Here is a 144,179-nt window from a genome sequence, read left to right on the forward strand (position 1 = left end):
AGAAGAAAAAAAAAACTTACTGAGATCAGAGGAACAGAGTCAGGAAGCCTGTATGCAAGTGGACATGCTGACCTGAATCTTCCAAAAAGCTTTGGGGTGGTTCCTCCTTTACAAAAAGGAATAACAAAACAAAACACAAAACAAACAAACAAAAAAAAACACCCAAAAAACCCAAACAAGAATCACCTGTATATAGCTTTTCTCATATCCCCTGCTGGAACTTTGCCTTTCTTAACTCAGAACTTCGCTGTCTGTCTGCTCATGCATGCGTCTTAATTAATAAACAAATGAATAAATCCCCTCCTGATTGCTTTTACATGTTTTTCTAAACATTTGCTTCTACCTGCATTGTTAGACAAAACTGCTTTCTTCTACAACTCAGCTGGGGAACTTTTCTCTCTCTCTCGGGATGCAATTGGGTATTTCACATCAATTATCTTAATTGGAAGCAAGCTTAACCCATTTCCCAATTACAGCTTCAACTTATTAGAACAAACAAACTCTCAAGCCTCCTTTAATAAAATAAAATGAAACCAAAAATGCCCCCAAAGAGCAAACCTAAACTTCGGTAACAAGCCATTGAAAAGAGGACTGAATAAAAGGGCTCTGATAAGCGTAAGAGCGAGGAAGCTGGTGTAGGACAGAAGGAGAAAGTGGGGGTCCAACTGGCTCAGTCTCTGACACAGCATTCCTACAAGTCTGCTTACTGCTGGCTTGCAGAAGGTGCACTCTTCACCCTGTTACTCGTTTCAGGTACTTTTCTCCCCCATGTACCAAGGCGTCCCTGTCAGAACCAAAAAACAGAGCTAGGTCCACATTCGTTTGGCCACCGCTGGGCATTTTGATGGCCCAGCTTCTTTATCGTTAGAGTATGGAGCCAGGTTCTTTCTGCCGCCTCCTTCTCACACTGGTCCCCGACTTTATCACTGATGTTCAGGTGGACATGAACCTCATACCTGTTGCCAAAGGCAGAAAGTCTAAAGGGATGAAAGGAATCCGGTGACAAGAGGGCCAAGCCACCCGTTACTGCTCCAGATTGTGGCTGGGATACCTGTGCCTCTTCACACGCCCTTCGTTCTCTTGCTTACCCATTTTTTGTCACAGTGTCAAATGCGTCAAATCTAGTTTCCCACACCAGACACACCCCTCATTACATATCTATGAAGACAACAGATTTCAACCTTTCTATTTGGCTTCCCATGGATGCCACCACCTTTTCGAGAGACACCCACCTTTTATGCACACACTGGATACTAGTCTAAGAAGCTATGTGTAGAAATTATTCCACACATTCTACTGTCTACTTGCACACAGAGCAGGATAAATGGGCAAAATATTTAACCCACAAGGTTATAATATTCTGCCTGCCTACAGCATCTGCCAGGTACCGATCCAATGATGAGTGTTTCACCCTTTTCAAGTTCGCACATTCAGAAATAGTAACTATGCTATTTTGATTTTGTTGTTTTCTGGCATTGTCAACATTTCTCTAAACAATTTTTACAGTTGTTTTCAAGTAACAAAGAAAAGTCAAAACTACGCTTTTAGGTTCACCGTTCTAATATCTTGGTATTTAATCAACCTGTAATATAATATTGATTACAAATGCCCTGGAGACAGGAGATTGGTACTTGCCTTTAGAGCAAATACTTCATATAGCTCTTTATTGCAGAAAGAGACTTTCAAATATTTTGATACCAAATATCCATCTGGCCCATGGGCTCGCTCGCTTGCGCAGTCAGAATTTTATCATTGATTCTGGCAGGAGTGAAATGGGATTCCTGAAAGACCATACAGGTTAACTGTTTGGTGACCAGCATGAAACACAGCAGAGGACAAAGGCTCTCAGATTATAGATGATGCTCTTGAAGACTATGAAATAAAAGAACCACATGTCAACGAAGAGCTCTGTCAGGCGAATATATGAAACATTGTGCCAAGGCTTCAGCATTCCATTTTATTGCCTGCCAACAATTACCTTGCAAAACCAAAAAAAGCCCTCATTTTGTATCAGCTGAGCCATCATCAAATCCTGTCAGCTGTCACTCCTCTCTCTCTCCATTCCTCTCCACTGGAAGTCATGTCCCTGCTGCAGGCAGTGCTTGCTTTGTGCCAGCTCTGGTCACCCCTCCTGCATACACAGCCCCTAGACCAGCTGGACAAAAGCTGAACTGCAAACTTTTATTTCATTCAGCTCTTCTTTTTGCATCTCCTTGCTTTTATCCTCTAGATAGTCTACATGCATTCATAAATACTTACACTATACACTAACTGTATACATATAAAGCTGTTGTGCCAGTGATTACTCAGTCTTAGTACCTTACTCCGTCTGGTCTTATAAAACCCTGCTGGGCACTTGGCCCATGCTCTGGTTTACCCCTACAAGTGTGAATGGACTATTCACACTTCACCGATGCACATAGCTCTGGGCGCTCACTAGGTACCTTTTAATCGTTGGTAAAGCCCAGAAGACCTTTTGTGTGCACGCAGTACTGCCGGCACACAAGTTATGCCTGTCATCGCTGGAGCTAGTATTGTGAAGAAGTGAGAAACTCCAGAAGATATTCTGGTTACTCAAGGGCAAACGCTTTCCGCTTGGACTCCCTTCCCACCGCCCAGTCTCTTTGGGAGAGCAGTGAATTAGAGGCCACCAGAACGCTTTCTAGGCTCCTTAGCAAGTCAGGCACATTTTTTATTTGGTGTGAGGGTTGTTGAGTATAGGAAAGGGAGTCAGAGATATTATTCCCCCAACACTGAAAGGAAGGCCCAGAAAGCAGCTTTAGGAAGCCTTTTTTCCTATGAAAACAGTGCCCTTCTAGTGCTCTCTTCCTACCCCTCCATCTCCTTGGTACCAGCCACGGGAAAGGGAGACAAGTCTGTGTTTGTCTCACCTAAGGACAAAAGGGGTTGACACTGCAGGAAACATGAAGGAGTGCTGAGGGTCAGCTGGAGAAATGTTTCTCCTGACAGAAATGTAACTTGTACTGTTATAAAGTGTTACTGGGCATATTTACATCTCTCCCATAAGCTTGAACCATTAACATCACAGGCACAAAAGAGCTGATCAAGGAGAACTCAGAAATGCAAAGATTACTCAAAAAAACATGGAGTTGGTTTCTAGAACCTGATGGGGGCTCAGAAACTGATTTTGGGAGTTTTTTGTACGTTAGGATTATTCAGTCTGTCAGTTCACTGAAACTAAAGGCACAAGTCATAATTCATAAAAAGAAAAATAAACATAAATCTGGGCAAAATCGGTGCCTTATTTTCTTCAAGTCTGGGACAAGGATTCCAACTCTAACCAGTCTGGACTGTTACTTGAAAAAACACCTCCACATTTGTGAAGACATGATGATATGCTGCAGGTATGAGAGTTTATACTTGTGACAAAATTATCACATGTACTACTAGGCACTGTCTGTTCCAGTCCTCAAAAACTCTACTGCTTTACTGCATTAGATTTCTCATCCATTTGCTGTAGCAACTTCAAGTCGTTTACCATAAAGTCAGCATAAGAATACATAGACAAAGCAGCTTTGGAGAGAGCTGACAAACACGTACCTATACTTTAGGCCAGGGTTCATTAACACAATTAATGCCATATTCAGAAACTTGCTCCATTTGAGGGAGTGGCTACAGTGCTCATTTCTTTGAAACTCTCTCCATACGAATGTGCTGATGTATCCCTCTGGAAAAAAAAATTTACAAAATAATGGCCTGTTTAATTTCCTATTACGTCCTGGATTAACACAATACCCTCCTTAGTTGCCAATGGTTCTGCACCTGTAGGAGGGTGCTTATCTAATCAGATGTTGCTTGCCATGTCCTGGTTTTATGAAGTTAGCTTTGTTCTGCTGTGCAGTAATTATATTTAAGTTGCACTGGGCTGCACAGTTTAAATGAATAAGTGACAATTTGGCATATATTGGTTGTAAAAGGTCTTGGAGTTAGTTTGTTTAGATGAAAAAAAAAAAAAAAAAAAAAAAAGAGGAGAAGGAAATTAAGTCCCCAGTCTCCTATTACAGAGTGTGGACAGACTGCTGCATCTGTGCAGAGCACCAGAGCAAGCCAAGGAATAATTTACCAGGCTATTAAAGAGGAAAAAATAATAATGTTACCAAACACTTAGTGTTACTGAAACATTTATAGCCCCATCATACAAGCTATTCTGTACCTGAACAGCCTAAAACACACACGTGTATGTGTTTACACAAACAGGCTCTTTCTGTGTTACAGATAATTCAGACTCAATAACCACTTTTTTAAAAAAAGTATTTTTGTCAAGGGAAAAAAGGTCAATTGTCTCGTGTTTTCTCATACTTACTTCTACATATGCTAGAAAAAATGAGTTTGCCAGGCATATGACACACTTTATGACTCAGACTTGTTGATAATTCTACGGAGAATGAGTACGAATTTGTATTTTGAGCTTCCTTAGCTCTGGCTGAGTTGAAAGACGTGATTCTTAATTTAAAATATTTATTTATTTTTGAAATCACTGTAGTTACTCTGAAAGAAAAAATTCGTCATGGAAGCACTATCAGTCTTTTTAACTACAGTGGCACAAACAGTATCTTTATAACGCGGTGCCCATCGTACTTAGGCTTGAGCTACAATAAGCACAGTGCTCCTTCAAATTCCCCCATCTAAAAGAAAGGTGATTTTCTTTATCCGAGCCTCTCAAGCTAAGAAAGACAGAGAAAGACAATAGATACAGCTCCTTGTAGTACTACTTAGATGTAAAAGGTTAACCAAAAAGTGCAGCGCGGGTTTCAAATGTTGCAGAACGTGAGAGAGACGCGTTCAGACCTGGACGGTTCATAAACGGACCGTTCTGGTTAAAACTATGAGAAGCGAGTTCCCGGCTCTGCTTCTTTTTCCTGAGAAAGAAAACACAGTGGCCTTCTGGGGCAAGATCTTTTAAAGATTTTCGATGAGATTCATGTGGCAGGAGGAGCTCTCGGAGACAAATCGATAGAACTGAGCGCGGTGCGCTCGTACCATCACTCCGATCAGGGAAGCGGCTGCGGCGTGGGCGGGATGTCGTTTCCTCTCTTGCACCCCGTGAGATCGCCCGGGGCTTCTCACAGCACTGAAACCAAGCCCTCGTTCTGACAGCGGCCGGGGACCACCGGGGGTTCGGGGTGAAGGAGCTGTATCTGCTCGAGCCCCCGGGTCTCTACGCTCATTTCTTTCTCCGAGAGACTGGAGATTCCCGTCCCCCGACACTGCGCTGCCGGCGCAGGCACACGCTCAGGTTGCAGCCGTCCCTCTCTTAGATAATCTTCGTAAACAAACATGAGGCCAGAGGTGGCAAGGAAAATTATATTCTTGCACTTTTTATACATCCCACCTGGTTCTTTATTTGGGGGTATTTTTAATCAGTCTGCTTGCAAAGCATGGAGAGACAATGCCCCATCTTGAATTGCTGGGCAAGATGTTTCTGATCATCAGCCCTTCACTCGCTTGTCATCAGGTGAACTGGTTATATGGTCTCTTTTTCCTCCTACTTCGTATTAACTCCCACGGCATGGCCCCTTGGCATCACTCTGCTTGTGTTTTGCTGCTCTCGGGCATTTTCAGGCCGGTACTGCTGGGGAACTGCTACGGGCAGGGCTCTGCTGCTCTCAGATGGCGGTTCCCACCCCAGCAAACTTCCCAAGAAGATGCCCCAAGCAATTCAGGTGTAAAATGGTAAAATCAAGAAGTTTGGGATTAGGAACTCAGCCCGCCTCGTCACTTCTGACAGTCCTGTTAGAACCGTCTACACGCAGGTCAATGTGCTGACATAGAGCTGTAAACCTGGCCTGGACCTTCTTAAATGGAAACGCGTCCAAAGCAGGACATGCACCCCGAATGCCACGCCTGCGCTCCAACTGCGGAGCACAGACTCTGCCGGCTTATTCAAATGCCTGCACCAGACTCACGTATGTGCCACACGTTCTGCAGAACCTGCGGAAGCATGGGGAGCCTGCAAATAAGATATGCACCAGTGAGAAATTAAAGCAATGCAAATATAAAATCCTACTTGAAAAAAAATGAAGGCTAGAGAGTTTTTTGGTTTGGTTTTTTGGTTGTTTTTTTTGTTTTTTTTTTTTTTGCGTGACCACAGCAGGCTGGCTTAGCAACACAAGAAGTTTGCTGATGATGGACATTAAAAGCACAGAACAGTGTGATAAAAGAGAGGATATAGGATATTATGGAGTATCTTTGTGGAAGTGTCCCTCACAGCATTTTAAGGTCAGTTCTGCTACTTAACTATTAGTCTTAAAGATACAAGAAAAAGATCACATGTAAAATTAGTCAAAATGCTTAGCTGTACTGGTGATAAAAAGATATGGGGAGCATACAAATTAGGGAAAGAGCAGAAAAAAAAGAGAGCAAAACAGGGGAAAAAAGAAACCTCAGGAGGAAAATGAACATAGCCTGTAAATATCTTCAAGGTAACAATGTAAATGAAGGAAGGAAATTACACCAAGTCTCAGAAGGAAACAGAAAAAGAAGTAATGGCCGTAAGCAAAGGAAGGAAAAATTTAGGCTAAACATGAGCAAAAATCTAAGAGTAATTAGGCTAGTGAAAAATTCAAAGGTAGCTGAGGTGTAATTGATGCACATATTTAAGAACACTGGACCAAGAATAAAATGATTAAGAGAGCAGATCTGTAAAACTTAAGTTTTGAGAGGAAACAAAGAAGAAAGTCTTCCTTGGCACCCTACCTTTGATTTTTCTGCACAATGGTCTGATCAGCTTCAGACTGGCACGGTGTTCAAATTCTGTTACTTGCAACATACCTGTTTTCTCATTACACCTGCTTGGTCGTAGGATATTTTTTTTTTTTTGTGACAGCTGACAGCAGTGCTATTCTTTTCTTCTTTTTTTTATCTTATTTGACTTCTCATCAGTTATACTTCAGTCACCTCATCTCCTCAGCTTATCATTTTGTTCCCTTTCCATCCAGCTCCTTCAATCAGTATACGGACACAGATGCTTCCTTTGCAGTGAGCACTGATTTGACTGTACGTTCCTCCAGTTGCATTTGCCTCAAGCATTTTGAGTTCTGTCATGTTCCAAGAGAGCCGGTAGCTGTTCAGGTGTAAGTGGTGACTGTTAAAGGCTGTGCAAATGGATGACCCTTGTTCAACGTGGGGCTGGTTTTCAATAGGTCTTTTCTTTCAAGAGACATCTGGGTTTCACTACGTACATTATGATTTAGTATGCAGCATAGATGTTGTTTCATCAGCAGTATCTCCTTGATATTTTGACAAACTGTAAATTCATGCTTTTAAAGTCTCAGTTACTCGCATGCCAAGGTTTCATTTCAAGGTTCAACTTTCAGCTCAATAGAGAGGCTTATTAAAGTCAAGGGAAGGACCCTATCAACTCAGATGTGTTTAGAATGAGACCTTATACTTCTGTTCAAGCTTAAGTAACCCAGAACATAAATTTGTTATTTGGATCCTTTACTGTGCAGTCAGTATAATAGCTTCCACTTCTGCTATCACAGATGACATTCTAATTCAACGGTCTGTTTTAAGTCCTCAAACACCTCTCCACACCTTCGTAGGCAAGTGCTCAAAAACCCCGAACAGACTTACGCTTCCAATAGTGTAAGGTCAAGAAGTGCTACTCTCTGCTTTTGCAGATGGGCAATTGACCACTCGCAGTTAAAAAGGAGTTGGCACCTGCATAACCTTGCTGATCTATGCCAAAAGGACTTCTGTGGTACCCCAGTAGCCCTTAAGATTTTCCTGCAAAAAGCACGTGAACCCGAATTTCCCGGTGTGCGGCTGTAACGCAGGGAAAGCTGGATGGAGCCACAGCACTGCTACAGGTGCAAGGGCAGGTTGGTGTAACAGTGAGGAGCTCAGGCCAGCCCAGGGACACTGACGGGAGTCAAAGGGGAGAGAACAGGAAGACAAAGTTCATAGCCCCTTAACATTTTTCTCCTCATTTTGCCACCCTAAAGTTGCCCTTGCTGGAGTTAATTAACGACTACGCACGCCAGTGCTAGAGGAACAAAGCAGACTGCAGTTTTTACCCCTCTCCTGCATCTTCCATAGTGACCGGACCTTGGGGTGTAACCTCTGCAAATGCTCTCTCATTACCTTCCTACTAATTCTGTAAATGCTCTTTCATTACCTTCCTATTAATTAGTCTCACTTCATTTATGAGGTATATTATCTGGGGATTTTATATGGTTTAACATATTAAAAAATAAAGCTTCTTGACATTCGAAAATATTCTCATTTTGGAGAAACTGTCTCTCCTCCTCACATCTGCACAGAAGGAGATAGTTGAAGGAGTCATCTGGGGATATAGAATCGTCCTCCTCACAGCAGTGGCTATGTAAAGCGTTAAGGAGGCTATGCCATGCTGGTCTAATTGGAGCTACATGCCAAAAATGTTTAAAGCCTAGATTCAACTCATCTAACCATGGACATTGGAATAATCAGAAAGATAAAAGACCTGTCACCCTTCCATTCTCAGACAAAAGTGGGTCATTCATCCTGCCTAAGCCATGAATTGGTCTCTGGAGGTGTTGCTTTCTCTCTCCTTATGTCACAGCAGGGCCCTAGGGGCCATAGCAATGACCCCAGTGTCTACTATTTAGTAGGGTGCATTTAAACCTCAGAGTTTAGTACGGTAGATGAACTTGCTAGGAGTTCTTGAGTTTGGGGCATTTTACCTTGCTATGGATGCAACTTGCTGCAAGATCTAACATCAGCCATGGTCCTTAAAAGCCTGTTGTGCCAGCCTGTGCTTCCCTCCACCGCTCTGTGTCCTTACGTGCATGCAAGCTGAAGACAAATTTGACTGAAAATTCATCCTAGAGCAGCAGAAGCTAAGTCAGCACACTTCCTCCACTGTTGGCCAAGGTGCTTAAAAAACCAGAGGCTATTCTGCAGAGCCAGGTACGTTCACAGGTTGCTGGTATTCACCTCCAGCAAAATAACAGCCCTCAGTCTTTTCTCCGCTATCCCCTCCTTGGAAATGTGAAAGGGATCTATGAGGATTAAAATTCTGAAAGTGCCTTGCCAGAAGTCAAAATAGGAGCTTCTTATCTCTGTTCACTGGAACCTCTTCTGATGGGGTGTCCCCTCCAGACTTGCCTTCTCTACTTATGCCTCCTTGTACAGAAAAATTGCTGAACAAAAGAAACGGAGTTAAGGTGAACAATTTGAGTTGTATTACAAGTTTTAAGACAGAAGGGTGTGATCTGTTCTGAAAGTCCCTGATGATTTATTTAGTGGGCATATTTTTACATTGTTTCCTTTCAGATCAGAGAAAAGGTTCCTTTGGAGAGGCATGGCTTTTATCTCATCTCCTTTAAAATCACACCACAGATCTCAAAAGAAAGGCTATGCCATGTCAGAATTTAAAACATTCGCCTTATGGCTGTCACCCAAAGTAGATGAAATATGTACCACCGGCTTTAAATGATTGCTTATGCTGCCAATCATGGTCAGATTCTCAACTGAATGATATAAGTTCCCACTGTTTCACTGAAAGTGATGAAGCTGAATCTTTTTACACCAGAAAAGGATCTGGTCCTTAATTTTCAGCATCTTCCAAATCCAGAGTAATTTTATCCACTTGAATAATTTATCATCATAACCTATTTTTCATTAATTTGACTATGCTCTCATTCCTCTCGGGCTTGGTACTTAGAACGTAGCTCTGCTGCGAAAAACAACGATGTGAAATTAGCACCTTCTTACTCAGCAGATCCCTTTCCTGTGGGAAGTCAGAAAGAGTGCTGCTTAACTTACCCTAGAAAGTACCAAAATACCTTTTTTTTCTTTCCCCCCCCTTCCCTGCTTTCCACCCGGCAGAACCAACACAGCTGAGGGGAAGCAAACAGGACGGGATTTTTGGCTTGTGAATTTACAGGACCGCTAGCCGAGCTGCGGGGCCTGGGGGCCGTGGCCACCGCTACGCTCCCGCGGCAAGCGGCAGAGGGCTGTAAGTACAAGCAGAGCTTTTGCAAAGCCGTTGACCGCCGATGACGCGCAGGTCAAAACGACAGAAATGCCCAGTCCTAGCGGACGTGTTCGACTCAACAGACAGCCATATGCCTAAAATTAATCTTAGGCATAAGCATTGCAGGATCAGGGCCACTACAAGTCTAGGGACTAAAAACCAAACGAGGCTATTTGTTGATGTGCTGCAGCATATTCTCAGAGTCCTTCTGTGACAATCCCGAGGGACTCGCTGAGCTAAAATAGATTGTGGAATCAGATTGGAGGTCTCAAAATCAGGTAAGATTTGCGGACAATTTCTTATGTTGTAAGAGAGAAACTGATTGCTCTTTCAGAGACAGATAAAGTAACATTGGTGTATGATCTCTTGTGGCATAAGATCTCAATACAGTTCGAAGCCATACTCCCTCCAATGTATCCAAATTATTATTTTTTTTCCTACTTTTCAAGATAAGTCCTTTCAAAAAAAAAAAAAAAAATCACACTACAAATTCAGGACTAGTTTCCCCCAAGAAAGTACATGCAATACATAATAAAAATAGGAACTTTCAAAACCACTTTCAATTTCCATTTGCCATAAGACATCATTTATTACCAGAATGTTCTGCAAGTTTAGTCACTCTTTAACATATGACTAAATCTGAAGTCACTTTGTCTGTCAAAAGGTAAAGGGCAAATGAGTTATAAGGGCAGCTGGGTCATTAGAAGTCATTCTCTTCGGACCCGATGCAGTAAAAAATATCCTTAGTTTTCCAAACAGCTGAAGTCCCCGAAGGCCGCAAATCCTAGCTTTGCAAGAGGCCAACCTATTCAACACAAAGGTCAGCTTCATTAAAGAGAATAAACAAACCACTCCTATAGCCAGAAATGACAGCTCTGCCTCGGAGGCGGAGGAGTCACACAGCCGCCTCTCTGGGCCTCCTGCACTCCCCCCCGCACAGTCCCGAGCTCCTCCGTACACACACACACACACACTCTCTTTAACTCTGTGCACACGCGTGTCTGCACAACGCGTGCGTGTGTGGGAGCAAGCAAAAATCCCCTCACAACGTGGAAAGCAGTGAGACAAGCCATTACTAAACAGCATGGGAGCAACAGCTGATAGGACTGAGCCCTTCTGCACGTGTACTGTCCTCCGGACCTCCAGTCGTCTTCCTCACCGCCTCGCAGAAAATACTATTTCGGTCAGAGATTAACCACGGCTTGTAAAGAGAGAGGTCCTGCTGCTACCTTCAGCCCTCACTCCTGCCTCACCGATTTCTGCCAGTCGAGGCTGGGCTAAAACCCACGCTCACTCCGCTGCCTGCCTTCGTACCGGCTGAAAAAGCTCCCACCCGCCTGCCTCGGCACCGGCGCCCGCCGCGCCCGCCCGGGGACCCTGCTCAAGCACACGGCGAGTGCTCCTGCCCCCGCCTCCACCTCCCGTTACTGCCACGGGGGTCGGCGGCCACGAGTTCTCCCGCAGGAGCAAGTACGTGTGGCAGCACAAGACCAAGAAGAGGCGACGCTCTTCTCTCTCGGTGGCGTTAACCCATGGCCCCCTCTACCTGCCTGTGGCCGCTACTGGAAGGCAAACCATTCTCAAACAATTCCTTCTCAAGAGACCAAGGAAATTTGCTTCGAAATGAGGTACTCTGCATAAAGGAGAGCACTGCTGTTTGCATGCTTATTTTCTTTTGTAACCATGCTGGAAGTACGTTTGACGTGCTTAGAGCCATACTAACCTCTGGTGGGTTTGGTGAGCAGAGGGTCAGACTCAAAAAGCCAACAACCTACCTTTGACCGTAACGCCTGGTGGTGAATCCAGGACAGAGACCTGCCTGTCCCGTGTGCGCACGGTGGAGCCAGCACCCGCTCTGCCACGGCACGACGACGCTGCTCGTGGCCACCCGAGTGACGCTTGTCTCGGGCACCGTCACGGCGTGCTGAGCGGTGGACCCTGGGGCTACGAGCCCTGGCTGCCACAGCAGGAGCTCAACAGCAAAGGCAGGCAAAGGTGAAGGCGCCGGCTGCCGAGAGGGACTCCCACCACGCAGCACCAGCCACTTGAATTTTCCTTCACTTTTTAGAATTACTTTTATAAGCTTTCAGTATGAAAGAGAGCGCGTAAAACCGCATTCTAGTCTGCTGTGCACGGAATTTAAAATACCCACATTAATGCAGAAATAAAACAACTACTGTACCTAAAGCTAAATGCTGTAAATAAGTAGCTACGTGGTATGAAGAGAGGACAAATCTCAGCTCGCACTTGACAGACTCAGGTTTTGTTCTCATTTCTACCTTTGACCGGTTTGGTGACTTTGAGTAAGTCATTGCTTTCTTTCTAATTCCCTCTGGGACAGGTGCGTTCATATAGTGGCTGCCATGAAAAGCCCCAGCGCTAGTGAAGATCTCTGGATACTGCTAGAATACAAACAATATTTAAAGACCTGTTAAACAAACTATGCATGCAGAGGAGAGGTTTTTTTCCTTGGCAAAAAGTATCATGTTGCAATGAGTGAAAACTCCAGGTGTTTCATAAATAAATAAATATATACATATATATCTACATTTACCCAAACACATTTATTCAAGTACATTCCTAATTAAACTCCAGATAGCTATTACAGCTTTGCTAGATTATTTCCCACCTCTGTATCTTAAGACATTAAAGCTTTATCATCTCACTTCTACTTCTAATAAAAAGCATTGATTTGCTATATCTTATTTTTAAGATTTATATTCTGGCTTTGCATAAAACTCAACGCTTAACTCATTTTTTTTAAAGCCATCATTATCTCATGCACATGGCACAGAATTGTATTTACAAGGAAACCCCATATTTTTCAGTACGTACTTGAAAGCGGTTAACGTATTTTTCTATCCAAAACAATCTGCTTCTCAGTAGTCACTGTTGAAATAGGCCTTTGTCTAGTGTTCAGGCAACAGTTCTGCCTTTTCTTACCTCTCTCTCCTTGCTTACGTGTATGAGTGTCCATTTATAAGCTACCAGATGAAACAGATGCCAATCTTAATCCGATTGCATGAATTCACAACATAAGCTGCAAAAAGTACGTCACCACCTGCCTGAAGACTTCACTTCTCTTAAAATGTCCGATAGAATCGCCCCCGAATTATACCAGAAAGATTCATTACTTTATTGGCATGGGTGTGCAGTGAGGCTTTTGTTCTTGCTGTTGGCACTTGGTATCTGATATAAATGTTGACGTATAACTTGCAAGGGCAAAAAGTTCTAGGTCACTTATTTTCTTTTCTCACAGTGGGCAAGGAATTGAAGCTGTATCTGCTAACCAAAAGTAAGGGAACTTTGAAATAGGAGAGAGCAGTGCTATGGACCACATTAAAAACCAACCAACCAACCAACGAAAACACTGAAAACTGGAAAAAAAACATTGATAGCAATGGGAGCAAAAAGAATGTGAAGTCATGAAAACCAGTTGCTGGGTAAGGACATTGAGTTCTCTGAAAGTTTTGAGGGTTTATAAGACTGGCAGTGTCCCACCATTTTGGATGTCAGGTCATGCCCTGCTTCAAAAAACAGTAAGCAATAACACATAGACTGCTTTTGGTTGTTACTGTACAGACACCTACCTCAGTAGGATATTAGTTGTAAAAGCTGGCACATTCTGACAGGTGGAGAATATGTTTAAAATATTTGGCTTGGTTTTTGGAAGAAGGAAGGAAACAACAGTATTGAATGACAAATTTTAAAAATCAAAGATTAAACCAGCTTTTTTCTTGGTTTTTTTCCTTTGGATGGCATGATATTTATTTTTTCTTAATGATGACAAAGCTTAAGATTCTCATGTGTTTGACAACATTTATCATCACAAGCATAGAAGGTAAAAGCAGCAATTTTGGATGACTTGTCCAATGAGGTCATTAAAAATTCTTATCTTAGAAAATTTTAATTAGCTTTTTTCTTTTTTTTAAAAAAACAACACCCACTTTATAATTGGATATTGAAAAACATTAGCATTTTTAAGCGCTGCTGGATTGGGAGATGGCTGCTTTTTGTTTGCCAGTTCAAGTGTCCCTCTGGAAACAGAGCTGCAATATTGGAATTGTAACTCTAGTTGGCAGCAAAACATGATCACCATGTCAGAACTGTTTTGACACAGGAAATGGCTGAAGTAATGACAGGAGGAAACCTGCAGGGAAGCAATATTTTATTTTTTTTTAAGTGTTGGCTCAGCTTGCATCAGTAGGGTCCCATGGGTTTCCATGACCACCATCCCCATCTTTAAATAAAGTAACAAGCTACCTTCAGTGACAAACACTCACCCATCACTGCTGCATCACTTCTGGACCACCGATGTATGAGCTGCTTCTGCCGCTGGTAAAAGTTCATGATTTGTCAGCTCAAGAGTCTGTCCTTTGCTAACGGATTACTTTTGAAATGCCTGCTGTAAGTGGAAGTTTTTATTTGTTTATTCACTTTTTCTAAAGAAAAACGTGTACAAGCAACACACTGTTTGGGCTCTGGCTTCCTGTAGTAGAGTCCCCAGTTTTAGAGACCTCCTCGATCGTTGTTTCCCAAGACTGGGCAGGAAAAAGGGATGAGGGTGGCAGCGCCCAGCCTGCGTGGCCACGTTCTCTTTTTCTCGCTCAAAGACACTCTCAGGCATGGGGAGAGAAATGTAGCAGGCTTTCAAAGAAAAGAAGATACTTAATCCACAGACTGAGAGGCACCCACTGGATGAAGCACCATTGCCCTAACACAGATCTCCCAAGTCCTGGGCCCAAGTGACAATTTCGTCCTTGTTTTCATGGCTTGGCCACAGAATAAGTAGTCCCTCGTTCCCTCCACGCAGGTGCTGTGAAGAACAAGAGAACACTCGTTTGAGGCATTCAGGTATAACTGTACTGTAAGTCACAGGTACATGATTTATACCTTTATTCATGACAGATTTTGTAATACTTTTGAGGAAAGCAGTGAGGATTTAGACAAAGGGAAATATACCTAGTTAGGGAGGTTTTGAGTGTAATTTGGTGCTCCCCTTGTTCTCTGTAGCAAACAGGTGAAGAAAAGGGCCTCTGAGGTAAACCCGCTCCCTGATGGATAGGGAAGTCTGAGCGGCTGGAGCACAAAATCTATTTCATCTTAGGCCCCACGAAGAATCTGTGAAACTTGAGGGTACTTGAAAAAAACAGGCATGGAAACAAAAAAATCCAGGAGAGTTGGAGAAGATAGTTGCTCTTTTCTTTCTCATCTTTGAGCAGCCCTTGTCTTTTGACTTTTTAAAAACAAGGGAGACGATACTTCCTTTAATTTTTCTTCACAGGCTCAGCCTAGCTGCTCTGGGCAGTGCGCTCGGCTGCAGCGCGGGGTCAGCCTCTCTGCACCGCTTCTGTGACTCCCCGGCGGACCTTCCAGCGTGCCGATACCAGCCAATGCTCTCCAGTCAGCAGCGCTCCTTTCCCTCCGCGCGCTACATTCCAGGTCAAGAACGTGCCTACGAGCAGAAAGCACAGACAAAAGAGCCCAAGAAGGTCTTCTCTTCTGCAAGCTTCAGGGAGCTGCTCTAGCTGAGCAACTCACTGCAATAGCAATGAAGTAGGCTACCATGAAGAGAAGAGAATACGGAAAACAAAACAAGACCAGTGCAAAGTCATTGACCCTTATTTCTTTCTACAGACAATTGCTTTAAAAGAGGAATCCAGAGGAACAATAAGGAGATGCAATGGATGGTCTTACACCTAGTGTTTCATTGCTAGGTAGACATAGTATGTCCATAAACATGAACAATTTGCTAAGAAACACACCATCTGTAGCTCTAGCTGGGAACACAAAATACATCAGAATAGAAGTAACGACATATTTTAAAAAGGCCATTCTCTCTAAAAAAAAACATCTCACCTTGCCTATAATTTGAAGTGACCTCGATTTTCAATCTGTTTTAATCAGCACCTTCAAAGAGAAATTACGTCTTCAAAATACAAGGACTTAACCTATTTTTCAGTGGTAGATGGTCTAATAAGAAGCTCTGCAATAAGAATAAATGGTATTGAAATGTGTCCCTGACAGATGAGAGATCTGATTCCCTACTCCACCTACCATGTTATCATGGAAGGTTTTTTTGTTGTTATTAAGTAAATGCAAGTTCATTATGCAGCCACCAGTTTATTTTGCAGCTGCTTTCCAGGTTATTTGCTGTATTCGCTTAAATATGAATGAAAGAACAGACAGCAGAATCCAGAACCCCTGCTCCCAGACACCATGGCTTACTGGCAAAGAATAATTACCAGCAACCAATGATGGGACATGTCACATCTCTTTCTGAGCCTATTCACTGTAAGATGCCAGTCATTCCAAGAGCTAAACACTTAGGTCTTGCAGGGAACAGAAGACAGCAGAGCACTTTTCAACTGCAAGTTTTCACTGTGCTTCAAGGAACAAAATAGGAACCACCTTCTGGTTATCATTTCCCATTTAGGCAAAACTATTTCAAAAGCTTAACGACAAATATATAACCTGTGGGAGGGGAGAGGGGAGAAGCAGCGTGGGACATATGGGTCACAGAAATTTCTGTCGCACCACCACCCCCACTGAAGACGATGCACAATGGTACAAAGTAGACGATCGACTCCCTAAGCTCTTACAGTGCTTTACAAACTTCCACCAAACAAACTTTTTAGAAGTGAACCGTTTACTTAATTTAAATATGTAGCTGGTATAAACAGAGTCTTTGAAGTAGGGAGACAGATGATCAGGATTAGCCTTTTGATCTTTCCAAATTGTTTTAGCAAGTAACAACTATGCCTGAAGTCTTTTCTAGAAAATTTTATTAGCAACAATGTTTACAACAGTCTTAGAGACCAAGGTTCTCTTAGTATCACTGTTAAATAACCTTACAGAAAATGAAATCTTACAAAGCAAATGCATTCTGCAAATAACAATGATAAATTTTATGCAAATTCAACTAAAATTCCTAATCAAATGAACTACAATGCTATTCAATGCTTTGTACATATGCACATTTTAAAAAAAGAAAAAAGAAAAAGAAAAAAGGGAAAAAGAAAAAAGATTAAAGATAAAAAAGATAAAAAAGAAAAAGAAAAAAAAAAGATATGCTTTCACAGGATCTGCTGGATACACACGGATCTGTCTTGTTCTTCATTCATCTACTTGTACCCAAATCAAGTCAACAATTCTTGCATAAGAACCTCTAGATCAAACAGATCAGGCTCTGGAGCAATCAAAAAAGGACCTTACTTTATCAATAAGCCAGAGACATCTTCACATCTCCAAAAAAGCAGCCAAAGTTGCCTAGTTATGGAATACAGCTGTTCCACTGATTAACATGAGCTCAGTAATAATTCTTCCCAAATATAAGACAACTTAAAGAACAACTTTCTCTCCTTATTGTGTGTTATAAAGGACCGCGCTCACATTACACATTCTAAGCATCTCCTTAAATTATCAGAAACATTCACAAGACAGTTTTTAGACAGGACATACACAGAAAGACACTGAGGTTCTGATGTAGACAAAGGAAATGTGAATTTCTTTACCTTTTGTTTTCTGCCCTCAAGACAAGGAAAACCAAATTTCTTCAGGCAATCGTCCTAGCCCATGTTTATGCAGTGAAAAAAGGGAAAATAACCCACTCAAGAAAAAATGGTTATCTTCTACGTTTTATTGAGGAAGACCTAGAGTTCATTAGCTATAGTAATGGAATGCAGAAATAGTTTTAGAAGTTTGTTTTCAAGCAATTTCTGGGTCAAGGAAGGAAAGAGAACAGTTTCTAGTTTCCTCCTCATAAACAGTGTATCTGGTAAATTCAATCTATTTTTATGCAAATGTTTATGAATAAGCTCACAGTCTTCTTAGAGCTGAAAAGTGAAATGATGTATAGGAACAATAAAAGTACTGTTAAACTATGAGCTAACAATTCCACTTGGGTACTCTGGTGATATCGGATATGATGGAAGAACTTTGCAAAGCAACCACACACCTGAAAATGAAGTCACTGCACGTTCTACTTGTTAAACACATGAAACTGGTCACAGTTAAGTAAAAATAAAATAATGGTGTACACAATTATCCTTAACCCTCTACCAATGCACCATTTCAACTTACTGCTAGAAACAGATGGGCAATTCTACAAAAGAATTTGAAACACAAAAGACTTGAGGGCAGGGTAGTTTTTGCTGCTTGCTTTTAAAGCCTGCTGCTGTTCAGAGGCATTTCAGCTTTTTATTTACAGACCGAAGCTTTAAGAAGTTACAATCACTTCTCAAAAGTCAAAGAACAGCAGCATCTAGCAGAGAACAGCTCCTTGCCTTTATCATCTTGTTGTTTTTATCCCCTCCTTTATGTTTTAATGGTTTATTATCACTCTCTGAATTACAGGATGCGTTTGTTGTTTTTTTCCCCTCTCATCCTCTGAGATGGATGTAAAGCATCAATCCATTAAGAAAAGGCAATCATAGAAGCTGGAAGAAGTGAGGTAGTGCTGTGGGGTCAAGTTTTAAAAACAACACATTCAAGTGCATCTTGCATGAGTACAAAAATGTGCTTATGAAAATACACATATTGATTAGCTCAGAAGTGAAACTTTGGGAAGACATTTGGGTGGTCTGAACTTTTCAGCTACACTTGTGTCTACTTTGGCACCTGCAGTAAAGTGCTTTCATGGATGCCCATGCACACCTACAGAACAGTGCTTCAGACAACCACTGAATTAGTTCCTCAGCATAGTGTGGCCACTGGTCAAAAGCTTTCTTTCAGGAGTCTGTATGAATTCTTTGGGCCAGACTTGTGCATCCACGGTCACAAAGCTGCCTGGTACTTTATCACATACAACTGTGTTACTGACATCAGAGAAGATGGATAAGCAACTCGCCAAAAAGGATCTGAAGCCAGAAGAAAATGCACAGTTAAGGAAAATAAGTGTTGGATCTGTTTCACTTATCAGAAAATAAAGATGATTATAAAATAAAGAAATGACTACATAATATGTACTAAGGACTGTTTTAACTCAGAAATCAGCATAACAAAAATGAATGGCTTGAAGCGGGCAAACTAAAAGTACGAACAACGCACCAACATCTGCAAGGAAGCCACCAGCTACTAGTCAGTGGGGAAAAACCACCACCACCACCAGTGGGTGTTCCACTTTTGGTACCACTCAGAGCTTTTACAGAAGAAACATCTGTCTGTCTCATACAAGCCACAGACACAAAAAAACCAAGGAAACTGGGGGACTTAAAAATGTACACCACCCTTGAACTACACCTTGGGGACAAATTCTGCTTTCCTTTGGATAGAACCAGTTTTCAATGAACCTACCTGCAACAGCACCTGTATCGACTTTCTAATACACCATTTGACTATTATGGTCACACTGGTATCTTCTGGACAGAGAGATCAATTAAAGTAGACACCAGTTTGATACAGCAAGAAGTCAAGAATGAAACTAAACTTGCAAATATAAACTCAGTACATTCTCTGCAAAAAAACTTGTCATTCTCTTGCTTCATAATTGTTTTCTTTTTCTTAGAGTTTCATAATACTGATTTAAAGACAAAAACCACCAACCTTCCACACACACCTGTGTCACACTCCAGATGTGGAATCCACTGTTTAAAACAAAACCAAATTATGTCATTTGCTTAAATTACTGTACCCGTTTGTGTAAAAGGAACTGTAATTTATGGCTCTGGTTTAGCAGAGTCAAGAAGTACATTTAGCTGCAAAACTTAAGTTGGGTACATGTGCTCTGCTGAATTAGTTTCTCATAATACTTTCTTCCTCCACAGTGGAGTTCAGGCAGTAACTTTGCTGGTCACTGACAAAACAGCATTTGGGCATAGGAGACAATTGTTAAACAGCTTTTCCTCCTACAAGCTTTTGAAATTAATACTTTATTACTTCATACAAGACAGTAAAAATAATAAAAATAATCTCACAACTTCTGATAAAAGATAAAAAGGTTTTAAGAACAAGTCTTATTAAAAAGCCAAACAAATTTTGCACTTAAAACCAAACTAAAGAAATACTATATATACACACAATTTTTTAAGAAGAGATTATGATTTTCTATTTGATATCAACAGGCACTCTTCATTCATCATCTGCAAGAAACTAGGTTACATCTCCATAGGCCACAGTCAGAGTTATTAAGTAAGTAAATATGCCACTGCTTCTGTGCCCTCCTTTTATTTCCTTGCTTCTTCAGTCTCATCTGGCTCTCTCTCTTGATGCTCTCTTTCCCACCTCATTTCTTTCAACTCTTGTCTGTACTTCCGTTCAATGAACCGTTTCTGATGGGCCATCTGGGGAAAGTTATCTGACACAAGGAGAAATGTTTTACATTAATAAACGAACTGGTAACACAGAAAACCTCAGCTCTTATTTTTCTTTTTAAGCTTTGATGAGATTAGGGGTAGGGAGGAATAATGTTATTACCATTTTTACACATTTATTTCTAATAATCCATAGTAAACCAGGGCTGTGGGTCATAAGACTTTTGTTTCATTACGATTTCCACATCTGTTTCTCCTGCTACAAAGCACTGCCAAATCTAATACAGTCACAAAAATAAAATACAAAATCCTGGTATAGCAACATGGCCAGGTATTACCTGGATTTTACATTCTGTTCCCTTAGCAACAGGTGGTTGATACTGAAAAACGAATGTGAGACTACTGTCAATGCTGTCAGGGTTTTTCGTCTTGTTCTCACTCCAAAAAGCATGAGCCACAGGTTCCAAGCATTGTACAGATGTTTCCATTATTATTATTATTTTAGACCATGCAGAATCCACTAGATGCCCCACATTATGGCAGGGTTCCTAATGGGAGAGTAGAAGTGTGTAGCACTTAGAAGAGTGTAGCAGAATGGAATGCAGTAAAATCTTTTCCTGAAAAAGTTAATGCTTGGCTATGTACTAGAATACAGCCTTAGTGTAATCTAAGAGCATGGATGAGTGAAGACTGGCTAAAACAGACTAGACAAGGCTGAGGTGATGGAGAAATAGCTAGGGAGGCGGACGCTTCCGATTTCCGACATTTGTGAAACCAGCTTATATAATTGCTCTCGATTTAGTGCACAGCTGACAGCATATGACATTTTCTGCGTGACCAGGGTGTTGACATTCCTCTGTGTCTCTGTGCTGCAGAGACTTGCACCCTCCAGCTGGTCAGAAAACAAAGAGGTGGTAGAGTACGAGGCAGCCTGCAGTTGGCAGTAAATCCTGCTGGGATCACGCAGAGCTCTGGGATCAGCACTGGCTACCTATCTGTGTCTGAGATGAACGCAAAAGGCTACTATATGGACCTTTAAAGCCATAAAAAACGCCTGGGAGATGTCTCGGCAAAGGACTGCTCACTCCCTACTTGGCTACCAAGAGAGAATTCAGCTGAGGCTCCTCAGGGAGGCATTTTCCTACTCTTTCCGGGTAACCTGCAGGAGTTTGTGATAGAGCAGAATGACTTTCTACCGCTTTGTTTTATTGGCTGGTGAAATTTGCGCCTTTTGTTATATACTACAGGCATAAAAGGTTTATTCATCAGTTATTTACAACTCAGGCATAGGAGGGTATATTTATTTAAACCAGAAAGCAATCTAAACAAAAGCAAATTGTTTTTAAATTGCTGCTGTTTTTAAAAACACTAGTCCTTTGTTTAACGGAGTTCTGGGATATTTTGTTACTCATGTGCACCATAAAATGAAAATCGAATTTTCAGCACTGTGCCTGTAACTGTGCCTGTAACTGTAACTCTGAAGAATTCAGCTTGGTAGCCTCAGCAGTCTATGGTATTCAAACAAATACATATTATCAGAAAAGACCTGTGAAGTCCTTGGACTGATGGGAGATGAAGCTCACAGCTCTCTCAGTGGTGATACCATCACAAAGATGGTTTTCTCAAAGAAAACTTCTGAATATCTACAAAGCATTACTGAAGATGAAGGAAGTTACATTTTTCTACTTGTCAAATTTACTGGTGGTGAAAAGTATATGGATAAACAGGTGGATATAAAAAAAATCTGAATTACAGGATTTGTTGCCTTCTGAAATTTTTAAGCCCTGGGATTTCCAGATGCAAAGACAACAGATTAGAAACCTTTGGCATCTAAGGAACTGCTTGTTCTTCCTTTAGATCAAATGCAAAAAAATGTACCTCCCATGTTCTTCTGAATGGGTTTCTGCTGCACAAAATGCATGTAATCTAATTGTTTACAGTACATGCACACCTGGCATTTAACTCAACTGACCGAAGTTCTTTCATATAAGATGTTTGCATATACTCATTCCTCTCATATCTGAAACTTCATTGCAATGAAAGACTGCTCCCATGCTGGCTATCCTGTGCATAATTTTAAGAGATGCATACACAGATCACTGGGTCCTCAGCTGTTATAAGCTGTTCCTAACAGATAAATGTTGACTTACATTGGTTGGGGACCTGCCTGTTAAGATTTTAACCCAGTCTACTGTATAATCTAAGATCAAATTTTATTTTATAAATTGGCAACTGTAATGTAATTTTATTCCTCCCCTAACTTAGAGGATGAGACAACCACACAGTCTGAGACTAAACGGTCTTATCCCACCGCATATCTAACCATGGAAAATCTCAACGAGACTTCACTGCACACGGTTCCCTCTAAGTTGCAACCTCTGTAGCTGATCAACTCCTCTTAAAAAAATACCTGTTGGCACCATATTAACTTCACCTGTTACAAAATTGTCTTGGAAGTACTAAAAGGAAAACCTGCTGCTCAGAAGCTGACAGCATTCAGCATATACGTTCGCTTCAAACCTTATCCCCCACAAAGCCTGCACCTCACCTCACTAAAGACTAAGGATGTAAACTATAAATTATTTCCTTTGTTGACCAAATATCTTACATTTTTCAAGTGCGTCCATTGCGGCTCCCATTTCTGCTTGCTGAATACTGTGAAAGCCAAACAAAAACATGTTACATGATATCTAAGTTGTAAAGAATAAGCTAAAGATTCTGACAAAGTAGAACATTAGCTATTCTTTTGTAATAAAACACTCTTTGGATAACCAGTAGCTAGTAATTCCCAGCGTGTATGATGTATCAGACTTTCCATAAATATGTGAGCAATAGCACTACAGCTCCAGTAGAATATTTTTAAACTTAGATCAGTAACACTAAAAGAATGTTCTAGTCCATTCTTCACTGAAGCATTTGCTTTTACTTGAGAGAAAAAAAAAAAGGAACAAAATCACAAAGGTGTGATGCTGTAAAACCAACGATATTTTTTATAACCACCACCAGATTTGGTAGCAGAAAAATCAGATGAGGTCTTTGGGGTTCATGGGTGAAGTCTTTGCAACTTTAGAAACCATTCTAAAATACCTAAAAGCAGCATCAGGAAAAATCTGAGAGCCTGTGCTGCAGTTTCTAGTCTGAGAGCCACAAATAGGTTAGCACTGCTAGCCAACTTGTAGGCAAGTTCACCAAAAAACCTTAAGACCCAAAAGTACACAGGCATTGAACCTTTCAGGTATTCCTCAGGCAGAAACTCAGAATAGCTTGAAGAAGGCTCTGCAGCTTTCCTTTTCTAAGGCCAGCTACACACTTGCCTATCTCCATGGCTAGTCATTTTGGACACTGCCACACTCAAACTTTAACACCACATGATTAATTTTTCGCTATACCTTGGGCCTTTACCGCATCCTATTCTTTCCCCTTTGAAGTAAACAGCTACTGTGTATGTCCTGGCATGAGATGGTCCCACTGTCTGCAAAGTCCTGAAATAAGACAGACAGAATTAATTCAAGCAGGAAGTATTAAAAACCAGAATCTGTTTGTGCAACATACATTACCAAGCTTTCAGTCTGGTCAATACATACAGCGGAATTAGTGCAAAGTATGAGCAATGGTTGAAAGATGCCTGTATGAATCACATTAACCCAGAGACTACCAGTATGGTGTGCAATAAAAAGGAGAAATTTAAACCTCATTTATATTGGTTATATTTATTCCTCCACGTTCACTCAGGAGTATCATATGATAATTAAAACTTTAACCTATAAAAATGCAAAGTATAACATAAAGTGCTTAAACGCTGCAAATACACTTGTAATAAAATCGTACAAAATGTGCACAGCTGTGCAATTGCAAATAATCACACCGATAGGATTATTGTGTGCACTACAATTTTAGTCCCTGCGAGTTGTGCAGTTAGCAAGATTTTAGAAAGACTTTATATTGGACATGGTAGCTCTCTATATACTGAATTATCACAGTACAAAGAAATTTTCCATCAGCTTTGAACAGTTAAAGTTTTTCATGAAACAAACTTTCTATTTGAGCTAAAGTCTAGGATATGCATCAACGACCATCTAAAAGGGAAAAAAGGTAATTCCACAGACATGCAACAAATTGCTTCTTCCGCTCTCTCTTCCTGCTGTCCCAAATCTCTCCCCACTGTCAGCTTGAGTTCTGTCCACCAGCTTGTTTCTTTTTGGAAGGTACATCATTTTCACATCAATTTTTAAAGTATCTAACTATAGTATTCTGTCTCTGTGTGCTGTGACAAGAACAAATAAAACCCACCCCAAACTTAGTAATAGTACTGACTGGAGTGAAACAGATAACTCCAAGAAAAGGAATCTAACAAGATAATAGGAAGATAACAGCATATTACTAGCTCTAAGCTGTACTATAAAAATCAATTTATCATCACGGCAAAACAAAACAAACATTTGGTACTTGATACTCAGTGGGTTTTACAAGAACCAGGAATTGTTTCTTTTGTATTCATCTCGCTCACTCAAGACAAAGCTGTGAGCCCTCATACAGCGACACTGAGGAGTCGGATTTGCAGAGCATCAGTTGCAATGTTAAAGCGATCATAGTTCTGAAGTGCACTGTTTGTCACTATAACTGAACTGCTACATTTCACTGAAAACTTTACTTCAGTAAGTGTGACAAATGCACTTAGACTTTCATTCTTCATACTTTTTTGATATACTAATCACAACAACATAAGCCCTGAACTTTCAAAGCCTTTACTACTTCTTCTGGGGGCTAACATTGCACCCATCCCTGTATTAATTGAATGGATATGGATGCAATATAAAATCTTATTATTGCTTCTTTGAAGCAGCGATTATGTTATTTTACAGCTGAAAGAGAGAAGTGAGATCCATCCCATCCAGCTTCAGGTACCTAACTGAGGTGTACAAGTTAAGAGGTTCACTTCCTTGAGCTCTTCTATCACTAAACAGGAGGACATAAGTGGGTTGTCTTGTGCAGTGAAAATGTCCAAAACTTGTGTTACCCTTCAGTGCCTGACTCTGTGGATTAGAAACAGAGCCTTCAATGAGGATGTGTAACACAAGGCATTTATTATGTTTGCATTAATAATGTAGTGTAGAGAAACTTCATACTATGACTGAAAATAGAATGGACATATCTTGACTTCATATCCAAACAGCCATTGTTCCCTTCATTTAATTTAAAATGCTGCTATTCCTTATGTGAAAAGAACAAATATAGAATGATGCCAATTAAATACTCTATTTGAACATATTTCTCCTTCAAACTGAGAAACTGTACAAGGTGAAATGCTTACTAATTCTTCCTTGTAATGGCTTAAAACACCTAAAGCTTGGAAAGCACTGGTTCAACATTTTCCATCTTCAGACAAAGAGAGACTGGAGGACTTGGATAACTACAATAAAACCAAACTACGGGAAAAACGTAGGGTGACTCATCACATCTTCCTCCATATACAAGGAAGACTGATAACTAGCTTTCGTCCATAAGATGACAGTTCTTACTTGTAAAGAGGAATGTCTGGCTCTTTTCCTTCTGTCCTGAGAGTCAAGCAGCACTGCTGAAGCTGAGATTTAGGATCATTCCAATCTTGATTTAAAATAAACTCCTGTAAGAAGTTCACAAAGATGCTTTTATGATTGAGAGATTATGGTAAGAGCTCAAAACACCATAATGTGTTAAAACATAGTGGCAGTAAAGTAGGAACCTGACTGGTCTTACCTTTAGCCGTGGAAAAAAGCATACATTCATGAAAGTGTGAACATATTCCAAATCTTTATCAATGTACAGGGCAGCAATAAAGGCTGGAGGGGGGAAAAAAAAGGTACTGTCACTCATCCAAGGAGAATGTCAACAGCTTGCACTTTTAGAAACAAGTATCTCTTAGTACTCTGAAGCCATATTCAACTATGTTTCACAGCAGTGATCTGATGATGGCATTATTATCCTGCATACATGGGAAAAAATAAAGTTGACCAAGAGATTAAGTGACTTATCCAAATCCACTCAGTCATTTAAAGAGCTAGAAACAACACTCAGCTCCTAATCTCACACTTTAACCAGGAAACCATAGATACTTACAAATAGATCACTACTGGGTACCATAAAGAGGTTTTAGATATAAATCACTTCTGCTGGTGTTCTATTTCCATTTGCTAACAGGATTTGGCAAAAACCAAGGGGTCTGAATGGCTCACAAAATATATCAAAATATACAAGATAGGGATTAACTTTCTTTGCAGAATATTTATCCCTGTTCCCACTTTGTTTGGAAAGAAGGTAGCACAAACTTTCATAAATATACTAAAAATAATTTAATTTCAATGTAGCTTTTCCCCTTGTGGAATGACCATTTTGAAACCTCCTAAAATGCAGTCAAATGAACCACAGAAATATACACCTGCTGAAGGAACTACTTTATCTTCCAACAGCGACAAGAACATATTAATGAAACACTGAAACTGCTGTTAAATAGCTCAACTCTGAATACAAGCTTTAACTTTCTAGACATGCTTTTGACCTGGTCATCATGACCACTCAATTTCTAAGCCTACAACTTTGTATCTGCAATTACACCTCCATCATGCTTTCATAAAGACTTCAAAAATCTAGGCTAGTGTTCAAAAATCTGGCTTTCAGAGGTATAGGCATAATTCATTTGAAAACCTGAACATACATTTTTAATAGTTATTTGGGGGATTTCTAATGGCTTTCTTAAACAAGCCCCGAGGAAAAAGAAGTTTCGTAAGTACTAAGCTGTTATAACCAAATTAACTCACATTCCAAGAGGTCAGCCAAAGTCTTAGTTCGAAGAGCTACAGGTCTTTTTGTCTTGTCGTTAGTGATGGCAAATTCCTGCATACCCAGCTCTTCTGCCACCTTGGCCTGTGTCCTGTTGTTCACCAATGAACTTCTCAACAGCTGCAATAGAAAGAAGTTCTACTCAATGGTAACATTTCACAAAGTCAAACTATAAAAGGTAGGGACAGGTGGGGGGAAAAAAAAGTTACTTTTATCCTTGTAGCCTCTCACTTCTCTCATGTTATTGACAATTTGTTTCAGCACACATCAAATGATTTACATCAACACATACTCATTCTTTCTACTGCTGATTTTAACTTCTGTTTCTCAGCAAATTTTATTTGTTCTATGGACACATTACTTCTGTAGATATGTCTTGCATTTAAAATGCCTGTTTGTGAGCTTCTTTACAATCATATACCATCTCTTCATCAGTCCTATACTTTTTCAGGTAATCTGCATTTTTCTAGTTTAAGTGATACACAGTTATATACATTTTTCCACATAAAGTATAAACATACAATGTTCTGGCAGTCTCTAGTGTCTACCAGATAAGAAATAAATAGTCAGTAATTAAAAAAAATGCACATTAAAGCCAGACAGTCTAGTGTTTCAGAACAAACAGATGAGGAAGCTGCTCCATTCATTTGGCCAGAGAAGAAAATGCGTAGCTGGACTGTTTGCTCTACTGAAGGCAATATTAGCTGAGCCAACGCATCCCTGACAAAGACCTGGCTCTTAACATTTTCAGTGTATGACAACGTCCAGGACACCTGGTTCTCCAGCAGAGAAGTGCTGAAGTGCTTAACCCTGGCTCTAGGCAGATTGCTTACATAAACACAGAGCTCTGCCAAAGATACAATACCATACAGCTTAAAGGAGTATTTTAGAATCTTAGGGTTTCATACAATTTTCTGGACCCCCTGTTAAGGTGTGCTTTTTTCTTGTTTGTTTGCTTTTTTGCTTTAAATGAAACACCGTTAATTTAAGAAGTTAGGGATATTATGGGAGGTGGGGGTGGGAGGGAAAGAATGTCTCTTTTTCACTATTTATATGTAATCTACATTTGAGAAGCTGCATATACATTTTTTTTCTCTCTTTGTCTCCCAAGTCACATTTGCTTAGCTTATTAGATCCAAGTTATATGCTACCTGGCTCCAGCATGTCAACTGAGCTTATGAAAATCAAGATTTATTTGCTGTACTTGATACTTCATCTCTGACAACAGACAAATAAAGAACAGTATGTTCATAATTTGTTTGGCTATGATGTATGAAGCAGATACTCACAACTTGATCTTCATAAACTAGGCAGACTGCAGATACAATTATTATCTGCTTCCCTAACCTTTGCTTAAACTCGTCTTCTACTTGTTCCCTTCCAAAATTCTTCCTTTTTATGTTCTTAAGATAAATAAACAATACTTTCCCCAATAAAATCCTAAGTACAATATGCAACCTAGGAGACAGAAGTGCAGTATCATGTGACAAAAATCTGTTTCTTGTAATGGGAGAAGAAAGATCTCTTTTGCTGTGTTTGCAGAGTATTTGTATTGATGTGACCTGTAACCATGATTAGTTGTACCATAAACAAAGAGCAATATATACACTAAACAGTGAATTAGAGATGGGGAAAAAAAAAAAGTCATCCTTCTAGCACTGTAGTTATCAGCTTGCTTCATAATAGAATTTGCTTCCTCTACAACTGTGATCTAGCAAGAAACTCAATTCCCCTTAATGATATGGGAAGACATGGTACCTGTGCCTTCCCAGCAACTTTTTAAAATCTACTCTCCACTCTGGCAACACACAGCCTGCACCATTGGAGATGCTGTAACATGGGATGGATGCTCAACTGGAGCTTAACTCTAATTACAATGCAATTATTTTTAATTCTTCCATCTTCATATAGCATACTACTACCCATGACTGTAGCATAAGCCAGTACTGGAGAAGCTGTATCTTCCAACAGCCAACAAAATTTCATCCTCTTTTTTGGCAGATCACTTGGCTATCTCAAAATATGTAGACAAGACTACATTCTCCTTCCTTTTTCTTAAACATAGTTAATTTACAAACATCTCTCCACAAGCAATCACTGCACACTGGGAAGACACTGCACTGCCAGTCAAGTGGAATCTTCCCATCCTTGACCAAAATTGTCTTCAACACTTGATGTTCCTTTATTATGTCAAATGTAAGTATGTTCCCAGATAACAGGAGAAAGAGCTTAGTGTTTGCTGTTTCTTTTCAGATCCCACTCCAGTCTCGTTTCTCACAAGTCTCATTTCATTTGTCCTCAAATTTAAAAATATTTTAAGATAATTTTCTTTTTCACTGCATGCTGTATTGGGTTAGTGTGGCAAGGTTTTGGTAGTGGTGGAGGTTGCAGAGGTGGCACCTGTGAGAAGTTGCTAGAAGCTTCCCCTGTGTCCGACAGAGCCAACGCCAGCTGGCTCCAAGAATGACCCACTGCTGGCCAAGGCTGAGCCCATCAGTAGTAGTGGTACTGCCTCTGGGAGAACATATATAAGAAGGGGAAAAAAATGGCACGCAGCATTTTGCAGCCAGAGAGAGGAGTGAGAATATGTGAGAGAAACAGCTCTGCAGACACCCAGGTCAGTGCAGAAGGAGGGGCAGGAGGTGCTCCAGACATCAGAGCAGAGATGCCCCTGCAGCCCACAGTGAAGTCCATGGTGAGTCCGGCTGTGCCCCTGAAGCCCATGGAGCTCCATGCTGGAGCAGATATCCACGTGCAGCCCATGGAGGACCCCACGCTGGAGCAGGTGGATGCCTGAAGGAGACTGTGACCCCATGGGAGGCCTGCACTGGAGCAAGCTCCTGGAAGGACCTGTGGAGAGAGGTGCCCACACCTGAAGGACAGCACCCCATGAAAGGGACCCAGGCTGGAGCAGTTTGTGAAGACCTCACAAGAACAGTGGGAAGGACTCATGTTGGAGAAGTTGGTGGAGAACTGTCTCCCACGGGTGGGACCCCATGCTGGAGCAGGGGAAGAGTGTGAGGAATCCTCTCCCTGAGGAGGAAGGAGTGGCAGAAAACAACGTGTGATGAACTGTTTTAAGATCTGGTCTTATTTCTTATTATCCTACTCTGATTTTGATTGGCAATAAATTAAACTAATTTCCCCAAGTTGAATCTGTTTTGCCCATGACGATAACTGCTGACTGATCTCTCCCTGTCCTTATCTCAACCCATAAAGCTCCTTGTTACATTTTTCTCTCCCCTGTCCAGCTGAGGACGGGGAGTGATAGAGAGGCTTTGGTGGGCACCTGGAGTCCAGCCAGGGTCAACCTACCACACATGCACATTCCCAGAGTTAAATTTTTTTTCTAGGCATTGCCTACTTTTCCATAACTTTATGTGTTTTCAGCATCCATTTCACCCTAACATTGTAATTTCTGCTACAAACTTGGACTGTGCAACTTGTTCTACTTGCCAACTCACTAATCATTAAATTAAGCAACACAGAGACATTCTGATCATTGTTCTAAGTATTTATACCCATTTATAGCAACACTTCACATCCTTCCTGACAAACAGTTCTTGAAAGATTTATCTTACTATAGCAATACTGATGCCTACATTCTTAAAAAGTCACCTACAAAGCAAAAAAACTCCATCCATCTTGGATTTCTGCCTTATGTTTTTGTTTCTCTGAAGAATTAATATGACAAGGCTCTTCCCCTTTTAACTTTTACTTTAAAAGTTCAGGCTTTATCTACTCTGTCTCCTGAATGATGCAGAAGAATCCATACAAATGTAAATGAAACTTAAGAACTGGTGAAGAAAAATTAAGATTACTTTTAGTCAGAGCATGTACTTTTTTCCTTGTAAACAGCTTTAGTCCAAAAGACCAAGGAAGCGTATTCTTGAAAACACACTGCCTGCTAGAGACTTAGCATTGCCATCCCTTTATTGGTTTGAGAAAACCACTCTGAGGAGCTAAGAAACCTAGAGTGCTACTTCCTAATTTTAACTAGAAGACTCAGCTCGTATTCCTAATACATGTACCACTTTTTTACTCTGCTCAAGACTTGAAAACTAAGAAGAATTTACTAAGACTAAGAAAATTTCTTCCTCACAAATAAAGCCACAGCTGTCTAGCTGCAGTACTAAATGAATCAATCAGGAAAAAACCTACATATACTACCACCCTATGTTTAAGTACTGTAAATTGCTGAAAGATCCCCAAACTGGGTTGTTCAGAGCCCAGATAAGGAGGCTGAAAGCTACAGTAATCAACAACAGATGACTGTAACAATAGTAAAATTAAATTCAAAAACTACCACAGGAGCTCCAGATTGCAGGCAACAGGAAAACCAGACTAAAATAGATTGTAAAAATTTCTTATCATGAAACATAACCCTGCCTGGTTGTAGGTTCAACAGACTAGAAGTCATGAATAAAAAAAGTCATATGATGTGCCTATTTAAATAAAAGGTTTAAGACAACCATCTTTAAACAAGAACTAGTCTTATCTCCCAATTTCATCACTGACATCCTTAAAATTATTGATCCATTTCACAGACAGAACAAAAATTATTGCACTGGGCTCATAAATCACCATTTCCTATTCATTGCAGTGCTCATGACTTAAAATTAACAAAGCCTTATTAAGAGCAGTGGTTGCTAAGGCTTCTCTTATTAATCAAATCCAGAATAATTTACTAGCTGCTCCCATAATTTCACTCTCCATCCTACTCTTGCTTTCCTGGAGAGCATGATTGATGGCAGTCTCACCGTTAAGTGCCCTTCATGATGATCGGGGAAATGTATGAATAAATACTCTGTGGCTACCAACTGCATTATGGAGTCACCCAGGAATTCCATCCTCTGGTTGTGGCCTCTGAAAAATGAGACATCAATGCAGCAAAATCAATAACCACTCAGGAAGGAAAAAACAAAACAAGCATGCATGCACAAATTAAAATAAAGAGTGATCTGAAAGTGAGCCTCGCTCATTTCCAAACACATTTAAGACAATTTTCCAGCGTTAACCAGGTGAGATGAAAACAAAGTTCATTACTGTTGTAACACCCACTTTCTGGGACAAAGCAAATCAGGGTAGCTACATATACACACAATTATTAGATCACAGATCTAGAACTATTTGGAGAAGAAGAGCAGTTGGTATAACGTTTGTAACATGATAATGTCTCTACCTGCTACTTCTTAGAAGGAAGTGAACTAATGAATGCAATGACTTCAATATAGAAAAAGAACTGTCAGTTACCAAGAAATAAAAGGATCATGGTTTAAACCCATGTGAGATCCTGGACTGGGTAACCAGTGGTATGGCTCTACTGTTTGCTTTAAAATGAGGCCTTGCAGCTCTAATCAGAGACCCGAAACCAACTGTGTTAGGTCCTGTACACACAACACAAGGGCTGCACTTGGACCAATGAGTATGATTTTACTTCCTTCCTCTGCCCCAATGTACCTTCAAGTATGTTTTGCTACTGTCTCAGGAATGACGTGCAAAGAGCAATTATGCAGGAAGCTCAGAAGAAACAGTGGGATGGCTCTCTAACATCTCTAGTCTTTCCCAAGGTACCCACTACTGACTACTGTCAGAGGCAAGATACTGAGCCAGGTGGGCTTGTGAACACAGCTGCTCTAGCCTCTTAGGGAGAACAGATATAACATCTAGAGTTTGTTTACAAATAGAGCAATCTGGGATACCAACAGAAGGACCAACAGAGCTACATGAGGACTCTTGCTGTGTACTCACAGAGTCAGATGGTTAAAGCCTACTGTCCTCAAAGTGAACGCACGTGCTAGAAGCCGAACATGAGTAAAGATGACTCCAATTGCCTCCTCAAACTCTGTAAGCTTTTGAAGAACTGGAGAGGTCTCAATGAGTTGCCTGTCAGTATTGGACTCCTGCAGCTGTAAATAAATGAGGTGCAAATAATGACAAAGTGACACTGTTTCAGAACTTTTCAGAGAAAAGCAAACCTTCTGTAAACTAGGGGCAAAGAATACAGTGAAGAAGTCATTCTGTGGACAGCTGAACTGAGAAAACCCAGTTTTCTCTGGCTTTTTGTCTTGAATAATTACCACCCAAGGAAGATGTGAGCTCTTATGTATGCTTTTTTAACATTTGAGGCATTTGCAACATGTTGCTTATATGGTCTTGTCTTTACATGTGGATAGCATGGGCTACTTATTTTCACAAAACATGTACAATTGTACGTGTCTGAGTTTTCTAATATTATAACATTGTTTGCAAGTGAGCAACAGATTAAAAAAATATTAGAATAGGGCTAGCAGACTGACAGCATGTCAAGATGAGACAAAACCCAAATTTATTTCTCCCACTTTCCTTCAGTATCAAAAATCAAGAATAAATACTTGGTATATGAAATTCAAAAGGGCACAATAACTCAAGAAAATTCAAATTATCATTTTGGGTCAGTATCTTTTCTTGTCAGTTTCTTGTCTGGTGTCCTTGATGTGATGACACTGTTAAATGGCTTTCTGGAGTTGGAAAATGGCTTAAGCATTTCCTCCAGCCACTCTGGACATCTCTCTTGTATAGCAATGCCTTACAGGAAGAAACATCCAGATGAGGATGCCTAAAGAAAAACTAAGAATAGCCACCATTTTTCAAAGTGACACAAAGACCTTTTTTGGTTGGTTGCCTATCCCTTTTCTATTAATTGATTACATTCGATTTGTCTCTTTTCTTAAACACTACTGAGCTTTCAGGTGACTTTTCCATAAAACTACATCTCCTGCCACCAAAATCCCATGCTTCGGTGATAATGGTCAGTTTGGAGTTGTTACATGTGGAGCTGAGACTGCTTTTTGATTCCCCATGCACAGTCCTTTTTATTTACCTGCACAGATTTTAACCTGTTTTTTTTACTCCATAGTTAGTCACTCTCGCAATCAGACTGCAATTCTTCAGTCTGCTGTTGTCCCTGCTACCCTGAATAATTTGGTATTGTCAACAAACTGTCACCTCACTGCTCATCCTCTTCCCTAAGCTGTCGATATGAACAGCCTGTACTTCAGCAAAAATCCCTCGGGAAATCTGCTGGTGATCTCGAGGCCTTGTAAGATGTGGTCATTTCACTCCTGTTCTCTATTTCTTACATTTCAGCTGTTCCTTTAAATCTCGTAAGGACTGACAGTATTCACTGGGGTTGCCTTTTTTTTTTTCTTCCTTTATTTTTTTAAAACACATTTTTAAAAGCTTTTCATGAGTGCCTTTCCAACAGCCTCTTAGGAAACCCAGCAGACAGTTTCATCTGCATCATCACATGCTTTTCTGTCTTCTCTAAAATCTCCTATTCATTTGTGAGGCACGACTTGTCTTTACATGTTGACTCTTTCTAAAGAGACCACACTTATCCAGGTGACCACTATTTTTTTCATCACTATTTCTACTGTCTTGACTAATGCCAAATAAAAGGGTTACATACAGGCCTTCAGTTCTATATTCAGCGCTTTTTTTTTTTTAATCTCATTTGCCATATTGTTACAGTGACTTTTAATAACTTTTAAAATGCCATTTTTTGGGCTAGCTGTGCCCAAAGACCAATCTGAGAAGCCCGTGTTTTCCCTACTGGTAAGTAGAGAGCTAGGATGGCTTCTGGGACATGGAAGAAAATAAATTTTCATCACACATGTTAAAGTAGTAGCAAGAAATGATAAACTGCATATAGTGACTCTCTCCAATCTCTAAGCAGAGTCCAAGTCTTCTTTGTGAAAACAGAGATAAAAAGGTTAAAATAAAATAAAGTAAGAGAAAAGAAAGAAATCCAGAGGAAGAAGAACTTTCTTGGGAACTTGTGCCACCATGCAGGATAGCTGGTGCTGAATCTCAAAACTTTGTCTTCCCATTAAGACTCTTTTCTATTTATACTCACAGAGAGTTGGTCCTAAAAATGTTTCATGTGCACTGATTTGCTGCTGAAGATTTTGTCTATGTACCCACTGCAAAATCCATACAAATACATGAGACGTTTCAGATGGAGACCTCAAAGTGACCTTCTGCTGGAAGGGCATGCTCATAAGAAGTTTCAAAGGAGTCAAACTGACTGCACAAAACATCAGAGATGTGGTTGGACAAAAGAAACCTCTCAAATATTCAAATGACCCTGGAAACCTTACTAACTGACTGGATGACAATTTCAATACAGCTATTCTTGCAGCACCCCTGCACACTTGGAAAATGCTCCATGTTTGCTGTGACAAGGAGCTACAGTGCAGAGAGGCTCTGTGGCTTGCTCTAGGTCTCCCCCAGAATTCAGTCAGAGAACATGGACTGGGAAACCATTCTCCCAACTTCCAGCCTTGTAAACTAACAATTTGTGACCTTGTGTCTTCCAACACATGAAGGATAAATTAGTCTTCAGGCATCCCCATAATTTCGGTGTTTACTTGTTATTAAAGCTATTGGAATCACCAAAACAACATGCTATCATTGCACAAATGCACACACACACACACACAAAAAAATCAGAATCACACTCTTATTCCATTCAACTAATGTGCTACCACCTGAACTACTATTGAGGTTTCAGTCTTAACTTCAGGTTAACAAAATATGTGCACAGATTTGGTTTTGTACCCTTTTTCCTCCTAACTTTGAGAAGATGAACAAGAAGCCGCCAAAATACTACCTCTCACTAGATTTATCGTATGAGAAGCACAGTTATATATCAAACATGACCCAAGGAAAGGTGAATGATTAATCCTCAGAGAGGCAGAAACTCCTTATTAAAAAAAAAAAACAACAAGAAACAATAAATAACCCAAAACCAAACACAAAAGCAGATATATACACACCTTTGGCTACTTTTTAGCACAATTTCTGAGACGTCACTACAATGGAAACCTATGGAAAAGCATCCCTGAAAATAAAACAGAGCTATGAAATTTAGTACAGAAAAGGATATACTTACTTGGAGTGGGTGTAGCGGATAATTAAGCCATACATCCCGCAGGTCCTGCAAACATTGAGAGATGCCTTTAATGCTCAAGGGAGTCATTTAACAAATTCCACAGTACTAAATAAAATGTCATTACTTGAAATACTGAACTATTTCATATGCTGACTCTGCTTATTGCAAATTCAATAGTGCTGGCAAACTAATTTTTAAAATCGTGTATTTGCTGTTCAAACTGCCTGTAGTTCTCCCAATTAGCTTGTGTCAAAGAGGTGGAAAAATCCTTGAACCAAATAAAAAGTGGTTAAAGGAAGAAAAAGATTTGTTTCAGCCTCAGGACTAACTCTATTTGCAAGTACTCCTCAGTAGCAAGTCTGACTTCACTAAAGGCAAGGACTGAAAAAGAAAAAAACCCACACATTTTTTTTCTTCTATTTCATACAGGCTTCCTTCATTACAGGCACTGAGCAGCAAATAAACACACAGTTACAATAGGCTTCAAAATACTTTTGTTTCTAATAAGCTTTGTCATTTCACAGATTCAGACACTTTCAAGAAGGAAAAGATTGTATAATTCATCCCCTGACCACTGCCATGTGTATTCTCCCAGCAGCATGTATTGGTTACTTGCCTTAGTCATTATATAGGATAAATTCCGACTAACAGTGATCTAAGATACAGTATGCAAGAACAGATCAGACTTTAATAATGCAATTGGGTAAACATTGGATGAAACTCCCTGTATTTTTTTCAAATATATGTTTAAAAACTTTTAGGAGTGGGAGGATTTAACTGATGAAACAGGAATAGCCATTTTACATGCGCATCATTTCCCCACAGCGTGCCACCTGGATCCACAGCACCCATCTCCGTTATTAGAGCAGCACTTTGAATGGAAGCCTGCAGGTTTCCCACACCACCCACCCTTCCCTAAGCCAACTAACAAACAGCACACCTGAGGAAACACCATAATTTTTTTTCCTGAGCCAGTGCAACTTGCTGTGCTACAGTCTCCAGGAACTAAGTACAACAGGTGGTATTCCTGTTCATTCATGATTCTCGAGTAAAACAATGGACAAGAAAGCATGTCTTCGGTTATTTTTAAAATGGAAACCAAATCATACAAACACATTAATACCTTGTCATTGAAGAGTAAACGTCCAAATAGTTGTTTTGCTTCTTCTAGGCTGCCCTCTAGATAAACAGCTCCTACATGAGGGGACCAATATATCAAAGGTCAATAATGCATTAGTACTTAGAAAATTACGAAGCACAGGAAAGACAAAGATCTCTGCCTTGTTCACCTCCAATATGTTTATTTTTTAAAAGCATGCTTTCTCTGGCAATACATAATCGTTTGAGAAATTTAAAGCATGTTAAACACCAACAAAAATCAATCCACAAAATGCACAGAAAAAACTGAAACAGTTAAATCAGTGATAGAAAATAATACATCCAAAGAGCAAAGTTTAAGCAAATTAGGCTAGAAGCAAACTATTTCTAAAAGTAGTTTCCAGTAATCAGCTAACTATACCACATATGCAGATAGTGAAAGCCATGAAATACATTTCAATACCTAGCAAATAATTTTAATTTATTCTTTACTTTCAACAACATTATTTCTGTTCTGCATAGAAATGATGTGTCAGGACTATTCCAAACCCCAGTGTCTCCCTAGTATCACAATAATACATTGTCTGAACTGGAAACTGCACCTCTTGATTTCTGGAGATATCGTACTTTTTTTTGTTAACTGCATATAGAGCCCTCACTAGCCCTCCACATGCCCTTAGCAACAAGCTCTGCAAAACTTGTACTAGTATATTATATTTTTTGTGTGTAACATACATACTATCTGCACAGGCACTTTAAAAATTCAATATCAAAATTTTGTCCTTTAATACTCTCTACAAGAGGGCTTCTGAAAACCTCAAACTAGTTCTTGTAAGCACATCTGTATAAAAGCAAAGCGAATACACAGCTACATGAAGAACACAGAGAAGGGAGTCCATGTTCCCACATACAGGGAGAACATGCTTTTCCTTGCTGTGTCTTCTCCCCCCGCCTTTGCTTTTAATTCCTCACTAGGTCAACTACTTTGGACTTTTTGGAGAACAGTTTGGGAGTTTATAAGACTATTTTGCCAGAGGCACATTATGAGAGCACAGAATTTCTAACAGGTCCTTGGCAGCTTGCTTATACTTTTGGTTATTATTTTCATCACAGGGAAGAAGCACCAGACTTTTACACAGATTCTCAAGTAGGAGCTCCAGACTCCACATATACTTTTATAGTCCCTTAAAAAGCTCCCAGATTTTAGCTACGGCCCTGACAAACTCTTATTGCTCAATTAACTTTGTAAACAGTTTTGTATTGGAGGTTAAAGAGCAAGCTTGCTCTCCTAGCAAATCTCAATGCCTGCCAAATAGTCGTCTTCATTACATATTAGACAAGCTGAAGGATATGAACAAAGCTACAGATACATATCTAATGTTCCTTTTCTGTTTGATTTTTTTTTTTATTTTTAAATTAAAGATCAAAGCACTCATGGAAAGCAAAATAAGAGTTAAAAAGAAAATTCTTTTTTTTATTGTTATTTATTATATGCAATTTGGCCCAAGGAAGACTGCACAGAACTGTTGACGTCTAAGCCAGCTATGATCTATTTTTCAAAGCAGGACAAGATGCTTTAGGAGCTTGTGTAGTGTGTAAAGACCTGGATCAGGGCTAAATTATTCCCCTAGTTAATATCATGTACAGTGTATTTGGATGAATGTGAAGCTAAATCAGTGAGATTTAGCTTGCTTTGTGTATTCAAACAGTTTTATAAAAATATGCTATTTAAAATAGAGCGTGTGTGGATATAATGGATCAGATTTCCACCTTGCTGCTTGCTTATTTGGTAACTGTGGTCAGGCAGTCCTGACTTTTCCAACATAAACTTATTGACTAGCACAGCCAGTCACTGACAAGCATCTTGGTGCCCATCAGCAAATTTGACACAACCCCCCTTCGTCCTCAGCTAGAGAGTTTTGGTAGATACATTGCACCAGCAACAGCATATTGCCATGGTTTTTATTTGTAATGAAAACGCAGAGATCAAAAATATTTACTTGGTAAATGGCACATTTAAGTCACAAGGGAAGGCTACCAAGGTACAGAGGAAGCAGGCTGGTGACTTGGTTGGGAGTGCCTGGTGCATTCAGAAAGCATGCTGAAGAGTTTAAAATTCAGGGCTGAAGTGGGGCTCCACATTTTGCAGGTCTGTGCAAGTAGTATTGGAAGCAGCAAGCCTGCACTTTTCCTTCCTGGCCATGGTGACCGAACTACTCCCCGCGAGAGGACTGCAGGTGGCAGGCCATGGTGGTGCATGAGAAGTGGAGTTCTGTGGTGACAGACACAAGTTAGGCACCACAATGGTATGAAATGGGTGCATCTTCAGTGTGTGGGAGGCAGGACATGTAAGATGAGATTTTCACTGTCATTACCGCACACACATCATGGTATACATGTGGCATACGTGCAAGAGACTGCAAGAGACGAAGAAGATTTAAGTTTTACTATCGCCTGCCCTTACTAACAATACTCAACACAGACCCACATCTCCTCATCACAGTCAACACGGCACGTAGACATATTAAAACATAACTGTCTGCACACATAAAACACATGCTTTACCTATTAGGGCTTCAAAGCAGTTGGCCATGGCATGGCGGAGATCCGATTCCCTGCAAAGGTCTGGACCATGAGCATAAAGCATAAATCGATCTAGCTCCAGCTTCTGCAGAATATGTGGAAAGAGTAAAAACCATGGTTTTAGAAGTACATGAGTACCAGTTCTAGTCACTAAAGTTCAATTACACTATTACTATGCAGCAACTGGGTTTGAAACTTTTCAGTTATGAACAAAACATAGTTTCAGTTCAGACGTAGGTTAAAATTAGAAGACCATATTTGTTTATCAGAGGCAAGCAACTAGAGTGTGATAGCGTGGGAAAGCTAGGAATTATCAAACCAAATTGTCAAGGGAAGCCAGATCAAAACATGTTACTAGTGAGATTTAGGAACGAGTTCAAGAGGAGGGACGAAGGTGTGACAGAAAAATAACCTGGTACTGGCTGGATGGTGCAATGTACTGTGTTTCTTGCTGGTAGTTCGCCCTCATGTGATTTGCCTTCAGAAATGCCAAAGGGACATTCAAAGGGAGGGGAGTTAACACTGAGGAAAAAGATTTTGCCTACAAGAAGAAGATAAAGTAGAACAGCGAGGAACGGCACTCTGGTAGACACAATCCACTGAACATCTGGCTTTTTCCTTGAGAGTGTCAACAGGCGGCAGTAACAAAAGCCTCTGGGCACTGCAAGCAGAAGACTTATATTTTAATCTGCAGTGCCACCTAGCTTTCTTCTTCCTTTCAAATCTGCATCATTAATATTCATCTGTTGCCTGAACCTTAGTTCTGCTTGCCAGTCAGACTCTCAGGTAGTGAGTCAGATATCCTATATAATATATGATAATGCTGCTATAGAAATGCAGGAGAAAGCTACTAGGTTCTTTTTACATATTCATCTTCTTGACACAAAACCATTATTGAGATTTTTAAAGAAGAGATTTGTACATCTTGCAAAGTTTGCATGAGAATAGGTTCTTCCCAACTGGGTGTAAGTTCCTGCTGACATAATTTCTCATTAACTTTCAACTTCATCCTCCTGGAGTATATTTAAGAGGTAGACGTGGAGACGAAGTTGTTTGAAGTGCGTGGTTTAGACATCTTTCAATTGGAGAAAAGGAGTCTTCCATTTTCAAGGAATGGGAACCTATTCACAGCCCAGAACACAGGTAACTACCACTTATGATGTTCCTTTGCACTTTATGAAGTGTGGGGAGCACTACGTTAGAATCAACATTAAAGTGGAACGTTAATTGTTTTATACAGATTACTGGCATTTGTTCAAGTTAACAGGTGTTTGGGTGTTGGTGTGTCTCCCCCGCCCCCAATGGCTTATCTCCATTTTCGGAGCTTGCATTCAGCTTATTTTGCATGTGTTTTGCTTCTCATTTTTTGATCACAAAATATTTCAGATTATTTTTAAAATTTCTGCTACAGTGTCCCCTAGAAGCTACAGAAATTTACCGTTTGATCCTCAACTAAAACAGCATTCCACATGCACAAGACAAGTTGAGGAGCTGAGAATTATATTGCGGGAGTAAACTGAATGCAGCATGATGCTGCAAGGGGATAATTAAAAGGGATGAAACCAGGAAGGTCGTAGAATATATTCAAGAGGAAAAAAGGGTAACTTGGGAAATCAGGAATGTATAGAGATCTAAATTTACAGTTATATCTAACATAAATAAATACAGTTTAAAAAATGTTGCAATAAAATTTTTCAAAAACTGTCCATGTGCAATGTTAAAGGCTGTGAACAAAGCTTTAAGAATATTTAAGCTTTCCTAATGCAGGTTTTTAAAATAATAACATAAATTCAAATGTAAGGCAGTTCAATACCATATTTGTAAAAAAACCCCTGATTTGAAAGGTTTCAATCAATTCATGCTTATCTAAATCATTAAAGAAAGCTTTGGAGGAAAATCATTGTGTTCCCTCCCTAACCTTCTTCTGAGAACCGAACAAAAAGATGACATGTTAGAAATCGTGCAGTTTTTGCCAAAATCTCCAGCATGGATATGCTTGTTTAAATTACTGCATGAATATGAACAGAGAAAATTAAAAGAGCACTTGAAAACTATCAGCAATATATAGTGGAAATGTGTGCACGCACACATGCATGCACAGCCTAATACATTACACCAGTAAGTCTCAGACTGTTTTTTAAAAAAAAAAAGTTAACAAAATCAAATATGAGTAAGGCAATGCAAAAATATCTACAAATAGAGACTTAATCAACTTTCTATGTCACATTCCCAGCTCCCAGTATCATGTAGAAAAGTAAAAAGATCTGTCATTCACAGAATAAAATAAAACTCAATGGCATCTCAATTTTTCCCATGTTATAATACAACTTGTCACCTAAAACTTTTCTAAGATACTTCTCTTTCACAGTTCACAGCAAATCTGAAAATGACTGCTGAAGTAAGTTTAGGGGACAAAAGGATTTTTTCCCACTTTTTCTACCACCTGCTGCCATTTTCATCCTACATATTCTATCAGGAAGTCCTTTTATAAACAAACAGCCTGTTTCTTTTCTTCATTAAATTTCTATCAACTTCATTACCAGTGCAATTCAAAGGTAAATATAGAGACAACTTCAACATAAGCATCCTAAAAACTTTTCCTTCTGCCTGAAAAAGGAACTCCTCCTAAAAACATTCTTTGAAGAAAACACTAAGTCCCACTTCATAGACTCTCAGAATCACTCAGGTTGGAATGTACCTTTAAGACCATCGAGTCCAACCGTTAACCTAGCACTGCCAAGTCCACCATTAACTGTGTTCCTAAGCCCCACATCTACATGTCTTTTAAATACCTCCAAGGATGATGACTCAACCATTTCCCTGGGCTGCCTGTTCCAATGCTTGACAACCCTTTCAGTGACGAAATTATTCCTAATATCCAATCTAAACCCCCCTGGTGCAGCTTGAGGACATTTCCTCTCATACTATTGCTAGTTACTTGGGAAAAAGGGACAGACACCCACCTCACTAGAACCCCCTTTCAGGTAGTTGTAGAGAGCGATAAGGTCTCCCCTCAACCTCCTCTTCTCCAGGCTAAACAATCCCAGTTCCCTCAGCCGCTCCTCGTAAGACTTGTGCTCTAGACCCTTCAATGGCTTCATTGCCCTTCTCTGGACATGCTCCAGCAACTCAATGTCTTTCTTGTAATGACAGGCCCAAAACTGAACACGGGATTCGAGGTGTGGCCCCACCAGTGCTGAGTACAGGGAGACACTTGCTTCCCTGGCCCTGCTGGCCACACTATTTCTGATCCAGGCCAGGATGCTGTTGGCCTTCTTGGCCACCTGGGCACACTGCCGGCTCATGCTCAGCCGGCTGTCAACTAGCCAGGTCCTTTTCTGCCGGGCAGCTCTCCAGCCACTCTTCCCCAAGCCCATGCACTGCATGGTATTGTTGTGACCCAAGTGCAGGACCCAGCATTTGGCCTTCTTAAATCTCATACAGTTGTCCTCAGCCCATCGATCCAGCCTGTCCAGATCCCTCTATAGAACCTTTCTACCCTCAAGAAGATCAACACTTTCATCTTTAAAAATCTTCTTTCAATCTGAAAGAGTTCCTGTATCCCAAAACTTGTACACAAAGCATGGTAAAGACACTGATGTTCAAAGCAGGCAGATACCTCAAGAAGCAATCTGCACACTACTACTATCCTACTATGGGTTTCAAATACAGAGATATATAGAACTGTACCTTAGCCAACATGGCCAGGTGTTGGTTCTGTACAATGGCAGTGCGGTACGTAGCTAATCCTCCTTCCTCCAGAGTGGGAAACAGGTAGTACAAGTGGACACTGGCAAAACAAAAATCAAATTAGATGTTGTCAGCATTTGGTTAAAGATGAAGCATGTGTGCCTCTAGGGAACAGTGCCTTTCCCTCAGATCCTAGCTGGTAAAACAGGCTCCTTACCAAGGTGGTAACTCAGCTTGAAGTAAGGTAAAGAAACAAACATTAAAACAATGCTCAGTAATATTTGACTGAATAGCATGGGAAGCAGGGGAGGAAGAGTGCTGTTTCTCTACTGGGCAGCACATAATTTCTAAATCCCTGCAATGACATAGTTCCTTCATCTGAAGGTTTCTATCTCTCAGCAGCAGTGGGTTCAGCAAGGTTGACACCTACAGGATACTGAGGAATAAAGCACAAGGGCACTGAGCCTTGAGAAACTCCATGCTGCAGGTATGCAGTGCTTTAAGACGATACTACTGATTCAGTCTGGACCACCACAAAGGATATTTGTTTTACAAGTTTCCTAGAGGACTCTAACAGATGCTAATGGAGCCAAAGAACAGAACTCTACAGTCTGTATTTATCAAATGTGTGAAGTCATTAATACCACAGAAAAAAAAATAGTAAGTAAAAATTACAGGCTTTCAACTGCTTTTAACGATATTTGTCACCATGCAAGTAAGATACTTCATAAAACAGAAACAAAACAAAAGTAATTCAGTGATCCAACCAAGATCTGAGTAAAGGATAAATGACTCTGAATATCTTCATATATGACTATCTAAGCCATGTTGCCAAGAAGTTAATACAGAGAGGGTTTTCAACATCTCACAAATAAGGCAGTGGATGGCACTAATTATTAAAGTATTTTATTAACTGAGTACACAGGGAGAAAAGTACAGATAGATGCAAGATTATTTAAGGGCAAAAATTGCTATAAAACTTAGAGGCAATCTAATCAAGCACCATAATTCACAAAAGAAGTCAAGAAAGTGAGAAAAAAAATCAGACTTAAATAGGTGCCTACACGCTCTATTGAAGAGAAATTAGCTCAGTTTTTTTCTGAATTGAGAAAAAAGTTAGCTCAGAAAGTCAACTGATGGTTGATGAACAGTGACAATGAAAAATGCAAGACATTTTAATCAGCAAGTCTTCCGTCTTATCTGCCTGTACTGTTGTATAAGAGAAAAGGCCATGGGTTTTAAGGGCAGTGGAGACCTTTACAGACTAATAGCTTTTAATACTGAGTAGCTAATGGCTACTAGAGAATGGACCTATAAGGGCGATTTTGTTATTCATATAACAAACTTAGTTAAAGAGAAGCTTTACAGTAAACAGGACTACTCTCCTATTAAAAACAGTAGAACAAGGCAGCTGAAAATGGATTATAGCTTTATTTTTTGCAAACTGCCTGTCCCTAGTACTCAGGTAAGAGAGGCCAATGGAGCTAAATTTGATAATATCCCTGTATTGCTTACTGATTTCAGAATACTCAAAACAGACCAAAACTGGAGCAATTTTTGATGAACCATGTTTTTTTGTTATTACTTCTACATAAATTACATTTGTGCTCAACTATTTTATTTACATACAGACATGCAAGGTAAGCTACAGTCTTAATAACTGGAAATCTAAGAACTGCAACACATTCAATATTACCAATAAATGCTTTTCACTTGCAACTGCAGAAAATGATCCCATGGAAACAAAATGGAATGTTAAGAAAAATGTATTTCCTTTAAAAAAAGGGTACAAAGTTCAACTTGTCTGGAGCTGAATAATCTCAAACCCCAATCAACTTTAAATTGCACTCCATGAAACAGAAACTCTAGCTTTTCATTTTGTAATCTTCCTTGTATCATCAACACTGAAGGAATTGTCACAAGAGCTGTGTGCAGATGTGCAGCTCTAAATATCAGGCCAGACTGCAAACATACATAGTCATAAAGTAGACACTGCAAAGCTTAATAAGCCCAATAGTATGACAGTAACATACAAAGATGAGGAATGTTGATAATTCCCCATTTACCTCGTTAAGAACTCCACCACAGCATCTCCCAGAAATTCTAAACGCTCGTTGTGGTTAATCCTGAAAAAGGCATTTCAAGGTTTACTATCAGCTAAGTAACACATGATGGTTATTTACACAATACAATTAAAATAGAACAAATCATAGTTGATTGCTAATCAGCTGTGATAGACATTCTTGCAGCCCTCTCTGGGTTACAAGCCTTTCCAAAACAGAGTAACAAATACAGGAGTCTCGAAACTTGGGATTCACACCACATCCTTTGAAACTGTCATACATTTCATTCTGAGATATTGTCAGAGCTTAACAAATGGACAAAGAAAACCATCATTGATTGGCACTGTGCAATGGCCTACTGAGGTTGGGTTTCTTTGTCCATCAGAAGGCACCAGGTGACTGAAACAGCCTGTCTTCAGTTTTGTGCATACAACTAGGCAAGTGTAGGTAATTAACATCAACACCTACGGGATGTGATGACTCTGCAACAGATTCAGTGGTATGGCAGAGCTACAAGGGAGTAACTACTTCAATTGTTCATAGCACCTTTAAATGCCCTGTTTTCTGTAACTTCCTTTGAGTTCAAAAGAAAAAACCTCTGTAGAGGAAGATGCATTCAAAGATGCCATTAAGTCAGTAGAAACTTACACTCTCTGCCTGCATATATAACAAAGGACTAAACAGGAAACAGCAGCTGAAAAAGAACTGGAGTCTGTCTTTGAAGATACACAAATTTCTGCTTGATACATCGAAGCACATATTAGTAGCACCATTTTGACTTCCCATATGATTGTAATAGAATCAAGGCCATTGCCACAGGATTTTTTTTTTTAAATCCAGAAGATTCTTTTCAAGTGTTTGACAGCTTTTATTGCAATTTGCACTCCTCAAAAATTATATGGTTAGTCTAATTTCTGAAATAGCAGGCCTTTGTAATGGGCTGAAAGAATTCAATTACCTCTGCTGTGTAAAACAATAAAGAGCGAGCAATACTACAAGTCTCCTTTGTGTAGCAACATAGCGAAAAAAACACATCTCTCAGAAGTGGGATTTTGTATTTGTGTGTTATTTTGTGAGAATTAATGCAATTTACCTTTATCTCACGTTATCTTAAGAGCGTTGAAATAAGCTTGGGGCTGACTGTCAAAGAAAAGGGCATGGTCTAGCTGAAACAGCATTTGGGAAACACTGTCACAGTAATTTATTCAGAATTCAACTTCTCCCATTCCCGAGCTTTGTCCAAAATGATGACACTTAAAAGGCCCAGTTATAGCACTATTTAACTAAAAAACACTCTGCTTTATATAGTTCATGCATTTAGGAGATGTCACATACAACTATTTCTTGCATTAGCCCTATAAATTTTGTTTATTCACTTTGGCTAAATATGGTGTCTGCTGTTATAAGCCACATCTTAAACATTATTTATTTGCACAGAATTCTTAGTGGTCAAATAGAGACTATTACATTACAACACTAATGGTTCAGCTTTTTGTCTTCAGCTGTTTTTGCATATGTCTTTAAATTGGACCAGTAAACCAGTAAAGCCCACGTTCAGTATCACACATGTTAACAAGGCGCCATGCCAGGAAGGTACTACTGTGAGGAAATGTGATCGAGAATCCAATTTATAGTAATGATAACAATAACAACAAATCTTATTTTTAATTCTGTAGAAAGCAAAAACTTAGTCTTTTAGTCCTCCTCATTTCAAGGATAGACAAAAATGACAGAATTATCTGTTAACACCTTCCTCAGGAGTTTTCGGCAGGCATGACCAAACATTTACTATGTCACTGCTAATGGTGGTTCAGCACATCTTCACAATATAAAAGTCAATTCAAAATGACTTTTCATTTCAACCATTTGCCAAAACTGTTGCTGACAGTTTGTTGTTTCTATTAAACATCTCCCTCTGCAACAGCTTCCCTGCTTGCAAACAATTATTTTCATTACCTGGAAGGAGCTGGATCATCCTGTCCCAAACGGGACATAATATTTATCAGGGTGTTTATCCCTAGAAATATAAACAATGCACTATTAAATAAACAACAACTAATTCAATTTGAATAGGATTAGAAAATAATTACTCAAAATGTTACTTTGTAATTGCTATACACAAGATCATCCTGTTAGTTACAGGGTATGCTTACAGCAAATACAATCCTTACAGATGCTCTCTGCCTAACTGACCACAGTCCCATTACAATACTATTTTATTTTAGCAGAGAGACAAAAAAAAAATCACCTCTGCATGAGAAATACATAAACAATAAACAAATTACTTCATTATATTTGAATATACTTCTAAGGGGTAAGGAATGTTCTGCAGCAGAGAGACAACATTTTCACATTAATAAGACATTTTTACAAAATATCCTCCAGTTTGCTCTCCAGTTTGAGCAGCAAATTAAGAAAACAGTACTTGCCAAAAAATAAAATACAACCTCCCATTTATTATCCTTGCTTTTACTCAGCTCTTTACTTGTTGACTAACTTGCAAAATCCAGTCTTTCAGAAAGATCTCACTGTTGTCTGTGTATAACCATTGAAATCCTCCACTGAAGGTATCCCTCAGAAGAAGAATGGCCAATGAAATAACAATGGACAAAAGATTTTCTTACTGATTAAGTGTGAGGTGAGAGAAAAATGGTAGTGGTGAAATAGCATACCTTTTTTTCTCATGTGCATATGGTGAACTTTTCTATCTCCATACTTTGGCTGCCGAATCCCACAGTTGGATAAGGAATTTCTGGCATGATCCGGATTCATTCCAAAGTTTAAGTGATGGCTTGGATGAGTCATGGCAAGCTATAATGTAGCATATAGAGAAAAAAATTCTTAGATGTATTTTTGCAAATGTAAGAAAAAAACATCTTAGACTGGTAGCTAATAATTGTTATTTTTTAGTTTGAAGAAAGGCTACAAAGTGATGTCGTCAATTAGAAGCTTGGTTCCAGCAATTTAAATGTAGAATGTACTATTTCAGATGTCAGAAAGAAGCAACATTTATGCTCAATCATCAGTTTAACTAATTAACTTTCAACAGTTTTTTTTCTTTAAAGAAAAATCAGTTTAGAAGAGAAAAAGCATGAAGTATCAATTTGCCCTTAGAGTTTTGCTTACCAGCTTTGCTGACCTGATTTCAATACATTTGCTTATTTAAACATATATCCACTCTAACATTGCAGCATAAGTATTCATACTAAAAATATGAACAACTAAAGAGGTTCTCAACCATTCATATATTTGATTTAGGTTATTTAAATATCTATAAAACATTCCTGGTTCAAAAAAACCAAACAACAACAACAAAGTTTATTATCTCTGGCATGGTTATTCACATAAGAACTCTTTCTCTCATGACTATACAGGGCCACTCCTCAACTGGAAGTGAATGGCAATGGCAGGATTGGTCTTCTGTTTTATATTTGTACCACTGAGTATTATCAAAAGCTTATTCTCTGCTGCCACTGAAAAAATGGCAGCAGAAAATAGAACTACAGCTGGTTTTTATGACTCCATCCTGCAAACTCATGCATTTTCTCTTTCTTTACACATACACACCTAAAAATATATTGCGTGTATAAATGTGTGTGAACACACACCTTATATATAAGGCAAGAGATACATTGGCAAATTCAAGCTGCAGAAAGTTACTTCTGAAACACTTGCAGGACAGTCAAACATTGGCTGTGGCTTTCCAAACACAAAACTTCGAGAAGTTTATTTTAGTTATTCTAGAGAGTACAATTATATTGATTCAAAAATAAGAACTTCCTCAAAGTTCTTTTTAATTCCTCACTAATATTAAGTTTGTCATTATCACCAGCTCTCAGCCTCTGCTCCATTTGAACTGGATGACACATTACAACTTCTCCGTATAGTTAATTTAGCATAATCTTTCTTGCCCAGTCTGTGCTTTAAAAAGAATACATCATGATGAAACAGTAAAAAACAATGCAAAATTATACACTGGATATTGCCTATGCTTAAATAGGTGACTGGTACTGTATACATTTTTAAAAGCTCCTTCTCCTCTGGAACAAGTTTGTAGGTTTTAAACAAATATGCATAGGGATCAAGCATTAACAAGTTGTTTTGTTATGACTAAACATTAATTTGACTAATTACGACACTTGATTTTATGCTTTCTCCCCTTCTTGATTGCAGTTTGCTTTTTGTTTTGTGTGCTTGGTCTCAACATTTTGAAGATTTCCATCACAGTTTTAATATTAAAGATAAGAATACAAAGGCAGCCTGTGAACAACCAAATCCTACAAGATGCTCAATGTTTACTGTAATTTTCAGTAGGATCAGCCCTGGAAACCAAATTCTAGAAAACTGCAAAGCTATAAGAAAAGATTTCTCTATAAGCCTCTGCTTAAAGTATTTTGGGAGTAATGTCTCCATACATACAGAGCAACTGCATTTTTTGAACTCGGCCTCAGTGAGCGGAGAGAGAGGCTGCTTATTTCAGGGGGAAATCCTGAACAGAAGTCTCCATTTCCCTTCAGAAGAAACATAAGGGGAAAGGGGCCATGGTACCAAAGAACCAGCCTTCCAGAGCTGATCAATTCCAAATATACATTTACATAAATGACTGCTCATGTGATACAGATGTATTGAAAACAAATAAGAAATTGTCCTCTCCAGTTCCTGCCCTTTTTTGTAAATGCAAAAGTTTCATCATGTACTTGTAGAAACCAAGAGCTAACAGAAGCTTGCAAATTCCTTTGCACTAGCTATAAATGCAAAATAAAAAGGCAACACTTAAGTTACTCTTTTTTTGAACAACAGACTATAAAAGGAAGAAGCAATGCATGTATGCTTATCTGCAGAATAACATCATATTCCTCACAAATATCTAAAAAAAGAACTTCTAAGGAAATAACGAGTAATGTATCTGACAGTCTTTGCAGTAAGCATATTTTTGTCTTTCAAGCCAATCCAGGCCCACCATTGGAGCAAAGGTAGGTGTATGCCTACATGCACAATAGATGTCTCTAGAAATCTCTTGCGATAACCGAAACTTTTGGAAGATCTGCAGTGCAAGTAATCGAGTACTTTCAAGCTGTGTCAATGCAGTATGTTTCTCAAGCTGGTACAGCAGGCAGGTTTATGGATAAACTCAATCATATTAGGAAGACAAACCAGCAAGTAGTTTATTTTTTGCATGTCTTACCTGCAGCAAGCACCTATCTCGAAAAGTGTAGCCTATCAATTTGTCCAAATGCATCAGACACTGATGGTAGCGGACATGGTGGGTGAGGACAGGAAGCATCATTGCGTGCTAAAAAACAATTGCAATAAGGAAAAGCATTCAACTTCAGTATACAGAGTACTCAGTTGACTAAGCTATAAATACAAACACTTTCCATTTGTCACAACACTGAGTTTTACTGTTTTGGTTTAAATAAGGAAAAAAAAATGGTTTCCCAACCCTCATCAGCATAGCACTTGATTAAATCAGGTATGTCTGTCAGCATAATCACAGTGGGGATACAGCCCCACCCAGAATAAATAAATAAATACATAAAACCAGTCTTCTACTTACATATTTTGAAAGAGGTAAAAAAATGCCTGCTCACTGGTATCATCATGTTTCAATAAGCTGCAACTGAATATGATGCTATATGTACCTTCTCATTTAACACCCTGCAGTTTTAGATTGGTACCAAAGATGAAGAAAGGCCATTTCCCTCTGCCTTGTAACATTACGGAAGAAGCACTTTATATCACTTTAACCAGCTTTCACCAAACAACAGTAGCTACTTGACTGTCAAGCACAGTTATTAGTGCCTTGCTTCATTTCCATCTGAGAAAGAATTAAGGGTTCTGGGAAAGAGATGACGTTTTCTGGTCGGGGAAAATTTCAATAAAAATTTAACTGTATGTTGTGATAATGAAAGTATCCCTCTTCCAGTCTTTTAAAGCCAGAATTCTACACTAATATTACTGGCTTTGGATGGATCTGGGTTGACATAAGCAAGTAGTACAGTTTATCAGTATGGTAGTACAACAAGTATGATATTATCAACATCAAAAATCTTGTATAAGAGTGAAAAGTAAGAGAACTACAGGGGAAGTGTCAGTATTGAAAGAATTTAATGCATGTGACCATTTCTGTGACACCGATCTAAAATTTCAGTTCTTTTAATCATTCCTATCAGTTACATGGCATGAATATATTCAGTTCGACATGTTTTAAAGCAATCAAAATCTGAGGGCTATCCCTATTAATTTCAGAAAGAGGAATGTGTATGATTACAGAAGATGAATGTATAGTGTGGATAGATGCAAGAAAAACAAGAATACAAAGCAGATGATGTATAATTTACGGAATAAATGATGTTTTATATTTCTGCATGTCATGGTGTTACAGATTTCTGCATGGGAATATGCACTCGTAGCCTAGAAGGCCAACCATCTCCTGAGCTGCATCCAAAGAAGCATGGCCAGCAGGTTGAGGGAGGTGATTCTGCCCCTCTACTCCACTCTGGTGCGACCCCACCTGGAGTCCTGCATCCAGCTCTGGAGTCCTGCATCCAGCTCTGGAGTCCTGCATCCAGCTCTGGAGCCCTCAGCACAGGAAAGACGTGGACCTGTTGGAGAGGGTCTGGAGGAGCGCCACAAAAGTGATCAGAGGGATGGAACACCTCTCCTCTGAGGAAAGGCTGAGAGAGTTGGGGTTGTTCAGCCTGGAGAAGTGAAGGCTCCAGGGAGACCTTATTGTAGCCTTCCAGTACTTGAAGGGGGCTTATAAGAAAGATGGGGACAGACATTTTAGCAGGGCTTGTAGCGATAGGACAAGCGGTGACGGTTTTAAACTAAAAGAGGGCAGATATAGACTAGATATAAGGAAGAGATTTTTCACAATGAGGGTGGTGAAAATTTTTCACAATGAGGGTGGCACAGGTTGCCCAGAGAGGTGGTAGATGTCCCATCCCTGGAAACGTTCAAAATCCGGTTGGACGGGGCTCTGAGCAACCTGACCTAGTTGAAGATGTCCCAGCTCCTTGCATGGGGGTTGGACTAGATGATCTTTAAAGGTCTCTTCCAACCCAAGGATTCTATGATTAAAGAAAGAACAGCAGAAAATACAAACTGGTGAATGTTACAAGATTGAGAAGTTAAGAATAACCAACGGCAATACTTTGTTTAGGTAAAAGACTAAAATTTTTGAGAGCTGAACAGAGCGCTGGAAGGTAATGATGGAAGTAATTAGTTAACAGCAAGAAAAAGACTCTCTGGATCTATGAATGGCAGAAAAATGTAAAACCACTCGAAGCAAACTGAGTAAGTGTAAGTAAAATTATACCTTGTTCTAAATTCATTTAGAATTTTCTTAGGGTAATTTACAAGATGGGGAGCACCCTTTATACCTCCATATAAACTGTACAGGTGTGCTTCCTATGTCTTCCTTCATGGAAGGAATTAATTACAAAAAACCTCTCAAACTTCTCATGGGCCAACTCTGCTTTCCTGCCTGTATGTTCCACTGCACAGGCCACTAGGCAGAAAGAGTACCTCAAGCAAGGTTTAATGTTATTTATACTTGGGAACCAGTACATGTGGCCCTAAGATTGAGGACTGAAATATAAGGTTTTAGATTTTTATCAGATGTGGTGAAGCAAACAAGGAATTGGCATCTCCCTGGGACTACACAGAAGGTCTTTTATTTGACTGTTGCAGTTATATTGACAAAGCACTGTTTCATGGCACTAAACACTTGATTGAGTCAATTAGTGTGCATCATATCGGATTATAGCTATTTGATGTTTCGGATGTTTTATTTATCTCTTTATAAGAAAATAAAATATCTGCTTTAAAAATTGCATTAGGCTAAAGAATGGCTAATGATTAAAAAAAAAGTCTCTTGAAACCATACAGCCACAGGAATTATCCCATAACTTTGGTACTTGCATCTGGTTATACACGTAGAAGTAACTTTTCTTTTTTTTTTTTTTTTTTTAAATATATGATTTTAACTATGCTGCATGTTCTTTTTTTGCTGCAGCCAATATGGCAAGGCAGGGACCCTCTCAGGTGTCCCCAGCTAGTGTCACCATCCCCCAGGCTGGCAGACGCTCCTGACCTGAAGCTACTAAGAACCAGGTGAGCTGAAATATTTTGAAATGCATAATTTCTCTCCTCATCCTGAATGCTTAACAATACAGGCAACGATGGGGGGGTGTGCGGGGGTGTGTTATCTCCTCAGCATGGCCCCATCCTGCCAGACTGCATAGTAAGTGCTGCCCAGCTTAGTAGCCAAGTAGTGCACTTCATCTATTGGATAACTTCAAGTGACCCTGGCAGAAGACAGACATTTTACATTTTCACATTCACATTTCACTCATCCTTCATCCTCCCCCTCCAAGCAGTTCATTTCTGAGACTGCAAAGACCAGTGCCATTACTTACAGTGCCATGGAACTTAGAGCAACTATAAGCTATCAGGGTGACTTTTTAAAAGAGTTTCAATCTTCTAAACCGCAATGCTTTTAAAAGAATTAATTTTAAATCACTGCACTTCAGCTCTTCCCACAGAGTTGATTTACGCATATCTAGTTTTAGACTTCTTGCATCTGGGAAAAAGCATGTAGCAACAGCAGCAATCTTTCAATTTACAGACATAGAGTTTGCCTACTCTTGGCCTCTCAAAGAAATCAAATCAAAGGACCTTCATACCAGAACTGGCTGATTCAGGCGTTACGGCTGCAGATGGGCACAAAAATGTGAATTAGCTTTACTTTCATCATTCTGTGGTGTTTTGCTGTCCTTCAACAACAAAATGAAACAGGAATATCCAAGAAGACATTAAGAGACGAATCACAGAAGATATTACAAGTAATACAGAACTGTTTCAAAGCTCCCAAATTAGAAATTTACACTGTGTAGTTAATCTGTAAAAATGGATACACTTCACAACAAAAAATTAGAAAAGGTTTGTAATTTTCCTCAGCTATGTGAGAAGTTACTGTTCCACTATTCTCTTTCTTTGACTGCAGAAGCAATAATAGAATCACAAGAAATGTTTCAGACAGAAGAAAAGCAATTTTAGTTATTAGCATTTCTCTACCATTAGAATTTCCCCTTTGGCCTTACCAGACTTTTGAGATAACAATGGGATTTCTACCTATACCTTTGCCTAGCAACCCCAAAAGTTTATCCTTCATACTGTTAAGTTAATATTAAATTGTAAGCATTTAATTCTTAAATAACATCTCTAAAACAACAGCTAATAAAAAAGATGCAAATATACCTCTAATATATTTATTTGGCTGTTAAATAGCTACTTGAATTTTACTAATACAATATTATATAAAAATTGCACTTATTTTTATTATATCACAAAGCTGGTGGCTGTCAGCTGCTTCAGAATAGGATCTGGCAGATCTGTGCCTTGGAGATGTCATGCGTACGAAACACACTATCTGAAAGATATCTTCCTACTGAGGATCACCTGTTTTAATCCAAAAGTTAGTTGTGGTGTGTTTTTTTTTCTTTCAAGTAAATGACATTTCTTCATGCGTAACTGTAAGCTTTTTTAAAAAAAAAAACAAAATAGAAAAATATATTAAAATAAAAATATCTAAGACAAACCTAACTGATGGATGAAGAAGCTCTCGGAGTTCCACACCAGACTCAACATTTGGCTAACCTCCAGCTGGGCATTCCTACCCCCTCTCCCTTTCGCTAATCAAGCAGTGGCAAGAAAACTAAAATTTTAAGATAACTTTTTTTTTGTGTGCGTGTGGCGCGGGTAGACAGGACACTAGAACAGTTCTCTAAATCAACAGATCTTATTGAGGCAAAGATATTCACTTCCATTTGGTTCTTCAGTCTAGAATCACAGCAAGCCCTTGCAAGAGGTAAATGGCAGCTATCATGAAAGAAAATACATCAGATATCACGGTGGTTTAGTCACCTGGCAGACATCAGAGCGTATCCCTGTTTTCCAGAATCCCTGGCTACTCAACTCGACGGTCACTTCACGTCTCATTGTGTTCTTCTGACGAATTTTCTGCAGTGCTTCCTAGACAGGGAGAGAACAGAGCTCCTGTGAAGAACTTTCTACAACAAAGCAGTATCAATGCGCATATGAGCGTGTTCACAATACCCACTTAAGGTTCGCTTTTAGTGAGCAGTTTCTAAGACTAGTCCAAATCTTGTAACTGTCAGCCACAGACTGTGGTGGACATGCTGGAGTACAGTGTTGACAGATGATTTTGGTAGTCCAATAAGAGAACAGAGGTGACTACATTTTTTACTGCAAATGACAGAACAAACCAGTCCAACCCATATATCCAAGACGATACTTAAGTGAATTAAGGTCCTTATAATGAAAGCACATTCTTTAGCCCTGGGTGCAAAACAACTTCTGTTTTCAAGACTGTCATTCAAGTCTGTCACCATGAGTACTACTGGCTTGAAGCATTCAGTAAGAATAAAACAGACTAAGCAAAAGAAAGGCTTTGTTTTGTGATCTTGGCTACTTCATAACAGTTCCTGTTCAACACTCTCAGTACTCCCAGCCTGGGAAAGGGATCAGCATTCACTAGTCCTGGAGCTTATTATGATGAAATCTACCAATATTATTTTAATTAAAATATTGAATAAATAAAAAATCTGTTTTGCCTTGACCACTGGGTGTTTAGTTTTGTGTAAACAGTTTATTTGTCTCTAGAAACTACAAAAGGGACACAATTACTAAAAGATCGTTAAAAGAAAGTATTTTCTGTAAAAATAGAATGAAAGAAAACCAGCTAAAATAAAGCATCCCTGGATCAGGATCTCCTGGTTCCAACACTGCAAAGCCCCCAGGTTATGCAAGCTCCCCACACAGCATGCACTAGCAGTAAAGACTCCCTCAGTGCTCTTCTTCAGAACACAAGAATTTTCAAAGCTGCAACCCATCCTCCCTCTCCTTCTCCTTTCTGCTACAGGGCACTTGCTCAAAGCTGACTCTTGCCATCTGAAGCCTATGAGCATCTCTGGGCAGGAACAGGCTGTCTTCTGTTCTGCAGAGACTCAGACAGTGGTTCCAAGAGGTGCATCTATCCAGACAGAGATTCATCAAACCTCAGACACCTCAACACTGAGGCATCTAGGGTAGGAGGCTAGTTAGCCCTAGCTCCTCTTATATTCAATGAAGGGGGATAAATGGCTATAAAAAAATGCATTTCTGTCTCCACTGACTTCAAAGTGAGCTTTCAGGTCCCAATTTATGCACCTGCTGTAAACGCTCAAACTTAGGTTAGAGGAGCAACGTCCCCAGGTACAACCCTGTCACAAGTAACATCATACAATGTCATAGTAGTGAATGACTGAGGGCAGAGGGAATAGAGTTGCTTACAGCACTGCAGCCCTTGTGCATTCTCTAAAATTCACATTTCGAGGCTGTGTCGTTTTCTGAGACAGGTGCTACTGTGTTTGCTAGACCTAGCAGTACTTTCAGGCAGACTGACTGGCTCAGGAGCACTCCAGTGTTACTCATAATATGATTCATAATCTTTAAAAGCCCATGTAGCAGCCAGGTGCAGCCCTACAGTTCCTTCTAAGTTACTGATACCTCCACTGGCAAAATGCATAGGTTATCTTCACATAAAGCTTCTGCTTTAGCCCCATATGCATCTCTGATGGCAAACTACTTGATAAACTCATTATCCTAGATAATACTGTCTAGAAACAAAAATCAGCACAACACAGAGTAAGCGATAAATACCAAAGAGGCATTTCATCTTTTGAAGCAAAACATAATCACCCCAGTACATGGAATCCACTATAATTTTACAAATAAATCATCCATTAGCCCCTAATGAAAAGATGCCCACAAAACAATGGTCTTCCCTTCTACTTGCTCTGAGTGTAGAAAGCTGTAGCAAACAAAATCATGTCCTATAGGGACGAAATATTTTTTTTCTTTACAACTGTGGCACAGTTAAGTCACAACTTCGCATTTTTTCCCATTTACAAGTAAGGAATTAACGCCTTATTTAATATCAGCACAACTAAAATGTTAACTAAGACTCTAGCTCATGCAACAGCACACTATGCTTTGCAGTAATAATAAAAATCAGGTGCAATGTCAAGTATCAAACATTTATTGCAACCAAAGCTACACAATTAGCAAGCTGGGGAAGACTCAGGAATTGGACTCAATGATTCTCATAGGTCCTTTCCAACTCAGGATGTTCTATGATTCTATAAATTATCAGGGTTTCTAATCAATAAATAAATACAACACCACTTAACTAAATTCCGTCCAGTACCAAAGTTGTTAATTTCTCCTCTACATATTCTTTACGTAAGTTGTCCAATTAAGACTGCCTGGTAGACGTGCACCAGACAAATTCAAAGCTTCAGTCCAAGATCTTAAAAAAATAGATACCTAAGAGCAGCCTGCTTTAGCCTATGTTTAGGTGACTTTATTTTTCTGATTTTAATTCCCAATTGGTTGAGCATTTGCACTTAGGAAAGGCTTATTGCTCATCACTTTGGGGGAAAAAAAAGAGAGAAAAGACAAAAATTCAACAAATAACACATTTGTCATTAAAGATTACTGAAAATAACAACAACCATATGATTTCAACTCAAAGATCTTAAGGAACGTCACTAAGACTGCCTAATAAATTACAGTTTAAAACCATGGACAAATGTGGCAGTTTTTATCTCAGAAGAGAAATGTTTAAAATTATGAGCTAGTTAAAAGTGCACTCTGAAATAAAAAGTCCTTCTCTGTGATAATTCTTGAAACCACTGATGGCAATGGCTATAAAGAAGTTATGGTTCTATAATGATCATTTCTAGAATTGGGTAAAAAACTTGCCGTAGTTTGACAGCTGAAAAAAGGAAAAAAATCCATTCACTAACAAGCAAAGATAAAAATAAAATCAGTGTTAACAGCCTGAAAAGAAAATCGTTTGTGAAGGATTTCTATTGTTTCCATAAACAGGGCGGTCATATGGCTTTATTCCATCCTGAATTGCTGTACTCAATTATCAGTTACAGGAAGGCCCAGCATACCTCTCTTTGTGATAATTTCTGTTTATCAGCCTGTTTGACTTTGGGACTATTAGCCAGCAGGTGACGCAGCTTCACATAACTCTTCCACAACTTTTGGTATCTGAAGGACAAAAACAGAAAACAAGTATTTTGGTCAATACAACAGAAGTCTCTCATCATTTGTTCTTGAACACACCAGCTGCTAATAATGCACCCATAAACACACAGATTGTCTACAAGCATCTTTTTGCTCCAGAAAAAAAACCTCAAAAGCATTTTCTAAGAGAGGTTACAGTGTCTCTGCAATTGTTCCAGCAGGGTGGACACAGCAGCAGAGAGGAGGCATTAGTAGTGTGCACTGTGATGTGAACAGCAAAGCTCAGGACAGAACCCAGGTTTCCCAAACAGCCACTCGTCCGGTCTAAAAGGCCACGTCCCCATGCTGGAAAGACTTTGCCACAGCATGACATCTCAATTCAGGCAGGCAAAAACTCCCTCTTTCCACAGGGTTTACCTATCACTCACTGAAAAGCAGTAGTAACCTTTCCCAAGAAGTGTCTGTCCTTACACTGGCTGAAACATTTCAGTGAAGCACACCAGGAAGACCTATACAAGTCATATGCAACACAAAGTCATCCTGTGAACAGCAAAATAAAAGTTTCATTCCCGATTGTTTGTGCTGAATGGAAACAGCACGCCAAATTTTCTTGGTGGTTAAGATATACTTAAGGTTTCTGGTTTTCTCCAACCATCTAGACTTTTCTTATTTTTGGGGTGTCTAATTACACATGAACTTCCGTAGCAGAACTTTTTCCTCAGTGGGAGTCCCTCTGCGATCTAGCACGGATTTTCACAAAACTTGTAAGAACTGGCGCCATCAACAAGTCCCTTAGCACATCTGACAAATCTCCATCCAAAGAAGAAAAATTAGTTAATGAACAAAACAACCAACGAGAAAACAAACAAATGCCATGAAGAGACTTCAACCCAAAAACAAGAACCTGAAACTATGATCTACAGTATATGTCTTACTACTACTATTAACATGGGTGTAACAAGCTCTGATATTGCAGTTAAGTTTGAGAATTAATAGACAGGTTACACTAACAAAAATTCTGTATTAGAAGCTCATAAAGAAAAGACACACTAGAGGAAAATCTTCTCTAGACATTACCTACTTCACACATATACCACAGTTAAGCCTGAGATTTACGATGTGACACAGAGGTCTTTCACACAAACTGCTTTGTTACTTTGATAAAAAGAAGCACGCCTAAATTCTATAAGCAGTTCCAGGGGAAAAAAAAAAGAGCCATGGAAATATCACAGAAAGTTAAAATAAAAAAGTGTGGGAAGCATAATTTTTATATCTTCATACTGTTTTCAATGCAAGGTACTAGAACTTCACAAATATTAAGAAATTCAGCATCAAACAGAGGTGGGTTTTATATTCTTTGGTCTAATTATTTTCTTTTTATGGATAAGAAAACTAAAAGATGAGGAAGATTAAAAGTCATGCTCAAAGCCAAAAAGAAAAAAATTACTATCTGGATAAGCACTCGCTCTTCCCACTTCCCACCCTATTAAATCTAAATTTCTCAGTGAGCAGCTGTAGAAGAATACGTCTGTCATACATGCACATATGAGTGTTTGGGCCTCAAAACTGCGGGTGAAATTCAACGTCCTTAAGAGACACTGGAGGAAAATGCATGAGGCAAAAAACCACCTTAACTGCACATGCACAAGAGACGGGCTCTATACTGTCTGTCATAATTCAGAGAACAGACCTCCAAATTATTGGAAGAGTACCCTGAAATTGTCAGAAATTAAGAAAAGAATTGTGAACAAAATCCAGCAACCACTTTTATGCCACTTCAAGAATCCACAGTGAAACAGTATTTCTTGCTCTGCCTGAAGTTCTGATTCCCTCTCCACTCTTTCACCACATTCCTCTCAATCTCTATAAGGATATAAAAGGTACAGAGAAAAGTAGCATGGACGCAACACCTTCCAAGCTAGGAAACAGTACACAGGCTTGATCCTTCAAGGCATAGAAAGAGACAACTAAGTAGGATATGGCAGGGTGCAACAAACATAAATATCATGAAGAAAACAAACAGAAAATGGCTATATTCTTCACTGTCAGATGCAAGAAAAGCATCTAATTAAACAATAAATAGCAGCTCTAAAACATAGTGAGTCTTTTTTTATATGATGCACAATAGTACTGGGGAAGTGATTACCCAAAATCTCCTCCCTGTCAGTAGCATAAAAAGATTCAAACAGTGATTTGAGATAGTTCGAGAAGGAAGGTCCATTCAGAGCTATTAAACAAGATGATCTAAATATATCCTGTAGCTCCGAAGTCCATATGCTACAGACTTTGGGGAGCCTAGGTAAGTTTTTCTCCCTCTTTGCTTTCCTGTTAGACTATTCTCTCTCTAAAAACCTGCAACTGGCTCTCAGAGAAATAACACTGAGCTTGAGGAAACTTTGGTCTGACCTCAAGGAGCTGTTCTCAGGTTGAGAAATTTCATACTGCACACACATGCACATTTACCTCAACAGATCCTGAATTATGCCAGAAAAAAGAAGTTATACCTTATTTTCTCTAATTTACAAGAGCTTGTGTCCAATGTCATAAGCACCAAGGTTTATATTGCACTCAATTAAGCAGATAAACAAGCCCTATTTAAGCCACAAATGACAACAGTAATGAGTTTCTGAACGAAAGATGGAAGAAAAAGCATCTTACTGAGGATCTCCAGCATAACTGAGTTGAGCAGGTCGTATCCCAAAATGGACAATAATGGGGAAAGTAATTACATCAGGATTGAACTGTTCACGATCCAGTTGATCAATACGAACTGAGCTGGGTTTCTACGAGAAAAAACAAAAATATACCTAATTGACTACAGCTCCATTAAAAACTTATTGCCTCTAGCCCATGCTATCCAGGAATCCAAAGCAGCAATATTCCAAGCTTATTAAAATATACACAAAACTAATAATTTATATTATAGTAAGTATTTGGCAATGACAAAGACTGAAACAAAGTTAACTGACTTAGCTCTTGCAGCAAAAAAAGGAAGTCTCTTTATTTTCATTTTACAAGTCAGGAAATTTATAGTTTGATTATTTCTGAGAACTTAAAACAAGCTTGTTTGGTCGAACATCACATCGGAAATAAAATCAGGATTAGTATTCTGGCATCTGAGCTCCCACATGCCCAAGCAGTTTGCTAAGATCAGGTTATCTCTCTAATTTTAGTTCTGTTCCTGATTTCCCAAAGCAAGTAAAGCCATTATTAGATCCATTCAATCACACTGACTAAACAGCATTAAAAAAATCTGTCATGCTACTCTTAGAAAAGGCTCCTAAGTTGATGTGTACAATGAGGAATACAGTCTTGTATAATGAGGATACTTTTGTCCTTTTTACACTTCAAAACAGGAGTTCTTTTTATAGTTAAAAAGAACAGTGTAGACAGAGGCAACTTTCGCTTCACCTCTAAAAACACAGAAAATGAGGAATTGCACATCACTGTAGAAGACACGCTGCTTACAGAGCTCTTGATCACTTATCTAACATATTTAAAAACTCAGTTGAAGGTGCACAGTTTGTCTCCAAGCAAACATTTTGTCCATTACCTGGCAAGCTGCTTTGTTATGTGCCTACTTACTCCCTACTTTGCAATCAGCTGGATGAGGACAATATTTTCTGCTTGTCAAAGGTTTCAGAAAAAGTACATTACTTCTAGTAACCTGCATCTCAAAACTTCTAATTTAGCATTGTGAATTTCTCAAAGATGAGTTTCAGAGTTACAGAAACAGCTCCCACCATTCTCTTCACAAAACAATAAAAAGTGTGTCAAGAACAAAGATTTCAGCCTTCAAACCACCTTGGTAGAACTGTTCACAGGAATCATTTTCTGCATGGATAAGCAAAGCCAATTCTAAAAATAAAGGTAAGCCTCATCAGCTGGCCACATTTTCAATCTATTCTACAAAACCAAAAACTCACTTAAAACTTTAACATTCAGATAGAGAAACATTTTCCAAGGTAAAAAAAGCTTATCAACTTCTCTTTGGACATGATGACTGAATATAAAGTTACATCTCCCCAGCCAAAAAAAGAGAAAAAGTAAAAATGAACTTAGCTCATGCTGCCAGGTTTTAAAAAAAAAAAAAGAAAAAAAAAGAGAGAGAGAGAGAGAGAGAAAAGAAAAAAGAAGATAAAATGTTTTCCCCATAGCACTTCCAATAAAAAGGGATTAGAACAACAAAATCTAATGAAAAACATGGGGAGGATTTGTAGCAGGCAGAATGTTGTTCTCTAAACCAGAGCTTAAAGTCCTGAAATTTAAGTTTATCTGGTTTTGTGAGGTTGGTTCTCCCCTCTCTTAACATTGAAAATGAAGAATTTCTCCCATCCCCGTCCCCCTCAAAAAAGCAGTCTTGCTACCCAGCAACTCCTCTGAGAACCAAGGCAGCAAAATATGATTTACAAAACATGAAACAATAATTATACCCAATATATCAATTATCATCGATATGCCTAAAAAAACCACAGATAATATTTTCCTATTCAAATGTTTCACGTTTTAGACACTTAACTAGAACTAATCTGACCCTCAAAAGTGTGAAAGGGAGAAGAGCTTTCAATATGCCCACAGCAGGGTCTGTGTGAAACGCGTGGCCTCGGGATCACCCAAAACCAGACTCTTTACGTATACGCCGCTGCCTTTGAGTTTTGCTCCTCAGTTACACAGCTGTTCACCGATGCCTGGTAACAGCCAGGACAAAAAGAACTCCTTGTTTAAGACTTAATCTCAACTGTTCCTTCACTGAGGGTTATGAGAGGGGTGTAGCTAGGCTACACTTTTTCCCTTCAGTGCGGTGAAGAGTAGCTTCCTCTCTGGTGCTGTTTCTGAAGGTTAAATGAACAAAGAGCACCATACAGAAACATCCAGTCTAAACTGCACACCAACAGACAGGATGCAATCAAATTGGATGTTATTCTTCCAGATTTTTATCCCCGTGTTCTTTTAAAAGTGCTGTGAGAGGCCGTCTAATAAGCACAGCCTTGCTTTTAAAATCTCATCAAAACCAAAGAAATTCTAACAGAACAGAGACCCGTTATCTTTGTTCCCTACTCCAAACCTCATCAATGAAGGCTTTGCTGATATTAGAAGACACGATAAGATTGCATGCAGATATAGTACAAAAGTATGTTGAAATACGTATATACGTGTAGTAGTGAGAAAAGCAGCAATATTTTAGAAAGAAAAAGTGAAGTATTAAAGAGGATTAAAATTTGTGAACCTTTAAATCTATTCCAATACGAAGTTTCACTGAACTAATGAAACACCATGAATAAATTAAATTCCTTTAAATAATGCTGAACTATTGTCAGTTGTTTAAGCAAATGGTATTTATATGCCTATCAAAATTTTCTCCCTTCTCCATCATGCATATATACACTTCACTTTTTAAAAAAATAAAATACATATATAAAACCTAGATCTGCTCACAAGAGGAATTATTATTTCTGAAGTGATGTTGTGGAGGAAAGCAGCAAAATAAAATTTAGTGGTTTTACTTTGTTGTGTCAGGTGGATAAAATTGAATCGAACAGCTGTCATTTTCTAAAACAGTTTCACATTGCCTCTATAATGGAACTGTTTTATCTACTAACGTAAATTGCACAGAAAATACTTTCATACTCTGTTTTTCACTCTCATACTCAATAGAATATGACGCAATGAACAGAAAAAAACCCACAAACTAAGAAGTCATTGCAATCTTCTTGAGAGAAAAAAACATGTTCTAATGATGGCATTATAACATGACAACGTTTGAAAGTGCTGCAGAATTCTTTTATGCTTACATATCTTGAACGTCCACACACATCTCAAAAAACATTGTCTTGTAGAATGCAAAGTTCGTCAGTAAAAATCACACAAAATCTGAAAATTACCACTCACAAACTGCACTGTCTTGTGCATAGAGATATTTACAGTTCAGTGATACAAAGAAGAAACTTACGTGTTCTTTCATGCTAAACAAAAAAAGCAAGTTTTCTGCTAGCTGAAATCAGCATATCTGCAGCAAAACCACTGAAGTTATGTCAGTGTATACCATTCACATGCTGACGACTTGTGCACCAGCATGTACCTTGCATCACAGAAACCACAGGCAACATTAACTTAAACAGTTAAGGCTTTCTAACAATTTGTTATGAGATTCTGGTTTAGCATTCAGTTTTAACCAGCTCGGGTAGAAGTCTCCCTAGTGGGAGTTCATGTGTATTCTGTATTTCATGTTCCCACAGATGATCTTATTTTCCTTTTGGTTAGAAAGTTTTAGCCAGAACAAAAACACTCAGCATTAAATCAAAGGAAAAATAAATTATCCTGCCCAAGTTATTGATTAGCTTGTAAAGTAGTTTACTAAACGTAATGCTGCCATACCGAAAAAATATGAACTTGAAAAATATACTTAGGAAGTCACCCTGGCTGCAGTTTGGGGACAGGTTTTTCAGTTAGCAAACTAAATTTCCCCTTCGGCATGATACCAAGTCACACTTTTTCTGCAGCAGCTAAGAAGTTGAGCTATGAGCAAAGAAGGAAAATGAAGTCAGAGAAAGAAAGGTACTACAACTGAGAAAGCTGCATGGCATTCTAAAATATTAGGACCAAAACATGCTTCTACAATGGATATACCACTTTGGGATACTGACCAAACCATGCAAACAGAACCCTGCAGCTTTTAGCGGACATCATCTGTTCTTGTGACCCACATTTCTTATGTGTGAAAGTCAGAAAAATGACCTAAATTCACAGAAACACTGGATTTGAAAGGTGCTATGTTCAGAGAACATATGCTTTAAAATACTAATTGTTCCAAAAATAATAAGGCCATAGGGGTTTCAAGCTTGGCACTGAAAATTAATGGATGCATTCATTAATGTATACAAAATTCCTCAGTGTGAGTAAGAGCAACATAAAAGCAATGTGGAAAAAACCCCATAGGCAGAAACACCTTTTCCATATTCAGGGCAGAATCTGGATAAAGCACTTCAAATAGAGCTAGGGGGTCAAAAGAGGAAGATGAAAGAAAACACCAAATAGTTACTAATTCTCTGGTCCTGCATCAGGGAAAAGAAAATGAGATCATGCCCATAAAGACTGTCTGAGAAAATAAGAAAGCAGAGGAGCAAACTACAGTTTCACATACATAAAATATAGTCATCCCTTTTAAGGCACACATTGAAACAGTGCTCATTTGGAAATCTGCCCTCCAGTAGTGCAGAAGAGGGTGCAATTCTTCCCAGGGTTGCAACAAGTCAGTGAACTGTTTCTATAGGAACCTGCAACTGTCACTGGTCATGTTTTCCCTTTCCAATTCAGCCTGTAGCAAACTCTCTGAAACAAGGCATACACATGTCATTGGGTTGTTCATAAATCAGAATTATTTGCTCTACCATGCCAGGGCTGATAACGATCATCCCTTTGCATTCTTCTGCATATTTCTGCCATTCCAGTTCTTCCCACTGAAGCATGTTGGCAATCTCCTCTTCAGGCACCAGAGCTTTATTGCATCGTAACAAGTAGAGAAGAATCTGATGCATTGAGAGTACTTCTTTTCCTCCATCTTAAAAACATAAATAAATAAAACAGATTTCAGATATCCACTTAAAGCATAAGCAAAAGAGAAAACATGAAAGACATAAAAGATTTGGATGAAAATGCAAAATGTTTAAGTGACTTGACAAATAAGAAGGTAAATGTTTTACTGATAAATACTGCACATGTGTAAACACTTTGCTAAACTGGAAGCAATAACAGTAATGGTAGCAAGAGTTTCATCATATGGTAAAGCTGAAGCTTCTAACTCGCCTGAAAAAGTAGGCAGAACAATCAGTTCCATTGTCCAGTTACATCTTCCTTTTTGCACTTTTATCATTCTTTTTACAATGGTAGTTAGAAAGCCATCAGGAATTTACCCAGCTTTTTTAAAGAAAATTCAAAATTTTACAGGATACTTCTGGATGAATGTAGCAAGTTATCCTTGCATGTTAAACTCATCTGTAGTGCTTACATGCTGTACCTGCAATAATGAAGACTAAAGAGTCTCATGCTGTCTTCTGTCACTAAATGAATCAAGGGCATGTGAAAACTGCTGAACACTTCCAAGACCCCAGAAAACATGCACAGCAAAGGCTGCTTGTAACAAAGGAAGACAGTAGAATAAACGTCTGACTAGCTCCAGTTAGCCAGTTACAGATGTGAAAATGCAAACAGGAAAGACGAGTGACAGACCTGACAGACCACCACTCAGAAGACACTGACTATTCAAATTCAACATGCCTGCTCATATAAGTAAAAAGTAAAAAACCATGTTACTACAGTGCTTTAATTTTGACGCACATCTCTCTGACCCCCTCCTTCAACAACAGGGTGTTAATCTGTAGGTATGGAGGCACCTTCATGTTTCATCCCCACAGAGAAAAAAACACTGATTTCCCTTCCCCAGGGAGCAGGAGCAATCTGATCCTGCCACTGAGTACATTCTCTCTATCACGACACACACACACAAAAAAAAAAATGGAGAAAAAACAGAAGTAAAGCCTTAGAGCAATATGGAGGATGATGCCACAGCACAAGAATTATCTCAGGCACACAGAAAACAAACCTCACTGGAAACAGAAAATACTTCTAAATAGCTACAGGAGCAGATTTTTAAACTTGCAAAGTTGTCCTTCAAGTTAAAGGGAGACTTGGTTTACAAGACTTTTGTCTTTGTCACCAACTAGATTATACTATTACGCATGAGGTGCCCCACGTCCAACAATCACTAAAAATAAAGTATAGCCTTACTCACTGAAGACTGTGCACAGGAAGGGTACAGGTTGCTACAGATAGCTGTGCTAAACTGTAGTTAAGAGACCTGACCTTTCCTGGGTCAGAACATGGGACCTCAGATGTTTTCTTCTAGTCTTTGACTCTCTTAATCATAGAATCTTTGGGTTGAATGGAACCTTTTAAGGTCATCTAGCCCAACCCCCCTTCAAGTAGACCACATTGCTCAGAGCCCCATCCAACCTGACCTGGAATGTTTCCAGGGATGGGGCATCTACCACCTCTTAATGTATTTATCATCCGTGAATAGAATACAGCAACTATTCCACATGCTATGCATCTCTGGCACTCAGTAAACCCAGTATGATTAGCTCAAAGCTCAGAGCTACGCCAAGGCCTGTCTCTAAGTAATCCACAGAGAAAAGCTGACATCCCAAACTTCATTTTGTAAACCATGTTAGAAAAATAAGAAAGAAAGAAAAGTAGAGGGGATGCGAAATCAGCAATTCATTTCTATCTTTAAAGAGACAGTTGATGGATGTGTGGAGATCTGTTACACCAATATGTCTTCTTTGATTAGACATAGGTAGATAATGTTCTGTAAACATACCAGAAGGAAATAGATTCCCACACTCTGGAAATTAAAAAACTCCAAGAATATCTCAAAAAAATAATCAATGCAAAATGCAAACTTGATTAAAAAAAAATCTGTCATAAAGATGCTAAATGGCAACTATATATGCAGAAATATCAGGAAAAAGACAATTTTATAAAGAGTTAGATGGCTGGGAACCTTAAAGCTGAAGCACACAGGAATACGTATTATAGAGACTTAGCTCTCCCTATCAGTAAACAATCCAAAAGCACAAAAAGAGCTGACTTCTAAACCAAAATAAAACAAATCAGAATATAAAAACCCCAAACTAACAGGAAAACACCCTCAAGCTACACAAACCAGGCAGGTCAAACTTGTTCTCATTTTGCGATGAGGTCAAGTTAATCAGCCACATGTGGCTTGATGGCTTATTTTGTAAATTGCTTCAGCAGAACCAAATCAATGTTTGCTAGCAAGCCTCAGAGCTCTGCTTCTGATTGAATAGTGTTGTGTATCCAGGAAGGAACAACAATTAGAAATATAGTCATCTAGTCATCAGTGCTCTCCACAGTAATGAGCCAAAACTCATTTAGCTACAGCTATAATTAATATCCCAACTAAGTTTCAAAGCCCAGAGCAGAGAGCACCTCGAGGCCACAGCCCTCTTGATGAAGATTGTTCCACTGTTCATCTGCACCCTCAGTCCAGCAGCTGAAACGCATCCTTCTGTCCACACAACCTTTCCGGAGCAATCACTGGCACGACCTCAGCAGGACACATTTTCAATGGAGCCATGACATTGGTATCAACTGAAAGTCTGTCCTAGCATCTTAGGATGTGTTAAATGCCTGTGTAAGCTGTTCACTCAAAATGAGCATAATGCTCCACACTGAAGCTTGTCCTTGGCTGGCAGGTTGGAGTTGAATTGCATTGGAATGGTGTTTTTTGTCTTTCACCGTTTGCTGCAAGGTCTAAGCTTACATTAAGATAAAGAAAGAAACAATCAGAACAACATGTGTTCAGGCGTGCCAATCATGATGACCCTCAAGCCTGCACATCAAGATTTTTAAATACAATTACACTGTATCCTGAAGGGCAGAGGGGACATGAAATTCAGTTTCACACGTGAGATTAGGTAATAGCACTCCTCAAACAGCACAGCTCCATCGCAGGGCAGGACAAGGATTACCCAACACCACCTTGAAATCACAACAGAGGCAAAAGCTGGAAGTGAAACTTGGCCTGCCCATCTGAATCCCAGTTCTGAGTAAACCATCCACATTGCCAGCAAGCACTAAAGACTTCAGATGAAAGCACCAGATCTGTATACTGACTGAATCATTTGACTTGCAGTAAGGTTTTTTTGTGGTTTTTTTTTCTGGGTGGTGGGGGTTTTTTGTTTGTTTTTTATATCTGATTTCCTTAAAGCTACACAATACAAACATTACCTGGAAGAAATCTCACAAATCGTGGCATGAAGTGAAATCTGGGGCAGCAAATAGAATCATTTTCAAGTGAAGGACCTGAAATATGAAAAAAATAAGAAAATTTATGAAAAGCAACATATTTGCAAAAAAAAGAAAAAAGAAGGCAACCCGGCCACAGATTAAATCAATGAACAGTTATTACATTTGATAGGGCCTACATTTCAATCAGAAAAGTAACAAAATGCACAGCAGAGAGGAACAGAGTATCAACTTCTAGTGAAAGCTTTCACATGGACAATTTCAAAGCAAGCTACACTAACTTAAAAATAAGAAGAGTCTAACAAAAACACAGTAGTTTAAAATAAAACAGTGATACAAAAAACCCTGGTTTATATAATTAATTCACTTAAGCCTTATAGACACAAGCACTAATTTATTAGTCCTTCCCAATTAGTGGGGTGTTTTTTGGCTACAATAACAAAGATACCAAGAAAATTTTCATGAGGCTATTTTGTGGGTTTTTATTTCCTATTTCATCATACAAAGCTTTACATGAAAATAAAAAAAAAACCAGTAAGTACTCGGTGGTACTACCAGAACCAGTGACATGAAAGACAACATTGACATCAGAATACATTTAGTATCAAACCAAAGAAGGCTACACAAAAATGTATCAAACCTGCATGCTCCTCTGTTTAACTGCAATAAGTTCAGAGTGCATCTCCATAGACAGTCAAGACACCAAAACACACCTACAGATTCTGAAATGAAATTCCTTTGATATTCTCAGTTTTCTTTTAGACCAAGGGAAAGATCATCCCTGAAATCCTCCTTTGTCACAGTCTCCACAGAAACATATATTTTCATGTTGTCGTGTCAAAAACATTCAGATATAATAATATGTTATCCTTCTACGGCTGTCTGTCTGACACTGCTTTGTAAGTTGACAGTAGAGAAATACTATATGAGTAACTTCTTTGTTATCTTATAAAAACAGAGAGAATAGTTTACCAGACACCTTGGCTTTCAAAATACCATGCACACTATATTGTGCAATATTAAGCATACAATATATTTTTTGATAATTATTGTTTGATTAAAAGGAACAGTTTTGGATTAAGGAAGAAATTCAGTTTTTCTGTGAGAACACAGTGCCAAGTTTGTGCATTTTAATTGCTATAGCCCACACTAATGAACTCTAATATATTTCATCTTCTTGAAGAACAAAGTGGAATTTTGTTCCTCTCATGTAAAACAGAATTTGACTTCGTTCTTTTGAGGTCCCTCTCCACTTTTTTCTTTTTAAACCAAAGAACGTAACAAAACAGAGTCCTATTTACAAAAGCTGCAATTAATTGGGTTTTGTGTATGGTTTTTTTTTCCCCCTAAATAAAAGTTACCTTTAAGATTCCAGTCATAGAGCTCCAAAATATCTTTGAATAGATATGAAGAGAACAGCTCAAGACCTCTCACACAAAAATTCTGGGGAAAGAAAAACATAAACCAGGATTATAATTATGTAATACTCTAATATAAATAATGCCACTCACATATAGTTAAATAAAACAATGAAAAACCCAGTGCCTTCATATTTGCCAAGTGCTAGACACTGGGCTTTGGAAACAGTATTGATATATCTGCAATCATCTACTGTAACATAGCGAAGGGGTCTCTTCAGAAAGCATTGTCAAGAAAGCATTATAATGAAGACTCTTTATTCAATGTTCAAAACAATATTATAGGCAGAAATTATGAATCTGTTCTAATTTGCCATGCTTTAAAACCCTTTCCCCTGAGTAAGCTAAGGAGATGACATATTTCTGAGATGGATCCTTTTCATAATTCACTTTGTCCTGCACGCTCATATTAGAAGTTTATAAATCACCATCTGTGGTATCATTATCACTTCCATAGCAACATATCAGCACAACACAAATTGAGGAATTATGACCTCAAGAGCCAACAGGAAAGGAGAGAAGAAAAAAGAAAAAAAAAAGAAAAACAAAGAAAAAGAATGAGATTCTTCTCATCAAGTGGGGAAGCAATCCCTCCAAAGCAAAGAGTTTTCATTCAGAAATGAAAGAACTTAAAAAGCTTTCCTTAACAAACAAAATCAGGCCAGGTTGATATAAACTGTACATGTATGATGCTGGCAATAAATTTCTAACCCAACACCACACTCTCTTTCGCAATAAAGCATTAGTAAAGATGGTCTGCAAATAATGCTGTAGCCAATTGCTGTAGCCATTTGACCAGGAGTCCAAAAAAATGTCCAATCCTTACTTTGCTTGGTGGCCATTTGTTGTTTTAAAACAAGATTTGGAGACAACACAGCAGATTCACTAACAAGAAATTAATTGCTTTGATCACATTAATCTTGCTGAGGAATTTCAAGGCTCTTGCATATATTTACATGCTGTTGAGCAACAAAAAAGAGAGATAAGTAGACAGAAAAATGTAAATATATCACGAAATTAAACACTGATCCTATCTTTGTAGTTAATATGCAGGGGTGTTTTTGCACCTAAACATGCTGTTCCACTGCAGCAACTTACTTCATAAACTGGCTTCACTAGGGATCAATTTGTAATAAAAAAACCAAAAACCAGATTATGAACTGAATGTGCTTTGTTTGTATCCACAGGAAATTTGTTTTGGCAACAGCTTGTATTAAATACTGATAAGCAATCTTCAGAGCTTCAAACACATGATTAAGTTTCAGCTCTGCCATTGCTTATGTGGTCCTGGCAAACAAGTACCTCCATATGCCTTATTTTTGTCATCCGTAAGAGAAGGATAATGCATAACTCAGCTCACAGATAAGAGTACCTGACATATATTGTATACAATTTAAAATGAAAAGAAGTTATGGACATAAGCACTTCTTACTATTTGATTTTAATATATGATAGCCTAAGTAGATGGATTTATGCTCACACCTGTGAGTGCAAGGTCCTTTTCAGCCATTCATTCAGAACACAGCCTGCCTCTTAGAGACTTCATAAGATGGGATTTGGAAGAGTTTAATCCATTAAGCATATCAACAACTCATAACCCACTCTGACTTTTTGACTAATTATCCTTCTTACCTCAGGCATCATCTCCTCAATGAAATGAATTGTATAGTCAATGTTAAATCTGATTACTTTACACAGAGGAATCTGGAAGGAAAATAGAAATTCAGCATGAAAAACTATACAGCATCAAATGTATAGTTAATACAATTTTGTATGCAAAGGTATTACTGTGTGCTGAAAAGGGCACTTACTAAAACAGCTGCTCTGGGGGATCATGCAAAGACAGGAACACAAGCACATGCAAGAGAAGTAACAATTCTAACCTTCACCTCTGTAATAACATGGGGCTGACAGGAGTAATGGTAAAGGAAGATTAAATAATGCCATCTACTGGAGATGAAATTTTGTTTAGAAGAAAAAGCAAAGCTCAGTAAACGTGTATCTTGTCTCACTTGTATATTTGGAAATGAATTTATTGTTGGTGACACAACATGTCAGACTGATACAGTGACCTAAAGGCAAGGTGTTTTTAGCACAGTGCCAATTCTGTTAGCTATACTGTCTTAAAATATGGCTTTAAGTCATAGCAACACAACGTAAGAACTTCAGGATAAATTTATAAGTTTACACTGATTTCATCCAATAAATATTCTCAGAAGTTCACGCAACTAAGCAGCAAGACAAACATCTAATTCCTTTTTTTCACCTTGAAAAAAGGTTCCTTTGTTTGTGAAACTTATGGACTGCTAAACGTGTGTTTTTTTAAATGGAATTTTTTAAAGCAAAAAAGCTAAACTTCTAAGACTACAGAAATGCCTAATCCTACCCTACACATCTATAGCTCTTAGCAAGTTTTACTGTTTGCTGGCCTTGGAAGCATAAAAGAATTTTAGAACAATTCAATGGTCTATGAATGCAAGGCAACCCAAGGTTATTTTGCATTGATAAGCACACAAATAAATACCTGAACGGTGCTAGGGTTGCACTGAAATCAATGGGACTTAGCACAGGTGCAATATTTTGCTTGCATCTTCTTGCAGCCCACTGTCAAACATTTGACTATTTTGTCTACAAAAATCTGTTGCTATCTGCATGATAGACTAAGGAGCTACATCAAACAATGAAACAAAAAATTTCATTGCCTACAATTTGATACAATATTAAATGTGAATACAAAAAAACCCCAAATCTTTGAAGTCAAATGTCCCATTTAGAATCTGAGGAGAGGAAAACCTGTCACATTTAAATCAGCAAGGCTTTTTTTTTAAATAAATAAAAATACAGGGAGTGTTTGCTTACTTTGTAATACAGAAGTTCAATCAGGAATGAATATTCGGATTCAGAAACTCAGTAGCCTGGAGTATTTTAATTTGTACTGAATAGAAAGTGAATGCCTTAGAGAAGTGACCCCAAGCAAAATCTCCATGAATTAAGAGTTCCACGTACACAAGCAAATATGTAGCAAAGGAACACGTGGTTGGTACTACAGGAGTGTTTTGATAGTTGTATTAAGAAAATTATAATTTCTCTTATGACTGTACTAACCATGTTCCCTAATATCTGACCTGCTCAATTATTACTGAGTAATAAGATTTCTAACAGTGTGCAAAACTAAAACTTCAAATTACAGAAATTCGGTTCATTTAAAGATGTTGGTGTTCACATCTCTATTTTTGCTACCCTTCGCCACCTCCCGTTTATCAAATATATTACAAAAGGTGTCTCAAACAGCAGTTTTTATGTTGCAAAAAATCATCTCAAGACAGCAAGAGAGTCCTTCCAAAGGGCTTTGTGCCTGTTTGTAACAGGAACTGACAATACAGTGTTGCTTTCTATTCAACTCTGTGAAAAAATAATCAGTACTGGTAGATGAAAAGCTGTATACATAAGCAGGCAATGTGCACCCGCAGCCCAGAAGGCCAATGGTATCCTGGGCTCTATCAAAAGCAGCGTGGCCAGCAGGTCGAGGGAGGTGATTCTGCCCCTCTGCTCCGCTCTAGTAAGACCCCACCTGGAGTCCTGCATCCAGCTCTGGAGCCCTCAGCACAGGTAAGACATGGACCTGTTGGAACGGGTCCAGAGGAGGGCCACCAAAATGATCAGAGGGATGGAACACCTCTTCTCTGAGGACAGGCTGAGAGAGTTGGGGTTGCTCAGTCTGGAGAAGAGAAGGCTCCAGGGAGACCTTACTGCAGCCTTTCAGTACTTAAAGGGGGCTTATGAGAAAGATGGGGACAGACATTTTAGCAGGGCCTGTAGTGACAGGACAAAGGGTAATGGTTTTAAACTAAAAGAACGCAGATACAGACTAGATATAATAGATTTTTGACAATAAGGGTGGTGAAACACTGGCACAGGTTGCCCAGAGAGGGGTTAGATGCCCCATTCCTGGAAACATTCCAGGTCAGGTTGGACGGGGCTCTGAGCAACCCGATCTAGTTGAAGATGTCCCTGCTCATTGCAGGGGGATTGGACCAGATGACCTTTAAAGGTTCCTTCCAAGCTAAGGATTCTATGATTCTATGATTTGCTGCTGATCACTTCTCCCATTTGGAATGAGAAAAAACATATGCACTTTACAGTAAGAGTAAGCTCAATGTCTTCACTAACTACTGATGTTGGACAAGAAGAGTCTTCCTTGTTCTCTATATAGAAAAGATTTCAATAACTCTCTGACTTCCTGTCATGCAGCAGAAAAATTACAAAAATTACAAAGACAAGGTGGTCTCGTTATCCTTTCAATGGGAGTAAAACAAAACTGTTCCTGTTGGAACTCAGCTTATATTGGAAAAGTAGGGCAGTCAGGTACCAGTCGTGTCCTTTTCTTGTTATATTTGCTTTCAAAACATAAAATGAATTGCCTTTAAATACCTATAACTTGTAATAAAAATCATAACTTGCCTAGTGTCTGAAGAAGCTGAACAGATGTTAGAAAGTAGTGAATAAGTCTAGGTAAGTTTTTAGAAGAGAGAAATCCCTTTATAGTGGATCTCTGAAAAAGTCCATTTGTCACTTCAAAGGAAAAACTTTTTTTGTTATTGTTGCTTTTTTTTTAAACTTTTCCAACTTAACAATCCTCCTCATCCAATTTAAATCCAATTAACACTTTTAACAAGTTATTCCATGGCTTATTGCACTTACAAATTGTGAAACATGTCAAAACATTACTTTGATGCACACACACACACTGTCTCAGTCACAGTTTGAAGACAATGCTTACCACAATTAGTCAAGACAAAACCTGAGATTCATTTGCACAAATGTCTTCCCCCTGTCCCCAACACTGGTAAGATGTTTGTAACATACATGTGTCATTGTTTTAGACAAGTTCTACTTCAGGACAGAAACAGTTTACCTTCCAAACAAATCCTACGTAGGCAGTAATGAACATACTTACGTTTGTTAGTGGGGCATGTGCAAACATTGAGAACCCTTCAAAGATATATTCATGGTCATCATACTCGATAACAGTAGGTCTATCTGTCTAAAAAAAGCAAACAAAACCACCGTGGAATAAGCAAGAAGTACTATTTCCATCACTGAAAACAAAATTAGAGTCTTAGTTAGAATTATTTATAAAGTACTTACTAAGAAGTTTGTGGGAGGCGAGACAGTAATTCGATAGTGGTATAGTCTTCCAGCATTGTTGGTCATGGGGCGACATGGTTTAATGGGCTTAAAGAAAGGGATAAGTACAATTATGTGCAGAGTCAAGGCAAATTTAGATTAAAAGAGAGAATAAAGCATTTCTAATAGCCACGAAATATGTACTAGGAAAAATTAAATAAAAGCACATAGTCATAATCAAGCATTCTGTGAAGAGGGAAAGTGTTGCTTTATCTACATTTTCACTTTCAGAAATATTTTTGAAGCTATTCAAAAGGAAAAAAAGGGGAAAAACATTGCTGTAATTTCTTCATTTTCAATTTGACTCTCCATCTTTCTTACACACAGCAGTTAGTCGTTTACGTACCAGACTAATTTCCGCTTCTATGTAAATTTGTTTCATGAAACTGATTTTAAAAGCTCACAAAAAGGAATGTGGACCTCACATGAGAAGATCTCAAAGTATATTATCAAGATAGACAGGTATCAGCTCATCTGCTTGGGGCAAATCTGGGACCTGAAGAGAAGGGATTAGTGTATCACCACAGAGGCAGCCCTAGTAACCCTGCTCTATCCGCCAGGTGGTAATGCCTGCTGGCGAGGTCCAAAGGCAGTCAGCCCTCTGTGCACTCTGATGCAACACCAAACGCCTGGGATTCATGTTTTCTTCCAGCTTGTTCTGAAGAAGCCCAGCTTAAGACCTAAAACTCCTCAGCAGCCAGAAAAAAAAACGTTTCTCATATGTCCTACATCCAATTTGCTGCAGTTCAGAGGCTGCCACCAGCCTGTTCAGAATACATCTGTCTGCATGTTAAAAAAAAAAAACAAAAAAAACCACTGCAGCCCATCCAATAGGTAGGGTAATTACTCTGCCTGTTCAGCCTCAAATTAAGCTTCTTACTGCTGCAACAAGATAGTTACAAACCAGATAGTTTAAAGCTAGGCAGGTTTATCTACAGGACACTGTAAAAACTAGTAAATCCTAGGAGATTTTCTGAAACCTCAAATTGCCAGCTGGCTTTGCTCCAGGGAGCAGCTGCCTTCATGCAGCAAGTTTTACATACCAGTTTTCTTCTGCTAAAATTTTCCCCCTCTTTCTCTGCAAGGAAAGCACTAGAGACAATGAGGGGAGGAACTGATCCTGAACTGGGGCGATTTATGGCAAGCTTCATACCAAAGCCATTTTTCTGAAATGGAATAACTCACAAAAACATTCATAAATCCTTAACAGCACAGAAATAAAAGAATGTTTCAGTAAATACATGTAAATCATGTATTGAAAAATGAAATTATTCAACAAAAATTACAAATGTAAATTGTAAAACCTACATATTAACATTCTCAAATCCTTTTACAATAACAGTTTTTTAGAATGAAAAAGCTTGAGGTGGTCCAACTTCTGTTGGATCAGAAACAACACTGATCACGAAGCATGTTGTGTACAGATGAGTACTTCTAAGGAAAATAACCAAAGACTATTTCAACAACATTTCTCAAAAGAAAGGCACTACCATTCTAAACTGTGTTTCAGGAAGCTGATGGAGTAATTTTTTCTAATCACATATTCATAAAGAACTTAATAAACTGTTTGACAGTTTGCAGTGTACACATGCTCTAGTGCTAAGGCAAGAACACGTCCTGACAAGCTTCCTGCTCCTGTCAGGAGCAGAATAACTGATTTACTTACTTGTGAAGTAGTCCCTTCACAAAGAGGGCCCTCATAATATACTCATCCACTTGAAAATGGTAGATCTTTGACCACAAGTTCTTTTTATTAATGTAATTGTTTGTGAAAAAAAAGTTTTCCATAGTTTTCAGCTGGATTTTATTACCAGTATTGCATTTTAATCTGAGGTTACAGAACTAATTGATTTAACATTGCACAGGAGTTTTTACTCAGCCTGTAAATCATGGGAAAAAAACCTCAAATCAACCCAAGTATGAGTTTGCAGCAGCAAGTTTGTATTCATAATTGCAATTCTTAGAATTACTTACCTCTTCGCCAGGATAAATGCCATGTCTTATTCCCGTTCGTCGGGCTTTAGCACTGCACTTGCACAAAGGTCCATCATTCATCTGTCAAAAACAAAATAGGATTCTGTTTTTGTTGAAAAATGGTTTTGGAAAAGTATATTGGTTTTAATGCTTAGAGTGCTGATGCTTCTAAAAGCCTGTCATGCTTAGATTAAGTGGATGTTCTTAAGCCAATAAAACTGAAAACAGTATAGACTAATGCAAGAAAACTGCACAATAGCATTAGAACTTCAGAAGCACAAGATGGAAAAACGCTCTCAGCAGAATTGTGCCACTCTACTATCATATACATCTTTTCCATTTCTTACACACACAAATTCCACACTGCCTAAAATGAAATTCAGGCGATAAAAATGCACATGCCAATATTTACATGCTGAAATCTCCACGTTCAAACAGTTCCACTCAGTTCACTGACTGAAATCCTATCCCCGATTAACCCCTCTGCCATGTGGCAAGGCACATACCCGAAGTATGCAAAGCAGACCATTTGAAGATTTTAACTTGGTACTTTAAAGAACTAATGGGAACACTTCAAACCCATCCCGTGAACAGATGAGTTACTGCAGCCTTTCAAATACTTAAAGGGGGCTTATAAGAAAGATGGGGACAGACATTTTAGCAGGGCCTGTAGTGATAGGACAAAGGGTAATGGTTTTAAACTAAAAGAGCGCAGATACAGACTAGATATAATGATAAGAGATTTTTGACAATGAGGGTCAAAACAGTGAGTGGTGAAACACTGGCACAGGTTGCCCAGAGAGGCGGTAGATGTCCCATCCCTGGAAACATTCAAGGTCAGGTTGAACGGGGCTCTAGCTGGGGGCTCTAGACCTGATCTAGTTGAAGATGTCCCTGCTCATGGCAGGGGGATTGGGCTAGGTGACCTTTAAAGGTCCCTTCCAAGCTAAGGATTCTATGATTCACCATACAATACATAAAATGTGAAGATACCTCAGGAAGCAAGAACCACCAAACCACTGTTCATGTAGTCTTCAGACAGTTGGGAGAGGAACGCAGCTTTTTAGTTTTGATGCTAATACTCTCGAATGTTCATCTCAGTTTAATTTATTCAGACTGCCACAGTGCATACATGCAAAGGAACATAAGTAGGGAACTTCCCTACTCCTTCGGAAACTCAGTCATGCAATCTTAACAGAGTGACATGATGGCTTTTTGTTCACACTTTTTTTCCACAAACTGAGACCCCTGAGGGCAGTACAGGCTCAATGAAACTGAATCATACTTATAGGTAAAAGCATACTTCCTCACTTTGCAGCTTACACAGCCACAAAACAGAAGAGTTAAAAAATGCAGTCACTAGCAAATTGCTCATCACCCTCCAAAAAATAAGGGCCTACTGAGGCTATTAAAATAATAATCACTTATTTTTGAAAATCTCACCCTTTAACTCTTAGAACTGTTCAGCTCTAACATTGCCTCTGTTACATTAAATACACAGACCAAAACTACAGATACTTCACATCTCCCTCAAAGCCCAGGACTTGAGAAGCAAGTCCGATACATGTCTATCTTGTCCCTAATGACACAGCTCATGGAAAAAAAAAAATGTAGAAAAGCAATCGCAAAGTGATGATAAAATGATGCTGAAAGATCACAATTTTAAATAAACTAAGGCAACAGCTTCTAACTTTCTCTGAACAACAGGGCAACACTAACAAGCAGATAACGCTTGTAAGCAAAAGGCCGCAGTGATGGCACCGGCTTTAACAATTTATTCTCTGGCAACTGCTCAGACTCAAGAGTTGGGAAGATCCATCCTACAAAATCTAGTTCCATGTCAGACAGTGTACTTGTACATGCCAGTGTGCACAGCAATCACTCTTGTTTTATGTAGTGATAGTTAGAAAGCATTTTGGCACACCAGATAAATACTTAGGAAAACTTCATTCGTTTTCAAATAAAATCTACTCAGAAGTAGTACAGCACTGACAAGCTCACCATGATCTGATTTCAGTCTCTTCAAGAAAGATGAAGAGTCAGTCTCAAGAAAGTTTTTGGGAAAGAAAGTTTTTCAGCACTAAACTGATAAACCACACATTCCTGAATCTATTCACCCTACAGTTATTTCACTTCTTTTTTATTTAGCTAATATTCTGGCCTAGAACATTAGTTTGAAGTGTGCCCAAGAGCTACACATTTTTTTCAGTTAAATATCTAAACAGTTCACTAATTTTGTTTTCCATACAAATAAAAACAGCTAGCTATGCTCAGTCAATTACTTTTTTTTTTTTAACTAGAAGCACAAATATAAGTCTGTAATAGAATATTCAACAGACCCTTGAATTACCACAGTGGCAATAAGCATTACAGTATCTCTTGGCAGTATGATTTGTTGCATGCTAAATTCATGCATCACACAAAGTGCTAGAAAAATAAATTTACTGAGGTGCCATTTGACAATGAGTTAGAACAGACTGTAAAATATCTAAGAAAGAAAGATGAAGATGGCAAATTTGCAAACAAAAACTAGTCTTCTGTGCGATGTACACATTCAAAACAACATTTCATGAGCTCAGCAATTACATTTAATGAGAGCTATAATCTCCATGCAATTACAAAAGAACCATTAGACAAGAAATTAGGAGCATTAACTGCATATTTAAAACATTATTTATCATTAAGAGCTGAGAGCTTTTAGGTGAGAAATTTATAAAAGTAGTAAACATGCTGCCTTTTCTCCATCCCAGAATTCATCTGTGTACCTTTATCATAGCACTAAGAGGACAGCATTAGTACACTGTTAGCAATTCAGGGTCTATTAACACTGTTAGACATGATGCCAGCTAAATAATCCCCAGGATTTATAAGCTGGAACCACAATCTTGAAATCAAAAGTGAAGTGCTTTGAAGAAGATGAGCAAGAAAAGGGGCATAAAAAAAATGCATACTGAAATAGATGTCACTCAGCATGTTTGACAACAACCCAGAATTTTAGGTCTACAGGAGAGAATGAGTTTCAGACACTCTGTTGTTTTTTCCTCTCACCATACCTGTCCTGGATCATTGTACCACAGTTCTTCATGGAGACGATCAGGGTGTGCTTTTTTACGCTTGATTTCTGCAATGACGTCAAAAACTTCTGAATCTGAACTGCTAGAGCAGCTGCTGTCATCTTCAGAGTCACAGTCTGAGTCACTGGAGCTCTCTGATTAACACAGGGAAAATAAATCAGCTGAAAAGCACTTCCACATACTCTCTTCTTCAATAGCAATGCATTTTCTAAGATGACATAGCTAACTGTGCCATACTGAAAGTTACTGAAGTTGTGCATGCCATTCACACCAACAAAAAGAGGGACAACACCTGCATTTTTAATTAAAAATTACAGCAAATGCTACAGATATTAAGTGCCTACAACATGTTTGCATGCATGAGATTACTGTTTGGCTGTCAAAGAGCACCAGTGATCAGTTGTAGAAAAACAATTTCAGTTACTTGACATTAAAGATTATACAGCTATAACCAACATAACTATTAAAGTTAAAGAAAAAAAGAGAGAAAAAAACATACATAAGGACACTAGCATGAGCTAAACAGAACCTCTTGTTGTTTAAAAATTAATTCTGCTTGCTATGAGCAAAGTACTTATGTCTAGTTTCATTTTACCTAAAAATGCTCCTGTCTGTAGCAGGGTATTGTCTATTTAAGAGTTTCAAACAGCACGTATGTATAGAGTTATTATCGAACATGTACTGTTAGACTAATTTTTCAAAATCAATTATTTCTAACAAATCCATTAACACATATTAGAAACCACAGACAAGAAGAAAGCCTAGAACTACTAGCTGAGTGAATCCAGCTACAAGTGTTTTGGAAGCCCTGTTCCGTGAGTCTTCCTCCTTACTTTTTTTTTTTAAAAGACATTTTTCTTTGTATTAACTGAAACAATTTTTCTGATATATCAGAGGGAGAACAATGATAAAGAAAAAAAAGAATAGAAGATGGCCTTAGACTTGTTAAAACATCTCCTTTGTGGTGCTGTCAAAGTAATGTTAGTAAGTGTCTGGACTTAAAAAAAAAACCCACAAAAACAAACAAACAAAAACCCCAACAACAAAACCCAGAGCCGGATCTCACATATCTCTAACTTCCTGTAGTACTTACAAGTGACTCCCTTTCTTATGTATGTAACATCACTCATTTCCATAGATCTCCTCAGCTCCAATTCAAATAAATGCCTTCATAGCCAAGACATATACCTTGATGCAAGTAAGGTTTATTATTCTTGGAAGGAGGGATGCAACATTTCTTCCATTTCTAAGTTTTGACTTAAGAGAAAACATATTACTACGCTGCCAGTGCTTTGAAATACTGTGAAACTATCCTTTAAAATGTGTTCTTTATTGAATACACCACTCTCCTTAGTTAAAAGAGGGAGAGAAAATGAGAGAATATTACTAGTAAGATATGCTTTTTTTTTTATCAAGATGTGTTTTTATACAGTCCATAATTCAGCATAATGTGTTATTAAAATATGTCCTTGGGACATATGGTTTACATAGGTCACATATGATCCGAAGTCAAGTTTTGTCTAAACATGCATACATGTATATTCCTACAAATATTCACAAACATTTGAGTTTTAAAAGTTCTCTGATAAAACATTAATCTGGAAGTCTAATTTTAAGTGCACAATGTGTGTGGAACCTGTGAGAGTAAGCTGGAGTTCGGAAAGACTTCTGGATTTCATGTATTGAAATCAGCCTTTCATGATCTAAAAGTGCTCTTGGAGTCCATTGCTATCTCACTACAATACACAATTACTGCTAACACAAGGCAGAACAGAGACAGCATTTACATAAGTGCAAAATAACGCAAACTATTAGACACTGTAGAAGCACAGCTGTAGGAGAAGCCGACAGAGACACCAAATCAGGCCAGGGGACCAGTGCAGATGCAGGGTCTTGGGGTCCTCCAGAAAGAGTGCAAAAAGAAACACAGATAAGTTGCACTTGGCTCTATCATATTGTAGCCTGGAGCAGCAAAGGAACCCTTTCTGCAGAGGTCTGAGGAAGTGAAGCTTTACACAGGTATGTTGAATGTAGCAGTTTTGTCATTGCTTCATCCACATGAAAACATACCTCCAGAAAAAAACTACAGTTAACTTTGATAGTGTTCTTGAGTGAATTTAAGTATGTGCAAATCTGCTGTTCAAAAGAATGTAAAAGTGTTTCCTTTACAAAAGTGAATCTACATTCTAACATGTTTATTTTTTTCTTTCATCTTTATCTTTTTATACTGCCAGCATGTAACTGAATATGTCATTACATACCTGTATTTCAACTTTAGAACTTTTGATACATGATTTTTAAAGAGTTACTAAGCTCAGATATGAGTCTGAAGAAGCTCAACAGGCAAATATGAAGCACCAGTCAAAATGCAAGCCCAACAGATTATCTAAATTAATTGTGATATGCCTAAGAATTTCTTGAACTAATGCAACTGACTGAAAAACACACTATGAAACACTGAAATGTTGGAATTCTAAGAACAGCTAACAGTTCTCACAAAACAAAATAAGAAAAATAGCTTTCACTGACTTCTGAGCAGGCAAATTGCTATCAAAAAGTATGCCCTGCTAGTTCAACCAGTATTTCCCCAATAACTGATACAGCTAGCACTTATTTCACTGCAAAAAGATCTATATGGGTGGTACATGACAACGCAGATAAACTCTATTTGAAAACTGATAGTCCTGCAGAAGATCATAGTAAGCACAACCAAAATACAATCCAGAAGAAAGATGAATTCAGTGCCATAACAAGCAGCCATATGAGTTTGTCACCACTGCTCTCGCTTCCTTTTTAGAAATAGAAGACCAGGAGCTCCTCAAAGCCTCCTGTGTGACATGCTTTGGCCTATTCGATCATGGTGCTTTCATGCCATGGAAGAGACTTTATCCTAAGGCAGTGTTGGATACTCTCCATCTTCCCTTATGCTTTCTGGGTAAAGAATCTATCTCTACTTCAGTCAAAAGCAACATTAAAACTCCCATGGATATGCAATAGAAAGGAAGGATTTAAAAAACATTTATTAACCTACCAACATTAAATGCACACAACTGCCAAAACCGGATTATTCCATTTTGGAGCTTTGTCATCATTTCTGCCTACCTAAATCTTCATCCAGCTTGGTCTTTGGTGGCTCCCATGGCGGCCTGGCTGCTTTTGCCTTTGCCTGTCGCTTTCCTAACTCCTCATCAAACTTTTCATACAGATCTCGGAGCTTGCTTGTTCCTACCACAGTAGAGTCCCCCTGTCAATTAAAAAACAGAACATCAAAAACAAAAAGACAGTGTTGAAACAGCACATGAACAATAGATGTACCACCATTTCATGGTGAAAAGCAAGAGAGGGAAAAGACAGATCTCAGTGTAGTTCAATGAAACACGGAAATACGTGTTAAGGCTTTAGCATACCATTACATTGCTCCATCAGGTGAATTTGCAGAGAAATTACTTCATTTGCTGGTGCATTAACATCAAACCTTTGGCCTAACAAAGCAGAACTATGGCTAAGCATATTTAGTACAGCTCAGTATTGATTTTTATCAGGTTTAGATGCAACAGGAGACCTGTGGAAGTACTTTGCAATTAAAAATAATTTTATGACACACGAGAAACACAAAGCTCAGTTCATTTTCTTGCCTGCTTTGAATCACCATGAATTCACTCTCCATGTCATTCTCAAGAAAAAACTCACAACCAACCAACCACAAACAAAAAGAAAAAAAAAAAACCCACAACACAAAAAAACCCAGAAACTTCCCCTCCTCTATCACTATTCCACCAGCATGTGTTACTGTCAAGTACCAAAAATCCTGACTTCCTGCTTCTGTACAAAACTTCTCCAGGGTTGTGGAAATACATGGTGATTGAGGCATCTTTGCTCAAATAGAGGTATAATGGAAAAAAACCCCACCCTTCCCTCCTGGAGACAAAGAAATACCCCTCTTCAAAATAGAGAATACCAACAAATAAAGCCCTTAACACGGTTAAAAGGCTGAGATGGTTGGGAGGAGAGGATTAAGTGACACAAAACATGATCCTGCTAAAGAGTTCATATTAATCAAATAAGTAATAAAGGACTGTATACAGTAATTTTAGAGTTCTCTCACAAACATACCACTTGATCCATAGGGTCATTGGAATAATAGCTTTCAGAATGGGTACAGCGAACCCAGACTGGTTTAAGTAATTCCTCATCTTCCTCTTCGTTTTTTTCAGATGCATTCTCCTCTGATTCTTTATCTTTGATAGTGGTATAGTTTTTCTCTTTGCTGGAGCTCTGGTTCTCAGACCACCTTTCTCTGTCCTCCTCCCATCGGGGTCTCTTTCTCTCTCTGCTTGGAGACCGGCTTAGCGGGAGAAAGAAAACAAAAGTAATTCTCTTCATTATTTTAACAGTGACAGTTTTACAATGAAAAACAAATAGCTTGCTTCAGATCAGTACATCATTCTATCTTATAAACTAAAACAAAATCCAGTTGCCTCTTCCTGTTTTTAACTTGCGACATAAAGAGTACCTTGTAGTTCTAACCTCTTATTAAAAAATGACTTAAAATTGAAAGTGTTTTTGTATTTTAAACCTTATTAAAGAACTAGAATGAAAAAATATATGCTATCTTAGATTAAAACTCCTAGTTGCATTCTAGAAGACTTACTTTTAATTTTGTTCCAAAGTTAGAAACTCATCACGAAAAACTAAAAGTCACATCACTCACAACTAAAAGTTACAATACAAAGAAGTTTTAATATATAGCCCACAAACTATTTGCATGAGAAAAGGATTACACAGAATCCATACTGCTTGTGTTACTCTAACTCTAGCACTCCTTTGAACAACACAACCTGTGATATTCCTTATGTATTGCAAGAGCAATGGCTTTCAGAAGCTGAATGTAGGAAAACTACTAACTCTGACTACAAAGCCCATAATGTTGCACTGATTTCAACTATCCAGGATTCAGAAGGAAATTTTTATATATATATCAATAGCAAAAAAGCTCCTAAAAGATGATCTAAACATAGAATGACTTTAAATAATCTTGTTACTTTACAGACTGAAAGCAGATGTAAGAGGAAGTTTTTAGGACACAGCAGCGAAGCCCTCTCTCCAGAGATTAGTTCTGTTCCTGACTCTACAAGGTTTTGAGATAACTGACATTTGCATGTATACGCAGATGGTTATAAACCCACAGATGGTTATAAATTTAAGACACTAATCTTTTTTGAGTCTCAAACCAGGCATGTATGCATATATACATACACAAAAACTCATGTGCACGGACGCACAGAGCCTCAAACGCGCAAGAGACCAAACATAACTTTCCTTACCTTCCTGCTCTCTTGTAATCTTTTTTGTAGGATCTGTCTGGTGATGGTGATCTTCTGCTGTCACGGTGCCTATGCCTCTCCCTCTCCCGCTCCCTTGGAGAGTTCAAAACATAAGTTAAATGAGAAATCTGGCATTTCACACATTCCACACCTGAAAGGAGCACAGAAGCAAGCTGAGATCATGTTATGCAAAATGACACACGTGCTAACTGCTAAAACCCCAGCCATTCTTAATGCTGACCTTCAAGAAATTTGTAAGGCAGTCACCTATCTCCTCTGCCTTTATCTTAAAGCCATCTATCTCAAGACCCTGATTTATTCCTACCATACAGAGGTAACTTCTATAAATTGACCACAGGACTTGCTGCCATTCTTCCTCTTCTGTTACAAATGGCAAAGGGTGAGATTATTTTATCTTTAACCATTCTTAACACCTCAAGAAAGAGAAAATAAAACCTATTCCAGGCACAATAGCTTTGTAAGCACAGCAGTCATTCAAGCGTTTCAGGCAAGCCCTCTGTTCCTGACAGCAACCTCAAGCACGCACAAAAAACTGGTAACACAATCCACATCATACTGAAATGATGAATCTCATCTAGAAGACTCAGCCTGCAGATACACATAAAGAACTCGACCACCCAAACATACTTCTGGGGCAGCAGAGCTTTAAATTAACTGCAGGCTTGGGGAAAAGGACCTGGGCGTGTGGGTTGACAGTCTGAACATGAGCCAACAGTGTGCCCAGGTAGCCAAGAAGGCCAAAAGCATCCTGGCTTGTATCAGAAATAGTGTGTCCAGCAGGAGTAGGGAAGCAATCATCCCCTGTATTTGGCATTAGTGGGGCCACGCCTCAAATACTGTGTTCAGATTTGGACCCCTCACAACAAGAAAGACATTGAGGTGATGGAGCATGACCAGAGAAGGGCAACAAAGCTGGCGAAGGGCCTAGAGCACAATTTTTATGAGGAGTGGCTGAGGGAACTGGGGTTATTTAGCCTGGAGAAAAGGAGGCTCGGGGTAGACCTTATTGCTCTCTACAACTACCTGAAAGGAGCGGGTAGTGGAATGGGTGTTGGTCTCTTCTCCAAAGTAGCAAGTGACAGGATGAGAGAAAATGGCCTCAAGTTGTGCCAGGGGAGGTTTAGACTAGATATTAGGAAAAATTTCTTCACTGAAAGGCTTATCAAGCACTGGAATAGTGGTTGAGTTGCCCTCCCTGGACGTATTTAAGACGTGTAGACATGGTGGTTAGGGACATGGTTTAGTGGTGAACTTGGCCATGTTACGTTTACGGTTGGACTTGTCTTAAGGGTCTTTTCCAACCTAAATGATGCTAGGAAATTACTGTGTATATGAGGCAGCAAAGATCACACAGGCAGTCTTCATACTCTGCTAACAGGGTGATAACTCATTAGTCCACAATCATTTGTGTATCTGTCAAATCTCCTAGTAAAGGAGTGTGCTGATACACAAGGAATTATAAATGTATGCCTCAGGTAGTTTAGTGTGCTAACAGAATGAGTCAAGATTATTTATGAACATATATATATGTACATTTCCATGTGAATAACATGAAATAGAATGCAAATTTACGAAGCACAAAGTTCACATAAATGATCTGTTGTTCTTCCCCACACCCATTCATCCTTGTCTGCCTGTGCCTTCTTCAAGCATGAATTTCAGTCTTCAGAGAGAGCATATTCTATTGCTTGAGATGGATGCCGTGCAAAAAACACACCAAGGCTGGAAAACAGCTCTCATTAAAACAAGTACATGCATTTGCAAGTAGACCTGAAAGCTGTTGGCCTCAAGCAGTAATCCAAATGTGTTTGAGAAAGAAGCTGCTGAAAACATGCATTTTTCAAAACTTAAAACTGAACTTTAATTTCAGAATTTATCATTGAGATTTTATGTGGCAAATATTTGAGTCACCTACAAAAGGCATAAAATTCCACAAGTTCAGTACACAGAAAAGGCCAGTGCCTTAATGCAAGCTGTATTCAGTTTTAGGAAAATCCACTTTCGGAAATCAAAGTAAACTTACTGAATTTGTGGTTTGGAGGATTTTTTTTGGAATACAGTCATCTAAGGTTCTGCAACTAAATCTCTGCATATCTAAATCAAAGTGGCTTAATTTCCACAGGCACTATGTGTAAATTCACATTTTGCATGTGACACGAGAAAGCTCAGAGCTTCCAAAATTAGAGCATGTGATCCAGGTGCCCTGATAAATATTTAGATACTTAGCTTTCCAGTACTTCTTTGATTATTCTGACCTAGATCATTAGGCACAAAAACAGCCACCAAGAGAGCAAATCTAAGAAATCTGAAAGATGTAAGTAATGATGGTTTGCTCTAAAACACCATGCAGCAAACTGCATCAGATCAGCTCATAATTTGCAAGCTGTTCATGTCTATGAAGCAGAGGGGCAGAAACTTCATGATACATCCCAACATAAGAAACTCATCCATCTGAATCATAAGATGTCAACATAGCCTACAACTTGCCTATTTCTTTTAACTGGTGTATGCTAATTTTCACCTCAGTCCTCTGTTGAGATCACAGGCTGGTTTGCTCGGGTCTTCATCCTGAACAGAATCACACAGGCAGGTTTAAGCACCCACTGGTAGGTCCTGTGAAGCCTACATAAGTCTGCCCTGGTGCCCCACAAGAACGAGGGCAAAGCAGGATGAAGAACGCTGTGCAACATGCTTTTCACTAAAACACCTCACTGCAGGGATTAGATATGTGCACCAATCAGACTATAAACCCCCTCCAAGTACTGTTTCTCTACAAATACAGGGCTTACTCAAAGAAAGGCCAAATTCAAGCAACACCTGGAACCCTAACTTTGGTACTTAAACCTTGAAATGCTGAGACTTAACCATTTATAATGCTCAACTTTGAACACAACCTTTTTCTCAAAGTTGTGCCAACTCTACTTTCATGCCACACATGCATAAGTTTCTACAGTAAATACCCACGAGAGTAGCATACTACTCAGCAACCCACTCAATTTTCAAATGAGAGCTTCTTTGCTTCCAGCTATCTCCATGGACAAGGGCGGCAAGTCTGCCAAGCTTGCAAAGGTGAGGCAGAAGCAGTGTACCTGAAAGATGTCAAAACAGTAGCTCTTTCCATCAGACCTGAGTACTAGCTACCTCCTGAGCTAGAGGGAAAAACAAGGGTGAGGGAAGAATATCGATGCAGACAAATACTATGGGACAAAGACAACAGCTTCCCCTCTGCAAGCAGAAGATACCTCAAGTTACCTGTTACGCTCATAACTTCTGTGATGAGGTGATATCCTTCCTCTGTCATAATCTGTCCGGTGCCGACTGCTTTCCTGCCTCCTCCTATCCGGACTCCGGCCTCGATCCCGACGATCCCCATGGTTAGTGGACCGATGCCTGTCACCATGGATGTGACTGTGTTCACGATGTCGGTGCTCATCATAGTGCTTGCTCCTCTCTGGAGACCGTCGATCACTTTGTGACTTCTCTCCCTGGTACTGACCCGTGTGCCGAAAATGGCTGCTGCCACCACTGCTGTTGGTAGTGCTGCTCTGAAAGGAGCCAGAGCTGTGCTGATAGCTATTGAAGTTAGGTGGTGGGAACGATTGCTGTGAATACCCTGCGGAGTACACAGGCTGGTAGCTGACTTGCTGTGGTATGACTGGTGGTGGGGGAGGATGCGGTACTGTGGGAGGAGGCATCATGTAAGGAAAGGTGCTTTGCCCAGTAGGAGTTCCTGGCACAGGAGCGTTGCTAGGATTTGGCACTGGCGGAGGAGCGGGAGGGAAGCACGGAGGCACCGGGAAGCTCTGCCTCATCTGGTGGTTTGGAAATGGTGGCCTCATGGGGCACTGACTGATGGGATTTTGCGTGGAAGGGGGCACTGGAGGAGGATAGGGTACAAAGTCTGGCCTGGGATGCATGTAACTGGCAGCCGGAGGGCTGGAATAGGTTGTTGGAGGGGCAGTTTGCTGGTCATACTGGTATTGTACGGAGGGCTGCTGTGGGTGAAGCTGCCGTAGGTTCTGAGGGCGATAGGTCTGTGTTGAAGTTCTTGCTCCTGGTCCCCCCTGACCACGGGGACATCCTCGCCCAGGATGGAAAGACATGGCTCACCTTTAATGAGGAAAATAGAAGTCCAGTGTCACACAATTTTTGTAGGATGTCCTTAATACATTTGCAGGAACTACTCCTGAAGTGCTGAAACTACAGTTTCTGCAACTTCCTTTAACAGAAGCAGTGAAGGATGTCCTCTGTCTTTCACTAGGAGCTTTGTGCTCCTCAGAACTCTAGTACAGGTCATTTATGACCCTTTGATTCCTTTAAGCCTCTAATCCACAAAATTTACTCTGCTGTCTTTAATCCAGGATGCAAACAGGACCACGCCCTCTGATGTAGAGCAATGTTAATTTCAACAAATCATTGATATGGTGACTGGCCAAGGATACAAGCGCCTCTACTAGTACTCACTAGACACTTTCATATAAAGCCTTCAGATACCCCACACCAAAAACCCCATCCATTTTCACTACTGCAATTGTCATACAAAGTCCCATGTCAAGGATTTAGCACATGATTTGAAACTTCAGGCAGAATGAATTTACTAGCACCTCATCACAAGTTACCTGGTCCAACAAGTCATATTAATTTTCAGTGAGATGGTAGCAATTCACATTCACAACTGAGACCCTAATTTAGTAAAGAGCCAAATTCAACAGGTAAAATATTTTAAGTTAAGTAGGTACATTTTTGTTGAACGACAAACTTACAGGTTACAGAAAAAAGTTTATGTAGACTGCACTGTTACTTGAAATAAACAGTTCCCAAAAAATCCTTCAGCTGCCTGCTTAGGCCTGACACCTTTCCAGCAATTGCCACTGCTTCAAGTAGGCTTAAGTCTTGCTCAAAACTATGCATGTATTTAATGCATTGTATTAACATTTATAAATGAAAACCACTGTGCTTCATTAAAGTTAAAATTCATTCTTTAATTACATCAAGTTTCAAAAACTGGAAAAAGGGAAAAAACCCATTTAAAATTGAAAAATCATTCACGGTGTCTTGGCTGGAATGGAGGGAGAGAAAAAAACCACAGCAGTTACAGTTAAGCAGTCACAGAAGTCAAATCCTGTTTTCCGTAAGGGGAAGGGAGAGAAAGAAAGGAGACACACAGACATAATTGGAAAGATCACCAGATAAAGAAAACAAAGCCACCCTTTTACTGAGGCTTTGCTGATGCTGAAGTAGATGCACAGGATATTCTCCCACCTGCTACCATGCAACATGGCCAGCCTGGACTGCTCAGAGCACTGCTTTCAGCTGCATTCTGGTGCCAGTGCTGCAAAAGATGTAGCTGGCTGAGAGACAGTAGACTTCTGGTGAACCAGAGGGAGAAATGAAATGAAGGAGGAAAGGACAGACATCAGAGAGGAGGCACCAAGAGGGCCCTAAATCTCTCCTTACACACACGGGGCTTAACAGTAGGCACTGGAATTGGTGCTGGTCGCATTCATTCCCTCTCCAGAGCAACCGGACAAAGGCCAAAGTAAGTGAGAATCCCGCATTTCTAGGAGATAGCGGCCATGACGGTACAGCTACTTGTTCCTTCCAGTCAGCCTGTGCCGGCTCAGTACCCTCTAACCTTGTAAAGGCTCTCAAAAAGAAACAACGGAGTACGGGAGGATTATTTTGTCTGCCAATACTGCAACCTTTTGTCATTATTAATTCTAATTCATTAGATGCTGAATCAATTTTGCTTTAATTCTCCAGTCATGATCTTACATAGCTCAGGCTTTGTAAGATCTTCTTATCTATCAGGCTTCTTATAAAAAAAGAAAACTTTTTTATACTTTGATGACATTTACACATTTTATTTAAACAGGCTGAGCTAAATTCTTACTACTTTAAACAAATTAAAGCAAAGGCCACTGTACCATGGTGCCTTGCCTTAGCACATATTTCTTTTTAACATGTCATAGTATTCAAACTGAAGGTCTTGTTTATCAGCTCTCTCTTAAATAGAGTTCTAAGACTTCCCCAACATCAGAGAACCACTCTGGTTCCACCACCTTAATGTCACTGGTTCAGAATGCAAAGAATCACAGCTGCAAAAAAATACAAAAATAAAGATATATTAAAGGATTTTAAACGCAAAAATTATTTTAAAGCTCCCTCTGCTGCAAACTTTAGTCACATTCAGTTTTCGTTTAAATTTAAGTAAGTTCAAAAACACCGTGAAGGACAAACTCTCCTTCTCCTGTCACCTAGAAGAGGAAATTTATTGTGCTGGTAGAAGCCGTCACACACAAAAGTAACACGCGCTCCTTAAAAAACACATTAAGAACACCTCCCTCCCTCCAGATACACAGCGGAGACCCACAGAACGCTGAGACCCGGCCTCATCCAACCGCCGCCTCCCAACAGTCTGTTAACAGCCTCCAACGGCCACCGAAGGGTCGGCAGAAAATGGAACGGAGACAAACCCTGCGACGAGACCGACATCCGGTCGGGCAGACCCTGCCGCGCTACCTTCCCACCGCACGGTCCCGCTCGCCACACGGAGAGGCCTGCCTGGCCGCAGGCCGGTCGGCCAGCCGGGGCCGCGGGAGGCGCTGCCGGCAGGGACCGCCTGGGCCCCGCCACCCCGACCCCCACCCAGCACCAAGGAGGCCGCCAGCACTGGCGCCGCCGCGCCCCTCCCCGCCCCAGCGGGCTCGTCCCCGCCGCCCGCCCGGGCCTCTGGAACTGCGGCACCGCGACCAGAGCGGAGCGGCCCCAGGGAAGCCCCCACTGGGCCCGACAAGCCCACCTGCCACACCGCCGCCGAGGCCAGCCCGGCCCGCAGCGCGCCGGCTCCGGAAGAGGAAAGTGATGGGAGGGCGCTGCGGGCGGAAGCACCGCCCGCCCGCCGGGAGAAGGGTGGGCTGCGCTTCGCCTTGTCCTGCCGGGGGCCGTCGCGGCATGAACGGCCCGGCGATCGGTAGCGGGGACCGGTCCCGCGGGGGCTGCCTGCGGGCCTACCCGGCGCTGCCGGTGTGGGTGGTGGAGGACCACCAGGACGTGAGTGGCCGGCACTGGGCGGCGGGGCCGGGCCGGGCAGTGGAATGGGGAGTCCCTCGGGTAGTGTATGGGGAGTAGCTTCCTTTATTTCTTTCTCCGCGGTGGGGCGGCTTCAGTCTGATAGGCAGAAGCGAAAGGAGGTGCCCGGTGGATCCCCCGTGCAGTCGCCGACCGCCGCCCGGGAGGATGCACCTTTCCGCCCTGTAACCGGGGCCTGCCCGCTCCGGCGCTTCCTTGGGAACGGGCCTCGCCTCCCCAGCCACGCGCAGACCTTAAACCTGCCTTCTTCTTCAGTAATTAAACGTAAATGAAGTTCAGTGCTCAGGTGACCTGAATGTCCGTCCTGATTCAGTGATTCAAGTTAATTAATGTTGGATTTTGGCATCTTTTTAACCAATTATTGCTGACTTTTTTTTTTCCTTTTTTGGGTCATCGGTGCTATAGTTAAAAGGAAATAATACCTACATTACACTGCTCTTAAAATTAGCTAGGTGTCGGTGCAGTACTTGGAAACTCAGCCCTACACAGTGTCTGACATGTCAACAGCAATTTGGTAAATATAATCACATTACATTCTGCCACTTGATGAGAAATGTTACATTTGGAAATTTCTTTTTTTAGTCAAGTATTAAAACAAGGGGGTGAAGAAGGAGTTGCTTTTGAACTGTTTTTTCTGGTTTCCCATATGGTTTGTCTATAGTAGTGGAAGCTGAGGCCTTAGTCCTACGAAAGCAGGTTCTTCACCCAGTGGTGTAGGAGCCCACTGATTTCAGTAAGGATTGCTGGGGGCATGAAGACCTTATGGTGATAAAAGTGAAAAATATTAGCACTATCAGTGTCTTGTAAACAGAAGATTTTTAGTGTAATCAAGTTTATTAAAGAAAATAATGTTCTGAACTTGTAAGTAAATAGTTTAACACAGGTCATTTTTGCTAAGACTCACTGAATTATATGATGCTGTGATAGCTGGTTTTCTGTGGTAACCAAGGGCTAAGAGTGTCACTGTGATAGGAGCACTGCAATAATGACTATTAATGTTACTCTCTATACTTCTGTTTTCAATTAACTTAAAAAAGCCTATTCATACTAAATATATATAAGCTGTGTTTTCAGTATATGTGTGTATATGCATTGGTCTATGTTGCATAAAGCATATATGGACTTTCATCCCAACATGCAAGAACTTCACAGAAACTTTATACGGTCCTTTGCTGACACTGATGTTCCTCTAGAGCAAGGTGTCACTAGGTGCATCATACTTTGATTCATAATAACAACTGGTGTAAAGGAAATTTTGTTCTTAATCCAAAGCAGGTGAACTTGCAAAGTTAGAGATCCTGGTTGCTTGTGTCTTCCTCCATCCTCTCCTATTCTCATGACTTGTAGTAACACCTGAGATGAATCGTTAACTTTAATTGCAAAGATTGTAGGTTTTTAGGTAGGCCAGATTGCTTCCTTTTTTCCAAAGAAGTAAAAGTCATGGATCAGGGAACACTTGTTATTTTTAACCTTGTTTTATCTACTATTATAGCATTATACATATAACTGCATATGTAATGGGTAAACTGAGGAATTTATTACTAGACAGATGGAATACAGCTGTCCAAATTTCAATCATGTTTTATGGTTATGCCCATGCAGTACACGGGATTTGTCATCTTAATCACTTTTATACCAAAAAATTACTCAATTTCTGTTGTAATGTAGAGATCATGTGTAATTTTTGTTGCTCAGTCCTTTTACAGACTTCACATTCCCTGTGTAAAAGGGCTATGTTTCACAGTCCTTGCTGGATTTGTTCTGGCAGCTAAGGCAGTTACTGTCCCGTTACTGTAGGAGGGACTCTGTGTACTGCAGTTCGGTATAAGAGGTATCATGAATCAGCCATCAGTTTTCTCATTGTACCACCCTACATTATTGCACTTCAGTGGTTTGTTATGCTATAAATGGATGTGTTGCCTCAACTCCTGTTTTTCCCACTTTTGAGTGAAGACCTTCAGCAGGGATAAGATTGGGCAGTTGAGAAAGGTAGTCTCTTTATTGCAGCCAGTAAATCATGTAGGGATTAGGAATTAAACCCTTTCTTCAAGGGGGATAGGTTAAAAGATTGGCTACAGTTTAAATGATGTTTGGGTCAGTTTTCACTCTCTATCAGTCGACTTACAAAACACAAGTAATGAGATGTTTTTATCTCCACAGCACTGATGCAGTGGTGAGGAAGCTGTATAGCATGGAGAAGGCAATGCAGGGGCAATGTTCTGCAGATGAGGAAAGGCGTTCCTGGGGTTCAGTTATAAATGAAAAAAACTAGGAATTGAGTTGAATAATTAGTGAGAAAAGCTTCTGCAAACAAGACTTCCTATAAAGAAGGAAAGAGGGAGTAGAGCTGTGATTCTTCAGCAGCTTCTCATGTGTGAAATTCTTGGGCTCATAATGATTCCAAGTCATGAGCTGTCTTGCTACTGGAGTTGTTTCTCCTTTGTATAGTTTTCCATTTCCTCCTCCCTCTAACCTGAATTCTAAAGGAATGAGAGTGGGACTAGTGTTTTTGCTGTTGAAGTTATTGCATTTTTCAGCTCACTGGTTCCAATGGAAATACTTTTATTCGTGTTGTTTTAGGTGCTGCCTTTCATCTATCGTGCCATTGGTTCAAAGCATCTTCCTGTCAGTAACATCAGCTTTGTTCATCTTGATTCCCACCCAGACCTTCTTATTCCTGTGAATATGCCTGCAGATACTGTATTTGACAAAGAAGCTCTTTTTAGGTAAGTCCTGGGTACTGCATCAGAACACCTGTTCTGTTTCCTGCTACCTTTGATTTACAGTGAACATTGGTATGACTGCATAGGACATATGAAAAAAAGAGGTGTAAGTCAGCCTCAAGTTCTATCTTATGTCTTAACTTTTGATGAAAACTTTATTGTTTTGGATGAGAAAAGGTTTGTGGTTTCTGAATGTGGTCAAATATTTAAGTCGCATATCAAGCCATTTGAGACTTAGAAATTTACTTTTTAAGTTGTTCAGTAGTATATCATGTTATTAGGCCAATTAGTAGTTCCTCTGAGTAACAGGACAGCACCCTGAGCGGATGCTCTGTGTCTGAAGAGCTGTGGTTTCAAAGCAGCCTTTGTCTCTTCACACTGAAAAATTAACTTTGATATTGAAATAATATCTCCTATGTTGACATGGTGAATATGTGAAGCTGAACAAGATTTTCCTATTAAGATCATTAAGACCAATATTTTCCCCCAACTTCTTAGGTAGGTAACAAGCCATAGAGTGATCTTTGCTATTGTCTTTCTTTTCCTGTTTTAAAGTAAGTATTGATTTCTTCAGTGTTATAGTGATTTACAGCAATGACAAGATGATGTCATTGGTATGTAAGTAATTGTATCATGCTACCCATAGTCAATATTTTGTTTTCTTTGTTGGATGAATAAGAAGTTTTGTGGGCTATATCACACACCAAAAAAAAAGGGTGTTGATAATTAGGAAAGTTGCTGTTCTGTAGGTGCTAATTGACTCACTTTAATTACTGAGATTATATTTAAAATGTACTTAGAGCAATTTACAGTAAAATACTCCCTTGAGGTTGGTTTGAAGTTATTTAGAACAGTGTTGTTGATGCTCCTTGTACTTTCCTCTCTGTGATGTATCAAGACAAAAAGGACAACAAATCCATGTAGTTTATAATCAACTATAAGCAAATATAAAGAGTGAAGCTGATTGCACTCCATAATCCTAACTTTTTAAATTCTACTGTAGACATTCTTGGTCTGTCTTATGAATAAAGATTTCCCTCTTCTTTTTCTTTGGTGATGTGAGCCTTACAGAGAGTACTAATTTCAGATGATTTGCAAGATGTGGAAGATGTTTGTTGTGTTCTTGACCAACTATGTTTTACTTACAGGGAAAGTAACAGTATTATCTCCAGTCTTTCTCCATTTATTGCAGTGAATTAAGTATTGAGAACTGGATTATGCCTGCTGTTTATGCTGGCCATATTTCTCAAGTAGTATGGCTTCACCCACCCTGGGCTCAGCAGATCTCAGAAGGAAAACACCATTTTTTAATTGGGAAAGACATATCAACAACTACAATCAGGTAAATTGTCTGCTGCCATATGCTAATAATATAAATGCTATCTCTGTAGCTTTTCATGGGTGGGGTTTTTTGTATTCTTGGATAAGCATGAAAGTTTAATTTGTATTTGTGAGTTCCTTAGGGCCTAATGTGACTGACTATTTGTGTGAGTGGGTACAGTTGAAATTGTGCCTTAAATTCTTCTTTTAATAGGTAATTCTAGCTATTTGCATTTCATTTCAGCTACCCAAGTTTTAAATTACTTATGTACGTTATAGTAAAAATCTCAGAAAGCAGTAATTTTTAACAGAGGATTTGGGTACCAGAGGGCAGCAATTAAATCCTTCTCAGTCCTCCGTTATCAGGACAAAATAAACGCAGTTCCCTCAGCTTCCCTGTCATGTGCTCCAGCCCTCTGATCAGCTTAGCAGCCCTTCTTCAGTTTGTTGTCATCTCTCTTGTCCTGGAGGCCCAAACCTGGGCAGAGTATGTCAAATGTGACCTCACTGGTGCTGAATAAGAGGAGAAGTCTCTTCACTTCCCTTGATGATTCTGTTTTTCTCTTGTGTGTTTTTTGCTGTTTTTTGTTTGTTTAGGTTTGTGTTAATTTTTTTTTTTTTCAAGTTAATCTACTAGTTAAGCTCTGAAGCAGTTACACAGGCAGGAAGAGAATTCTCCATTCTTTGATAAAGTCAAAACTCAACTGGACAAGGCCCTGGACAGCCTCATCTAACTTTGAAATTAGTTCTGCTTCCATCAGATGATTGATAAGAGACTTCCAGATGTTCCTTGCAGTCTTAATCATTCTGTGATTCGATTTCTGGTGACAGCTCCGTGTAATTCTGCAGGATGCAGTCAGTGACAATTTCACATTCACCATATTCACTGCATTGTGATTTTTATACAGCTTTAATAGATGTTTACAAATCACGACTCTTGCCAGCATATCAGAATAAATTTTTTGAAGGAAGTTTAACAGAAGACAGCTGAGAAATGCTTTGTTTTACCACGTAAAAACACAGAAGCTCTAAAATTCTGAATCTGAGACCCAAGGTAAATGAAAATAATAAGACGAAAGCTAATGCTTTCAGTTACATTTAACCATGAGAACTAGCACACATAGGGAAATACTTCATGATGGCTGAATAGCTCTCCCACAGATCCTCTGGTTGCCTTAGCAATCTTGAAAACAACGTTTCAAGCTGCCTTTTGAAGATGGTCAGGTATCTTTTCTTCAGGTTCTAGACTTACAAAAATCATGAAGGAAGAAAGGGAAAGAGTGCTCAGAAATAGGAATTTCCTAAAAGTTTTGTTGACAACAGGTGATTGGATAGGCAATAGATACCTTAGTTAGTGGCCCACTAAGGGACGGGCTGTAGCCTGAGCTCGTGTTGAACCTTGGAGAATTTCAGAGAAGAGGCCTTGTGAATGCCCCATCAGCAAGATGAAGTTGTGATCCAGGCTCTCACCTTGGCGTGCTTAGGATAATCCAGCCACAAGACACGGGGAACTAGGCTTCAAATTTCTGTTGCTTATGAAATTACTTGTCTTTGTGGTAGATTGATGATGATACTCTGTAATTAAATAAGGCCCTGTAATTAAATAACACAAGTGAGCAGAGGTTCATGCTTCTTCTTAAGCTTGTTTTTTAATCTGAATTTATGATGCTTAAGGTTTAATGTACTGAAATATGGCTTGAAAATAATATTCTTTAAATTTTCACTGTAAGTGGAGTTTTTAGTGTTGGTTTTTGTTTGTTTGCTTTTAATTAAGTGGATTCTATTGATCTTGCAGATTAAAATAAGTAATTTTGTGTACACAGTTTTATTGCTTTTGTTACCCATCAATGATCTATTCATTCTTCTCAGAATCCCTTAAGTGCTTTTTCCTAAGCTCTTTGCAAAGATATATATTAACTGTGAGTTATTGTCAATTGTAGGGTTACAGGCACTGATCATTACTTTTTAAGTGATGGTCTTTATGTCCCTGCTGATCAGCTAGAAAACCAGAAGCCTTTAAATTTACACGTCATTCTCATCAACCCTACTGAAGCATCAAACAGCCAGGAAGAAAATGGCAAGGTAGCATCTGCTAAGAGACTGAAGCTAAATACAGATGACACAGCAAGCACTGCTTCTGCCTTTTCATCAGTGGTTCCTGGTGACCTTGATCACAGCACCCCAAGTCTGAAGAAAAAGGAAGTACAACATGCAAGTGCCTCGAACAAGGCAGAAGCACTGTCAGAGTTCTCAGCTTCAAGCTCTCTCAGAAACAGTGAATGCCCAAAACCAGAAGTTGTCAAAGATATCTGCCAAGTACTGCAGAAAGGGGATGCGTATGTTTTAGACATTGACTTAGATTTTTTTTCAGTGAAAAATCCGTTCAAAGAAATGTACACACAGGTAAGCATGACAATGGAGAGGCCTCCTACCATTCACAAAAGAGTACCAGTTTGGTACTCTTGATACTAGTTTCTCCATTTATCTATGGAGAAACTTTCATCTTAGCTAAATTAGCCTATCAGCTGATCATGATTCATGAATCATGGTAATATTTGAAGGAGAGACATTGTAATGGAGTGTATGCTCCAAAGAAGTACAACAACCTAATAGGGGTAGCTCCTTATATTTGAGAGAGATATTGAGTGCACACTCAAGCTCAAAGGTGTATGGCTCACTTCTGCATGTTGCTTGGGACATAAAAGCTATGATTAGGTTTCCAAAGGTAATATTCCAAATACCCACAGCAAGATTCATCAGGGAGGAATGACAGATTGTATCATTTTATACCTTCAAAGAGTGGTAATTTGTCCTGATGAGAGGCTTTTACTCTCGTTTGCTTTTGTCTGGAGCGCTGCATATAAGGGTGAGCAAGAAGCTGTTGTCTCTGGTGCCATGTCTCTGAGCTTAAGACTCTGCCTCATGCTCCATTTAGAACTTGCCTGTACAGCAAAGGTAGCTTACCACTATAGTCATAAATATGTATATTCACAAAAGCGCAAAGCAGTTAGAGGCTTGTCTTGACATGAACAGGATTTTTAGGAACTAACTAATCTTCCCTGATTGGGTGTGGCATTTAGGTTTACAAATTCTTCTGCCATATCCTGAGTGTTTTTAGCATTTAAATCTCTTTAACAGCGTTTTAACTTCAGCATGTGCTGGAGAACATCTGACATCTCAAAGTTTGAGCTAGACTAGTGCATCCTTGTTCACCGTAAAGAAGTGAATATAGTGTCCCTGACCTCTGTTAGCTTCTGACATTCACTATTTATGATCACAGTATCTTCAGACAATGTGCAGTGCCAGTTGTTCTGAATCACAGAGAGTAGCATACAGCAAAGGGAAAGCACTGTGGGGGCCTTGCCATATAAGAATAAAATTCAGTACTTCTCTTGGGTAAAATACATTCTGAGTAAAATAAGGGAGGAGTTTTGGCATTTGTTTTGTTTTGTTTTGTTTAGGGGGGGCTTGGTGGTGTGGTTTTTTTTGTTTCTTGTGCCTTTTTTTGGGTTTTGTGCTATGATAGGTTCTCAGTTCTAGGAACAATTTTTGGAAGTGGGCTTGTGCAGAGCACCCAGTGTACCTTTTTTTGACATAACAATTTCATCTGCAGTTAATATTTCTTAACTAGGTTCCCTCTTTTGTAAATTATGATAATTACATCCAAAATGTTGTCACAAGTTAATACTTGAAATGTAAGAATACAAGGAAAAGCTAAAAAGCAAATATGGTTCACCAATGCAGAAGACTATTGTGTTCCCATCAAAAAAGTCTAAAATCCAAAACATTGCCCTAAAGATGCTTTGTGTAGAAATTGACTAGTCTACTTTTTCTTTCTCCCTTCTGAAAAATTTGTGAGTGTTCACCTTTTGAGCGCTGTTAAATAAATAATGAGATCTGTTTATTCTTAAGCAATTAAACTTGAATATTATCAAGGAGTAGGGCTGACAAGCCCCTCTAATAGTTTACTTGGTTAACCAGCCTGAAGCCTTTACCTGTCTGGTTTTCAGTTACAGTCATGCTCCCCTGCTGGTTTTGTCTGCCTAAATCTATCTCAGTTTTACTCAGCATCTTATTGGGACCATAGCTCAGCAAAATGCCTGTTTCATTTCAGGGAGTTTTTAACTAACAGACTGTAAATACTTAGCTTTTAAAGCTGTGTTCTTGGAGTCAGGTTTAAAGTTAAGCAATTGCAAAATTTTTGGCTGAGGCCATGAAGTATTGCTTTCTCAAGCCTCACAGCCTCTTCCTCATCTGCAATTAGAGAGTAGTATCTGCAGTACTAGAGTAGAGGAATGATCTGAGTGATCAAATTCTCTTTTTTAAAGAAGGAGGGCTTTGAGGATTTTGTTTCTCATTTGAAGAACCTAATTTTTTGCCTCTTTTTTCTTTTTCAAAGACAGAATATGAGCTTTTGCAAGAGCTGTACAATTTCAAGAAGCCTCATAGAAATGCAACAGAGGTATGTTATTTCCTTGGAGAGTGTATGAGGGAATGATTCTTTTTATTTACTCAATAAAAATTAGTTACAACAAGGAAGGAACCTATGAAAGGCGCTTAATGAAGTGGTCTCCAATTAAGCTATGCAGCATGCTGAATGCTAATCAGCTGCATCTTAGGAGTTCTTTCCTATTAAACATTTTGTTTAAACATGTGAACTGTATAAATATTTAGCATGAGTGTGAAAATTAATTTCTGTAAACAAGTGGTAATTGACAAGGAAGAAATTAAAACATAATCATCTGCAATCTTGTTCTTTTTATGGCTCAACAGGCCTTTGGTTTGGGGTTGGGTTTTTTTTTGTTGTTTGTTTTGTTTTTTGCCACAGTTGCTCTTCCGTGATAATCAGACCTGTGCTCAATGCCTAACTGGTATTTTACCTATTTAGAAGTGGAAATTCCAATATTAAACCACTGTAATGTACTTTTCATTGTATGCATTGTGTGCTTCTGAATTATGGAAATGTAAGCATGCTGTAGCTGCCAAAATAATCATTCATCCCTAAGCCCAAACCATGGAGACAGCCATGTTAATGGTCATCACACCAACTAATTTCTAAACAAGATCTTGTCTGCTTTTGGAATCTCATCTGAACACTATTACAGAGAGATTCGACACATAAAATTATCACCTATTAATGAAACCTAATTAATATGTGTATATAAAGAAATGGAGATATGTAGAAGATTGTCAGATTGATTTTCATGTTTCTTAGTGTGCTGGTTTTGGCTGGGACAGGGTTAATTTTCATCATAGAAGCTAGTGTGAGGCTGTGTTTTGGATTTGGGATGAAAATAATGTTGATAACACTGATGAATGCTGATGTTTTGAGTTGTTGCTAAGCAGTCAAGGACAGTCCAGCTTCTCGTGCTGGCCTGCCAGCGAGCAGGCTGGGGGTGCACAGGGAGCTGGGAGGGGACACAGCTGGGACAGCTGACCCAGGCTGGCCAGAGGGATATTCCCTACCATATGGCATCATGCTCAGCATATAGAGCTGGGGGAAGAAGAGAGAAGGGGGGGACGGTTGCAGTGATGGTGTTTGTCTTCCCAAGTAACCATTACGCGTGCTGGAGCCCTGCTTCCCTGGAGATGGCTGAACACCTGCCTGCCCGTGGGGAGTGGAGAATGGATTCCTTATTTTGCTCTGCTTGCGTGCGCAGCTTTAGCTTTCCTTATTAAACTGTCTTTATTTCACGCCATAAGTTTTCTTACTTTTACTCTTCCTATTCTTTCCCCCATCCCACCAGGGGTGGGAGTGAGTGAGCGACTGTGTGGTGCTTAGTTTCTGGCTGGGGTTAAACCACAACACTTCGTCAATCGGCAATAAAAACGGTTATCTATTTTAAAGGTAGTAAAAGCGGAAAATGCTTGTGATTTAAGTTCCCAATATGATTTGAGGGCATAAGTTATTTACAGAAGCCAGCAAGTTTATAGGAGGCAACTGAAATGGTTAGCAGACAGTGAGTAATGGATAGGTATAGAACTGAACAAGGCAAGACCAGATTCATGGATGGTTTTATAGTGAGACAGTCAACTTAAAGGGTTTTAAGGTAGAAAAATAATGAACCTTGTGTTTTTCAAAGTTTCAGGAAATATCCTAGATGTCTAGTCTCTTAAAATCTGATTTTGTAGTTCCAGAGTATGGGTAGATATACATTTCTATCACACTACAAGATGATAGCATGTTGTTAGGGGTTTTTTTTTTGTTTGGTTCTTAAGTAGTATAGAGGAGGATTGGATTTGTGTTTAAGGTTAATTACTGGTGCTGCTTGGAAAAGTATCTTATTCATACTCCAGGACAGGCTCATAAGCTGTAGTTCATACATGGTTGATACCCTCAGGTCCTCTTAAAAATTAGCCCAAAGTTCACATCACTGGCCAAAAGCAGCAGCATCCGTTATATTACACAGCCAGCAGAATTCTAAGAGGGAATTGTTGTGTTCTTAATTGTTACCCATCTATTCCAATGTGCTTTTTAGTAATTTTCCTTCACACATCACTGCACTGAGCATTTTAATACCAAATATGCCGAGCATTGCTTTTGATTTTATATGTTATATAGGATCTCTTTCTGCAAATGTTTGCATGCACAATTGTGGTTATGAATATAGTGTCACTCCAAGAAGATTGTCTCTTTATGTGTTCTGAACTTTTTAAGAAAGGGCGTAAACTTTTGCAGAACCAGAGCAATAACTGGTATTTTAAATCAATTCCATGTTTTTTCAGGCATGCAGAGTTGAAACAACCTCAAAGCATCAAATAGCCCATTTTGTTTTGTTTTTCTGAAAATTTATTTGATTTAATAATATTTTTTTAAACTTATAAAATCAAATTCTCTTTTCAGTATAAAAATGTAAAGCTTGTACTATTCTGAACATTTCAGTGCTATAGAAACAAATCCACCAATTAGTCATATACAGTTTCTTAGGTCTTCCCAGTGTATTCTACCAGCACATAGATGTGGCTTTTTTTATTTGTGGTGGGAAAGATAGAGCAGAGAGAGGTGATTTATTTTGAAGGTATAACAGCTTCTGCAGGCATTCATTCTGATACCCTTGAAAAGAAGTTCTGTAGTAACGAATCAGTTGTTTCTGGTTCCCCACTTCCAGTAAATCAGTCATTTCAGGATTTAAATCATAGGGTAAGCTATGACATCCTTACCTCTTTTTTTCCTAATATACATTTATATATGCTTATTTAAAGGAGGGCTTGCTGGATTGTGTTGAAAATCGTGTTCATCAGCTAGAAGATCTGGAAGCAGCATTTGCAGATTTGTGTGACAATGATGATGAAGAGACCCTACAGAAGTGGGCTTTATATCCTGGGTAGGAGATTTCTAAATGGCTTAAAATGCAAACAGTAGTTTGGGGATTGATTAGCCCAGCACTTTGCTCACAGAAAAGCAAAGAAGCAGAAAAGGAGAGAAGCTGGGTAGGACCTATGCAAGGCTACCATTTTTCCTTTAGTTCTAGAGGAGAAAGAGTCAGACAAAACAAAAGAAAAGGCAGTCTGCTGTCTTCAGTGCCATGGTAAGCCTTCCAAGATCAGCCTTGTACAGCTTCACATAAATGCTGTTGCTTATGGAGGGAGGCAGATTTGATGACTAAAAATTTAGTGATCTGTGTGAAGCAGAGCTCTCAAAAAAGCAACAAACTATAGAAGATGTGGAGGAGGAGTTCTCTGGTGCTCCCGAAGGTTCTGCTTTGTGTGGAAAAATGGATGTGAATGAAAGGCTGTACCTGAGCAAGTGTCCACAAAATATCTAAGCAGCATCTGCCATACTTTTAAACTAAATATTTTCAGCTGAAAAGAAAGAGCAAAAGTCAGAGCCTTGCCTGGATAGGAAAGTTACTCATTTTCCCCATCAAATGCAGCAGTTACTGCCAGACCTCTGTAACAGTGACCGTAGGCATTTCCTATAAATTTCACACAACTTTGAGCTACAACAGCTTCTCTCCAGGTCTGCCCTAAAAGAAGTGCAAAGAGGTTTTGCCAGAGGCAGGTATGAGTATAGGGGCTTTCTAAGAAAGACTTGATGAAACAGTACTATAGTACTGATAATTGCCATTTTTCTCAAGTGCAAGATTACGCAGAGGGGCAAATTTCATTTTCAAATCCTAGGCCATGATAATGTCTACTTACTTCTTTCCCACCCCTCCTCTCTTTTTTTTTGTTCCTCCTCTAACCGCTTAAGGTAAACATATGTGATTTCAACTATTTATGTAACAACTTTTGGTTTTGTTTTAACTCCAGAATGAAGCCACTTGTTCAACTAGTTCACAGCTTGAAAACCAGGATGGAAAACCCAGACTACGAAATGGTAGGTGACTAGGTAAAACTGCAGAAAGTAGACAGATTTCAAAAGCATAGCTTCAACAGGGAGGGAAAAAGTCATGCTTCATTTTAGGCTTGCTTCTTGATTCAGGACTTTGTGACATTTTGGTAGTTTCTCTTTTTTTTTTTTGAATGACTTCTTGCTTAGGCTAGCTTTTATTTTTAAAGATTCTGAAATTCTACTCTGCTTGTCTATATTGAGGCAACATTAATGTGATCTTTCAGTACTGTGACGTCTCAGGCTGCTTCCTCTGAAAGAAGGTTTAATTTCAGCAGGGTCTGTTGGTGAACTTTATAGAACTTAACTTAAGGTACCTATTTGTAAAAGATCAGACATATCATCTTCAAGGGCTGCAGCATACTCTGAGTTCATAGGAGAGTTACAGTGTACTGGAGATAATCACACAGAATCACAGAATCATTAAGGTTGGAAAAGACCTTTAAGATCATCAAGTCCAACTTCATCAAGACCCAACACCACCAAGGCCACTAAACCATATCCTGAAATGCTACGTCTACACGTTTTTTGAACACTTCCAGTGATGGTCACTCCACCACTTCCCTGGGCAGCCTGTTCCAATGCTTGACCACTCTCTCAGTAAAGACATTTTTACTAGTATCCAGTCTAAACCTCCCCTGGCGCAACTTGAGGCCATTTCCTCTCGTCCTATCACTAGTTACTTGGGAGAAGAGACCAGCGCCCTTGTCGCCACAACCCCCTTTCAGGTAGTTGTAGAGAGCAATAAGTTCTCCCTTCAGCCTCCTCTTCTCCAGACTAAACGACCCCAGTTCCCTCAGCCGCTCCTCATAAGACTTTTTCTCCAGACCCCTCACCAGCTTCGTTGCCCTTCTCTGGACATGCTCCAGCACCTCAACGTCCTTCTTGTAGTGAGGGGCCCAAAACTGAACACAGGATTCAAGGTGCGGCCTCACCAGTGCCAAGTACAGGGGTACAATCACTTCCCTGGTCCTGCTGGCCACACCATTTCTGATACAGGCCAGGATGCCGTTGGCCGCCTTGGCCACCTGGGCACACTGCTGGCTCATGTTCAGCCAGCTGTCAACCAGCACCGCCAGGTCCTTTTCCGCCAGGCAGCTCTCCAGCCACTCCTCCCCAAGCCTCTGTAGCATTGCATGGGGTTGTTGTGACCCAAGTGCAGGACCTGGCAGATGGCCTTCTTAAACCTCATACGGTTGATCTCAGCCTATCGATCCAGCCTGTCCAGATCCCTCTGCAGACCCTTCCTGCCCTCCAGGAGATCAACACTCCCACCCAGCTTGGTGTCATCTGCAAACTTACTGAGGGAGCCCTCGGCCCCCTCATTCAGATCATCAAGAAAGATATTGAACAAGACTGGCCCCGGAACCAAGCCCTGGGAAACACCACTTGTGACCGGCCACCAGCTGGATTTAAGTCTGTTCACCACGACTCTCTGAGCTCAGCTGTCCAGACAGTTCTTTACCCAACGAAGACTGCACCTGTCTAAGCCACAAGCCGCCAGTTTCTCCAGGAGAATGCTGTGGGAAACACTGTCAAAGGCTTTACTAAAGTCTGGGTAGACAATATCCACAGCCTTTCCCTCATCCACTAGGCAGGTCACCTGGTCATAGAAGGAGATCAGGTTGGTCAAGCAGGACCTGCCTTTCATGAACCCATGCTGGCTGGGCCTGATCCCCTGGTTGTCCTGCACATGCCCTGTGAGCGCCATTTAAGATGAACCTCTCCATAATCTTCCCTGGTACCAAGGTCAGACCTGTAGTTCCTGGGATCCTTCTTACAGCCCTTCTTGTAGATGGGCGTCACTTTGGCAAGCCTCCAGTCGTCTGGGACCTCCCCTGTTAACCAGGACTGCTGATCAATGATGGAGAGTGGCTTGGCAAGCCCCTCCGCCAGCTCCCTCAGTGCTCTTGGGTGGATCCCATCAGGCCCCATAGACTTGTGGGTGTCCAGGTGCCATAGCAGGTCCTTAACTGCTTCCTTCTGGATTATGGGGGGTTTCTTCTGCTCTTCATCCCTGTCTTCCAGCTCAGGGAGCTGAATGCCCTGGGGATACCTGGTCTGGCTATTGAAGACTGAGGCAAAGGTGGCATTAAGTACCTCAGCCTTGTCCTCATCCTTGGTGACAAATGTTCCCCCCCACATCCAGTAAGGGATGGAGATTCTCCTTGGCTTTTTTTTTCTTGTTAATATATTTGTAAAAACATTTTTTGTTATCTTTTACAACTGTGGCCAGACTGAGCTCTAGCTGGGCTTTTGCCTTTCTAATTCTGTCTCTACTTGACCTAACAAGATCCTTGTACTCTTTTTGAGTTGCTTTCCCCTTCTTCCAAAGGTGATAAACTCACCTCTTTTCCCTGAAAACAATGAAAATCCATACAACCTCCATAGTTTTATTCTTTTTGTTTAAAGAACAAGTTTTTGGGAAAAAAAAATTACTGCCTGAAGAGGTGTATGTTACCTAGTGGGCTAGGAAGGGTATCTTAGAGACTTTTTACAGAGATAAGCTATATCAATAATTCATCAACAGGAATTAAATCTCTGTTTAATTTACATGTAGGTCCATCAGGCTGGTCTGACCTGTGATTATATGGAGCTTCCTCACCATGTTAGCACTGAAGAGGAGATTGAAGGCCTCATACGATCCATTAAAGTTCTACTAAAAGATATGCCTAAGCCCACACTTGTGACAGTAGCTCGGTAAGGCTATGTGGATACTTTTGCTTTAAAATGCTCAGACTATGCTTATGCAGCTAAATAATCCTGTCAATAGAGCACTGGTTGGCACATCTTAAATTCTGTCTTAAAGTGGAAGCCTCACAGTGTAGTGAAAATGGACATTAGAAAATGTTGATCAATAAGGCAGTGACAATATCTACACACCTAAGGGAAGGTGCTGTGCTGATGGCCATTTTTACTGAGCTTCAGAGTAGCTAGCACAGATTTCAAAAGCAGTGAAAATATGACGACTTAGTGAGCTTCAGCACAGCTATATAAAGCCTTTGATGAAGCCTTGTATGTGTTGAGATTGATAGCTGTCACTGGGGTTCGCACATCTCCACTATTTTTATTACTTGCACTAGTTAGAGCAAAGCTAGCTTGGACAACCCTGCATGCACTGAAATCACACCTTCCTTACTCTCTTGCTCTAGAGTTTATTGTTCTACAGATAGGATTTCTGTTTTCAGTGAAAATTCTGATGGAAGTGGTTTTCATATAATAGGCTGAAAGGGATTTACATTCTAGAGAGCACTGGTGAGGTTTTGTATGGGGTAAAAGTTATGCTTCCAGGACTCTTAAGGGTATTATTTGGGAGAACAGGATGGAGTTTGAGGCCAGGGACCCGGGAGAACCAAGGATCTGTCCTGGGAAAACTGAATTTGAAGACCACAGTGTATCTGTTGGCAAATTGTTGTAATTTAATCACTTAAAAAATACTAACTGTGCCCTTAAAGGCAACAATAGCAGAAGTTGACATGAAATTTTGTCAACAAGAAGTACTATGTCTAATACCGTAAAAGAAGGCTGTGTTTTCTGTGCCAGCTGCAAGGTTATGATCCACTGTTGCAGAGAAAATACAGAGTAATTTATGTAGGTCTTGACAGATATAAAATCCAAGAAGTGTCAGCTCTGCTTTTTACTAGGGTCTGTTTGCAGTTCATTGATAGATACTGTAAATAATGTTATATCCCAGTGTCAAGTTTTCCTGCCTATTTTACTAGTAGCATTTAAATTTTTCAATCTTAACTTTCCACCAGTCCTTTAATTAGGTCATTGCTTGAACTTTGCCAACATGTTCTGTGTCAGAGTCAGGAAGAGAGCAGAATTGGAAGGATGAATAGGTCACATTCCTAATCTGCTCCAGACTTTCTATTCAACTTCAGGCAAACTGTGACCATTGAAAGGAGTGAGGAGAAGCACAGCACTACACTTTGAAGGGATACTGGGAAGCAGAACTCACCACAGTTTGAAAGCAGCTTCAGCCTAGACACAGAGCATTACAAGAATACAAAATGGTGATGGTGGTGATACTTGTACTCTCTCATGCTTTTTTCAATTCCTTATTACAGATCAAGCTTGGATGACTATTGCCCTTCAGAACAGGTTGACATCATTCAAGAGAAGGTTCTTAATTTACTAGGTTCAGTGTATGGCACTCTGGATGTGCACTTAGATTACTCAAGCACCTCATCTTCTTTGTGACCTTTCTTCATGTATTGCCCTTTAATGCAGTGCATTAATTTAAATTGCATATTAGCTATGGTTGCAAGGGGGAAAATACTGTTATTTCAGCAGGTGGCACTAGAACCCAAGCTGACCAAGAGCTAATTTTGAGTTGCATTGCTTTCTCCAAGTCAGCTGCATCTGAACTGTAACTTCTTTTGGCTTCATTCAGATTAGTTTTGCGATTATTACTTTTACTGTCTTGCTTCTTAAAATTGGTGCAAGAGAAACTATTTTTTGTTCATAAAATGTATTTTTTCACCTGATTTAAGTGTTTGTAAAAAAAAAAATATATATATAACTTCTTAAAATAAATTTATTTCTTTTATGTAATTAAACTTTTTTTGATGGAGTTTGGTGAGTAACAAACATGTTCCTCAGTTGCACTGTACCTTTAAAAAAATTATCTCAATAATGCCATTAAGACATTAGGTTTACATAGTGGTCTTTCTTAACTGCTATGCTTGAGGTGACCAGCCATCCCCCTGTCATTTCTCTAGGGCAGCTTATGGCTTCTGCCCCATCCACGGAATATATTTATACTCCGTTGCATTAACAGTGTCTGATTTTGCCTTCAAGTATTTCATTGGTGACTCAGATAATATCCCTAATGTACAGACGTTAGCTTGGTGTTTTCATTTTTACATATTTTTAAGGATAAAAAGTATGTGTGCATGTGCATGCTTTTATCTGTTGAATCCTGTAAGGCATTGAATTGATGTTTTCTCCAGAAACAAAGATTTAACTTCATTGAAGTCATCAGCAAAACCTTCTGTACCAGGTTTTTACTCATTTCAGTATTGCTATTTGGAAAATAACTGTTTTAGAACCATTTAATTAGAGCGCAATCTGTTTCTAGAGAAAAATGCCACTTCCAGAGGAAAAAAAAACAACAGAGGATTTATTTGAGAATGAAACTGAAATGGGAAAGAGAAAATACCACCAGGAATATTGTTTCTTATTATGAATAAATTTTGCTTGTAATTTCTTCTGAAATAGTTAAGTTCATTTGTTAGCATTAGTATTTGCTCTACAGAGACTTTGTGCATTTTTACAGTTTTTTACTACTACTGCTGTTGATATAAATTACTATATTATAGGTGATAAATATGTAATTATTTTAAAATATTTCTTCCAGTAGTATAAATTCCATGGCCATGGACCCATTTTCTTCGTGCTTATGCATTCTGTCACAAAGACGTGGCTAGCCTTGGATCCAAGATCCTTTATACTTCATATATTATAAACAGCCACGCATTGTGTACAGAAACTAAGTGGACTCTGGTCACGTACTGCTTGTGTGAAGTTTTTTGGTTTTTTTTAACATAAGAGAAGGTCTTCGCTGGGCTTTGATGCACCCTGGGACCTCCAGAGGCCTGTGTTGGAAGACCATGACTGAGGGGATGATGAACTCCCAGCTTACTCTGAATTTACACAAGACTTGCTGCTCCAGCTGCATGCACATTAGTCTATGGGGCCTGATGGGATTTATCCCAGGGTACTGAAAGAGCTGGTCGATGTTATCACAGGACCTCTCTCCACTATTTTTCAGTGGTCTTGGGAATCTGGAGAAGTCCCAGTCAACTGGAAGCTGGCAAATGTTGTCCCAGTGTTCAAGAAGAGAAAGAAGGAAGACCCTGGCAATTAAAGGCCTGTCAGTCTCACTTCAGCGCCTGGCAAAATTATGGAGAAGGTTATTCTGGGACTTACTGAAAAACACTTGAGAGACAATGCAGTCACTGGTCATAGCCAGCATGGGTTCATGAGGGGAGAGTTCTGCTTAATCAACTAAATTTACTTTTATGACAAGGTCACACATCTAGCTGACAAAGGGAAGCCAGTAGATGTGGGGGTTTTTTTGGATTTGAGCTTTTGATCAAAGCTTTTGATACTGTCTCTCACAGTATCCTTCTGGACAAAATGTCCAGCATACAACAAGACAAGTCCATAATATGGACTCGTATAATATGGGTGAGCAGTTGACTAATGGGTCAGTCTCAAAGAGTTATAGTAAATGGAGTTACATCGGGCTGGTGGCCAGTCACTGCTGGGGTTCCTCAGGGCTCAATTTTAGGGCCAGTGCTCTTTAACATGTTTATAAATGATCTGGATGTAGGAATCAAATGTAAGTTTGCTGTCAGTCCTAAACTAGGAAGAGCTGTGGATTCCCTCGAAGGTAGAGAGGCCTTACAGAGCGATTTGGATAGACTAGAGAGCTGGGCAATCACCAACCATATGAAATCTAAGAGGAACAAGTGCAGGATGCTTCACATGGGATGGGGTAATCTTGGTTATGCATACAAATTGGGGGACAGAAGGCTGGAGAGCAGCGCTGGGAGCTGGAAATTTGGGTTGATGGCAAGCTGAATACGAGTCAACAGCATGCCTTGGCAGCCAAACTGTGTCTTGGGGTGCATCAGGCACAGCACAGATAGCTGGTCGAGGGAGGTGATTGTCCCACTCTACACTGCGCTGGTGTGGCGCCACCTTGAGTGCTGTGTGCAGTTTTGGGTGCCTCAATGTAAGAAGGACATCAAACTATTAGAGTGTGTCCAGAGGAGGGCAACCAAGATGGTGAAAGGCCTTGAGGGCAAGACTTATGAGGAGTCTACCCTCTCTTATTTTCAAATCATTACCCCTTGAAATGGAATGAAGCTGCATCAGAGGAACTTCAGATTGGACATTAGGAGAAGATTCTTCACTGAGAGGGTGGTCAGTCACTGGAACAGGGTTCACAGGGAAGTGGTCGTGGCACCAAGCCTGTCAGTGTTCAAGGAGCGTCTGGACGATGCTCTGTAGTCATATGGTTTAGTTTTAGGTAGTCCTGTGAGGAGCAGGGAGTTGGACTTTACGATCCTTATGGGTCCCTTCCAACTTGAGATATTCTGTGACTCTATGATTCTATGTGTCTGTGAAGTATGCAAAACCTTCCTTCCAAATGTTTCCTCAGTTTCTAACCTGTCCCAGGACAAGTAGCAAGATCAGGGTGGCGTATCTGTGGCACCCATCTACCCATGATGTGTCCTCACCTACAGGGTAGAGAGAGGGACGAATTTAGTCTCTGAAGCGGGTTCCTATTCTTTATATAGAAAGATAGTCCATTTGGGAGTCAGAAATAAATCACTGCATAATAATAAGTTGAGTGGCAAGAACGTTTGCCTCTTTGGAGCAGTTTTTACCAACCACTGGCAGTTCAGTGCAATGGGAAGGAGTGGGGGAGAAAAGTGCCCTTGCAGTAGCGTTAGAGATCCAAATTCAATGATAAATGTTCAGAAAGGCTAACAAAAATCACAGATCTGCCTCCTATTTCCAGTAGCATACTTACCGTTTTCTCACAAATCACCTTCCTCAATGGCACCTTTACAGGTAAAAAGCTAGTTTTAAATGCAATATTAGGAAATAAAGGAAAAGATTACACCAATGTTACCAGTTTTCTCTTAGAAACTTATGTTGTGTTGCGCACTAACATCAGCTAGTCTGGTTTTACTTCAGGATCACAGATTGTAATGTCGTCTCTTCAGTTCACAGCTTGCTTATTGAGGGGCACTGGGTCAGGCTGGTCCTTCTCAGAAGAGCTGACAGGAGGAATCTGCTCTCAGGTCAAGAAGGGTTCTGCAACAGCTGGCACCTCCTTGTGATGGAGATGCTCCCCACTCTCCTTAGAGTCCAGACAGAGCAGCAAAGTACACTTCTGGGGCATTTCTAAGCATATTGCACAGTCTGTAGCCCTCCCTTCTGCTGTCTTCAGGTCAGAAGTGTTAAGGAAGGCCAACAAAGCAAAATCAACAGTGTTTCTACAACATGACATTCTTGTCTGAGATTGGATGCTCAAGTGAATTTGGCTGTACCAAAAAATTCTACCTGAAATTTCTGCCATTTGTGTCCTTCCCCCTACATAGCCACTAGAAGGATGAAAGTTCATTGCTGATATGTTATAAAAAAATATGCAGCTAGTCTGGCCTTTTCAGGGGTCAGATATTTTCCTTGCTGCAGAAACAGCTTCTTGCTGTAATGGAGTATATTCATTTCTTTCTGCAATCAGCGCTGCACTAATTTCCACTCTCAGAAGCACCTGTCAGTAGGACAAGATAATTCTTATACTTATGGAAATTACCCTTCTCTAATAAAATATGAGTGCAAAGTCTCTGAGTACCCTGAAATTCCTATTAGGAAATAGTGGACAAACAAATTCATTTTGGAGATGCTGTGATAAATTAATTGACAGGCGGCTGACGTGGGGAGAAAGGATTAATTCTTCATTTTTTCCCAAAGAGGACAGAGGCAAGGAAAACTCAGAGCTCATATCCAGTCTGGAAGTAGGCATCCAGGAAGGCAATCATCCAGAAAGAGGACAGAACTGGTAAGTGGGTGCTGCTGAGCACCTTACTGCCTGTATTTGTGGCTGAAAAGCCTTACTGTGATTCATTTGGAAAGGGATGAATTTATAAATCAGCATAAACTCCTCTGGCAGGTTCTCTATCCCAAATTAAAGGCTAGCTCAAGCTCCAGTTCACGTTCATAGTTCCTTGTGCCAACAGGTTACACCTAGTCTGTTTATACCACAGTTTCCCACAAATATGATATAATTTAATGTTTCCTTCACTTCCTTTATGGCTGTTTGTCTTTTATGTGGACTGCAACCAGCCACCTTCGGTTGAGGTTGCTTTTTGCTTATATGATTATGCAATAGCCAGCTTGCAGGGCTTCAGAGGAAAGACTGGAAAGCAAAGGCCTTCCCAAGAACCTGTCCGTCCATAGCATTGATGAAAAACTGCCTGATTCATCACCTGTTGGATTCAGACTAGGGTGGGTAAAACTGAATTTGAGTCTCAGGGCTTAACTTCTATTATAGCTTATGTTGGTGACTTTTAAATAACCTTTGTTGAGCCTGCCTCAATTTGCTTGTCATGAGATATCTGGCAACTACATAGCAAATGGGTTTTACAACATATAATTTACTTGTCAAGAGTAAGTTTTTTACTAAAAAAACATTTCTATCCGAACTTTATTCTGTCACACAACAGGAACTCTATCTACAGTGGGTTTCTTTGCCTGGCACAACACAACATTTTCATCTTGCTTTCACTTACTGGCTACTTGTAGAAGGTCATACCTTTTTTTAATGGTATATATTATTATTATATAATATATATTTTTTAATATATATTTTATTATGGTATATATTTATACATTTTTTACTTTCCCACTCCACCTTTCTCTGCAAGTCCCTCCAGATGGTCAACTCTTAATTTTTTGCCGAACTCCTTGTCATGGTTTAACCCCAGCCAGAAACTAAGCATCACACAGCCACTCACTCACTCCCGTCCCAGCAGGATGGAGGAGAGAATCAGAAGAGTAAAAGTGAGAAAACTCGTGGGGTGAGATAAAGACAGTTTAATAGGTAAAGCAAAAGCCACATACGCAAGCAGAACAAAGCAAGGAATTCATTCTCCACCTCCCATGGGCAGGCAGGGGTTCAGCCATCTCCAGGGAAGCAGGGCTGCATCATGTGTAATGGTTTCTTGAGAAGACAAATGCCATCACTCCAAATGTCCCTGCCTTCCTCCTTTTTCCCCCAGCTTTATATGCTGAGCATGATGCCATATGGTAGGGAATATCCCTCTGGCCAGCCTGGGTCAGCTGTCCTGGCTGTGTCCCCTCCCAGCTCCCCGGGCACCCCCAGCCTGCTCGCTAGCAGCCCAGCACGAGAAGCTGGACTGGCCTTGACTGCTCAGCAACAACCCAAGACACCAGCACATCATCAACATTTTTTCATCCCAAATCCAAAACACAGCCTCACACTGGCTTCTGTGGAGAAAACCAACTCTATCCCAGGTGAAACCAGGACACTTCTGTAAGCTTGTTTTGCCACAGGTTGACACTTGAAGAACACATATAGGTGAGAAATTCCTCTGACCCACTTTAGTGTCAATGCATTAATGCAAAACACTTCACCAGTCAGGACCTTTGTCTGAACAAATGCAATAAGTACTCAAAGTTATAGCTTTCTTTATGGGTAATGTTTTCAGTGACCTACATCCAGTTGTGGTTTTTTCTGTTTCTTGCAAGAGGACATCGGTGCAATATAAACTTTTACTTATCCCAATACCAATGGACACTTTTGCATTTAACATTTCACGTATTTCATCCAGAAAAGAAAAAAATAAGGTACATTGTAAAGAACTTCCTCAGGATAAAGAAAGAGGTTGTAATTAAATGAACTGGAACTATGCATTACTTACTTAAGCAATACACTTAAGTAATAAAGTATGTTATATCCTTGTGTTTGGAAAAATAAAATTATTAGAAACAAGCTTAAGCCATTTATTGTTTTGTACAGATATGCTATTAAAGAAATTTGATCAGAAGAGTGCTTTTAAACACGGCCATGATTATAATTAAGGCACCAGGATTATAATTAACTCGCTTTAAATAAAGAATACAGTAACATTTTTTTTTGCAAGGAATGAGCAGCTGCCAGTTTTCAGAGAAGAGTGGATTTGATTTTAAATAGCACCTGTAACAACAAAGTAAGTGACTAATATAGGTATTCACTACTCCATCAACCTCTGAAATCTGAGAGCCTGTGCAAACCTGGGGCAGCATACTGAACAACTCCAGAAATCTCCAGCCTTTACTGCAGAGTAAGTAGTAATAATTAAATTATTGATAAAATTGGTCATGCTCTGTTCTGTGTAAAGTCCCTTAACTGGGGTTTAGGATAACAGGGCAATGACTGGACACTCTAACACAGTCACTAACATCTAGACTGCAACCCTCTTGAAATGACCTGGGAGATGTGCCGAGTCCCCTCGGTGCCCCAGCACGTTCAAAGTCACAGGGGGAAAAGCACAACCACCCTGGGCTTACACCAGTGCTTGGGGATGCTTGGCAATCTCTCATCATGGCTGATATATACCACCGCACACTCAGGTCATCCCTGCCTCAGGCCCCTGGAAACATCAGCTACATTGGATTTTAGAGGTATCAAGATTTGTATCTTGCCAGAGACGTCTACTGTCAGCGTAGATTTCCAGCTTCAGAAGCAAAAAGAGTCATGACTAACTCCTTGGTGGTCTACATCTCCCATGGAGGGGCAAAGATTAAAGATGTAAGGAATGCAAGTTGTGCTCACTGTCAGAAACTCACCTAAAAGGGAAATAAAGGAGAGGGAACCCTTGTTTGCAGCTTGAGTGATAAGGTTTTTAATGTGACTTCTGCCTTGCTGTGTTTTGTGGAAGGCCTTTGCCAAGTGAATGGAATAGCTCGCCCCCAATTTGTTTATCACTGCAAAAACAGATTTCTGCATCTTCATCTGCTTTTGCTTTTTGAGATTTTACCAATACTCTTTTGCACTTACTTGACCTTAATCAAGACATTGCCAGGATGATGCTGGGAACAGAACTGAAAACATCCAAAAAGTTTTTATGTTAAGTAGTTCTCAAGATGTCTGCACATCAAGATGATTGTCTCCCTGGAAACATTAATCTTAGACCTAGTATTTGCTCTGGGACTTTCATACTGCTTTTACATGATCTTTTGAAGATGTAATGATATTCATTGTAATTAGATAACTGACTTGGATTAATTAGCCTGGAACAGCAGCTACGTATTACAATGAAGTGTGAGTTTGAGAATGCTGTGTGGTTTCTCTTACAATTAGAATTTAAATTACAGTTTAAAATGACACTTTATTTCCATTTTTATTCTTAGATCCATCAGCACTGATTTTCTTCTATGTCGAGAAAGGAAATAAAACATTTTTCAGCACTGCAGTAAAAGATGCTTTTTTCTCTTCTCAGACAGTGACACAGGAGACACTTAAGATAAGCCTGTTTGCAATACAAGCCTTTTTTTTTTCTAGTTTTAGGAAGGAAAGCCTTTTAAAACTGCATTTATCCACTACTGTTTTGAGAAACAGAATAGCTAGCCTTGCTTGAGTATGATATTTGTGTTTTAAAATGTAGTATTTGGTGCAGCCTTATGAACTGGCGACAGGCAATGATCGCATTTACATCTATGCACAGATGGAGGATTGGGTAACTCAGATGGAAAGCCACAGAGCCATCCAGAAATGAGCAATAATTTCTTGGATGCACAAACTTTATAACAAGTCTTGAAAAGGCAGAACTTTGTCTTCCTCTTTGTCAGAGAATTAAAGCTTAACCAAATGGAGAATTCAAGTTCATAAGCAGAAAGTAACACTTGTGCTTTCTTTTGCTTTATGTAGATACAAAAAGCAAGAATGCTCTAGGAAGTTTGCCTATTTCCTTCTGGCACAAATATGTTACATATGCTTAAAAAAATCAGAAGGAAGGGAGAAGACTTTCTAAAGAGGAGAACACTGTAGATCAGCTGACTCAAGCTACAGTAGCTGGGTATTAGTACTGAACCAGGACAAGCAATATGAATTCAAATTACTTAGTATGCAGTAGTAGTAAGGGAACCAAATGGTATCTCTTGGCTAAAAATGTCACCCACTTCATCCATATTATCATATTCATGTGCAAGGGGATACACTTTTAAAAGCCTGTTTCTTGAGGCTAGATGTTATTTTTATGGATGCATATATGCCCCTAGAATCACCAAAGTGAAACTCAATTTTACAATTTTCTGTTGTTTTCAAACAGCAGAAGAAACACCAGCATATGAAGAAATTCCACTCAATCGTGGACTAAACACAGCTATCAGATTTCTGTCTGAAGAAAAAGAGGTCTATTAAAACCCTGGAAAGACTGGAATCCCAGTTCATGTAGGAGCTCATCACATCTAGTTAGCATTCACCTTTTACTTGAGGAAACCAAAGGCCCTAGAAGGATTCAAAAGTCACCCCATGGGTGAACAAACATTGAGGGCTCTGCTAGTTTAATTATACTGTAAAGGCAATGATTCTAATGAGAATTCCAAGTGATAGGCTTTGAATTAGCTATTATTAGTTACAGGAGTGGTCTTAGGTTTGGAGTGAAGGATGTCCAGAAAGAAACTGAGCAGCCTGACCTCGGTACTGGGGAAGATTATGGAGAGGTTCATCTTAAACGGCGCTCACAGGGCATGTGCACGACAACCAAGGGATCAGGCCCAGCCAGCACGGGTTCATGAAAGGCAGGTCCTACTTGACCAACTTGATATCCACAGCCGTCCCCTCATCCACTAGGCAGGTCACCAGGTCACCACCTTCCATGACCAGGTGACCTGCCTAGTGGATGAGGGGACGGCTGTGGATATTGTCTACTTGGACTTCAGTAAAGCCTTTGACACTGTCTCCCACAGCATTTTCCTAGAGAAACTGGCAGCTCGTGGCTTAGACAGCTGTACTCTTCGCTGGGTAAAATCTGGCTGGACGGCTGAGCCCAGAGAGTTGTGGTGAATGGAGTTAAATCCAGTCAATGGCTGGTCACAAGTAGTGTTCCCCAGGGCTCAGTTTTGTGGCTGGTCTTGTTCAATATCTTTATTGATGATCTGGATGAGGGGATCAAGTGCTCCCTCATTAAGATTGCAGATGACACCAAGCTGGGTGGGAATGTTGATCTGCTGGAGGGTAGGAAGGGTCTGCAGAGGGATCTGGACAGGCTGTATCGATAGGCTGAGGTCAACTGTATGAGGTTTAACAAGGCCATCTGCCGGGTCCTGCACTTGGGTCACAACAACCCCATGCAACGCTACAGGCTTGCAGAAAAGTGGCTGGAAAGCTGCCTGGTGGAAAAGGACCTGGGGGTGCTGGTTGACAGCCGGCTGAACATGAGCCAGCAGCGTGCCCAGGTGGCCAAGAAGGCCAACAGCATCCTGGTCTGTATCAGAAATAATGTGGCCAGCAAGAGTAGGGAAGTGACCGTGCCCCTGTACTCGGCACTGGTGAGGCCGCACCTTGAATGCTGTGTTCAGTTTTGGGCCCCTCACTACAAGAAGGACGTTGAGGTGCTGGAGCGTGTCCAGAGAAGGGCATCGAAGCTGGTGAGGGGTCTGGAGCACAAGTCTTATGAGGAGCGGCTGAGGGAACTGGGGTTGTTTAGTCTGGAGAAGAAGAGGCTGAGGGGAGACCTTATCGCTCTCTACAACTACCTGAAAGGGGGTTGTGGCGACAAGGGCGCTGGTCTCTTCTCCCAAGTAACTAGTGATAGGACGAGAGGAAATGGCCTCAAGTTGCGCCAGGGGAGGTTTAGACTGGATACTAGTAAAAATGTCTTTACTGAGAGAGTGGTCAAGCATTGGAACAGGCTGCCCAGGGAGGTGGTGGAGTGACCGTCACTGGAAGCGTTCAAAAAACATGTAGGTGTGGCACTTCGCGACATGGTTTAGGGGCATGGTGGTGTTGGGTTGACGGGTGAACTTGATGATCTTAGATGTCCTTTCCAACCTTAATGATTCTATGATTCTGTGATTCTGTGATTCTAAACTCTAAAAGAAACTCAGGCAGCATGTCAAGCCTAATGCAGTCCCTGGGTTAGGGAATGCACTGGAGACATTTCTGTGTCTTTTAAAAACTTCAAAACTCACTTGCATCCCATACCAGGATGAAACAAAGACTTTTCAACTTCATGCAGCTTAGCATTAGATTAATCACTCACCACTATCCTTTGCGCAGACACTTTCCATGTCTTCCAAAAGTGATGTTTGGAAAAGTAAATCATCTTTGCTTTCTGGTTCTCTGCAGCTCAGAGCATCTACTAACCAACCTGTTGTGACCCTCCAATTCCTGGAGCCCCATGAGCTGCAGTTTCCTCAACTTAGGAATCCTTCCCGACCGTGGAGATATTTGCTATGGTCACTAGGTGGAGCAATAAATGCATCATTTGAAAACTGCTTGGCGTTAAGGTGAAAGAAACATGGAACTTTTGCAAGTTCATCCCCTGACTAAACTCTAATCATGAAAAAGCAATGGGATCATTTTTTCCTGTGTATTTAAGGATTTTCTATTATATTGAAAGCTCAACACTATTTTTTACCATTTGAATAGCTGATGCATCTCCAAAAATCTTGCAAAGAAATAGAATAGTTTCAAGTAAACTAAGATAATATGAACAATGCACTGAGGTACCTAATTTTTAAGGAAAAAAACATCCTAATCTTATGAATATGTTTTTTTAGTAACAGTTTTGACCCAAGCATGGTATAGATATTTTCCCTGCAAAGGTACAGGGCCTCCTGTAATACACTGGATAAAAGTCTTAAGACTGTAGATACTTACTCTTAAAGTACATGGGTGTGTTCAATAAAATTCCCATTTGTTTCTTATGTACTTATTTGTCTATCTTTAGTTACATCTGGATGTTTCTTTGTTAAAATCACTGATAGCCTATCTCAACTGGAGCATACAGTGTGAGACAGCACAGACAGGATGCAGGAACAACCACCAAACCATGGATGAAATGCAAAGACTAATTCTATTTTCATTACCTTGCGCACTGAGGGATCCCCAAAGCAGCACCCACGTAGAGGCACACAAGTGTCAACACAGGTACCACTGAGCTTGGTCCATGCTAGAGGATCTCCAACTCTGCTGTTTTACTGATATATCTCTAAAAATTCCCTTATTTCTTTTGGGGTGTATGTACACATGATCTCTACTCCCCTGTCTGTTTGTTCCTGCTGCCCCCTCATTTGTATCAGGGGTCGTGCTTCCACCACCTCCCTGCCTCCTAAATCCAACTCGGACTCAACCTCTGAGTCTGAGGATTCACTCCAGATATTTCCATCCCATTCCTTGGGATCCCACAAAGGTTTTGTGGCGAGAGCACAAACTTGGGAAATTTAAACCTTACTTTTTCCATATCTGTCCCTTCTTTTATTAGCAATACATGCTACCAACCACTCTACAGTGCCTTGCAGCCCATGGTACCGCTCTGTTTGAGTAGTAATTGCTTCTTGCACGATCACCTTTGCATCTTACAAATTCCCGACTTCCCTTTCCCACTCTCTCATTTTATTTCTTAATGCTACTTCACGATCAAGAGCTCTAAGATCGGTAACTAACAACCATCCCAATCACCCCGCTAACTTGTGAGAAAACTCCGATGCCGCTTTCCATGGCAAGCAGTGCATAGCCATTTCAGTTGTCTTGGGGGGTAACCACCGCCACGTCACCTATTTCAGGTCATGCTTCCAGAGGAGCCCATGTAGCTAGGAAAGTGGCCACGGGGGTCCAGCACTCAGTACTGGGCAATCCTGGAATATGGGGAGTCACCGTCATGGCCTCCCAAATCCCCGACTTTTTTGCTGGCTGTGGCATAGCTCTTCCTGGATCTTGCTGACTATGCCAAATATGTGAGTCAGCACAGGCAGGGCACAGGAACAACCAAAAAATCAGAGATGAAATGCAAAGAGTAAATTTATAAATTTATTTTCATTTCCTCACCAACCAGAGGATCCTGTCGCATGGACTGAGCTCAGCGGTTCTACTCCTTGCGTTTCATCTGTGGTTGTGTGGTTGTTCCTGCCCCCTGCTGGTGCTGACTCACACACACGTTCACTACGGTTCTGCAGAATTAAAGTGACATCATGAATTGTTTATGTGCTAGCCAAGTTAAGAAGTCTTCCTTTCAGGCATAGTTTTTGTTCATGAAATGTCAAATTGTTACGGTCTGAAAGCTATGACTAAAACAGATGGTGCAATACATTCCAGAAAATGCCAGACTTAGATAATTACAGAGACATTAATTTCTACATTAAGAGGACATTTGCAAGGTTGTTTTCTACTTTGGCAGAAAGTAATCAAACAAAACCAGAAACAGGTACCTCTGTTTCTCGCTTCTGCTGGGTATGGCTTATTTATTGACCACACGTACAAATCCTCCGTTACCTGTGCCTGCCTCAATTTCCTCTCAGCTTATTTCAATACCTATTATACAGAGCAAGACAACGAAATCGTAATGCACAACACCTCTAATCAGTGCTGGAAAGATGGGACATGAAGGCCCCTTAGAAATAAACTCTCTCGGCGATATCGGCATAGCCGTGCCGCGTAAGACAGCGGCTCCGCGTTGCCTCTTGCAGCGATGCCCCGCCAGCCCTGCTGCTGCTCCCTTTGGCACTGCTGAGGAGCGAGGATGCACACACTGGAGGGCATTTACAGATACTCCTTAGCAGCAGGGGTGTGCAGAAGCCTGCCACACCGCGGTTTCCCTGCTTGTCACTGTGGAATGAAATGAGCTTTTTCAGGAAAAATGGACAGGGGATGAGTCAGACGGCTGAGGTTACCGTGCCCCATTACCATTTCCTCGCCTCGCCGCAAGCTTTCTGCCTCTGCCTCTGGCAGCTCTGTCCCTTCCCGTCCCCTGGTGCCTGCCCTGCCAGCCCCTCTCCCTAGCCACCGACACAGCCCCACTGCGGGGGCGAAGAGTCAACGGCATAAACATTTTCCTTCTGCTGCTGCTGCTGTCAAGGAAGAAAATCACTCTCCAGCAAAGGTCAGTCTTGGGGGAAGAGACCCATCTCTAGAAGACCCAGGACAAGGGTCCGGTCTCCTTATGCCTCTGGTGGGAAGGTGGGAAGCAGCTGGAGGGGCCCCTCCTGGCCTGCCTGGTGGACCCTGCCGGCCCTACCACAGCCACAACCCCTTTGCAGATACCATCTACTCTCAGGAGGGAAGAAGAGAGGAAGGACATCAGTTTTCTGCCTTCATCTTTCAGGGTGTCTTGCAGGAGGAACTCCTCAGTCCGCGCACCAGAGGCGCAGCTCCCACACCCCGACGCAGACGGAAGTCAGGGACCCAGCAAACCCAGACCCGGCCTCGGCCTTGGCACAGACCTCCTCCTTCACCCTCATCAGCTTCAGCCGCAGACCCACCTCGGGAGGGAGGCATCCTGGCTAGGCCCACAGCGACCATGGAGCAGCCCCGTAACACCCCTGCAAAGGCAGATTAATTCCTTACCTTCCTGTCAGCCTGCGGGCCGCTGGCTGCCCCGCTTCTCCATCAGAAGCACAGCTCGTGGGGGTGCTGGATCCCTTCGCTGGTGCTCAGCTCCCGCCGCCTTGCAGAGACTCCCACCTCCCTCCTCCCTCGGTTAAGGGAACTCTCTTCTGCAAGGAAAAGCTGCTGCTCACCGTATCCCCGAACACTCAAGAAATGGCTCTGGTCTGAATTTTTTATCTGGTTCTGGTTTGTGTTGTGTGGGGCTTTTTACAGTTTAATTGCAATTCACTTTGGGCATACATAATTTCAAATTCCAGCCCTTCCTCACTAAATGCTAGTTGCATACTGTCAGCATTTTTCATAAATGTCCTAATAATTTTGCACATCTTCTACCAAAGGGATTGCACTGTCTGCTAGGGAGCTTTCTTATGGAATTCCTTACCTTTAGCAGAATCATTAGCCTGTCATTTTACTCAAGTCCCTTGGCAAAACAAAGAAAAAAAAAAGTATTACGTTTGTGTTTGTCTTTCACTACATTACAGAATGAGGTCCAGCATGTGCAAACTTAGGTCTAGACTGCCTAAAACAGGTCTAACACATATCTGTCCCTCACCTGCCCTAAGTGATATTAAATCCTAGATTTATTCAATGTACAGTGTCAGTTAGTCAAGAAACATCTCACAGCAGTTATTAATATGAAGCTGAGACAATATGCTGAATCTCACTGTACTATGTTCTGTTCTAATGTTTGTGTCTTTTGTACTCTGCTTGCTATCCAACATGTCTTCCAGACATTCTTGTTATTGCCATAAATGCGTTTTGGAAAACAGGAATTTAATAAAACTCCAAGGTGTGTGAAAGCCTTCTGGAACTCTCTGCCCTACACAGGTGGTCCTTTCCTGCCGTTTGACTTCACTCAGCTCTGAACACTAATGTCCAAGCTGACTCAAATACCTGACTTCAATGCATCAAAGCCTGCCTTGGGGCTTTCGTCTCTTTAATTCAGCTTTATTTATTTTTTCACTTAAAGGTAGTACAGGTCACCAGCTACCCAATTCCTGCTAACACTGAATTTCTGCTATCATCGGTGTAATTCCGATCGCCTGAACTCAAATGCCCCCTTGTTTGAGACAGCCCCCTGCTTCTCCAAGTCCCTCCCTACCTTTACTCTAGGCTAGTCATTAAACTGGGAGGTGGCTGGTCCTCCTCAGTCAGAAAACAGGGCAAATTCTTCTCAAAAAACAACTCTGACATGATAAATCTCAGTACTTCCTTCGCACCTTGAACATTGAAAAAGACAGACAACACTTTTTTTTTTTTTTTTTTGTGTGTACATTCCTGAAACTGAAACCAGATCTTGGATGAATTCTGTTTCCATGCCTCTAAGTGATATTTTATTTCAAGTAAATATGGGACTATTCACAGCTAGTTCATTAAAGCTCCTGAGAAGTTCAAATCAAAAGTTGATGCATTAGGGACTTCCATTTCCCAGGTAGTCCAAAAGTTTGAATGCAGCCAAAAATGTCATGTCAGACAGAAACACTTTACTAACAGGACTTTTTGTTTCCTTGTTTATAAATTGCAAGAAGAATATAAATATGTTTCTAAAATATATATGACACACTACAGTTTTCATAGGGTGCTTGACAGCAAAAAAAGGAAATTGCTCAGTCTTTCAGTCCCTGGGAAGGAGTTACTCTTCTTGGAGGTTTGACAGAATAAAATCTGCAAATTAAAATTCCTGCCTTTGGCAAGGTTATGGATGCTGCTCCTTCTTTGCTAACAAGTCACTTCATGTATCATTATACAGGGCATAGGAATAGAAGTAGTTCCCTTTTTTGCCTTTGTTTCTCAAATTTCAAGGAAGCAAGTAATCCCAGCAACAAAACCTCTGCTCTTTCCCCTCCCACCTGCTCATCCTCTTTTAAAAATCTATTTCCTTACCCTTGATTCTCTCCTTTTTGCTTCTAAGCCTTGAATCGAGTTTTTTCTGACTGTAGACAATAGTCATTCACGCCTCACACAGTCTGAAAAACACCTTTCTCATTAAATTGCCTTTGTTTTAGTCAGTTACACAGTTTCTTTCATTCAACTCAGGCAAGAGGAGAAAGGAAAGCTACTCTTACTGCCTCGGACTTTCACGCTCTGTCTTTTGCCCTGCCTGGTCCTGGGTTTGGTGTTACAGTGGGAGGCACGGGTGTGCTAGATCTGCAAGCCGTGTCCAACATTCAGCCTTAAAAGCACCTAAGGTACAAGACACCTCTGAGCCCTGAGTGCCATAGTATTAAATATCGTACTTTAGCCACTTCTAATGCCATAGTATTAAATATCCTGCTTTAAGTCACAACCCTGTGCACGATGCAGAGTACGTTAACACTAAAATCATCAAACTAGACATCTTATTGAAGAGAGGGTAGCTAGTCACAGAGTGGTGCTGCTTAAGCCCTTTGCCAAAATGTCCTTACAATTAGGTCCAACAGCTGAAAAAGCACTAAACGCCATTGGGGATGACTTTCTACTAATGTCTTTATTTTTGGTGCTGCTTACGATTCTTCAGTTTTATGAGGAATCCTTGGTAAATACCTGGCACAGGTCAATAACCTTTTAAAAAGTGACTGGAAACAGAACAAAGGCTTCTCACTTAAAGGTATTTTTAGGAGAGAGTTACAAATAAATATGCTGTATTATCCCCTCTTTTGAGTCTTATGTCCTTCCCCACCCTGCCAGAGATACTCCCTCAATTCCCATTTCTCCCTTTGGTGTGTTGATGTCTAATTTTTGATGCCTAATTTTATAACTCATAGTTGGTAAATATTGGTTAGGTCATTTAAAAAAAAATCCACCTCCCTGTTGATTCATCGGCAATAAGAAAGCTTCAGCATCTTTATCTGTAATTTTACTAGTTTGTAAAAATTTTTCATACTGAGTTGGTCAAAATTGATTATATTTTTAATATGTTTGTTTCAGTGTGGAGTCTTTGAAATTTTTTTTCAGTAAGACTAAGGAAATGTATGAATTAAAATCATGTCATCTGAAAAATGAAAAGTGTTAATTGAAAACATATCAAAATGTTGAACTTACATATTTCAGAAGGAAAATACATTTTTCTGATAAAAAACCACAACATTTACTAATAGTAGCTAAGAACAAGAAAAATATTGTCAACCAGGATGCTAAAATACTGTCTGAATCTTAACAATTGCGATTTGGTGATTTATTGTACTTAATTTCTTCTATATTTTTCTTCCAGAAGCAGTCCTCATTGTATTTTATGTCACATTGTCTAATGTGAAATAAAAAAAAAAAAAAAATTAAAAAAACCTACCATGGTAGTCTGCAAGTCACAGCAGCTTCCAAGTCTGCTTCCAAGACCGCCTTTTTCAGTGACGTCCATAGTCCCACAGGAGTAATCGATAAAATTGATGAGAGGGCTTTAACAGCTAGATTATTTATTGTAAATAATTTATTTACTACTTTTAGCTTTTGTCCCTGTTAGTAAAAAGCAAGTTAGTAAAATCTTCTAGATTTTAGAAATCAGTTTGCTATGTGCAATTGTTTGCCTTTTTGCATGCATAAAAGATAGCTTTCCAGAATGTTTGGTTTTGCACCAAAGAGTTTATTTATTACTGATAGTATTTATGTCTTTTTTTCTGAAAACTTTATTCCACTGCCTGTGCCCATTTCTTAGCTTTGATGATTTTCAAAACAGGCCAGTACTTATTTGTTCCCAACAGAAAGTTATTTTGCCATATGGATATGACCATCCTATGTTCAACATTGCAGTTGTTTTAGATCAATACCTAGGCTTCTCACCTAGGTATAAAAAGAAGTTGATCATCGTATTGATCATAACTTGCAACATGGTATATTAAGAATCACTTAAGACAATATGTGATTTAACTTGTAAATATAGGGCATGTATGAACAGTATATGTCATCGGTATCTTTAGATATTTACCTGTAGAAAACGTTATATAGAGTTATAAACAGCTTATTGGTCTCTGGTCTTAGCAGAACCTGTAGATAAATTCTATAGCTGGAATCTGTACAATACAATCCTTTTTATGTACATTACTGTGCACATATAACTGTACACACAAACTATAATTATATAGTGTATAACAGTTAATTTTTTATTAAAACTGAATTTAGACATGCTCCAATCTTAATCAACCTACGCTTTATCCAACCTTCTCAATCACAGTGAGAGTACCACTGAGTAAAGGAGAAAAGGAAGAAGGAAATGTTATTCCATCATTTGTCATGTTTGTTACTGCAGAATTTTTATTTCCCTAATTCTTTGTATATTACTGATTGACTAATGGAAACACACAAACCAGTAAGTTGTTATTGAAAGGGTGACTTTAATATATTAAGTACCTTTGACATTCTCTCAAATATCTTTATTGTCTGAGAGTTCTCCCTGTGGCTATGTTTTGATGGTATAGTTTTGATTTTCAGAATTATGTATTTCCTAAGCATGGAATAGCATTAGCTATGAGCTGTCTGCTGGTAAAGGTCAGGTTGTATATATTGTTTTCAAACAATGATAGCTAGAGAGAGGGAATTTTTTTTTTTTCTTTAAAAAGTAGAATGTAACATACAAGGCAAATAATGCATTGTTTGTATTTGCCACATTCTGAGAATCGATCTTCCATTTGCAAATCATAAACCTGAGAAGAAATATAATTTTCCTTTTTTTTTCCCAGAAGCAGATATCACATGTAGTCAGACACAGAAGTAACATGGGTATTTGATAGGGCAGAAAAATATTCCTAGCTATGGTTTAAAAGCTTTACTTACTTCGTAAGATGAGGAAGATTTTAGGACAACAAAGAATGCTGGTGATAATTCTCCAGTCCTGGAAGGAAAGGACAGTGACAGACCTACTTACCTGCACTCTGTAATAAGTGGCAAAAGGAGCTGAATTAACACTTTAAGCCCTGCCCATTCTGTAGGTGGAGAACAGAGAAACAAAGTGGTTTGCAGGAGAGCTGGAGAAGTTCTCAGTAATGTGTAGCCTCCTAAAGAAATGAGACATCTATCACCACAGTGTGGGAGTGAGTGTGACTGTTCTCCATCTTTCCTGTCCCCCAAATAAGTGCTGGTTCTGTTGGTCTGCTTCAAGCAAACTCTACAGATGATTGGCATCTCAGACTTGTCAGCCTCACCCTCCTGTAAACTCTGTGCAAAGAGAGAACGAGGAAGTGGGAGAGAGACATTACAAATGCTCTCAGTGAGGCAACAGTATGAGCCGACTCTTTATTGGACTCTAGAGAGTACCCAGACACACACGTGAACACACTCACACACACAGCCCTTCTGGACCAACCAATGGTGGAGAGAAGCCTGGTAGCTGCTCAGTCTCTCTGTCACAACGGCATCATGCAGAAGACACAAGTGCACAAGGGAAGAAACCTCCTTAGCTCTGGTCGATCTGAGTCTCTCTTGATCTTCACCCAGCCTGCCATGGTCTGGTCTAAATCTGTCTATCCCAGGGGTCACCTCTGCAGCATCTAGGGTCAAACACAGCAAGTGTGGACACAACCATGAGAAACAATAGAGCAGAGATGAAGAGGAAACTCAAGGAGCAGCAAACCAGAGGTCTGCAGCAAGAAAACACTGTTAAAGTCGAGGACAGTAGCTCAGAGTGCAATGGATACAGCTGTTCTCTGCACCACAGTTTGCCCAGGATAAGAAATTCCTGTTCAACACTCAGCCTGGGAGACAGACGTACTTTGACTCTAATGACACTTATCTGTGAGTATACTTTTACTAGTTTTGGAGGTTTTTCTAACAATGGGATAGGGGGAAGTTAGAAGGAAATGTGGGCTCTTACACAGTATTCTCCAGGTAATCTGAATCTGATGAGTTTCACGTTGCTGGAGATGGGGTAAAAATTGCCTGACAGTCCAAGGAGAATCAGGAAAGTATGCATCTTGGGCAATAGAAACAGCAGCATGAAAGACAAAAACATTTGAATCAGCCCTTTACTGCAGACAATAGTTGCTCCCTTTTCTATGGATTAAAGGAAGGTTATAACAATTTTTGAAAGTTGAGCCCTTTTGATACTTTAGAAGGTTTTTTTACTGGAAAATAAAACAGCTGCTAAAGGTTATCTCACCACCCCATCTTGCAAAGTGAAACCTGGGACCTCAAGACATTTAAAAGGGCTGGACATTATTACCTCCTATAAAAATTAAGTAATCAGTAATATATGTGTACAGCAGATTTCATTCCTACTAATCTTCAACTGCACACTGAGACACAAGGCTTGGGAAATAATCACAACAATTATAGAATCTTTTTTTTGGTCTTTTTTCTCCTGGAGTATTTACTTGCTGTGGTAGCTTGTCTTCAGCCTTTACTGACAGGCTTTCCTCTTTCAGTCGTCTGGAAAGTTCTAGATCTGTAAATACAATTACTTAATTTGTTCTTATGATGTACTTCTTTGTTGTGAGAAAATGAAAGGCTTTTGTGGGTAACTTAATGCTTCATTTACTTTTACTTGCAGTGCTCAGTGTGCCATTTAGAGATGTCTAGGTACTTGGCAATTCTGATCGTTAAATTACCTGCTGTAGGGGCAACAGCTGCTTAACCCAGAGAGTATGAGACCCTCAGGCTTTTTTCCGTTTTCCCCAACACAGTGTAACTAATTATAGCTCTCTTTTTAGATTTTTACACTTCATCAAATGTGTTTATACTTCAATTTTAACATTCCTCAGATATAAAGGAGATGATAGATAGAAAGCATGTTAAGACCTTTAAAAGGAGATGCCACAAGCTCTACTTCTAGTGGGGAAATCATGTAATTGAGGAGCCAGGGAGTTCAGAGGGTGAATGGATAGCTGTAATAAGGCAGAAGTGGTGTTTAGTGGCTGTAGCAGGTAATAGCTGTGAAGAGGTTGTGTGACATGGTGAGAAGGGAAAAGCAGAGGAGGGTGAAGAAGCTGGGGTGGGTCTGAGGAGCTGCTTGAAAGTCAGGCTGTGTTGGAAAGTGGTCTGTGATGTGCATATTTATAATGAGTAGGGATTGAGGACCACTGGGTTTATTCTCATTAATGAACTAGTGGGTGGGAGAAGACGAAACTAGAAAGAGTAGCTGGAGGGTGAGTTTGGGAAGCACGGCTGGGGTTGTGTGCACATGGAGAACAGTGCTTGGATCATGCAAAATCCTGGTGGTGTTGAGTGAGACATGGAGTCAGCCATCTGCTTATGAAAGAAAAATACTCTACTGATTAAATTAGCTGCCCCAATCCCAGCTCTTTGCTGGATTATATAGGTGAAACTAGGAAGAGTTTCCAAAATAACCTGGAGCAGTGCATACTGTTTAGTCTCAGTAGCCTTGGGTAAACAGCATTTGTTCACCGAATACATTTAGGCTGATATGTCATTTCTTGAAGTGTCCTCATAATGAAATGTCACCCAGGGATTTCTCTTATTGATGAGGATGTGAACTGTGTAATATTGTAATGTACATAGCCAGGGGCTGCATGCATTATATCCCTTTTTTTCCTTTAGAAGGAGAAAGCATGAAATAAAATGGCAGGAACTTTCACTTTTTAAAAAACATGTTGGATTTGTGAGTTAGTGCAATCCTGGAGATGAAGGAGAAATAACTAGAAAAACTAGGAAACTAATTGTTATTAAAGACTACAACTTAATGTAGTGGTCAACTGAAATAAAAAGAGAAGTTAGGGGATGGAGTGATCAAGAGCAGCCCTGCTGAGAAGGACTAGGGGGTACTGGTGGATGAAAAGCTGGACATGAGCCAGCAGTGTGCACTCACAGTCCAGAAGACCATCCCTATCATGGGCTGCGTCCAAAGAAGCGTGGCCAGCAGGTCAAGGGAGGTGATACTGCCCCTCTACTCCGCTGTGGTGAGACCCCACCTGGAGTCCTCCGTCCAGCTCTGGAGCCTTCAGCACAGGAAAGACATGGACCTGTTGGAGAGGGCCACAAAAATGATCGGAGGGATGGAACACCTCTCCAATGAGGACAGGCTGAGAGAGTTGGTGTTGTTCAGCCTGGAGAAGAGAAGGCTCCGGGGAGACCTTACTGCAGCCTTTCAGTACTTAAAGGGGACCTATAAGAAAGATGGGGACAATCTTATTTGCAGGGCCTGTAACAAAAAAACAAAAGGTGATGGTTTTAAACTAAAAGAGGGAAGATTTCCACTAGATATAAGGAAGAAATTTTGGACAATGAGGGTGGTGGAACACTGGCACAGGTTGCCCAGAGAGGTGGTAGATGCCCCATTGCTGGAAACATTCCATGTCAGGTTGGACGGGGCTCTGAGCAACCTGATCTAGTTGAAGATGTCCCTGCTCATTGCAGGGGGGCTGGAGCAGATGACATTTAAAGGTCCCTTCCAACCCAAACTACTCTATGATTCTATTCTATGAGTGGAATTAACATGAAGTTTTTCTGCAAAGGCTTTTTCATGTATTTCATAGTTAAGCTGTTCAACAACAGCCTTTGTCATCTACCACTGATTTCCTGATAAAAAGGAAAGTTGAGGTATTGGTTGCAAAATGTGTGCATTGAGACAGTGCCATTGAGATCTTCCTAATATTAACTGTCTTTAAGCGAGGTTTTATTTCCTGTAATACTTCAGCGTTGTTGGTCATAAATTGCTCTGCTTGCTTTTCATGTCCTTAGTCAATGGCATATAATCTTCACTGTTACTGATCCCTATTGGGGGACCAGTCAGTACTCTTAATGTAAGAAAACTCATCAATAATGTAAAGACGTTGCATGTGAAATCTCCTGCTTTCTGATGAGGTAAAATGGTACTTGATGGCTGTCTTCTCATGCAGAAATGGTTTAATGTATAGGTTATAGTAGGATACTACAGACTGGAAGCCCAGTCTGACTCCAGCATCTCACTGCAGGAGCCTTGGGTTCAGGAACAAGGACATTCCAAACACAGGACAGGAAGAATCAAGGTGTTTTGCTGACCTCCAGAAGAGTTGAGGGAGAACTGTAGGTTCACTAAGCCAACATTTCTTGGGGGACTAGCTTACTTCTAGACTAACTCCTTGATTGCTGATGTTGACTCTTTTGGTTGCCAAAGCCAGTTGGCCTTTACCTGCTGATTCCTTAACCATACATGGGAAAACCAGGTTGTATTTATCCTCTGATCATCTACACAGTACATAGATAGAGTCAGCTCTAGCCTACCTTTGGGAACATCTAATAAACTGGTATGTCTGTTATACAACCTCCCTTCTAACTGTACACTTACTAGGTAGAAGTATGTTTGTTAGACATTAGAATTAGAAGTCCTTGTGAAGGACTGGCATAAAATGACTGCCACAATTTTTATCAAAATGTTTTAATGCTTTCATCTCCTAGAAAGGCATTGGCTCAGTAGTGGGCAGGAGGCAACTGTCACCTGTTGAGTTACTAACAAACACAGCAGTCATTACAAGCATTCTTGTGTATTGTCTTCAGAGGATCCTCGGGGTCCCTTCAGTCCTGCTGCTCTTCTAAAATCATGCAATGCCTAAACCAACATCTAGAGTCTGTTTTGGTTCTTGTAAGAGAATAATTCTTGCAAAAAGCAAGCAAATTTAATTCTGATTCCTTTTATAAAAAACAATGGGAAAGCAGGCTGTTCCTGCCTTCTTCCACCCACCAGCACAACTGCTGCAACAGTGTGATGTTTTCATCTTCTGTCTTTACTTGATCACTTCAAAGTGGTGTCCTCCAACAACAACAAAAAAATGCAGCTGGCATCATCATGGGTCCTATGCGTGGAAGTACTTTAGGCTATGGAAAACTTCAACATTAACAAACTTTAAGTCTCTCTTGCATGAAGCCAGAGAAGTACTGTCCTATTAGCAGGCAACCTGGATCTGTGAGCTCCTGACTGATGATGTTCCCTTTTTTAGGGGATGTTCTCAGTGACTCACTGAGAACAAAAGGAGTGTAGTGAATGAGAAGTAGGGAGTAGTATTCATGAGCTGGATTTCATAATAAATACAAAGAAAGTTTTAATTAAAATAAAATTCACTTCATATTGATCTATTATGCATAGTTTGTGTTATAAAGATGCCTATAGAAAGAATATGTCAGTATAAGTTAAAATAACTTTTTATTCTGATACTTCTACATAAGTGCCCATAAGAGGAGGCATAGATATGATTCATTTTTTCACAGAGCTATTGAATAATGTTTCCTCCTCATTTTGTACTTGGAAAGTAATTATTTCTCTGACTAAACATATTTTCTTGCAGACTAACCTATAAATACTTGCCATAAACCTGCTGAACTGTTCTAAGCTAAATACATTCACTTCTATGAAGGTAGGCCTGACTATGCATGTACTTGTCAAGTGGAAGTATATGCTGCTGCCACTTTTTCTTTGCACATGCATCCTCTTCCTTCCTCCCTAGCTGTTGAGAAAGTTGGTCTTCAGCTGGAAAAGAACCTAAAAAAATCAAAGCCATTGTGCAGTGGGACAGCTATGCCTTAGTCGCCATCACAGAAACATGGTGGGATGACTCTCATGACTGGAGTGCTGCAATGGATGGCTTTAAGCTCTTCCAAAGGGATAGGCAAGGAAGGAGAGGCAGTGGGGTGGCTCTGTATGTTAGGGAGTGTTTTGATTGTATAGAAATCAATGATTGTGAAGACCAAGTAGAGTGCTTGTGGGTAAGGATGAGGGGGGAAGGCCAACAAGGCAGATATCCTGCTCGGAGTCTGTTATAGACCACCCAACCAGGACGAAGAGGCAGATGAAGCATTCTACAAATGACTGGCAGAAGTCTCACAATCAATAGCCCTTGTTCTTTTGGGGGACTTCAACTTAGTGGACGTCTGCTGGAAGTATAACACAGCAGAGAGGAAACAGTCTAGGAGGTTCCTGAAGTGTGTGGAGGATAACTTCCTGACACAGCTGGTAAGTGAGCCTACCAGGGGAGGTGCCCCGCTTGACCTGCTGTTTATGAACAGAGAAGGATTGGTGGGAGATGTGGTGGTCGGAGGCCGTCTTGGCCTTAATGACCATGAAATGACAGAATTCTCAATTCTGAGTGAAGTAGGGAGAGGGATCAGCAAAACCACTACCATGGACTTCCGGAGGGCAGACTTTGGCCTGTTCAGGTCACTGATTGAGAGAGTCCCTTGGAAGACAGTCCTGAAGGGCAAAAGGGTCCAGGAAGGGTGGACAGTCTTCAAGAGGGAAATCTTAAAGGCACAGGAGCAGGCGGTCCCCATGTGTTGTAAAACGAGCTGGAGGGAAAGACAAACTGGCCTGGGTGAACAGGGAGCTTTTGCTGGGACTCAGGGAAAAGAGGAGAGTTTATGAGTTTATCACTTTTGGAAGAAGGGGCAGGCAACTTAGGAAGAGTACAGGGATCTCGTTAGGTCACACAGAGACAAAATGAGAAAGGCAAAAGCCCAGCTAGAACTCAATCTGGTCACAGTCATGAAGGATAACAAAAAATGTTTTTACAAATATATTAACAACAAAAAGAGAGCAAAGGAGAATCTCCATCCCTTATTGGATGGGGGGGGAAACATTGTCACCAAGGACAAGGAAAAGGCTGAGGTACTTAATGCTGCCTTTGCCTCCGTCTTTAATAGCCAGACCAGGTATCCCCAGGGCATTCAGCTCCCTGAGCTGGAAGACAGGGATGAAGAGCAGAATAACCCCCTCATAATCCAGAAGGAAGCAGTTAAGGACCTGCTATGCCACCTGGACACCCACAAGTCTATGGGGCCTGATGGGATCCACCCGAGAGCACTGAGAGAGCTGGCGGAGGGGCTTGCCAAGCCACTCTCCATCATTGATCAGCAGTCCTGGTTAACAGGGGAGGTCCCAGACGACTAGAGGCTTGCCAATGTGACGCCCATCTACAAGAAGGGCCGTAAGGAGAATCCTGGGAACTACAGGCCTCTCAGCCTGACCTTGGTACTGGGGAAGATTATGGAGCGGTTCATCCTGAGGGCACTCATGGGGCATATGAAGGACAACCAAGGGATCAGGCCCAGCCAGCACGGGTTCATGAAAGGCAGGTCCTGCTTGACCAATCCAAAGGTTACAAGATACATATTTATCTTGTACTAATTCATCCTAGTCCATCTTGAAAAAATGATGAAACTTTGAAAGCTTTATACCCATCAAAACAGACAGGTAAACTCACCAGGAAAGATGATAGCATTCTTATTTTTTTTAAATACATGTAAGTACTGGTTCAGACTTCGTTCAGCTGAAATAACTCAAGAATTGGGAAAGAACTGTCATGGTATAAAAACATTTTGCTGAGAAACATTTCTCATGGTACCTACTTATTGAGGCAGTTGTCTCCTCAGAAGGTAATGGCTTCAGATATAATTTTAGCATTCCAGGTTAAACGGCTCTTGTTATCTTCATTCACTGCTCAAGAGTTGTGATCTTATTCTTAAGACAATTGAATTATGCTAGAATAATAGCAGCAAATTGCATTCAAATAGGAATGTGAAGAGTGTAGCAGCTTGAGATTGCACATAGGAACTGAATCGCTCTTTAACATTCATTTAATTTTCATTGTTGTTTTGAAATCTGAATCTCTCCTCTGGTGACAGGTTGAATGAAACTGGCATTTCTCAATACTACAGTTATTGTACCATTTTATTCCCTTCTCTGAGATAAATCGTTCTTCAGGATGAAGATGAAGCTGCCTTTAATGCTTACTGATTCTTATTCAGTTTCAAGTGAAAGGAATTTAAAACTCTATTTACATTTTGATTTTCTGAAACAGAAAAGATATGAAAATGCTGGTGTAATCTATAAAGTTTGTAATATCAGATTAGACTTTCACGAGAGAAACAGAAATGCAGGCCTGTGTTGCTTGCTTGAAGGGACACAGCATCCGGCAAGAGGTTATAGCAATTAATTATTAGAATAAAAATACAGGGTTTTCAGGAAGAGATGCTGAAGGGAATAACATTTTGGAGATGTGCTTTTACTCCATAGAAATAGAGGGAGGGGAGTGTACTGCAGAGACAAATAAAAATAGTCTATTTCCCTTTTTCCTCCCTCTCTTTTTGTAAAAGCCAGTGGTATTTGTAAAGTGTCAAGCTATTGGCATTATATTCAACAGTGAACTTTGATTTCTGCAAGGCATAAATTAGCATGATTCTTGTCCTGGACAAATTAGCTTCATGGGTTTTGTTCTCTCTATATATGGTTGTGTATGCTGCCTCAAAATGTGATATCCTTTCTGATGTTTGGGGCAGGACAAAGAGCGAGTAGGAACAATGTTTTCTAAATCAGAATTTGCTACCATGTGGATGGAAGTTGACTCTAGGTATGGTGTGACTAGCTTCAGAGGAAAAGCAGCTAAACATACTGGTGCTGGAGGCTATTTTCTAGGCTAGATGCATCTCTTAAGCTAAATTATTAAAACCTCAGGGTGGTCCTGGTCTGGATCCTTGCAAGGACCGCTTGCATCTTGGGTGAGGTTAGGGATTTCTGATCTAAGGTGTCTTGTTTCATGAAACTCTCGTTCTCAAGGAGTCAGTGACACACAAGTAAAACTTCTCTAAGAACAGAAAAATTGAAGCTAGAGAGGATGAAAACAAGATCTATTGAAGTTGGCTCAGTCTCCCTGTGGTGGAGGAAAGTCATTTGACAGAATCCATGTTCAGGCTCAGATCTGCCAGACTCCTACCTCTCAGGAGGGTTACGATAACTGGCTGTGGTTATCTTTGGTGAACAGGGCTTTCTTCATTACTTTCTGCTTAAGATGTTTTTCTTCAAAATATATCTGTCACTTGCTGCAGGTCCATGAAACACCTGTGATAAGCGTTATCTTGGTTTAAAAACCAAGAAGTAGCTGTTGCTTTTGAAGATAACATGATATATATATCTGGAATCTGAACATTTAGGTACTTGCCATTTCCTTAGTGCAAATAGCTTCCTCCCTCAAATCTGTGGAGTTTCCCTCTTCAGTATTTCTTGTTAGTAAAGTTAATATCCCTTCTTTTATAAGTAGGGAGAAATCACGGAGCGCAGAAAACTCTGTCTCTACAAACTCAACCCCTGAGCTTGGCTGTGTATATCTCTAGCATACAGCCAGATACAGTGTCACATCACTTCGTCTAATTTTATCCTGTGTCAACAAGGAGCTATTCCCTGCTTTGTAGTGGTTTATCTGAGCTGAAACTCCATGGTACCTTTCTTTTTAAAAGCATCTTTGCAAATCATCATCTTTCTACTCCTACTTCTGGGAATTATTTTTTTCTGAGCAATCTGTAGAAATTTTTTCTGCCATCTTTAATGATACTCCTTTATAATGAAGGATATGGTTTGGCAGAGTAAAAAACATTCTGTACTTCAAGCTGCAGCTCAGCCTGCAGTTCTTTTCCCCAAGTGCATTTTTTTAAGATGTGGACTCTGTGCATGTTAAGATATCCTTAAGAACATTAAAAATCAAGACAAACAGCCAGATGAATACCAACTGCAGGATGTGGGATTGTAAACAGTAAGCAATGGATGAAAGTGGTGAGAAGGTAAAATTGCTTATATGAAAGTGAAAGGAAATGTAGCCTTGACTGTCTGTAACCATCATTCTCAGTATTGCATCACAACGATTTTTTTGGTTACTGCACAGAACTTAAATCTCAAAGTCAGCAATGCAGACAGTACAAGTGCTTCACTTCGGAATGTAATGTATGTGGCATTAAAGGTGGCCTATAATTGGGCTCATTCAAACAATTACTACATATGAAATGATTTGTTTGTTCTCTCATATATAATCTTCAATTAATAGAGTTCCATTAACGTTCAGGTTGGAGAACAAGACAGAACTCAAAAGTTAATTGACTGTTTAGTAGCCTGTTGCATTTGAAGATCTGAAGATCCTTCACACTTAATGTGCTAGAGTGCTAGAGATTTTTAAATTGGAAAAATATTTGTTATAGTGCTCCAGCTGTTAACATTATAAACACCTAGGGACTCTTTTAGTTTGATTTGTTATGCTCTCCTTCAAGTCTTCCACAATACATTTTAAATGGTAACATGTTAACCAGGGGGAAAAATTGATCACCTCTTACAGAAGATTTTTCAAGGACTGAACAAAACCATGCTGCAAGCCCTGACAAAGCTATAAAACAGACATTTAAAGCAGACTGTTGTTTATGGTGGGTGACAGGCCTCATGTCAGAGACAAACACCACAGTCTGGAAAAGGTTATTTATGCTCTACAGAAACCATCTGAACAGTGATCTTCTTGCAATAGAGAACATACCTTTGGGATGCTGCAGTTTTTATTAGGTTGGAAAGGGCAAGGGAAAAAAAAATGTCAGTGTATTTTGGATATAATTCTGAAATGTGTCCTTGCTTCTGTTGCTCTCATAACATAAAAATATCTGCAAGGATTCTTTTTTCATTATTGTAACTTAGAAAATGTTCAGTCAGGGTTTAAACCTGAGGGTAGCTAAAATACACGTGAAACAGTGTTGGAGAGGAACTGGTTGTTGCACTTAACTTCCAATTCTTTCCATGCAACAGGAAGTGATGTACAAGCACACTTCAAAAGTTCTCTTGCCTAGGACAGGGCACCTGTGATTGATTGAAAGTTATTTTACATTTTTGACTCTGCATAAAGAGTTGTCTTATAACTAGAGAAATGAGCAAAGTTGTAAAAAATCTTGTTCATCTCAATTTAAAAATAGAGTATTATGAATTCTGCTTCATAACTAGAAATGACAGAGCAGAATTTCTCAATATCATCAGGGTATTTACTTCATCACAAAGAGCATAAAAAATGCATGGCTTTATCTAAATATTAATCTTGTAGTTCAACTTTTATGCTTACAGCAGTTGAGAAAACATCTAAATCTTTAAGGTTCTGTATCTTGTATGCCTACATGTGCTTTTAAGGGAAAGAAAAGCATTAAGTCATGGTGTACATGAAGGAGGAGTGACACTGTTAGTCTCAAGTAGAATTCCCCAGCCAAATCAGTCCAGGATTGCTATAGGAGCGTTGATCCTATAACTGAAATCTTCTAAATCAAGGACTCTCATTGGTTCCAAAATTGTCATAGCCAAGGAAGGAAAGTAGTCTTCTGTGCACAGATGGAGAAAGTAGGGGGTTAGAACAACTAGGCTTCAACCAGAACAACTTGAGACTTCAAGGACAAGCAGGTGATACTACTTCTTTATTGCTTCTGTAGCAGAGTAACTGTGATTATTGAGAAAGTACTGGCTGCTACACTGGGAATATAAGGGAATTCCAGGACTGGAGAGAGGAAAAGACATCTGGGGAAGGGGCTATGTAGTCAGGTGTTGGATAATAAGGGTCCAAGCATGTCAAGCTTACAAATTGCCTTCCCAGAGGTCCTTGAGAGAGAAGTTGGTGAGAGGGTTGAGGTCTTGCGAGGAGACGAGGGAGGTTTCAAGATACGTAAGCTGGAGGTACTGAGGGAGAGGAGTCAGAGAATGAAAGCTGGAGAAGGGAACATGGGGGTAAAACATGCTTTTGTGTTCAAAGAAAGTCTGTCGGTTAGCACTGTGTGCAAGGGGCAGCACAGAGGTCGTGTCAGCCAGGCAGCCAAGCTTCTGTGAGATTTGCGGGAAGACTGCGATGACATGGAGGAGGTTGGGGTAGCCTGTTATCTTCAAAAAGCAGCTTTAAAAGAGAAGGCTGTAGGCTGCAGTCCTGCTACAGCAACAGAAAGTTGGAAAGGAAAATACATATATTTGCTGTTTCTGTCAACAACACAATAACACTATGTGTCCATCCGTAGGCCTGATAACATTAGAAACTTTCTAGCCAAGTTGGTATGTGCAATGAAGAGACTGCATAACCCCTTTCCTGTGACTGCATTAATCTGCCCTAACATGGAGCTGTTCGAACAGCAAACATGGATATGATTTTTGTGGATTGGAGTATGGGTTCTTCAGCACACGCTTAAATGCAGAAGATCAGATATCTAATTTCATTAAACAAGACTCTTAAGTTACAGAGCATCTGTCTTGCAAGATATGCATTCCCTTTAAAATCCCTATGCTATATACTGCTTTAGTAGCCAGTGCGTTTCCATCAAATGTGCAGGTCATTCTCTAATTGTCATGCAGTTCTGTCACTTGATTTATAGGAGAACCACATATACCCATCAGAAACAAAATTAGCATAATTCTCAAAGGCAGCTGAGTACCAACTTGTACTTTTTTTGTGAGAATATGGTGGCATAGGTTCAAAAGCCTGTTTTTAGAAAATAATAAATTGAGCGAGCTACTCATGCATAATGGAACCTCATTTTTCACCCATTGTTGTTGACAGAGTTCTATTGCCCTTACTAGCTTGGACGTCGCAAGCCTAAAGCAAGAGGTTCTCATCTACATCAGTACAATTGATTAATTCAGAAGTAAGACCCTACATTATAGTACTTCAGTGTGGAGGGACTGAGACATGTCTTTTTTTTTTTTTAATGGAGAAGTAATAACTGTAGGTCAATATATTTGGGCGATGGAGGACCTGACTTCTTACTGAAAGAAACTACTTAGGAATAAAAACCTAAGGCTTATTGAGTAGATGAATCTGCAATCTATTTATTATTTCTGCAGGAAAATAGGGGCTCCCAGCAGATGCATTAAATGTTCTGCTATGTGGGGATTTGTCAGTGCTGTGACAATTGCTTAACTGTCTAGGGATCATCAGATGCAATATATATTTAATCATTATACACAATCTACATAAAAAAGGAAATTGTGTTACTACAATGCATCAAGCATGTCCAATTTCAGACAAAACAAATTATTCTAAACAGACTCACTTCCACTTGTAATGTATTTTTACAGCAACATCTGAGTATATACTGGAAAGTGTCATTAAGAGAAAATGGAAGAAACTGTTCAGTTCTAACCAAATTCTCACATTTCAAACTGCCTGTTCCAAGAACAGAGGGAAGGCTTGATATGTTGTTGAACTGAAAAAAAAATACGCATCTTGCCAAAATTCGTTAAATAAATAATATACTGTAAATATATTCAGACATATACTGCTTGGCATAAAAACAAAGAAAACTGCAGCATGGAACAGATACATGCCAAAACTATGAACAGTTGCAAAACATAGCAGAACTCACAACTGACATCTAAAATACAGATTACCAGAGATAATGATACGTTAGAGCTTCTTTTTCAATGTCATATGGTATTGGAACTGATAGTATCTCTCATTGGTCTCTGAGAATCTGAAATATTAATGAAAACAAGTCTGCTACAGGTCCTGTGGCCGTGGTGTAAATTCTGCAAATCCCATGGTATGTTAACAGGAAGATGTAACCAGAAGAAATGATTATGATTGTCAAAATGTCATAAAGGAATTTAAAATTTATTATCTGTATGTGGAGGTACATTCAGGCTTGAAAAGGTAAGTTTTGTTTCGACTGAGAGCTTAATAGCTCAGCTACCTCATATTTTTGATATTAAAAGATTGTTGCAGCCTCTTCTATCACTGGCTTTGATCAGCAAGAGACAAAAGCTCACCCTAAAAGATCATTTCCTCAATTATCTCAAATTTACTGAGATAGGAGATCTTAATTGTTGTTTCTAACTTCCTGCCTGCACTCCTGAGATATGTGGCAGTCTGTCAAATGATTAAACAAATGTTACAGTTTGTCTCATGTTGTCACCATAACATCCAAGAACACTAGGAATTTCTCTTGTGGAATGGAGAAAGTTCCTGTGTTGATATCTCCTTGCCAAACACTTTGGTCTAGTGATCCTTCTTCCTGAGTTGACACTCGCTTCCAAGGCTGGAGAATAAGAGTATGGGTGAGAATCCACCCTATCATCCATTAGACATGGAAATGTCCACCGTCCTCTCCTTTGTATTCACCAGTGTCTGGGCAGAGGTGATAGAAATTAAGCCATACCTCACTGTTTTCTTCTCACCAACAGCTTCAAAATAAAGCCTTTAAGGCCAATTCTTGACATTTTAAAAATATGTCTTACTTAGTTACCATCTTTGGTAACTAGTCTTTCTCTTAAACTGTAGTTACCCATACCATACCTTTAAAGGTTCAGCGTCAAACCTGATTGCAATGGAGTTTTGCGGTGAAGGAGGAGGTTATACCTCTGCACTATGAGAGGTAACCTCTGAGGGGCTGAAAGAAGAAGATAGCTCCTTCTCATATACCCTGACAACTCTTCACAAGTAGTTTCAAGTGCACTTTTGTGTGGGGTTGTGAAAGACAGACATATACCTTCCACCAGTAGAAGACAGCACTGCTGCCTCTGTTCATGGTTCTGCACTTTTCGAAAGACTGTGATTTTTCCTGTATGAGAAAGGATCACAAACTTCTGATAAATCAAGGCTAAATAGGGGCATAAGAGCCTAGTGGCTAGACTTCTTTCAAACTGATATCTGAAGAAAAGCACCATGATATGATTAAACTGAGGCATGAATTGCTGTAAAAGGCAGCCTTTGGCAAGTCATCAAAGCTGTTCCTCTGCTTTCTTTGCATTTCTAAGGATGTAGCTGTAATGATGAGGAATGGAGATTCTGAAGGCTCACTTTCTCTCTGCATATTCCCCTTGCAGCTCTGAAAGCTGGCAGTAAAATACTCTGTTAACATCTCACTCTTCATCAGTTCCACTAATGAACAGACTGTCTACTTCGCAAATAATGGCCACTTAAGAATCAATTGATTGTGCTTCATAGTGAAGCGTTGTGCTACTGCAAATTCTACCAAGCTAGGAAATTTCTGGCAGCTCTAGTCTGCAAATCTAGATACCTTTGCAGGTCTTTCTTGACAGTTCAGAGCACCTTGGTGAAAGGTAACAAGCTCTTAAGTAGTGTTTCAATGTCACACCTCTCTAACAGGAAGAGAGAAGCCCAATGAAGCTGAGTACAGATCCATCAGTTTACCACAAGAAAGAACTTCTATTAACATTTGTCGTGACTGTTAAGACCCATCTTATCCATAGACTACAATATTTCCTAACTGCAAACTAACACAATGGGTTCAAATTCAGCTAAACCTGTGTGTTGATACATTTGAATACACCTTCTCTACAGCTGTAAGAACCTATTTTCTTGCATTTAGGAGAATTAAAATCAGGTTATTATGTTTCATTTCTGCACACAGATTCGCCTTTATTATGTGTAGGATAGGTAGATTTTAAAAAGATCTTCCAAAATTACTTCACTGACAAAAGATGAATGCATAATGATCCTAACAAATCAGTAAATGCTACACAGTTAATGTCCTGTAACTGTGAACCTCCGTGTCTTCAGTTCAAAAAAAGTTTTTATAATACATGAAGCTAACCCATACTGAGAAGACAATGCAA

At 39.8% G+C, this 144,179-nt stretch overlaps 2 protein-coding genes across 2 annotated transcripts; one reads left to right on the forward strand and one right to left on the reverse strand.

The window, feature by feature from the left end:
• Positions 1-20,145: 20,145 nt before the first annotated feature.
• DROSHA (drosha ribonuclease III) lies at positions 20,146-90,449 on the reverse strand (the record flags this gene model as incomplete). Its single annotated transcript, XM_081996688.1, has 31 exons — positions 20,146-20,276; positions 22,841-22,887; positions 23,622-23,714; positions 25,752-25,855; positions 25,969-26,051; positions 27,027-27,168; positions 31,809-31,914; positions 32,800-32,957; positions 35,984-36,028; positions 37,107-37,177; positions 39,647-39,749; positions 43,355-43,454; positions 45,421-45,480; positions 47,374-47,434; positions 48,090-48,228; positions 50,603-50,710; positions 55,348-55,455; positions 58,446-58,545; positions 61,180-61,304; positions 65,910-66,079; positions 69,331-69,405; positions 70,710-70,791; positions 72,399-72,470; positions 75,724-75,810; positions 75,915-76,001; positions 77,928-78,008; positions 80,981-81,135; positions 84,104-84,245; positions 85,115-85,346; positions 86,326-86,418; positions 89,599-90,449. The coding sequence occupies 31 exons, from the start codon at positions 90,447-90,449 to the stop codon at positions 20,146-20,148; spliced, it is 4,011 nt and encodes a 1,336-aa protein (XP_081852814.1).
• A 2,758-nt stretch (positions 90,450-93,207) lies between these two features.
• Positions 93,208-110,016, forward strand: LOC309417214 (UPF0489 protein C5orf22 homolog; the record flags this gene model as incomplete). Its single annotated transcript, XM_082014674.1, has 9 exons — positions 93,208-93,399; positions 96,019-96,164; positions 97,354-97,503; positions 99,422-99,884; positions 101,881-101,943; positions 104,685-104,806; positions 105,735-105,801; positions 108,374-108,513; positions 109,884-110,016. Exons 1-9 carry the CDS (start codon positions 93,211-93,213, stop codon positions 110,014-110,016), a joined length of 1,473 nt encoding a protein of 490 aa, XP_081870800.1. The 5' UTR covers positions 93,208-93,210.
• Between the last annotated feature and the right edge of the window lie 34,163 nt (positions 110,017-144,179).

This window comes from Phaethon aethereus (genome assembly GCF_964289735.1).
Source record: "Phaethon aethereus genome assembly, chromosome: 2".
NCBI lineage: Eukaryota > Metazoa > Chordata > Aves > Phaethontiformes > Phaethontidae > Phaethon > Phaethon aethereus.